The 130,828-nt window shown below is 40.9% G+C and overlaps 1 protein-coding gene across 4 annotated transcripts; it reads right to left on the bottom strand.

The window, feature by feature from the left end:
- Positions 1–1,131: 1,131 nt before the first annotated feature.
- Positions 1,132–79,736, bottom strand: LOC134542427 (NF-kappa-B inhibitor cactus-like). 4 transcript variants are annotated; one of them, XM_063386650.1, is made up of 7 exons: positions 79,512–79,736; positions 40,350–40,911; positions 37,393–37,498; positions 35,231–35,486; positions 13,411–13,499; positions 2,201–2,446; positions 1,132–1,978 (listed from the first exon to the last, which is right to left on the bottom strand). In XM_063386650.1, the coding sequence occupies exons 1-7, from the start codon at positions 79,561–79,563 to the stop codon at positions 1,901–1,903; spliced, it is 1,389 nt and encodes a 462-aa protein (XP_063242720.1). In that variant the 5' UTR covers positions 79,564–79,736; the 3' UTR covers positions 1,132–1,900. The 4 variants fall into 4 exon arrangements, with proteins under 4 accessions (XP_063242720.1, XP_063242722.1, XP_063242721.1 ...); XM_063386651.1 differs by lacking the exon at positions 79,512–79,736 and adding an exon at positions 41,166–41,334 and having other exon boundaries at positions 1,133–1,978; XM_063386653.1 differs by lacking the exon at positions 79,512–79,736 and adding an exon at positions 41,166–41,333 and having other exon boundaries at positions 1,133–1,978; positions 40,350–40,907.
- Between the last annotated feature and the right edge of the window lie 51,092 nt (positions 79,737–130,828).

Raw genomic sequence — 130,828 nt, forward strand, 5'->3', positions numbered from 1 at the left:
ACTGTTTCTCATAGAATTTTCCATGTAGCTGATCATATATAACAAATCATAAGATTAACTAACAAAAAGACATTGACATTATTAATCATTTTGAACTGAAGAGATTCACAAAATAAATAACTCATCCAACAAATAATAAGGCACATATTCAAATGAGATGGGTCCTACGTCATACACAGTAATAACTGTTGCCACTTTAGTACGACAAATGCACAAGCCCTACTTTGTTTGGAAACTTTGCAACTGGTTCCAATTACAAATGATGGAAACCTAGACGTGAAACAATTTTTTCTTGCTTGGTATAATCGGTTACATCACCCAACCTTGGTTAACTGTGTACTAAAAGAAAATGACAAGTTATTCTAACAAGATCTAAAATACTCAACTGTTTGAGATGCACAATGAAATTCAGGCCGTACATTTGTTTTCAGGTGTAAGTAGATCTTGCCGGCAAAAACTGTGATGGCATTGCATCAAGAGCTGCATACAGATCTCCCGAGAAGCATTTCATGATTTTATTTTTACGAGGAAAAATTCTTTTTCTAGAAAATGTTACTATAATTTACACACATTTGTAAAACATAGCTGCTCTGGTGATATTGGAGCATGAACTAAAAGGACGTGCTGCATTCAAGAGATTGCATTTTATGTATTATAAATATTAACTACCTTCATATTCAGAGATTAAAATAATCTGGCTAGCTAAGACTATTTTACTCATAAAAACCCCAATCTTAGTACTCATTCCACCATAAATAACCACCCTACAATAAAACTGCAGATTTAACAATAACGTGTGGACCCTCAAGGAGATAGTGAAGAAACATGTTGCAGCAAATTAAGTTTGAAAGTTAATTTTAAAAAAAGAATTCAAAACGTTAAAGTTTGTATCAATCACTTTCAAATGAATTTAAAATATATGTTTGGCTAACAGAACAAACCGCCTTTAGTTTGTCATAGTTGGGTTTTTTTTTTATTGCCAGACAGACAAGTTTGATAAACTGTGAAAAGCTAATTCTTTTAGTTTTGGAATTAAGATAGTATGTTAAACTTAAAACCACTTTCAAATAATACTTTTTCATGTTAAATACACTGCAAACATAATATAAATGCATAAAAATCTAAATAAAACTACATTTTGCTTTATTTTTGTGTAAAAAATACATAATTTATTCAAAGTCTATAAATGCTACAAATTTTAAACATGCAGTCTTGGGTTTACTATCAAGATCCTTAATCTTGACAACATGATAAACTGTACATGAAAACTTGTTAAGGTAACAACAGTGACAATGTGTCATTTTAACAGAGATACAGTTACTACTGTACAACATCTCATGTAACACATAAGTTAAAAGTACATAATAATTTAGTAATAAGTGTTCATTACAATATTTTTCTGTGTTTAAAATATTTACAGTACACGCTACTAATGGATCAAGCAGATCACTTTAACAGCATATGTTATACACTAAAAATTAAAGAAATAATGTAACAACATTTTTTTGGCACATTCAACATACAATGTCTCAACAATGTTTTTGTGTGTGTGTGCAATCAGTGCCAAATACTATAAAAACTCAGGGCCACACATGACCCACTCTAAACTACCCAGAATTTCATTCAACAGTCCGCGTAGTGTTCAAATCACATCTGCTGAACAATCAACATTTGGAAAATTTGCATTTGAGAGTTCTTACATTACACGAACAACATTTATCTATAACAGCAAAAAAATCAACACAGTTTTGGATTTTTTTTAAATGTCTTTATAGAGGAAAAAAAAATAAATACATTGTTTGACCAACGATCCTTCCGACACTTGCCGACACGCAGTGGTAGTTCTCAAATCTGCAGTCGCATGCACGCATCGCCACTAACGACTCGCGGGTATTCTAACTCAAGCACCGATGTCAATCGCTCCTCCGTTCACCAAGTGACTTGCGTAAAACTGAAATGGTGACCTCTGGCCGAACATCTATGAGACACGAGAGAAAAAAAAAAAATCAATTATTCACTGTCTTCGAGGCACACTCATTTTGAAAAGAGGAAAAAAAAACACTCCAGCACCACAAGGTAAACCACAGCTCAATGTTGTCCAGCTCTGTCTACGAACACAAGGGTAAGAGTGTTGGTCTGGTTAGCGTAGGTCACAGGGCTGCCAGTTTGAAAGATAAGCAGGAGGTCATCGCGTCCTCACCTCATCGTCGCTGTGTTCGGAGTCTGAGGAGTCCTCGGAGCCCAGAGCGCTCAGGGAAGCAGCCCCCTTGGCGGCGAGGAAGCGAGCCAGGCCGGCGTCGAGGCAGGCGGCCAGCTGGTACGCAGTGTGTCCGGAGTACGTCGTGACCTCCAGGTTCAAGGGGCACTCGTTGATGAGGAAGTGTACCACCCGTGGTATGGCGTATTCTATGGCGAGATACAGCGGTGTCCTGCCAGCTTTTCCCTCCTGCAACAACAACAACATAGCCTTAAATGTCTGTCGCAAAAAAAAAAAACCTTCGTTCATGTAAATTTGTGATCGTATGCACTATTAGTACCTATGATCTTGTAATACAAAACAACAAAGATTGTGGTCAATACCAATAACTGAAATGACAATCAAAGCAACAACTTAATAAAAATTAAAACTTTTTTTTTTAACTCATTAAGTCACAGCTGCAATAATCAATCTGGGTAAAAAAAAATTTTTATGTAATATCTGAGTTGATTCAAAATGTCCCAGGTAAAATCAGGGGCGTAGGAACCGGGGGGGACAGGGGGAACGTGTCCCCCTGAACTTTTTGGGTGGAGGGGACTGTCCCCCCCAACTTTCTAGACTGTGATATTTTTATTTTATAATATTATTCTGCCCAACTTTATTTGTAATTTCTTCACTCATCAAATTTTATCTTAAGGAAACAATAATAATTTTAACATCGATGTATCCAATGGTTAGATACAAAAACCGCTTAAAAAGTGCTATTTCGCACTTTTAAAATCAAAATTTTCCGGTGGAGAACCCCCGGAACCCCGTCTTAGCAAGAGGGGAATGGGTTTACATGACATCAAAATCATTATTTGTCCCCCCCAACTTTATGAACACAGCTACGGCAATGGGTAAAATGTTTAGGGGCAACCACATTTAGGTTAACCGTGAAGATGAGCAGCCTGCAGTTAAGGAAAGCAAATCAATTTCTACACTTGGGTAAAATCAGCCCTTAGTAATATTTCATTCCTAAACTATCCCAAATTTGAGAAAAATATGCATACAATATAGAAATACAAATCCACAAATGCAGATAACTAACGTAAATACGTTTATTAGATGCTTATATCATTTAGTAATTTCACCTGATTCATTATATTATCAACAATTTTACTAACTACATGATTATTATTTATTAAAGTTAATATGAACACTAATCACATAAAAAATTTAACTTAAATTATATATATATACACATACACACACACATATATAATTCTTCAAAATAATGCCAAGCGTGAGAAATATACTGATCAATCAAATATTTGTTTTTCAAGTACATACCAATATTTTGAGATGCAAATCTAATTCTTACGTTCTGCGCCCGCCACTAGAATTACCTGCCAGAATCGTAAATGTTGCTCGCCACCATCATACACAGATAGAAGCATGGCTCCAATAAAATCTTGAAAAATGCTAAACCCTTGCTTGACCTGATTTTCGACTAGGAATTTAAAATGTTAAAATTCACTGAACAGTTAATACTAAGCTATACTTCTGTAGCATTAACAAAGTATTAACCTGAAACATTTTAAAACACATTTATAACACTAAGAATATGTATATTTGTTTTTGCTACCAATTGAAATCAGTCTTGCAAACCACATTATTGAGCTGTTTTAAAATTACATATAATATTATTGAAAAGTTAAAAAAAAAAAAAAAATGGCAAGATTTTAATCACATCCCTGGAGGTTATCAAGCGTGTTTTCTACTGCTGTGCTACTGAGCATGTTGGCATATTGCAAGGAGAGCATGCATTATAATCATTGTAATGCCAGTTTTCTTAAAATTTTAAATTTTAAAACTTCAGATTACTTTATACTGTGACTATTTTAGTCTACCAAATATATTCCACATTAGTTTCACCATCATACAGCGTCATTTTCCACACCAATACGTTTGGTATGTCCCCTTAATATTTACGAAAGCGACTATACACTGGTTTATTTTCTACACGTGGGTCCACCATTTTTGTGATACACATCCATTCATATACTTTGATTCCATTTTCAAAAAAATGTTCCTATCAAAAGCTGTATATGAGTACTAAGATGTATAGAAACAAACTAATTATATGCAAGTACAAAAAATAACAAACAATATAAAATGCTAAATGAGATTTAACATATTATAAACTAAATTTAAAATTAAATAAACATTATTTTGAACAATATTCATAATGGGAAAACCAGTTTGCATATACCTACCAGTATAATTTTAACCAAGGTGAAACATTTTTTTGTTATATAACTAGGGACTGGAAAAATTCGCGGTTTCAATGACCACTAGGATAGACTCCACGATTCTCTAATGTACTCGGGCAACTATCACCTGGTCATTGGCTAACGACTCGAGACACCTGTTTACTGCGATTCCTATGATTCGATACTTCTTTTGTTGAGTGTGCGCCATTGGCTCAGAGTACTTCAGGTAGATTGCGGTCCAATCACTGACGCAGCAATAAGCTAGACGAGTTTGGATTCCAGCCTGTCTCGAAAGGAATACGCGAATTTTGCCCGGTCTCTATATACAGCATGTTGTAAAACACACAGTGTCGGGTGGGAGTGTGCACGAGCAGGCTTGGCGGGAGAAAGTCGGCGCGTGGACAGCCCTGGGGGTCACGCGGAAGGGGAGGCCACGGTTCCAACAGCTGTTCCCCAGACGGGGATTCCCCTGCGTCCGCCCGCGAGGCCTCGGGCCGCCTGCTTCACGCGCGCTGCTCGCACTGCTCATTCTAGTTCCTCAACGGCCACCGTAAAATTTTTAAAACAGAATCCCAGTTCTGATGCGTGAACCACCCACACACGTCACAACTGTGGGTCGCTGGAGCCGTCACCGTGCATATCGAAGTGCACAGGATCCCTGTTTATGTGGGACGCCATATCGGCGATCGTGTAACAACCACGCACCATAAACGTGGTCATTTGAGCAAGGCAATCTGAACTATTCAAAACGCGTTCTACCGAACTTACCGATTCAATGGATTACGAAGTCCTTTCGCCTCGAAAAAGCAAGAAATACTGAAGTGGGAAAAACTAATCCGAGGCGCCATCGAGCGTGCAGAAATTTACTCATGTTGTTCTTTATGACGTCAAACAACTTCCCCCATCCCTTTATGATCGCATTAACGATTACACGGCCTATTTCAAACGTTCGAGTTGTCTCTTGATGGTTGTCTCTGTTGGTTAACCTCGCTGTGGAAGTTACCAGGCGTCCCACGTCCTATTACGTCATCCGCGATAACGCATTTAATTGGTGTTTTCAGCGCTTTCGCACGTACTTTTTGGCTGGCACACGACACGCACAATTCGTTGAGATACTCAAATCAAGCCTTCATTATAAATGCACTACAAAAACCAAGAACGTTAATGTAATTAAATTACTTCTGTGATGTGCGGTTTAAGTTTTTTTTTTTCAGAACACTTCCCGGCATCAAAACAAATTACTAGAGACCTGCAAAATTCGCGGATTCATTCGGTGATAGGCTAGAATTCAAACACATATACCTCTTAGATAATTTTGCTATTGGCTTACTGTTCATCTGGACGAATCTCAACCAGTTATAAACCCTCAACCAAAGAAGGATCGAATCACAGACAAACCAGCTGAGACGACTTACAAGTCGACAACCAATGAACTTGCGTTTTTTTCCCGAGTGTACAGGGGGTGTGTGCAGTCTATCCTGAAGGCCATCGAAACCGCGAATTTTGCAGGTCTCTACAAATTACTTACATAGGAACAATTTTTGTTGGTGAAAAGAGTCTTCAGACACAAGTTCGCGTGAATGAGATAAAATAATTACGTAGGCACTCATAAATAAAGATTGTAAATGACACGTTTCACACGCACATGCATTTTTGTTTCCATGGAAATCTGTAACGTGGGTCTTACAAATGACTTTTTTTTAAAACTGAACTACGCCTCAGCCCCTTCAACCAGAGCCGACGACTCTCAAAAACAATATGGAAAACGAGCGTCAGTACAGTTTAAGATCGTATTCTGAATTTCAAAGCAGCTTCGAGAACTTGCAAAATGACTGTTAGAATTGTAGAGCGATAACAGCATGTTTAACGGTATTTTCTCCTTCAAGTCATTAATATTTAAAAAAAAAAAGTCGTTTTCTTAGCTGAACTTCTATAACCGTAATAGGGGACTGAAAGCCATTTCACACGATCACATTTAGTTTCGATTCACATTTCTTAAGTTCTTATCGAATTCATTTCTTTGAATCGCGCATGTAATTTAGACAGCATAAATAATACTGTGGCTTATGTTCACACGTTTATTTATTTTTTGCCTGTTTTACCATTGAATTTGATTTTCGGACCAATAAGTGCGTATTCAAAATTCGGTTTATCATGCGATGGCGTGAGGGGGCCGTGAAAGTACGTCTTAGCTGTGACAAAAATGCATGGACGAAATTAGACAAGACAACCCAACCCTTCCCCCCCCCCCCCCCCCAAAAAAAAAAAAAACTTTCCAGGCATAATTTGTTCATCCGTATACAATATATGTGAAACTTTATCCAATATGATATTTAATGAGTGAAATCAAAATATTAGTAGATATTGTAGGTATATTATTTTTGTAAAAACAAATCTGTCCATCCTGCGCTCCTGTAACCCGACGTCCGGGGCAAGCTGCCCCCTGCCCCTTCCCAAAATGCTGTCTCAAACCGCAAATGAATGTGTCATGCACGGCACGACAGCAAGCAGGGACTCTATGGACCGTGATCTATGCCAGCAACGCATAAATTATAAACATTCAAAACCTTTTAAATAGCAAAGGTCGCATGTAATACCGTGCTAGCATTTTGGAGGTTATGTCATCCGTTCCGTCGGAAAGCCTTCTTTTCACAGACGAGAGAGCCAAACGCCCGATCGTGCATCTTCAGTTTTTTTTTTTTTTGTTCATTGTAAATAAATATGGCGGTGTTGATAAAAGGATACTAATGGTCAATTAGGTTAGGTTAGCTACATTATAAATACTTTAAAACATTGCGGACGGTTGATTTGGTTAGGATAGCTACATTAAAGATACGGGAAAAACACATGAACTTCGGGTTTCGGCTCTCTCGTCTGTGAAAAGAAGGCTTCCCCCATCCGTCCGTCCGTCGAAAGTTAAAGAGCTTGGGAAGCTTCTGATGGACCGACGAATGTAAATTCTCGGGCCCAATCGACCGGCTGGGTATCGTCGCGGGTCCAGATTGGACACGAGCAAGGCCTCTCGCAGTCTCGCCAGCTGGCGAGTGTTGCGTAACACTGCCAAGGACGCCGACACATAGGCCGCTTATCGCAGGACTTCCGACCGCACGCCAAACCAACAGCGCGCTAACACTACTGGCCAGGGGAGGTCGGCCAATAATCTCCCCAAATTATATTTTAAAAAAAAAATCTTATTCCCACCAACAAATTGAAAGACTTTGAAAGCAAACAGCGGGGAAAGTGGTTCTATCTAGAAGTGTAACACTAACGAAAAAAAAGCGTACCCGTATGTATTAATTACTATAACAATTAGTACTCGTTCGTTACTATCGTATCGTTACGTTACTCGTTACTTCTGATACCTCATAACGTTGCGGCGTCGCAACATTCGTAACTTGTAGAAAAACATATAGTTATACATTACATACCAAACTGCGTAAGGTGCATTTTTTTTTTTTTTTCACTTTTCCGTATTTTGAACCAGACTTGTGTTTAAGTCATTATATATTTAATTTGATTTGATAGGTAAAGTGTAGAACTACAAGGGAATGAATTAGTTTAATCTTTCAAGTGAATAATTATTGACTATTTTGTTTAATCGTGCGTACGTGGTTTAATGAAGTGTGATGTTTCGCTTCTGACGCGCGTGACGTACCTGCAGTCACTTCCCCCCCTCCCCCCCTTTTTTTGTACACATTATTGGTCTCCAAATTAACCGAGAGGAATAGGCACTCAAATACTACTTTACAAACATTAATAAAAAAAAACATCGCATCATATATGTTGGTTAATCAAGACTCGACCTCCCTCAATGATCACACTGTCCTGAAAAACTTCTATCACTGAGTAGTCATCGGTGAAAAAGACACCCATAATTGTCCACAGAATCGCGTGGCGAAACAATTTTGCCAATAAAAAAAGTTATCAGCCTTCGGAAACGTTGTCGTTTTGCGCTCGATGTGACTCAAGGCCATTGTCGATAGCTTGCCCGCGCACCTCATAACCAAGAGAACGATTGTTCACGACACAGAATAACGCCGGATGTAGTATTTTGCGAGCTTGTCTGACCCGTACAGCCAGACTGTAGAAATACAGTCTAGTTATGGACAGTTTAAGTACTTTTTTTTTTGGGACTATATCCATCGCTAGCCATTTATTTCCCCTGCAGAAATCAACCCATGTCCGACACCAAACTTTGGGGTTATCAATGTCGTAATGGAAAACCCATAACTGATACATAATTAGTATTTTCATTTTTTTTTTTTTTACTGCTTTGTTACGAGATATATCCCCGAGACTTATCGTCCATGATGTTTTTTTTTTTTTTTTTAAGTTCGTAATAGAAATAATTTTTAACCTCACGCAAGAGACTTGCTCACAAACGTTGCGCTAAAGAAACTCGCGAATTTCGTTCATGAATCCGTGTGCTTCTTTGCGAGTTGGTTACCAGCGGGGCGTTAATGCCCGTGATAACAAGGCGTGATGCTGCTCAGATACCAAAACGATGAATAATAGGACTCTGCCCTCAAGCAATTCTTGATAATACTGGCTCAGAGTTTCCCAGTTTAACTTAACAGTCTGCAATTATTATGTACTTCTAATAACAAAAATTACATGAAACACGATGAGCTAACTATATGTAGCTAAAAGTGATAGTATTGTTACGATTTTCCGCAGGGGTTCGTAAAGGATAGCCCAATTAATAGATTTTATTTCACACACACAGTTTTATTGATGGCCACTACTTATGTCTTACAAATAATCTTCTAAATTGGCAAATAATTAATTACACTTAAATAAATGTAAATTCCCCAGTTACTCGTTCCGCACGCCTCTCTGGGCCACACCTTTGGCGCAACTCTCGCCGCAGCACCCCTCGTGGGTCTCCGCCGCGGGACTCCGTCGCCACACTCTGCCGCTGCCGACGCACTTCCTCTTCGCCGAGGATCCGCTCGACTCCGCCGCGCCCGCGACTCTATCGCCCGGAAACTCCACCGCGGGAAAGCTCCCGACTCCACTGAACTCTCTCACTCCCTGCCCTGGAACCTTCGTCCAAGGACTTCGCCACTCTGCCGCACCCGCGGCACTATCGCCCGGAAACTCCGCCGCGGGAGAACTCCCCACTGAACTCCACTCGAAGGTCGGCCCAACCTCCTTATATAGCCCTTGGGTTCCCGTCCAGAACAATCGGGCATGTCTCCGAGATATCGCGCGACCTTCGCCGTCGAAATGCCCAGAAACGCGCCGTGAGTCCTCGAAGGACGCAGCGGCTGCTCAAAGAACGCCGATAAACGCAACAAGCATCGGGTTCCCACAAAACGCGCCGATAATCATGTCTAAGTCCTTTTATTCCGCAGTGCGGCCTCTTTTAAGTTACTCGATCTGAGGCAGGTGCGCGCTGCGACGGTCAGGATGTTGCGAGATAGTATGACACGAGATACCAGGGAGAGGATGCGGGTGGAAGGGGGGCGCAGACAGGCCAAACGAGCACGGCGATGCCAAGCACTGCAGCCAAGCGCGATCGTAACATTGCCCCCTCCTTAAACCTGTTCGTCCCGAACAGGTAATGCATCTCCTCCTGGAGGTCCCCATGCTACTCGAAGTTTAGGCCTCCTGCCTTTTCTCCATCGCGGGCTGTACAGTCTCACCAGGTCACCCTCTCTCGCAGTTGATGTTGCTTCTCTCGTCACCCAGTGACACTTCTGCGTTGCTGATGCCCAATGTCGTTCAGTCAGCTGCCCGAGACGGGCCGACCGTGTCCTTGGACGGACCCGATACTCTTGAAAGCATTGCTCGTTGCCTCCCAATGGTTCGCTTGTTTCTTCCCTTTTTCTCTCTGTTCTCTCATAACTACTCGTTCACAAAGCATTTCTTCCCAGCTCTTCTTCGTCTCTTCTTGGTTCCTCATTCCCTCTTTGTTCTTATGAATATTGTCTGGACTGCACTCAGTTACTCCTTGCACCATCTTCTTCACTCTTTGTGTTCTCATTTTCTCTTCTCGGTCTTTCTTCCACTGTTCTTGGTCCTTCTTCACATCTTCTTGGTCTTCCTGTGTCTCTTCTTGGTCTTCCTTCGTTTCTTCTTTGCACTTCTCTATCTCTTCTTGACTCATGTACATCTCTTCTCGGCTTTTCTTCAGCTCTTCTGTGCATTTTGCCCTCTCTCTTTGGTTTATCTTCATTTCTTCTCGTTCAATATTCCTTACTTTGTAACTCATCTTCACTACTTCTAAGCTTTTCTTCAGCTCTTCTTTCATCTTCATGTCCTGGCTGTTCTCCTCTCCTTGGCTAATGTCCTCTTCGCAGTGTTCTTCGCTGTCCTCTTCGCAGTGTTCTTCGCTGTTCTCTTCGCTGTTCTCTTCACTATTCTCTTGACTGGTCACCTCTCGGCAGGTCTCCTCTTCGCTGGTCTTCTCTTCGCTAGTCTTCTCTTTGTTGTTCTTCTCTTCACTGTTATTCTCTTCGCTGTTATTCTCTTCGCTGTTATTCTCTTCGCTGTTATTCTCTTCGCTGTTCTCTTCTTGGCTGGTCTCCTCTTGGCTGGTCTCCTCTTGGCTGGTCTCCTCTTGGCTGGTCTTCATTTCTCTGTTCTTCTCTTCGCTGTTTTTCTCCTGACCGGTCTTCTGTTCGCCGTTCTTCTCTTCGCTGTTTTTCTCTTGGCTGTTCTTCTCTTCTATGCTTATCTTCACTTCGGTCTTCATTTCATTCCTCATTTCTTCTTGGCCATGCTTCAGTTCATCCTGACCCTTCTTCATTTCCTCTAGGCTTATATTTGACCCGCTCTTCTTTTCTTCATGGTGGTTCTTACTCTCATTCCTTCCACTCTTAATTTCTTCCGTAAAGTTCTCGATTTTGGTTACCATTTCTTTGTTATAGTTCTCCCAAGTGGCTCTTATTTCTTCTAGGGCAACCCTTATCTCCTTGTATTGCTCGTCAGTAAGCCCTTCAGTAGCCATCTCTCTTTAAAGAATTTACTAATAATTAAACAACCTAAATAATAATTATTTTTTAAATACTGTTCTTAATTTTAAATGACCTAGACGAACCTTCTAATTAAAATACCAATAACTCTATTACATTCAAAACTATCACTGACTACAGTAAACTCAAACTAGCTCTAGAAAATTACAAATTCACTAAACTTCTAAATTCTAACTTTACTCTCGAAAAACTAAATCCTATTTCTTAACTGAATCCTAAATCTATTAATTAGGGCTATCCCACTTCTGACACCAAAATGTTACGATTTTCCGCAGGGGTTCGTAAAGGATAGCCCAATTAATAGATTTTATTTCACACACACAGTTTTATTGATGGCCACTACTTATGTCTTACAAATAATCTTCTAAATTGGCAAATAATTAATTACACTTAAATAAATGTAAATTCCCCAGTTACTCGTTCCGCACGCCTCTCTGGGCCACACCTTTGGCGCAACTCTCGCCGCAGCACCCCTCGTGGGTCTCCGCCGCGGGACTCCGTCGCCACACTCTGCCGCTGCCGACGCACTTCCTCTTCGCCGAGGATCCGCTCGACTCCGCCGCGCCCGCGACTCTATCGCCCGGAAACTCCACCGCGGGAAAGCTCCCGACTCCACTGAACTCTCTCACTCCCTGCCCTGGAACCTTCGTCCAAGGACTTCGCCACTCTGCCGCACCCGCGGCACTATCGCCCGGAAACTCCGCCGCGGGAGAACTCCCCACTGAACTCCACTCGAAGGTCGGCCCAACCTCCTTATATAGCCCTTGGGTTCCCGTCCAGAACAATCGGGCATGTCTCCGAGATATCGCGCGACCTTCGCCGTCGAAATGCCCAGAAACGCGCCGTGAGTCCTCGAAGGACGCAGCGGCTGCTCAAAGAACGCCGATAAACGCAACAAGCATCGGGTTCCCACAAAACGCGCCGATAATCATGTCTAAGTCCTTTTATTCCGCAGTGCGGCCTCTTTTAAGTAACTCGATCTGAGGCAGGTGCGCGCTGCGACGGTCAGGATGTTGCGAGATAGTATGACACGAGATACCAGGGAGAGGATGCGGGTGGAAGGGGGGCGCAGACAGGCCAAACGAGCACGGCGATGCCAAGCACTGCAGCCAAGCGCGATCGTAACAGTATTTAACAATTAACTTGCTTTCTTAGTTCAACTTTAATAGTTTCCAAACTATTTTCATATTTTTTTTTAATCTCTGGTATTTATTAATATTTTCTTTATCTTTTCAGTGTTGCATTAGATATTTTCTTGTGTGTAATTTTTTTTTTTCGTTTCGTCTTCTGTTCTGTCAATAAGAGTTATGGAAGTGTGTAAAGTATGTCTTTTTTTGTGCCTATCCCAAAAGTTATGTGAATGTTTACAGGTGTATTAATAATCCGAGACCAGAAAAATTTGCGAATTCATTTCGCGATAGGCTAAAATACAAATATTTGTACCTCAGTGCTGCCTCTGCTATTGGCTCACAACTCACCTGGATGACTCTGGGCCAATGAGAAACGCCCGACCAAAGCTTTATCGACGAATCACATGCTGCTACGTTGGGACGTCTCACAAGACAGCAGCCAATGAGTGGGTGACATCTGACCGAGTTTACGTATAACTATGGAGTTCATCCTGCAGGTCATTGAACCCGCGAAATTTTCCTGTCCCTATTAATAATTAGTAGAGACCTGAAAAATTCGCGGGTTCATTTCGAGTTATGCTAAAATTCAAATAATTATACCTTAGTGCTGCTTCTGCCATTGGTCCACTGTTAATCTGGAGGACTGAGGGCCAATTAGAGACCCTCACTCATAGAAGTGTCGAATCACAGGTTACCCAGTCGAGACGACTCGCAAGTCAGCAGCCCAACGAACAGTTGGCATTTGCCCGAGTGTGTACAGGATATTGGAGTCTATCCTGGAGGTCATTGAACCCGCGAATTTTTCCGGTCGTTAGTAATGAATGATAGAGTGAAGAAGTGTCACTCACCCTGGCGTTGATGTCGGCGCCGAACCACACCAGGTGCCTGAGCACGTCCACGCTGCCGCCCAGAGTGGCGAGGTGCACGCACATCTGCCCTGCAACCACAAACAACACTCCTTCAACCCCCTGCGCACAGCCGCCTCGACGTCATGGCTAGGGGCATGCACATGGCGCGGAAACACTCAGAGAACCAGCTTCATGTTAAAACACTATAGCACCGTCTGTGTAACAGTGATTGTCCCCCCCACCCCCACCCCCCCCCCAACAAAATGAAACGTATACTTAGTGCCATGCATATTTCGCAAAAAAAAAATTTCGAGACTAGATTAAAGTTAAAACACTGTAGCATCGTCTGTGTTTCGTGATTGGGTGAGTTTCTCCCAGGTACATATCGATCGTAACAACACCAATCACAGTGATTCAGTGCGGAAGTAAAGGCGTCCTGAATGCCTCTCTCAAACAAGGCAACGACTTCTCTCTCGCCGAAGGCCGCCAATCACAAGGAAGAACCCGCTGGTGCGGGTGGTATACCTTGTTGCAGAAGCTGTCCCTAACTATGAACAAACTAGAGCCGCCGATCATTCGCCCATTCGTCGGGTTAGCGAAGTAGACTTGAAGCGCACATACACATGGTTCACGTCGATGGTTGGACTACAGCGCTCCTGGCACGACCTTCAAGACTCGGAACCAGTTTAAACAAGGAGAACTCGTTATCCAATCACGTGTAACGTGGCAAAAGATGTGAGCTCGTCATCGACCAATGAGAAATCTTAATGCTACGTCCCAGGAATGATATCTAAAAATAAAAAAATCCACGATGGACTAACCGGATTCCAACCCGGGTCTTTGAGAATGCGAGGTTGTTGAATCACCACTGCGCCACCTCTGTGTGGCACAAGTCAAAATTGTACTTCAATACGTAAAAAAAAAAAAAAAATTGATTACAATAATAAATTGTTTCACATTTCATTTTATGTTTCTTGTGGATAAAAAAAATACCGCAAGCACCCTTGACCCTTGACACAAGTAACAAAAAAAAACAGACGCAAAGGACAAAGATAACGGAGAGAAGATAAGACGTAGAATAGCAAGGAAAAAAACTGTCAAATGATTTTTTTTAATTTTACTAAAACATATAAATAGACATCACACCCCCGGGGGGGGGGAAGAAGGGGGGGGATGAGAGATCCCCAACACGGCGCTATTTCCGACATCAGGAGGGGGTGCGGCGGAGGGGCAGTGGGGAATAGCCGCGCGCTTTCAGGGCGCAGGCATTCGCAAAGGTCACGCGCCGACTAAAGATACCGGCCCGCTATACTTAGCGCCCTCCCCCTCGGCGCGGCCGCAACATGCTTATAAAGCCGCCGGCCGCACGCCGCTGACTCACGGCCGGCTTGCGTCTTCTACCGCCAGGAGCGCTGCGCACCCGCGCCCTCCTGCCCGTCTTGCCGCCTCGCCCGTGTTCAGGGAGAAGCCTGAGATGTACATCAAGTTCTGTCCCTGCCCGAACACGCCCTGAATATTCACCTTCGGCCAACCTCGGGATTTGTTTTATTTTCGCACAGGAAAAATGAATTCAAATATTAAAAGTGGTCGGTTAAAAAAATTTAAAATCAAACAACCCTACTAAAGTCATATTAAATCTTGTATGACTAAGCAATCTGGAAAAAAAAATGTCACACAGTCACTGGAATTCGGGAAAATAACCGGCTGTGGTCTGCACTAAAAAAAAAAAAAAACCGCCGCTGCATTGGTCTCAAATCGGATTTCGATAAACCGTGGGATACGGAGATTAGTACGGAATATATTTCGGATCTTTGAATATATATACTGTATAGAAGTCGCCAGCCCAGGTTAAAATTTCTAATACGGTTTTGAGGTAGTTGGTTAATTCACCGCTGCAATCGCCACCATCTCTAGGGCATCGACTTGTGGTGTTCCCTAGCGGACAAGTGTCGAACTCTTCAAACACCCCTTCCCCCTCCCGTTGAACGACCTTGAGCTGCAGTGAATGATAGGTAGGGGGTGCGGGGAATGACAGCGGGCGACAGTGCTGCTCTCTAACGTGTAAATAACAACTAAGACGATACAGGGCGTTACGGCAGCGCACTGCAGCGGTGAAGTTCCCAAGCTGCTCATCATACGCTTCTGAAAGACGTAGAGTAAATCCTATCCACTCGCGACTTCTATACAGTATATATATATTCAAAGTTCGGATGGACCAACTTGTGTCCGGCGCGTGAACCTTGCTCCACCTCGCTCGGTACTCTAGAAAGACACGTAGGTACGTGTGAATCAAGTAGTAAACCGCCTGGTTAAGTATGGGACTAGTGCTGCTGAATGGATAGTGTCTGGAAAAATTCGCGCTTTGGATGACCTCTAGGATAGAATCCACAATCTCCTACACACTCAGGCAATTGCCACCTGCTCATTGGCTATTGACTCGTGACACTTGTTAACTGGGACGCCTGCGGTTCGATACTTTTTAGGTTGAAGGTTTTCCATTGGCTCAAAGTCCTTCAGATAAACTTCACAATCAGAGAAGCAAAATAAAGGTACAGTTGTTTGGATTCTATCATATCGTGAAATGAATCTGCGAATTTTTCCGGTCTCTATGAATGGAGAAGTGAGTTTGTTTGTTTATCGTCTTTATTGGTGGCGAAGTTAAGGCGGTACGCCTTCTCTTACACTTAACCACTTTTCTGCAATTACATCAAAGATTTGAATATTAAAAACTAAGCATGACATAGACTAAATATTAAGAGAACAAATTAAAATTTTAACTTAATGTTCAAATATTAACTATTACAAAAGATTCAACCATAACTAATTATAAAGTAATTAAAAACTAAGCATAGACATACATAAAAAGGAAAGTAATTAAACATACAGCAAAAAGTATCAAAGGAGAACAAGTACATATAAAATTTAAAATAAAAAAAAAAAGCGCTGTATTTCAACCTGACTGCCACTAAAAGTTTATTTCCACAAGTTTTCAAACTCGGGACAAGGGCTTATCCTGCTTAAAACGGAAGTAAACCTCTCTCACGGGGGGAGGATAGTCCATGTCGTCATACAAAAAATAGACTAAACAAAAGAACATCATTTACTTTTTTTTCAACTGTTCGTGAGAATAAGTCACAATTTTTCTGACATATATTTTTCCCCCCTCCACTTCAGGAGACCGGACTCGCCGGCGTGGCGGACGGATACTAAAAGTAGATCCGGCGCGGGGGGCTACTAAATACGGGCACGTAAAGGCTGGCGCCGCTCCCGCCCCGCCCCGCCCCGGGCAGGCCTGGCGAGCTGCGGACCACGTGACGTAGCCCGCACTGTCAACAGCCACGAGTGCGCCGCGGGGAAACCTGTGACGCGCGCACTTCCTCAGGAGCTGCGACTGGTCGGAGAATGTTCTCGTCGTCAGCACGGCCCGGTCCACTGCGGTCCGCGCCGGCGGAACACGCTACAACTGTCTGTCGCGTCCGCAGCTGTCCTCGCTAACTTTTAAATCATCCACGTGCTTTTTTTCCACGAGTAATTAAAAGCCCGTACATTAAAACGTAAAACATAAAACCACACCCACGCATTTTTTTTTTTTTAAATTTTAGTAATTTATAGAGACCTGTAAGATTCGCGACTTCAAATTCCTAAAGGACAGACTCCATGATCCTCTATGCACTCGTCCAAAATACATCTGCTGATTGGTTACCGACTAGTAACACCTGTTGACTGGAATGATCGTGATTCGCTCATTCGTCTGTTAAAGATTTTTTCATTGGCCCAGAGTCTTTCAGATAAACTGTGGCCCAATCACTGAAGCGAAATAATGTCAAAAGTATTTGGACTATCATATCGCGAAATGAATCCGTGAATTTAACAGGTCTCTAGTAATTTACTTCCCAGGCCGATAGATGGGCCCGCCTATTGGCGTGGTGGAGGCAAATTAGCATACTGCATCGTCTTTTGAGTCTACCCTGGGAGAGAAGAGAATCAACAATGGCTCTACAAATACAACTGTCAAGAAAACGAGTTTCGTTGCGGGCGCGGCCGATGTTGTTGAGGTTATAAAAATCTCATAGCACTTTGTACGTCCGCGTTTCCATGCAATATATTTGTATTAATGATTAGTTCATGCATGTGTGTTTTTGCGTTTAAAAAAACTACTTTATATTTATTAACTTAAATAAAAACGTGTGTGTCAGCGTACCACTTGTTTACATCAGCTGAATTCCACACAAGTTTGCAATTTGTAGAGACCCGGAAATGTCGCGTATTCGTCTGGCCTCAGGGTGGAATTAAAAGTAATATGTGTGCTCAACCCATGTTTGCTTTCTCATTGGTTGATTTCTTAGCAATAAAAATGTTTACTAACATGTTTTGGTTCTACCTGATTCGCTCACTTCTCTCCTAGCTGGACAGTGTTGGTTCATTTCGTAGAGGGGCGTGTCCAAATAAACGTGGTCCAATCATGAACACAGTGCGATAGTGTGAAGGTTTGCATTCTAACTTGCAACTTAATGAATGCGCGAAGTTCCCGTATCTCTCGTAATTTGTGTTGGCTCCCGTGCGCAAAACCCAAACATCGGTCTACGCCATTGTGAGTCTATGGCGGGAGGTGTGGCACCTCGGCCATGACGACCTTGGATGGGGGAGGAAAAAAAAGTCGCTTGTCGCGCACTGTTCCTGTTCGTGACTCGAAGGTTCTAGTTCCGCTTCGACGGAGTATGAGCGAGGCAGCACCAGCGGCGCAGAGCCCACGCGGGGAGTCGATGATTTCGTTCATATGACATTACCTTGCTCCGAGGGGTTATATCTGCAAAAATAAATTGCGGCAGATATTTCTGACAGCACACAGGACAAATTCAAGAGAGGTGTCGTGTTAAATTAACAGATAGTCATAATTAGGTTTGACTTGAAAATAAAACCATAAAAACTTTACATTTAATATTGAAAATTTGCCTGCATTAAGACAGAGACCACACATTAAGAGACTTACAACATTGTGTTTGTTGGCAGTATTATTACAGTTGTAGTTATTCCCAAAAATGAATCCAGTACTAAACACCTTCCAGTCACTATTATCTTTAGGCATTCCATTACATTACGTAATATGCTTTATGACAAATTTTGAAAAATCGAACAACAGCAAAATGTTATGGCCTAAAAATTTGTCAAAACCAAGATTGCGTAATATTGCTATCTCTCCCCCGTACCCCGCTATTACTTGGTTCCAGAAAAACAAAATTTCTCAAATTCAAAATTTTACCGTTTTGTCTGTGTGTCAAAATATTGGCTCGAGGAATGAATAAAGGGCACATCCGAACGTTCGGGATGGCTTCAACCATCCCTCTCGAAAAAAAAGATTGGGGGCACTTACTACGTACTCGACACTCGACGTCAACGCATCACACGAAGGGGTCTTCGTTCGCCTCGCGCCACGGGTTCTGACGATGCGCGCTAAATTTACCCTCAGGAGCGCGCGCTGGTAGCTGGTATATTTGGCCTGTGGAGGAATGTAAACCCCCTCTCAACCCCCCCCCCCCCCCCCCCCAAAACCAAAAAAAAACTCGCGACGGCAAGACAAGACCCCGCCTGCTGGTCTGGGGAATTCCAGACAGGAAAAAAAAAAAACCAGGGACCACGAACGCAGCTTTGGCACATTCTTGCTCCCCAGCGCCTTTGCAGTCACGCAAAACACGGCGACTGCCCTGCCCCCCCTTTTTTTATTTAATCAAACCAAACCCAATAAACACAACCACGAACCAACTCTTTAATTACTGAGACGGTACGCAGCGCAGAGAGAGGGTAACGTCCAATAAAACACAAGAGGCGCGTTGTTCATTAGGCCACCTCATAAAAACCAGATTTCATATGTACTCGTTTATATTTCAGAATATATAACTATTAAATAAAATAACCAACAATAAAAAAAATTCTGCTATTGTGCCGTAATTCACACAGCCAAAAACTATTTTTTTTTTAAACACACATGTATGTAAATGCACATACACATGTATAAAAGACGACGGCCAGGGAACAGAATAACCATTCAGACTAGCATAACTACCTGTACACATCATGTCTAAAAATTCATAAATAAAAATAATAATAAAAATAAAAAAGAACATCTCAGTTCCCGAAACCTCGCAATAGGGTATATTTGATCATAGTGAAAATATTGGTTTAAATGTTGTTAGCTTTACAGTAAACATTTTTCAAAACCAATTTAGCCAACGCATTATTCAGAAATATCTATGATTATTATAAGAAATCTTTAATAAAATAATTAAATTCTCATGCTTGACCACGTGATTGAAAACGCACGGGATTAGCTGAATCTGGCGTGACGTCACCTGCTTGTAAACAGTAAATGCCAATCGGAAGTTTTGTACGGTGCATCGGTGTTTTCTTCAATGTTGTTTCGTCATATTAACTAGTATTCTTATCTAATGGTGACTAAAAGTAAGAAATTATTGTAATTATTTGAAAAAAATACGATGGAGACCAACTTCATTAAAGCAGACAGTGGAAACCTCCCGAGAATTGATGCAATAATGGTCGGACTATTCTTTAAAAACAATCCTGATTTTTATGCTGCAGAATTGATGCTTTTTTATTCATTTAAACTTTGATGGCGATTTTCATAGAAAATAGATAACTTCACAAAGAATTAATCAAATTGCTTAGGTATTATGTCATAATGAACAATTTTAGACAATTACCTAAAACCTGTCAAATACCCTATTGTATTTTTTGTCTTATAAGATTATTGTGTTCGTTTGTGCTGTCGTTACGGTACCCGAAAATGGTTTATTTTTGCCATGTGCGTCGATGTGTTGTCCAGATTATCTGTTCAGTATCATCGTTGGGTTCCTCTGTTTGTCGCTCTGTGTTGCCCAAGGTTGTTGTTTGTTTTTGCTGTACTTGTTGAAACTGTCCCATCGTAGTCGGCCCACTGTATATACCTATTCAATGACGTACGTCTGTGCTGTGATACTGCTCTGACAAATTCCTTCCACGGAACTCCCTTGTGCTGAGACTATGCATTTATCATTTGAAATCGGCCGATTTTGAATTTATATTTCTTTGTCCGTTCTTCGGGTCCTTTATTTATTTATTTTATTTGCACCCAATAGATTCAATTTTTGAACAGTATGTTCACAGAATATAGGGCTTGTCAGTTTGATATACATTTACAAAAAGTAGATAACACTTGAAACATATACAATATATACATGACTTATAGACAATATCATTATACTCAGGTAGAAATACATATATAATGATATAAAAAAAGGTAGATAAAACTAACACAACTCAATATACATGTTAAAAAAACCGATAAGTTAATCTTAAAAGCTCTTATTTACCATAAAGGATACATTGTTTTCAGGCTTTAAGCTGGGTTTACGATTGATTTCCTTAAGAATTATAACTTAACATCGAGCACACGATTAAGTCAAAACTACATTTTCCTGTTTATGATTGGCATAGAAGTCGTTAATTCTAACCAATCACAGCACAAAACACATGGTCGGCCATTGTTCGAAACGGAGAAGCAGATTTGAAATAGGTTATTGACAAATGGGATATCCATTTTTCGAAATGGATGATGATTACAAATGACAAATATACGAATTCTAACCCAAAAATACTGCCTCGCTCGGTCCAATAATAAGACATAAACTTCCGGTTGAAAGGTTCCGGTTTGTTGTGATTGGTCGCTTCCCTTAAGTCTTAACGAAAAATATAAAATATAACCATTTCTGTTAAGTCTTAAGTCATCATATGGTTCGCACACGACCCGTCAAAATTCACACACGACAATCATAAACCATTCCACTAGTTTACATAGAGTCATATGGTAAGTACACGACTAAGTCTTAAGTTTTAATTCTTAATTTTCAATCGTAAACCCACCTTTACTCTCTACGGCATACGGAGTATCTGCAATGGCGTGTGTCCAAAATACTATTATCTTCCCTTCGCAAGGAATCATTCGAAGAACGTTCCTCCGAAGCTGTCCCGACCAGGCGAGGGGCAGGTGCGTGCAGGCCCGCAGGTAACAAGAGATTAGTTCCGAGAAGGGGTGTCCAACCGCCCCCAGGGGTGGCCAACACGACTGGCCAAGACTGCGCGCCTGGTCCGCTGGTTACGTTAGCGGCGCTCTTTCCACAGCGATATCCCAACGTATGTTTTACTTCAAAAAACTCGGCGCTACCTGGTTAACTTGTTCATTACACCTGATGATTAAAATTACAACAACAAATAACAATGAAAAAACCGCGTAAAACATTTTAACACAATGCAAACTAATCTATATTAACTAAGCCTCTGAATTACGTCATTCGGTGGCTTTATTTCAACACTTTGCTCGCCCTAAATTAAACCTTACAAAGGCCATATACAGTTTGTCTGTTCGATTTTTATTTACTGCCTAATTTATGTCAAAGCTAAGGCTTTTGCCCTTCTCTTACACAATACTCAACTTACCTAACCGAATTTTAAAAACCAACATGCAGACATTCTGAACTGCTAAAGAACATAAACTAACGTAGGTAATAAACATTTTTAAAAATGTAAATGTAATAAAATGATGCACCAGAACGTTATATATACACAATACACATGCAACTACATAACGTCTGCCAATAGTTAAAACCCGACTGTGGATCTTTCAACGTCCTTCGTTAAAGCCAGAGACTTTCTGCTGACAAGACGATCTACAACACAAATCTTGCGCCTAAAGCTCTCTCTTGTTGGGGGATTGTGACCCGGAATTCAAATGATGAGACCATCAACGGGGTGTCCGGAAAATTATACCTTTGAATGAATTTATTTTCAAACGTTTGCTACAATCCCACAGAAACAAGAACTAATCAATCATTTTATTGATACTTGCGGCAGCGTGAATCTAACTAGCCGATAAGATAATATACTGACCAAGAGTTCAAAGTATACCTTCTTATCTCGTTTACCGACATAAATGGTATATTAACAACTATGATAGCATGGGAGTTAAATGTCAATGCTATGGGCGTTCATTGACGCTCATTAAACCCGACGGATGATATAATAGCCACACAATTCTGCCAGGTCGCAGCATACCTATGGATTAATCACTGCCAGTTTCGGTGTGCAATGCAGTGAAGTAACGACACCACACACAGCTTATTGCACAGAATTTACCAGCCCTGCAGTCGCCTGCGTCCAATTCGTCAATTATTTCGTGTCAATGTATTTCACAAAATACTGTAGCTTTTCTCCTGTGGTTATTGGCTGAGGTCGGTGAGAGGTGTCGTCCCGCTCTTGACGGGGCCAATGAGAATGTGGTCACCGTACTGCTGCACCCTCGCAATTTGCCATGACTCTTAGAAAAAGCTACAGTGTTTTGTGAAATACCTTGACATGAAATGAAATCGAGAAATTCAGGTGTCCCTAACTATAACGCAGAAAACTAATTGGGGTAAACAATTAATATAAATTATAGCAAAACGCTAATGAAGCAAAGATGTCGGGGTACATGCGCCAGGGCTAACTAAGTTTGTGTTTTTGATAGGGTCTTACGTATGAGGGGGGGGGGGGCATATAAACAGATTAAAGCATAACATCGACATAATAAATGATAAAATAGGTAATAATGCAGAAAGAAGAACTAAGCTTTAACTAATTCTTCAAAGACACATTACAAAAGTTAATCAAAAAGATAAATTTCAGGTTAACTAAAAATTAGGCATAGGCATGCACGTGCTGGAAAGTATCCATATACAATACCGACTACGATGACATTTATAAATCTGCAGATGAAATAACATGATCGTAAGTGTGTGACGAGAGACTGTTTTGAAAAAAATCGAATGTCAACGGTTATTTTGTTTGAACGTAGGCACTAAATAACCCATCATACTCGCAAAAACGCCACTAGAATTCTTAATTGCCAGGATGCTCGATATAATTTCGTAAAGCTGAAAGGGTTTTGTTTGTTAAAAAAAAACGTTCTTCTAAACATTATGGACTATATTATACAATAATTTAATATATTTTTTAATTATAGAAACGATCAAGTAGCAACACTACCGTAAAAAAAACACACTTAATAAACAATATGATGTTTTTACTACTGTTTTTTTATTTATTTCATACAGTTAATTAGGTCATAATAATTTCAATTATTATTTAATAAGTGAATACATACATAAATGCCAACACAATAATAAACTACAATTATTAGAGAAACCCATTGAAATTACTACTACACAGTAATAGAATACACGTGATACCAGATATTTTATGCCTGTTACAACCAAATTATACCAATTTTAATGAACACTAATCTCAGTTTCATGCCATCAGACAGTGAAATTATTTTGTTTTTACGCCGCAGCTCTCCACCAGAGTTACGCGTGTGTATGTGGTCCTCAGTTGGGAGTGTTTTTGGACATAACGCGTTGACCTAATATTTTCTCGATACTTGCTGACCGTGTGGTTTTTTGTTTTATCGTGAAATCATCCGAGAACAGTTTGACGCAATTGATAAAAATTAAAAAAATATCCTTAATTGTTCTAGTCAGTGTTTTTAAATGATGAAAGCAACGCAATTAAGGAATGAAAACATTGTAGTAATACTCTGAATTGGTTTGGTTTGTGATTTCTTTTTACGGCCGTGTCAAGCTTGGGAAGCCTTCATTTCACAGACGAGAGCTACACCCCCCGAAGTTCATGCTCGCTTTTTGTTTACATGATTTCACAGTATCTTTAATGTAGCTATCCTAACCAAGTCAACCGTCCACAATGTTTTAAAGTATTTATAATGTAGCTAACCAAACCTAATTGACCATTAGTTATCATGAGTAGAGTCCCGGAAATTTCGCGGATTCCTTTGGCCTCAGGATAGAATTCAAAGTTATAGGTGTGCTCGACCCATGTTTACTTTCCCATTGGTTGATTTCTTAGCGAGAACATTTTTATCCTTGTTACTTGGCACTACCTGATTCGCTTACTTCTCTCCTAGCTGGACATCGTTGGCTCACGGTCGTAGAGGGGCGTGTCCAGATAACTGCGGTCCAATCATGAACACAGTGCGACAGTGTGGAGGTTTGCATTCTAGCTTGCGACTAAATGAATGCGCGAAAATTCCGTGGCTCTAATCATGAGTTACAATGAACAAAAAAAAACCTAAGATGCAGGATCGGGAGTTTGGCTCTCTCGTCTGTGGAAAGGAGGCTTCCCGCCAAGCTTGCCGAAGAACTGGCCGGCTTCAGTAGCGCCATCTACGGTGCCGCCGGCAGTAGCGCCGCTGCGCGAGAGGACGGAACGCGCGGCCAGAGTAGCGCCCGGTTTTCCCGCCGCGCGGCACGGCCGGTTATTTCGAAGACTGCTTCACGCGGCGGGGATTCCCCCCCTAGACGGGGAGAAGGGGGGGGGGGGCTCGCAAACAGCCCGGCCTTGCCTTGCCTCGCGGCCCGACAGCTGCGCGTCGGCGGAGAGCGGACCCAACCCGCCGCTGCGAACTACCGGGGGGCAGCTGAATTGTTGCCCCTTGGAAGGGCATCCCTTCAGGCTTGTTCTGACAGTGGTTAGTTTAGGTTAGGTCACTTTACAAACTAACCACTGTCAGAAAAATCCTGAAGGGCTGCCCTTCCAAGGGGCAACAATTCAGACAACCTTTCAAAACCACCACTGTCAGAAAAATCCTGATGGGCTGCCCTTCCAAGGGGCAGCATTTCAGTCGCCCCCGAACTACCTCGCCGGGCGTCTACTGACCTGCACCATAGCTGGAGCACCCGTGCATCGCACGTCAGACTGCAGTCGCACAGCCCACGCCCCTACACACGCCACTGCCGCGCCTCCAATCAATAAAAATAACAATTAAAAAAAAGAATTGCCGTTGCAATGAAAAACCAAGAAATCATTAACGACCCAATAGCGAAATTACATCAAGTATAAAAATTCTGCTTCATTACTTCCTCTAAATCTCACCTAGACGGTGAGTGTGACTCTCTCGTTTCGACGATCGAGTGTGCAAAATTTCAACGAGATCGGAGTTTATTTATCTCTTAAGCAAATTACATACGGCTGGATCAAAATTTTATGAGAGAAAATATATTTCAAAAATTGTGTTGAAGATAATAATTATAAATCGACGCAACTGTCGGGAAGAAATTAACAAGTATATTCTGCCTTAACTTTTTTTTTTTTAAATAGCAGGAACAAACATTTTGCGTTGCACATGTCTGGAGGTAATGCCTCTACTTTTCAACATTTTCATTCAAGCTTGACATGGCCATAAAAAAAATCACAAACCAAACCAATTCAGAGAATGCGATAGTGAAATCTTATTTTTTCAAATTACCTACTCATATTTTACACACTGGTCATAGCATCTCAGGTATATCCCATAAATGAATAGGCCTACACTTTTTTGAAGGTTCATGTGAAGGCGTAAAGTTATCATTCCTCAACAACAAAAAACTCATTCCATTAATAATATAAATTACCTTGTTCTCCGAAGAACTTTGCTAGTTCCAAATTTATCAATATTTTTCTCCGAAATTATGAAAGACTACTACGCCAGCAAACTAAAAAACGTTGATAAAAGTTTCATGTCCGAAAAGTGACACTCGTTCGTGGAATTTACAACAGCAGCCTTGAATGCTTCTATTTTGTTGACGTAAGTCCTGCTGGGTTACTTCTGGTGGAGTTATTGAAGCGATGCCTGCCTAGTATCCCGTCCACGAGACCACGACTCCCCCTTCCCCAACAAATTTTCTCAACTGTATGACCTTGCAAATTCTGATTAGTTATTCGAAATGTGTCACAACCACAAAAAGGACATTTCAGCAGTTGCCGTTTACAAGTGAAAACGCCCGTGATCCCAAACTTTTTCAAAACCATACTCCGGATCACAGTTGGCTACACTTATCAGGGTATTCCCCCACATTTAATTGTCATCGACCCAAGTCATGATAATCTACTTGTATGATAAGAAACGAGATAAAGCAGAACCGAAATGAGTTTCGATGGGATCAAAAATTTCCTGAGGTTCTCTAACTGAACATTGAATAGTTGATTGTGTACGACCCTCGCCACCGAAAAGAAAAAAAAAAATCTAATTCCAACAACAAACTGGATGAATTTTAAAATAAACAGCAGGCAAAGTGGTTCTACCCCCTCCCCTTCCTAAATTAAATTCTGCATATGCTCCTGACTGTTAACATTTAATTGTTTCATACTTCATCAAAACAAATACATCATATGAGCATGAACTATAATATCCCAGCGAGTTCAATTAGCTACAGACATTAATTTATTTTTTTAAGAGATAAATACTTTAGCAGATATCACTAACAGTTTTAAATTTTTTTCCCTACTTTTTTAATTGAAGTAACCACCAAGCTACCATTCTTTTGCACAAAAAGGGTCAAGTAGCTCAAGGAATTGATCACTGGGTGTAGCCAACTAGACAAACTGCAATGGAATCGCTTAAAAACCCTGTTAAGTAATCACGTAAGAACACGTTCGGCACCTTAAATATTACAAAGTAAAAAAAAATGTTTGTCGGCGTTCAGGCGTGCGCCACAGATGAAGGACCAAATATTAATGCGAAACGAACGAAAAAAAATTGGTTGTCTGTAAAGTCGGTTTACGGACGATAGTTTAACGTGACAACGTCATAACAAAACATTGATGAAATGATTGCATACTTTTATGAATAAAATTGAATCATTTTTATTGAATCATCACTATTTTAGATGGATACAAAGAAGGAGTGAAATTAAATCTACAATTTAATTGATAAATTTACTTTTATTTGCACTCATTAATTCAAATATGTTTATTACTTTAACTAACAGATTATTTTAACCATAACTTTTATACATGTTTGCTATTTAAATTCTTCCTATCTGTGTTATTCTGTTAAGGATAGGACGATGATAGGAAAAGTAGGAAACGAATGGGAGTGTTTCAAGTATAATTTGCCTCGAAAAAGTCAAATCGATGGTTGTTCCGATCGAGCGGAAGAGAGATGGATGCGGCGCAAGCGTACAATGAGCGTAACGGGACACTTTTTCGTGCGTGCAGCCGGCGTTCATCGGTTTATTAGACGTTGTGACGTCAAAAAAACAAGGGTGGAAAGACCAGCTCTAGAGAATGGACCGAGCTCGACATCCTCCGAGCCGAAGCAACTGCTGAACCGCGGAGCGCTCCGGTCGACTGCACTTCACCAGCAGCCTTGTTTGTTTCTCTATCTCCCTCTCTCACCCTCTCTCTCTCTCTCCCTCTCTCCCAAACGCAACTGGCATCGTATCCGGGTCACCGGGATCCACGTGCCCTGGAGTGAAGCATCGCAAGATGACGCGCAACTTGATTATTTATTTTTTATTTATTTATTATAATTATTTGAGTGCCTACCAACAGTCAGAGCCTTTAACAGGTGGGCAATTAACAAATATTACAAAAAAATAACAATTACATACACAAAACACATAAATAAAATGGGACGACACAAACATAAACACATGACAAAAGTAACTTAAAAAATTATAATAACTAAATTTGTCAATTTTAAATTAATTCATTATCAATGAAATAACAATAATACATTATTTACGTCAGAAATTATCTTAACTGCAAGGAAATTAAGAATTGAAAATGTCTTTCATTGAGATTTTTGCCCTTTTTAAAGGGTCTAAATCTTTCAAAATATTTCTATGAACAAATATAAAGACGAAAAAAAATTGGGGGGAACCGACTACAATGTTTTGAAGAAAAAAAACACGACTCTAACATGGTCAACATTTTGAAGTATTTGCCTCATACGCGCCAAGTAAATTTTCAATTTATTGCTGCATTTTAATATTGCGTGCGCTCGCAAAAGCAAAATACACACAAAGAAGAAATTACGTTTCACGCAATCTCTTAATTTAAAAACTGATTTGTTAACTGTCTTTCGGAAATTCACACACATCTGTAATGCAATTTCACTGATTTTTCCCTAACCAACATTTCCAATTTCCAATTTCAATGGATAAATTTAATAAATAATATACTAATGTTGCAATTATCTGAAAAAATAAAGAAAGTCATCTTCCATCACCCCCACAGGCCGGCCTAGTTCAAACAGAAACTTGCATACGCAATTTTATAGTGTGGGTGTGCTCCTGTGATGGCAGACGGGAGCATAGCATTTCATTCCTCAAATTACTATCAGGGGAATTACCAAGACTTTTCCAGGTTTTAAAGTAAATTCACCGTGTTTACTCTGACTTTTCAAAATGTAAACACCCTGCTATATATGTGCAGGATAACTACAAATAATCCAATTTCAGGATTTTAATAACATTTCCCGACAAGTTTATTTTATCAAAAGGTTATATTTCAGTACACATATTTAACCAAAACTAAACATAAGAAAATGTAATAAAGACATTTCTACAATTCTTAGAAACGTACCGATTTGTGAGTTAGAAAGCTAAATAACTTCTACATGTTACAAAATGAAGCGAAGCGTAAAAAAAAATTACATTTTCAGTACGCAAACGGGGGATTTTTTTTTCGTGACCAGACTTTCAGTTTCCTTGCTTTTAATTGACTTTGGGGACTTTCGTGACGGGTGGACACCCTGATAGGGTAGAGACCGGAAACATTAACGGGTTCAATGACCTCTATCATGAACTCCATAGTTCTACGTACACTCATTCAAATGTCACCCACTCATTGGCTGCTGTCTTGTGAGACGTCCCAGCGTAGCAGTCTGTGATTCGATAAAGCTTTGGTTGGGTGTTTCTCATTGGCCCAGAGTCATCCAGGTGAGTTGTGAGCCAATAGCAGAGGTATAACTATTTGAATTGTAGCCTATCGCGAAATGAATCCGCGAATTTTTTCCGGTCTGCGCTGACAGGTAGCAACCCCGGGTACTGTTGGAGAGGCCGCGGTCCACAGACGTGAGATCAGCGACCTGGCGTGGCGGATGACGGCATCCCCCCCCCCCCCTCCACACGCCGTCACGACGAGCTGCTCCAAGGACGCGCACACTCCGCCAGCCGTCTGTCGCGGCCGCGCGGCGAAGATACGCCCAGCGCCCACCCTCGACGAACCACAACACCGCGAGGCATCCACGGAGGGTCAGGAGTAGGGGCATGACGATTTCGCGAAAAGATTTCGGGACCATGTAGATGAAAGTTGAAACACTGTGGCATCGTCCGTGTTTCTCGTGATTGGGCGAGTTTCTTCCAGGTACATACCGATTGTAACAACACCAATCACAGTGATTCAGTGCGGAAGCAAACGCGTCCTGAGTGGCTTGGTCAAATAAGGCAACGACTTCTCTTTGCAGACGGCCGCCAATCACAAGGAAGAAACCACAGGCGCGGGTATACCTTGTTGCAGTCTAATAAGTGTTCAGATGTTTTCGCGAAATCTGCATACCCCTAGTCAGGAGCAATTGCCAATTGCTAGGGACTGGAAGAATTCGCGGGTTCGTTGACCGCCAGGATAGACTCCGCGATCCTCTGCACACTCGGGCAAACGTCGTCTGTTCATTGGCTGCTGACTTGTGAGGCTTCTAAATTGGGAGACACGTGATTCGATACTGCTTTGACTGAGGGTCTATGATTGGCCCTCAGTCCTCCAGATTAACAGTGGACCAATGGCAGAAGCACCACTAAGGTATAATTATTTGAATTTTAGCATAACACGAAATGAACCCGAGAATTTTTCATGTCTCTAATTATAAGGTCACCGTTGAAAGTCCCGTAAAGGCGTGCTACCGAAGAGACAGTTCGGTGCCTGGGGATGCTGCTAAGCTGCCATCAACTAATGTCTTAGCTCGTGGGTTGTAGATAACATCTGTCTGCCAGAGCTGTGTCCCGCGGGAGGCTAGGCAGTACATCTGCAGGCGTGCAAGAACAGGATACGATTCTGACCCGCAATTTATTTCTTACAAGGGTAAACACAGCTATCAAATTACTTCAGAGGATCCATACAAAAATACCTGAATTTCAGTATTTTCTCACGACCGTCTAATAAAATTTTCTTACAACTTTCATGTCAAAGGGGCATTTTAAGTGTTTAAAATTTAACATTAGAAAACAGATCTACTGTCCGCAAGAATTGATTAATTTTTTTACGTTATACAGCTAAAATATTTCCAGATGATTCTCACTTGATTTAAGTATTTAATCCCTAACAATTTATTTTTTTTGCGTGCAATTAGCTTATAGAGACGAGAAAAAAAAAATACAAGACGGCAAAAGATTGCTGGAAATTGAAACTACGCGAATTTTAAGTACCGTTACAGTTTATTTTGTTTGTAGACACCCTGCATTGGTAACAATAAAAAGCAGTTTGGCCAATGCGAATAAGCGATGATGATGATCCTTTCATCGCGTTTCTGCAGCGAGGTTACCCCTCAATTCATTAGTCTGGCTTCCCCCCCCCCCCTCCCCAAGGGGGTTGGTAGGAGACGACGCGGAATGCGCTGCGAGGCGTCCTCATCTAAACTGGGGCGCCGCTATTCATAGCCGGGGCGCAGGATCTTTAAAAAAACATTCCTCCGGTCCGTCGGCTTGGCGCGCGCGGCCAGAGGTGTCGCAGCGCGCCCCGGGTCTCCCATCGCCCCTCCCTGCCTTCTTCACCGTCGTCCCCCGTCGAGGGTCGTCGACCCCCGCCCTTAAGGCCGGTCCACACGCAACGTTCTCAGCAACGATTTACCTGCGCAGGTCACATCGTTGCAGACAAGACGTGGCGTGCAGACGGGGAAAACTGCGCAGTTTTGTGAACTGCGTGGAGACGGAACACGGAGAAGGAAAACTGTGGCCAAGAGCATTATTTATGTCCGCGCCAGTTTAGTCGACCTGCACAGACTTGTCGTAGCGTGTGGACACTTCTTCTTCCGTCTTCTCCGTACACGGGGCTCAGTTCTTCCTCGGTGTTTGTGCCGGAGCAGTGTAACATGTTCAACGATGACCGATTTGCGACAGTGTTCACGTGAATTTCTAACAGAGTTCAAAACTGTGTACGAAACGTTGCGTGTGGACCGGCCTTTAGACTGCGGGCTCCCGAGACTCGTCCGTTTTGAATCCCGCGTGTAAGCGCTCAGGGGTTTCCCCTGTGTCCACGGGAAGGAGCCAGCAGTGCTGATTAGTCTCAGGGCTCAGGGCTCAGAACACAGCCAACTGTCTGGTCAGCTGAGCGCGGTAGAGGGGCTGAGGCGGCGACTATGCTGGGTTGGTGGCCCCAGCCGCTGGTCCAATACCCTCCCGATCAAACAACAGGGAGCGATCTCTTACAGTTCTGTTGCTTAAAAGCTTCTGGAATGTTTAAACAAGAGAACTGGAATGCTATCTGTGCTGTCAATGCATTAAACTTTTGACGTCGGCTGATTATGACTAGTTTTTGGTGTGTTTTATGTATTCATCTTTTTTGTGCATCATTAATGTTACTCTATGACATACTGGGTAACCAGCAATGGCGTATGAATATGAATAATGAGAAGCACTAAAAGAGAACCCACCATAATATTGACAAGAATAATCAGTAGCACACGGAGAAAACCACCATAATATTGACACGAATAATCAGTAGCACACGGAGAAAACCACCATAACATTGACAAGAGTAATCGGAAGCACAAGGAGAAAACCGCCTCAAATTTTCTTTAATGTCATGTAATGTAATGTCAAGATTACTGGCCGAATAAGCAAGTGGCCCGAGCACACCACTGGGCATGCCGCCCAATCGCCCATACCCTGCCTCGGGGGAACTCCCAACCTTTCCCCGCCGGTGCGGTGGTCGAGAACCGGTTGTCCGAGAGGGAGGAGGGAGGAGGGAGGTAGGGAGGGAGGGACCCGGTAGAGTGGACAGCGTCGCCAACGCAACCGGACTGGATCGTGAGAAAAACAGGCGCCCGCCCACCCGCCTGCCCGAAGCTCGCTCGGGTTCGGAGGCACAGGAAAGGTAGCCGAGTACCCAGAGGGCTCGGGTGGCTCTTTTTGGTTAGGCATTTCAAGGTGACCCCGCTTGGTTGGGCATTTGGGGGCGCCCCTGGCTCGTGCATCGCACGCATCGGTCTAAAGTCATCTCGTAGTTCCACAGCCCCCAAAGGAATATACACACGTACTAATATTTCCGTAAGTAAAATAACTATTCTTTAAAACTCCATACCTTCAAATAATTCACATTACATAACTATATATATTTTTATTTATTTATATATGCATATATATATATATATTTAAAGAACATCCAGAAAGTTCATTTCAATGAATGGACAAGGGGGGGAAAAAAATATGTATCATTCTGATACACTGGTCAGAAGATGAAAATTCAAGATATGATAAACAGTTTTAATTATCTACAAATAAATAACAATATAAGCTGGCTATAACTTGCAATGTGGAAATGTTTCCAATAAACCAGGTTTTTTGTACTAATCGTTTGCTGACCAAAACACGTAAAATTTCCATATAAAAAAAACCTGTATCAATTTTTGACCTACTTCCTAACACTGTCCCATGGTAATAACATACTAAGAGACTCTTGAATGTCTTGACAAAACTGTTTGCAGAGTGACAAAAGCTGGAAACTATGCACAACGTGATGTTTCTTAAATCGTAATCAAAGACGAAAAAATACAAACTCTGCTCATAAATACTTGGCACACCAGTATTACAACAAACAAACCAGTGTTAATTATAAAAAAATCAACATTACTTGTCAGTACCAGAACCATCATCAGACTCTTAAATCTTAAAATAAAAAAATATTAAAAATATTTACAGCATCCCGTGGAGAGTATATGATCAGATATGAAGATAAGATCTCAAAAATCCAGATACATGTGTTAACCCAACCAATATCCCATCACCAAATGGTGCAAAATTCACATTAGATGAATGAAACCATCACTTTTACATTAGTATAAACTTTCAAAAGATTACAAGCAAAAAAAGTTAAAATTTAAAAAAGATAATTTAATTTCTTTGTAGTAAAATCATATTTTAACAGAACTTTGGCCTTATTTTTCCAAGTTAATAATTTAAAAAACAAATTATTGGAGTACCATATATGCTGTCCTTAACTCAATTTTGTGCTTTAAAAAGAACACCAGCAAAGTTTTAGGAGTCAGAAAAAAAGACATCAAAACTGTTACTGTAACTTGGAAATAATTTCAAGGAAACATTAAAACAACCGTTTCAAAATAATCTTTGACTGCAAATCTTTTTCGACACCACACACCAGTAAAACATTGTAACTGTGACACCTAGAAATATGGTACTTCACATGCCACCAGTAAAGCATAGTTATTCAGAATTGTCAGCTTATCATGCTTAAGTGGGTTAACAACTTGTTAAGTAGCTCAGCACAGTTTTATGAACTGCCATGCCAAATGCTCTTGGATTGTCAACTATATATATATATATAATAGTAATAAAGTTATATATATATAACTTTATTACTATTATAGCTAGATATGGCAACCCTATCAACATCCTGTCTTGTAGCTATTCGGAAGCATATTTAATATTTAGTCTTACCCGAAAACATGTTAAAAAGAAAGAGGATGCTCCCAATTTATCATTAACATACTCAAACATACTACGTAATTTAAATTTCTCATACGTGGTTAATTGCTGGAAAAGAGATAGAATGCTCAACTTCACATATCTGCAACGAAATATACTACAGAACATTTTCATAGGCAACAGTCACAACAGATATTCTGGAGTAATAGGTCCAAAAAAATATGATATACTTGGGGAATTAAAAATTTGAATGTGGATGAGGGGTGCGGGGGAGAAGACTAGCTTACACTGACATATATGCACCATAAACATCTGGGCTGCTACACTGCTTTCAGGCCAGGTGAGATGGTTTGAATCCAGCCCTCAGTGTGGATCTCATTTATTAGCAGGACAACATTACCAATTTTCCAATTGGTCTATCACAACAAGGTACTATGATTTTTTCACAAAACAATCCAAACACTCACTAGAGTGCATCGTGGTACAACCCCACCACTAGTTTACCCCACACTTCAAGACATTTGCCTTATTTCATACGAACTTTCGACACTTTTGATTTCAAGCAGAACGACAGAGTTTATTGCACCGAGCGTGAAACCAGTATCCCGGCGAAACTCGACCAATCATGATGCAGATAATGCTACAGTGTATTAACGTGCAGTTAAACTCAAAATATTTTTTGAGAAAAATTTATTGCCCTTAAAATCATAAGAGAGATTAAACCCCACTATCTCGAATTTAAGGAAAAACAATAGCCATTACTTGAAGTACATATCTATTAATTAATTTTTTAGCTCAACAGAAGCCTAGCTTTAGAACCAAGGTGAATCCAAGTCAACTTTCATAGCTTAGTGTAACTATGTCAACTGAAGCCATTCCTGTGAAATGAACGGTTTTACCTTCCGGCAGTTACATGCCAATACCAAAAGAAAACACTGTCAAAAAACTTTAAATGCCTATAACTAGGATAAACATTTAATAAGAATTACAATAGTGTCTCAATTAACTGTGTTCTGCATCATCCGAGTCCACCTAAAGCACCATTACAGAGCAAAAACTGTTGAAACATTTGCACGAGGACATGGTAAATTATCTAACCATTATCGAACCCAAAAATTTGTTATCAACAGGTCCACTTTAACCCTGTTAGTCAAAACACTAGTGTAAAAACTACAAAATCCAAGATGGTACGCGAGGCTTCTGGGGTGTTTAACCGAGTGATTTATAAGTGTACAAGATGCCAAGGTGGTACGTGAGGCTTCTGGGGTGTTGAGCCGAGTGAACGGCGCAATGGCACTCACCGTCGTTGTTGCGGTCGTCGAGGGGCTGCGGCACCTGCTGCCTCCAGCCGCCCACGCCGCGCAGGTTGGTGGCGGCGGCCTCCGCCACGCTGACGGTCGCCGTGAGCGCCCGCACGCACTCCAGGTCGCCCGACTGGCAGGCCAGGTGCAGGGGGGTGTTCCCCTGGAGGTCGCGTCCGTCCACCTTCGCCCCGGCCACCAGCAGCCGCCGGGCCACCAGGGGCTGGTGCGTCAGCACCGCCAGGTGGAGGGGCGTCTGCGGAGCGACACGCCATGTCTCACTCCTCGGCACTACGTCACCCGCGACCGAGTCCGGAGGCCACCTGGCCCCACATTATTCTCCAAATAAAATGAACAACTTTTTCCTGTCCAGTTTTCCAATAAATAATTCATTGTGAAATCAAGTAGATTCTCTTAGTATTTAAAAAAAAACATACATAAACATAATCAGAGACAAGAATTATATGAAATTATTGTGGGGGCCCTCCGTTCATGGAGGCTTTCCCCCCGATTGCCCTCCCCTAAATCCGGCCCTGACCGAGTCACCTTAAAAGTCCCTGGCCCATTTCGACAATCTCAAAAACCAAGTGAAGCCATTGCGTGGCTCTACGGTCTTTATCACACAATCATTCAATGCTGTTGTAGACGATGGCAAAACATTTTTTCCCCCACACAATTAATAACTAATAATGTTTCAAGCAGTCAATTTTTTTTATTATAGATTTTCAATCAACTTAAATATTAAATGAAAATCAAACCATAGCAGACTCTCATATAGTTTTCTAAAATTAAAAAAAAAATTAAACATATAAAAATAACGTAAGGCCATAGCATTGAATTTTGTTCAGTTTACAGTGCGAAACTCACCCAGCCAAGGCATTACTTAGTACGTTTAGCGCTAAACATCTTGACCTTGAACTCTTATAAAACACTTTAAAAGACCTTTGTACATATGTATTACATTCAAACATTTCCTTAAGGGAACGTGTAGTGATAACGAGAAATACAATCAATAAAATAAGCAGAGTAATAACTTCAATTTTGCAACATTTGTGTTTAACAACAAAAAATACCTTAAGAAATTAAATAAAGTTGTTACATCACTGAATAAAAATATATCTGAAGCTAAATAAGGGATAACGTGTGTTGAAAATGAAAGTGCATAAACTTTATACCATTTTATCAAAATCACTGTTCTAAACCTCAGAAAATTTAACCATTAGGCAGACTACTTGGTAAATATTCACAGAACACAGAAAATTTGTTAAAGTATTATAAAGTGTTATTAAAAGTGAAATGTTTAAAAAATAATTTTTGATTAAATTGGTTTTTCATTTGAGTATGTATATTAAAAGAACAGATGTAATGGCATCCAACAGGTAAATTATTTTAACTGAGCGAAATGTGTGGGTAAGGCTGCGAAGTACATGGCACTTGGGGTCGTCAAGTTTCTGAAAGCAGGGTTTCTAAATTGTTAAGTTAAATTCAAACACCCAGCAGCTGCAAGATAAACCTGGTTCAAAATGAAAATGAAACCTATCAGCATACCTGCTTTAGGGTCTACTTTCAGTAGTATTATCCTACTGCCTCGTGACTAAACACCATAGTATAGTCGTGAGCCTAATGCATGTAGGTGAAAACCTTGTTGGAATTATAAAACTGTAGCCATTAAGGTAAATACATTACTTTACATAAACAATATCAAACTAAAACAAGCTACCACCAATTTCAAACATACCTAAAGTTTTTTTTTTTTATCAAACAAAGCATATGCACGGCCATTGAGGGAGCATGGGGGAGGGGGGGACATAAAACTCCCTATTTTTGTCCTGATAGGTATGAAATTTACAAGTTTATCGCTATTAGAGTTATTGGAAACCTTACAAGTTGTGTTATTGTGCACATCATGTTTTTACAGTTATAATGGATTTTTTTTTTAATTTGAGAGGTGTTTTGAAAACTTGTACACTCAGTACTGGGGAAAGGGCACGACAAATGTTTTTTTGCCGCTGGGCCCTTAGTTTCTCTCGACGGGCCCCGAGTGTAAGAACTATTTTTCATGATCAAACTGGCGTCCTCGCTCGGTGTGACACAAGAGCATCGCTCCCAGCCCGCCGCGGACAGTGGTCGATGTCCCAAAGGACTGCGAGGAAGAGCCTCACCTGCCAGTAGTTGTTGGAGATGTCAAGGAAGCAGGGGTGAGGCACCATCTGCACCAGGCTCTCCACCACCTCGATGAAGCCTCGGATGATGGCGATGTGAAGCTGCCTGCACCAGGAACCACACGGTCACCCTCCGGGACCATTCTCCACCCCAGTGCACTCACACCCGGGAAGTTCAAATCATAGCAAAATTAACGAACATTTATGTTACACAAATGTGTAGGGACCGGAAAAATTCGCGGGTTCATTTCGTGATGGGCTGAAATTAAATCATGTGTACAATTCTGCTTGGTTCTGCTATTGGCTCGTGGTTTAACTGGAGCTCTCTGGGCCGATGAGAGACTATCGACCAAAGAAGCGTCGAATCACAAGCTACCCAGTGGAGAGGCCTCACAAGTTAGCACCCAATGAACACGCGTGTTTACTTGAGAAATGCAGAGGATAATGGAGGCTATCCTAGAGGTCATTGAATCCGCGAATTTTTCCGGTCTCTACAAATGTGGCATCGCAAAATATACTGAACCGGGTGGGATTGTAGTACAAAACGATACAGTAAGATATTTATGAATGGTGTCATGTTCTATGCTAGGATAGGTAGGGTTGAAGTATACTTTATGATACCCAAGAAGTTTAAATCATATTAACTTAAAAAAAAATTATATAAGTAAGGTATTACAAAATATACTGAACCTGGTGGGATTTTAGTAGAGAATATGATACAATAGGTAATACATAAACAGTATCATGTTCTATACTAGAATAGGTAGGAATACAGTATTCTTCACAATACATGGAACATTCGAATAATATTTAAATTATAAAACATGTCATTGCAAAATAAACTAAAGCTAAATTATAGTATATAATAAAATACAGTGACTAATATATCTGCAGTATCATGTTCCATACTAGAATAGATAGAGCTGCAGTATATGAGACCCAAAAGTTAAGATTCATGAATAAATGTATTGTGTGCAAAACAAGCGTGAATGTTCCCTTCCCGAAAACCCCCATATTCCAGTGCTTGTCAGGTAAGAATGTATGAGTGGTATGATACCTATGTCAGTGCCACATGTTGATGATGTCATCAATAGTATTATGGTATCATGATGTAAACTAGTCCCCAGGACAGGTCTGACAGGGGAAAGGGGGGAGGGGTAAACAAACAACCATGTCTAGGCCAGTGCTAGGAACCTCAATGCATTCCAGCTAGCTTCGACACTACGCATTAGCTAATGAAATCCATCCATATTCACAGCCTCATGAAAATTTAGGGTGAATAGGTCCCACCATATATATAATTTTTCCATCTTTTTGCTATATTTCCAAATTTTGAACTATTTATCCCATTTTTTTGGCATGTCAAGTCATAAATCATATCTCACAGACCTACTGTGCTTTGTTTTTTTGTAACCACATATTTACTAACAGGTTTTAGTCTGTGCCACGAGGAAAACAAATTATTTCACAGGGTGACTACAACTATAATGATAAATCACACCAGCTCACAAGTGTTAACTTCAACATGCAGCCAAAGCTAATTCCTGTCATGTTGACCCAAAAAACTTAGCACAAGAACTTTATAGCAAGCAGTTTCAAAATATTATAATTTAAAGATGGTGAGGCCTTAACCAACATACAATTACTTATACCTACTTGATATCGTTAAGACTTTTGACCTGGTAATATATGCATAAGTATACAACTAATTTAGAACAGCACTCTGTTTTCATGCTGCTTGTATTAATTTATGTTAGCCTAAATACCTTACAACTGTGCAGCAATCTAAATAACCATTAGAAAAAAACAATGTAAACAACAGTAGCCAAAACTTGTTTCGATCAACATAAACAAATGGATTTTTTGATTCTGATCCAGTAATACTTTACTTCTCAACAGAAAATTGACAGAAAATAAACATAACATTTTTTTTTATTTGTTAGGTGAAACTTTTTGAACTTGTTTTAATTTTGATGCCTAAGTACATCCAAAAACATGATAGAGCCTATTTATATAAGTAAAAATCCTTTCATTAGTCAACCAAGAAATTATTCCGTGACCGGAAATGTACATTTCAAAGTGAATTTCATTTGTTTGATTTATCTCTACTAGCTTTGAGAAAAGATTATTATTGGCTATGCATAAACTTGTGCATAAGAAAGTTAAGTGTGACTGATTGTTATGCTACCATGCAGTGGATACTGTTATTGTTATTAATTGTAGCTAGACATTTAGGGTGTACCAATGTAACAATCTTTAAATCACCAGAGCCATTTCAACTTCTTTCAGTTGTATACTTCTAAAACATGCATTTCCCCACCTTTTATTCCACCGAATATCAAACATCTGTAATGCATGGTATTGTGTTATGAACTTTCTACATTTACAGCCCTATGGAACAACTCAGTGTATAGCTAATTTTTATCAGTACAATCTATAGTCATTTAGAAAAAAAATAAGATGTACAATGCAATCTACAGGACAACCTTTCCAAAAAGTTTTTAAACGAGTAAAATGTTTAGGCCTCTATGCATTTAGATTGTGCTAAACTGGTGGCAAGTGTGGACATTTATATAAAGTTATTTGGAACTCTGCACCTAATATTATTCATTTTAAGCCTAGGTTTTAAAATATTACACAAATAAATCTACTAGATGCACTGAACTTCCGCCAATTCGTGAATTTTATAGTACCCTACTATGGCTATATATTTTAAAAACTTTTAGTTGGTAAGACACAATTTATTTTAAGTCAATAAGCCTATTTTTTTTAACAAATATAAAAGCAGCAAATATTATTTTGCAAAAAAAAAAGTCAATTTTATTTTGTCTGGTATGTACAACAGGTGTGACTACAAACATATTTTTAAGTGATTTAAGCAAAAATAGATTTTGCATCACTAACTACTACTAACATAATTATACAAAAATTAGTAAGTATTACAAAATTTAACTTACGTGTCTCCATCTTCATCCTGTTGGAAGTATAGTTCCCATGGTTGCTGAGAAGGCTGTTCGGAGACGTGTGAAGTGGCAGGCGAACTCCTGGTCGTACTTGCGACGGTGGGTTTAGAAACAACGATGTTGCAAGGTGTGGGATCCTGCCCTCGAGACTTCGACGATGAGTTGAGATCATTGATGGAAGAATCAGTTTTCAGACTCAAGCCACCAAACTGATCGTTTAAGCCCACATCAACACCACTGTCAAGCCTCATTAAGATATTCAAGTCTTCTTTTTTGTCTTCGTCACCACGATCCAACACAGACGAATCGGAGAACTTGTGCGACGAGGTAATGTCATCCGACGACAAGCACTCGGAGGTTAGGTTTGCCCCGGACAGAAACCCAGAATCTGTCCTGCCAGAGTCACATAAACCACTATCTGTCATGCCCTTCATAGAAGGAGATGAGGGCTCTTTCGACAAACCACTCGCATTTTGCCACAGCTGCTCCCCTTGAGGGGCCGACACCCCATGAAGGTATGTCTTGGCTCGGCCCTGATGCTGGATAGAAGCACTATCTGAAACCAAGTCATTCTCGTCAACATTGCCTGACGACGAACGCGGTTGATGCCACATATTTAAAAAAATGTTATTAAACTAAGAAGTCACAAAAAACTAGACTAACATGCCCGCACGCAAAACACTTCGCATTCGCGCGTAAATACGATGTTTACGTCACTCCAAGGTAGATACTGCACAGGCGCACATTGATTAGAAAGTAGGTAATATCGAGAAACGTTTTTTTTGTTTGGTTGCAACAACTAAAACTCACCGTCATTCATTGTTCAAACACGTTATTACCACCAAGCCTAATCGTAACTCGTTCGAATATCGCCTCGTTGTGAGGGGAAATTTCGTTTGCTGCTTCTCCACACGTTGCTACTCGCGCGCCGACCTTCGAGTGTTTCCGCAACCTTTCGTCCCACCTACCGCCATGTAAGAGTATGGATCTGCCTACCCGAACCCGAGGAGTGGGGGAGCGGGAAAATCCCACAATGGGCGGAGTAACACGCAGCAAGAAAGTAGTTCTCGTGAGATTTCTTTTCGAGCGTTCAACTTGAAAGGAAATAAGTAAAGTTTCACCGCAAAAAACATTAAACTCTTACAAATTAAAATGTAGCTATCCACATTCTAAACATTAAAGGTTGAATTTATAAATGTTTGTTTTTAGTGGACATTGCGAAAGCGTAGTGATTTGTTTCCAAACGAATTCCGATGCTATTTTAATGCTCGTAGTTTATAGCTTACGTGTAAACATAGCCTCATTGGACATAACAAACTAGTTTTTAAAAGTAGCGCATTTACGTGAAGAGATGAAATACAACTAACGCCATATTAGCAGAAACAACACTAACAATAACGAATTTCGTTTGCTTTTTTTATTATATCTGGTATAACGAAGACACGCTGCACTTGGAAGTAGATATTTTGTTTTTACTGTAAAGGTTTAACATATAATAATGTTACAAAACACATTTAAAGAATATTCATCAAAATATTTTAAAATGTGATTTTTTAATTCGATCTAGCATGCAGATACAGGAAACCAGTTGTTTTTTTATATTACAAATAGAACTAATAAGTCAAATCCATTATGCATGAAGAAAATTAGTTTGAAGTTAGACTGAAAAAGATTACTAGCGATAATTTAAAAATTCTTAACTGATGATAACTACACAGGTACCTACGTAACAACTTTTAAAACTAAAATCATACATATTAAAAGCACGTAAGAAAATAAACATGAAATTTTAAAATTAAACTAAACAAGTATCTAATAACTAAAAATGTTCTTGTAATCTGCGAATTTTTTAACATTCGTTGCAGATAATTTTATAATCGAAACCAAGTAGACAAATCAAATATACCTATATCATTCTATAATTTTTTCAACAGAACATATTATTCAGTGTAGGAACTAATTAAACTGAAAGAAGGGAGACACTTATCCTTATACCCAACAGGAATACATCCCTGGATCAAAATAACAATATTTTGTCTTCCAGCCAGTGAAACCAATTTCTCTCCATCGAATACTACTAACGCATGATCAGTTGCCGAAATTAAGCAGAAATAACTCGTTCACATGTAATTAATTTTTTTCTTAAATTGAAATAAAGTTTTAAAATTTGTAACCTATAGCAATGATTTTTTAAAGTTTTCATTGACATGGCGAATTCACGGAAGGGGATAAAATGGCGTATACATCTATGCTCATATATGTGTATATACATATATAATTTCTGAGCCGGAGGACCCATTCCCCCTCCTTTTTATTCTCATTTACAAGCTTTTAGGACCACAAAGTTTAACGTCTAACAAATCATACTACCAACGTGTTATTCGATAACTAGCAGAAGGCTGACATCGCCACGGTCGGATTCTGTACTACCTAAAGAGTACAAGCAGTTTGTGCAATAACGTTTTGACGGATCTTTCCACTCCCTCCTTGAAGACTTCATGATCAGCATGTTTCTTCACTTTCCAATTCACAGCGTCGTCCCTCCATCCGCTTCATCATTGCGCCATTACCAGAGCTTTTTTTTTTTTTTTTTAATCTAGAGGGAGTATTGGGTAATACAACTTTCTGTTGCTTCTGTTTGCATTTGTTTTTTGCCACGGAACGTTCAATAACAACATACAGATAAGTATTTAAATGAATCTGTAACGGCGTGTGATAAGACGACACTAAACAACTACGTACCTACCTATAACACGAAGGCAAAAAATTGGGTTCGTACGCCTCCTTAAGCCGGGCTTTTTTAATAATTGTTTGTGATTATATTTAAATATTATGTGATTATATTTTTATATTTAAACAAATTATATAAATTAAATTTGCAAAAAAACTGTTTAAAAAGTATGCAATGTTCTCTTACGACGTTATCACTTAAAATTATCGTCCGGAAACCGACTTTACAGACAACCCCCTTTTTTTTTGTTCAATTGATTGTTTCACCATATAGGTTATACGCCCAAAAAATTAGCTGAAGTGTAGTGTTTGCAGTGTGGAAACAGTTCTAAATTACTTGTTTTCATTAAAGTGACTTGTTTTTTAACGAAGGAGATTCTAACTCATACTTACTAACCATAATCAGATGTGTTCAAGCACCATTTCCGCAATGTTTTGGGCGTATACAATATGGCGATGGCGTGGTTAAAACGTGACTTCACCTACGTCACAGTACACCGTCCTCTGGTAATTCCTAACTCCGCGGATATTCGACTCCGCCCATCTGCTAGCTACAGCGTGTGGACAATAGCACAGCGCGCTAAAAATGTTAACTAAGGAAGTCTAGTCAAGTGCCATTTTCACTATCCTAAAAATACTTTTTTAAAAGAAATACGGAAAAAGAACTGCTCATCAGCACTCAGCGTATCCTTCAATGCTTTTCTCAAACAGACGCCAATCGGATAGTTTGAGCAGAATCACGTGCGTCCCAGGGCCGGATTTACTGCCTGTGGGCCCCTAGGCTGAGTTTGTGGTGCGGGCCCTCTCTAAGGGGAAGGGAGGGGGGGGGTTATATTGAGTATCCCCTTCCAGTGAAACAGTGGGTGCCTCTTGCCTGGGTCTGGGTGGGTAGTTTGTTTTAATTGACCTACAAAACTCATATTTTTGATCAATTTTCTATTTTGAAAAAAAAAATTAATTTTATTATTAAACTAGACAGTTTAACCAAACAGTATTTAGAGATTTAGGAATTAAGTGACACCAAAACCAATGAAAATAATCGAAAATTATTTATACAGAAGAGTTTAGTTCAGCGCAATTAATCCACTCAAAACAACTGGACACTATGTCGACGCGTATTTTAAGAATATAAGAAGATCCACATCCTGAGTATAATTTTTTTTCGTGTCGTGTGGTGCGGGCCCCCATTTGTGGTGCGGGCCCATAGGCTACAGCCTAAATAACCTGCGCGTAAATACGGCCCTGGTGCGTCCTTCTGAAGCTCCGGACACCGTATGTCTGTCCAGAGTAGGCGGTTTTTTAATTTTTGTTCCTAACCTAACTAAAACTAAGTGTATTTGGGAGGGGTCTGGGTAAGGAAGATTCTAAGTGCGTCTCGGGCCGAAGCACATACGCTCTAATCATGCAGGGTTGAAGCCATGCGGGAGAGGAAGCATGAATCGTGGGCTAGGAGGGGTAATTGGCCAGCCATGGCAGCGATTGGCGCCATTACTAATTCCCCCTCACCGACTATTCTAGACTAAAACTAGGTAAGTTGGGCCCAGGTAAAACCTGCGTAAACACAGTGGAAACACATGCGGGGTGCAAAAAAAAGCATGCATTATGCAAGCAGGTTGGTTACGGGAAAACAGAAGGATGGTTCTGGAGTTGGACAAGAGTAGAAAAGAATCTAGAATTGCAGGGCGTTCGGGGCTTGGACATTGCTGTCGCACATTATTTTTGGGTGGCAATGGTTGTTTCGGGGGCGACTGCCGGCCAGCCCAGGACGCCAAGGGGGGGGGGACCTTGACCTGTGACCTGTTACATCACCTCCACGGGTTCGAGCGCCAGGAGCTACTTCGTGGAAGCCCCGGCGACCCGCAGATGGCAGGTGGGCGAGGGGGGTGGGGTGGGGTGGCCACCGGAAACGTCTGGCAACCCGACGACTTCCTGCGCGGCCTGGTTCGCAGAAGCCCCGCGGCCCAAGGCGTGGCGCAACTTGCGCGGGCCTCCGAACCTACCGGGAAACCTGCGGGAAATATATACTGCTCACTGACCCCGAGTCCATGGGCGTCGCAAGGACTGCAATTCATTTAGTTGTTGAGGAATATCCATCCCCTGGGGAAAAAGCGGGGACCCGGGAAAATTTGGGGTTTGAAGGTGCAAAATGGTGGTTTTTTAGGCACTTTTCTTTCCTAAATATTCTAATTTATAGTTGGTTGCAATATATAATTAATTTTTTATAAAAAAATATTTTCAGAGAACAAATTTGTAAAAACACAGTGCTCACATTACCACGATTGGACTAAATGCACCATGCGCAACATATGGGTTATATCATAGAAATAATATTTTTAATATAATTACGAAACTAAAGATATTATTGGAGGGGACGAAATTGAAGATTTTTATTATTGGGAGGGACGTGTCCCCCCCATCCCTCCCCCCCCCCCCCCCTGGTTGCGACGCCCATGCCGAGTCAGTGTAGCAAAACTGTAGTATTCACAGGGGGGAAGGGGGGAATATCGTGTAATCTGCAGACCATAGGTTTTTATAGGGGAGGAGGGTAGGGGTTCAAAACCCCTGATCAGGGTTTTCCCTAAAGTGGCAGGTGAAAATATTTACGGAAATTCGCGAGCGAAAATTTACAGACATGTAAAAAAAAACATGTTTCTGCTAACAGTATTTTTTTTTTTTCGTTTCAGTTAATACAATGATAATCTGACATGTAGTCAATGCAGAGTACACCAAGTTCAAAATTACTAGGCAGTGTAGGCCTACAGGCATGCAATAAGCGGAAATTTTTTTTATATATAATATTCAAAATGTTTCCTTGAAACATAGTTGTTTAACCCCGTTTCATAGTTGCTGTTTTGCAAGCACCACTTTGAGGGGGGTTTTAATCATGAGATTCACAAGACCTTAAAGAGTTAAGCGATACACGCAGATCACTTTTAGAGTTATGGCCATGGTGACGTTTACAGCCTTTAATTTTTTTTATTTTTTATTTTAACGCGAGGTTTAGAAAAGTTGTAACTCGCATAGTTATTTTTGCCCCTTCAACGTCCCTGGCGCGCGGTGTGCAAATCTGCGATGTGACGAAATGGCGGAAGGAGAAAGGGAAAACCAGGGAGTAAAGTACTACTTTCGTGGAGGATTTGCGAAAGCCGCGCGGGAAAGCGCACCCCACTCCCGATAGCCACGCGGGGTTTCGCCCCGCGCTTCCACGCGGTGACGAAACTCCCGTGGATATCCCATCCTCCCTTCCCCCCTCCCCCCCCCCCCCCCCCCATGGCACACACAGCCGCCGCGCCGAGTTTCGCCCGGGAAATCCGTTCACCGACCCCACAAACACGTTCGTGTATCTTCTTCCCTTTACCCCTCCCCCCCCTTTTCCAAAACCAACCAACGTAAAAGTAAACGGTAGTTAAATTAGGTCACGTGCGTTACATAAATACGGTTCTCAAAAAAAAAAATGTTGTCTGTAAAGTCGGTTTACGGACGATAGTTTAACGTGACAACGTCATAACAAAACATTGATGAAATGATTGCATACTTTTATGAATAAAATTGAATCATTTTTAATTGAATTATCACTATTTTATATAGATACAAAGAAGGAGTGAAATGAAATCTGCAATTTAATTGATAAATTTACTTTTATTTGCACTCATTAAGTCAAATATGTTTATTACTTTAACGAAGAGATTATTTTAACTATAACTTTTATACATGTTTGCTATTTAACTTCTTCCAATCTGTGTTATTCTGTTAAGGATAGGACGATGATAGGAATAGTAGGAAACGAATGGGAGTGTTTCAAGTTTAATGTGCCTCGAAAAAGTGTTATCGATGGTTGTTCCAATCGAGTGGAAGAGAGATAGATGCGGCGCAAGCGTACAATGAGCGTAACGGGACACAGCTTAACGGGACAATGTGCGTTATGGGACACTTATTCGTGCGTGCCGCCGGCGTTCATCGATTTATTAGACGTTGTCACGTCCAAAAAAGTTATTTTTCTTGTCTAGGTTATTGTAACTAAAATGAAATGTTGGTTACGATGTTGAGCGACATTTTTAAATGCTCTCAAATCCTGCAACCTCAATGGTCCGTTTGATCCGTCCGTCCGTCAATCAGCCTATCAGATGGCCCGAAAAAATTCCATCCGTCTGTCCGTCAAAACTTTGCCAATGTTAATTTTTGACGGACGGACAGACGAAATTATAACCTCAAAAACGTCTGAAAGGAATTATCTTTATTTAAAAAGGTTTTTTTTTAGTTTGTTCATTTGTTTAGCTACTTCTGTACTATGTTTTTATAACTAGCCTATGAACGCGTTTTAAAGTTTGATATTCTAAATAAAAAATTGTCTGAGTCACAAAAGTATTTAATAATGCGCGGAAACTCTAAATTGTATTTAAATACATATTTTAGAGTTTGTTTTATCATTTTTAAGTGCTTAGCGTACGTAATCGGCAACTGGTAAATAAACCTTTACAAGATAAATATTCCGAAAAATTTAAGCCTTAATAGTAAATTGGTAGCATCCAAGTATAAAAATATTATAATGGATTTTCGGATGGATGTGAATCGTTCGGCTTGTTTACGGACGGTTGACGGAAGGGCGGGCGAAAAATTATTATGAGTCCAGCTTAAGTGTATTTTGTTGTAGGGATCCGAGTAGGGAGAAACCTAGGTGTGTCTCAGGCCGAAGCCTACACGCCCGGTCATTCATGCTGGGCATTAGCCATGCAGGGAGAGGGTCGCATGCATCATGTGCTTGTTTGGGGGCTGGCCAGCCATGACAGCGATTGAGTCACCACTAACTCCTCCTAGTCAGGGGTGTATCTGCCTCAGTGAGGCGGGATTATAAGCGCGACGCTCGCTGTTGCTTCTAGCTCATAGCTGGCGCGCAGACTAGTCGTTTCGTAAGACAACTATGAAATTTGAGCGGTGACAGTAACATTAAATGACGGATGAATGAAGATAAAGGTGTAATAAAATGTCCCTTAAAGCGCTTTCAAGACTCTGTACCAGTTGTTTTATTACTAAAAATTCCTCTGAAAACACGCCTTTTTAGACAGTTCAACTCTTCTAAAAATACAGTTTTTTTTTAAACTTAATCCGTTAACAAAAGTACTAATCGACCCTCGGATAGTTATTAAATGCGTTTCGTAAACAGATCCTACAGGGATAATTTTAAATAATTTTAAAAATCGCGTTGTTTTTCCTGAAGCTCTGCGCACCGCATGTGTTCCTAGCTATGTAGGGGGGGGGGGGGGGCCTTAAATCTAGATGAACAACTAGTTCAGTTGGGCCCGTGGACACATGGGAAACACTGTTATTCTTCCGATCGCGGGGTCTCGCGAGCGTGCATGCGTAGGAGAAGCCTACGATTCACTCGTCCTTCTGGACATGCCCGAATACTCACGTTGGCAAGTCTACTTTCAACAGACGAGAGAGCCAAACGTCCGATCGTGCATCTTCGTTTTTTTTTTTTTTTTTTGTTAATTGTAAATAAATATACAACTCATGATAACTAATGGGCAATTAGGTTAGGTTAGCTACAATATAAATTCTTTAAAACATTGTGGACGGTTGATTTGGGTAGGATATCTACATTAAAGATTCTGTGAAATCATGTAAACGGTTTCCCCCAAATAAATACACCTGTTGTGGGCTACGGGGAAAAAAAAAAAAAGGTAACATGAACTTCGAGGAACTTCGGGTTTGGCTCTCTCGTCTGTGAAAATAAGGCTTGCCAACGTGAGTATTCGGGTATGTCCAGAAGGACGAGTGAATCGTAGGCTTCCCCATGCGTAGCGTGCGTGCATGACCCGAGGTCAGTGAATCGTGTGCTCCCCGTTCCCGCCCTCGCCCAAAACGCAGCGGAAGCGGGCGGCCCGCAACTCGCGAGGTCGCGCGGCTCTCACCGCGCCGGGAAAGTCGAGGTGCTCTAACGAGCTCTCCCGAGCTCTGCCGAGCTCTGCCGAGGGAATCCCCCGCCCATCGTGACCCCGATGCAGCGCCGGCCGACTGCGCGGGAGCTACCGCGCCGCTGCTTCGTCGCGTCGAATGTTTGTCTTTCCTCTTGGCGCGATCGATGGGAGTGAAAAAAATTTCAAGGCCGAATTTTAATGCAACGTTTTTGACGTGACAACGTCTAATAAATCGATGAACGCCGGCTGCACGCACGAAAAAGGATGACTCATTGTCCCGTTACGCTCATTGTACGCTTGCGCCGCATCTATCTCCCGTCCACTCGATTGGAACAACCGTCGATTTGACTTTTTCGAGGCGCATTAAACTTGAAACACTCCCATTCGTTTCCTACTTTTCCTATCATCGTCCTATCCTTAACAGAATAACACAGACTGGAAGAAGTTAAACAGCAAACATGTATAAACGTTATATAGTTAAAATAATCTGTTCGTTAAAGTAATAAACACATTTGAATTAATAAGTGCAAATAAAACTAAATTGATCAATTAAATTGTAGATTTCATTTCACTCCTTCTTTGCATCCATACAAAATAGTGATAATTCAATAAAAATGATTCAATTTTATTCATAAAAGTATGCAATCATTTCATCAATGTTTTGTTATGACGTTGTCACGTTAAACTATCGTCCGTAAACCGACTTTACAGACAACCGATTTCTTTTGGAACTTAATTAAAAAGGTAACTTACTCAAAAAATTGTAATACTGGGACCCCCTCCAACTGACTCCTAACTGCGGCCTTGGAGGACCGCGGACGCCGGGAAGCTGTGGGATGGAACAGGAGCCGGTGGCGCAGTCACGCGGACGTACCGAGAAGCGCGCGGGTCAGTTCCGACACGGAGATGACGCCGCTCTGAATCAGCGCCGCTCGGCGGAGGTGCGCCGCGCGATGTGATGCGGAATCACAACGGCGCGAAATAAATTTTCCCTGGGGCCGACCGCGATCCGAAACGTCCGTGACCTCAGCGCGGCACAACATGGCGGAACGCGGAAACACTTCCCGGATAGAAAAAAAAAAAAAAAAGGTTTTACATTTTCCGTGAGCGTCAGAATTTTTTTTTTTTTTTGTTTTCGAAAGTTGGTTACACACTCGTGCGTTGGTAACACTTTCATGAATCGTGTATTTTTAAAGGTTTTGTTTACCATATATATTTGTGGATTTTTCTTGAAATTTTTAAAGACGCAGACGTTATGTGCACGGACGGAAACGCAAGCCGAAACGCAAAAAGTTCAAAGTAGTATTCTCGCTTTGGGTTTTTGCGTCTTTCGTAGTTCATAAATGGGTATTTGAAAACTTTGAAGTTGAACTTTTTGCGTTTTTTTTTATACTTTCTTGCATTTCTTGCGTAGTTTATAAACCAACATGCTGCAAATATTTGCCGGTGGGATCATCTAAAATTTTCTCAGAAAAACCGCAGAAATAAATGTTCATCTGGCTTTCCCCGCCCGCTCAAGGCGTGTTCAATCGGAGTCTGCTCGGAGACCGCGAGACGTGACGTCACGCCCAGATGTCTTGGGGCTTCTCCGCGGAGAAGGGCAATTAGCGACATCACTTGACACCTGGTCTGCAGCAGGCTTTAACCACACGCCACCGCGAGGAATCCGTCTCTCTCTTGCGGTCTCGAGCAAAACACAATAACTCATTCGGAGAACCCAGGGCCGGTGCAAGGTAAATTGGCGCCTAGGCGAAAAACCTTAATGCCTCCTCCCCCCCCCCCTCCTGGCGGACACCCCAAAAAAATTTCCTTGCCTCAAAATACATCACGTAAGCCTAAGATTTTGTCAACATTCAAATGTAAGCAGGCTTGTGTTTTTTTTTTTTTTTAACTTTTTTACTTACATATTACAAATCATAAACAGGTCACCGTGGACTTTAAATAATTACTTATATCAATATAAACATTTCAAACTGTTACAAAAATCAATTTTCATCTAGTTTCAATAATCGTTAAACATATATTATATCAGCTGTTATGTGTCGTGCTGAGCCGCCCCCAGCTACTTGGCGCCCTAGGCGGTTGCCTAGTTCGCCTATATGGACGTGCCGACCTTGGGAGAACCAGCCACTGCGCGCAACGACGAACAATATTTGGTCTTCGTCGGGAATGAACTGAATCGCAGGTGATCTTTCGTCGGCTCATTCGCCTTCTGCTGAAGCGATCCGGGTTCCGACAACGGGGCATGTGTTGGCTAGTTCACGGAGGATTTCCTCAAAGTGAGAAACATTTCAGCTTGCATCTTTGCGATGATGCGCTGAATGGTTCTGATTTTCAAACATGGGCTTCAGCTGTGATACCTATATGTATCGTATCGATTTGCTGATCATGCGCTAGACGTAACCACCACGCCATCGCGGTAAGTATTTGTTCGTCCATGCACACGTGAACATTCTGCTTCAAGAGGAAGATAAGAACTTTTATTCTTATCTCAGCACTGGTTATTACCGGTTACCCTTCTATGAGAATCACACTACGGCTTCGATTAAAATTATCATTTTTTATAACAGACTCGACTGAATTGAGTGTCTTCAACTAAGGGAAAAAATCATCAACTTCCCATTTCAAGCCACAGTCTGTGAAAATACAAAACCACGAACATGTACTTAAAACCAATTTCAACTACTTCAAGTCTTGTTTTCCACTTGTAATGGAAACTACTATACCGGACAATATAAATCACGCACCGACATATTTTGATCGTCAGATGAACGAAGTGAAGCCTATTCCGGCACCAACTCGTCGTACATGGATACTTGGATCTGAGCCATGGATATGGCTATAGGGTCAAACTACAACCCAAATAACTGTGCGTTTTTTGGTATTCCCCCCCCCCCCCCAACACCGGTTGCTTTATCAGAAAAAGTTGGTTGTGGTCTTGATAAAGTGTGAGCATGTTTATCTACTTCCAGCAGGTAAAAATATGGCTTGTTATCGTTATCGATTCTTTCCCAGTGATTTTTGCCTCGTCTTGCAAAATCCATCAGTGACGAAACGGGAAAGCCAGCAATGAGTAGACGACGAATGACTGATACCTAAGCGGCACAGTGCCACGACACTACTTAAATTCTAGGAAAACGTGACACCAACAGGGCTTCCCTTCATGGTGCAAAACTAATAATATTATTAAACACTTAAATTTATTTCCAGGGTCATACATACAGCGGATAGCAATTTCGTGCGTCAGGTCGACGTCCATAGCCATTTAAAAATATATTATTTCTGTCTTTTTCTTCCTTACTATTATGTATGGTAATTTTCCTCCCTGTTGCTGCTTGTATGTAGCCTAACATTCTGCTCCGGAATCTTCATGATTGAAAACCACAGTGAAAACATCAATCCTATAGTCATTTACTCTCACACCACCATATTGTGAACATTAATCTCATAAATAGGTACTATAGCCACCAATATTTTATTTCTCAGAAAAATTAAGTAACCGAAATACTCGTACGCTAATAATACTACCGTAGGACTTCCGGGGGGGGGGGGGATTATGTTTATCATTTCCGTTTCTCAGTCACGACGATTTTGCAAGCGCAAACCGGCCCCCTCTGTGCGGGGATTCTTGTTTCTGGGCGGGGGGGGGGGGGGGGGGGGGGAGAAGGCCTCTTTGTCTACAACCAAATTTGTGTTACATTAATAACATTTTATAGCATATTATAAGTCGGTCACCATCTTGACGTCAGGGTTGGTGACCACCCACCGATGGAAGAAATCAATTTTCTAGAATCGTGTCTACGGCATGAATTTTTGCTCAATTTATGCTTCTAACAGCCACAATTTTTAATTTTTGCTACGTAAACAAATAAATTATAGCGCATTAATCATGTGACATGTTTGTAAAAAAAAAGGTTGCTGAGGGCAACCACATATTCGAGTTTTTAACCCCAAATTCGTTAAAATAAAAAAGTCCTCATTTGTGACGTAGAAAAACAATTCGTGCCACATTGTAAAAAAAACTAGTTTTTAACAAATAAGTTGGTCGCCATCTTGACTCGTCCACAACAAGACGCGACCTCTTTTGTATGCCACACATGCCACTGTCACAATGTAGAAAAGAGGGGGGGGGGGGGAGAAGGTTCCATTTTACCTTGCTCGTACCGGTTAAGCGACCATTTAAGAATTTCCCCAACCGATAACACTATCGCGGCGACGACGACGCAAACAAAAAGAGAGGATAAAAACCGTTCGTCGGTCCAAACCAGCACGTGTTGCAACCGGCTGTTGACAAAAAAAAAAAGGTCACTTGACCCGGTTCCGAACGCAAGAATTACGACGTATTTTCGTTGGGTATTTTCGGTGACAAGGAAAAAAAATGTTATGCTGAGCTCTAAATCACATTAGTTCTCCCGCAAAAAAAAAAAAAAAAAAAGGGGGGGGGGAATAGAGGGGAATGTATGAATTGAATTAAATACAGTTTTGACCTGCATATATTTGAACTTGTTTTACGATGGACGACTTAAGTAACAAAATATATATTATATATATAATAAATATATATTACATATATTATATATATAAAAAATAAATATATTACATCGTTAATCTGGATACTGAAGGGGAGAAAATCATTTTTTAAATAAATCTTTAGTTTTAATGTATCCTGTTTTATATAAACAATAGTCAAATTTATAAATAATATAGTTAAATAAATTTTTTTAAGCATTTAACAAATATTAAGGTATCTTATTTATGACAGAGCACTTAAAGTACATATGTTCACAACCAAAAAATAACATATATTTATCAATTCAGCACTTATTGTGGTTAAACAAGCACCATAGGTATTATCTTTGAAAGATTTGTGCAATGGGAGTGCATGACTTGATGTAAGTTTTTGGACATACGCCATTGCTAAGAAATGATATGCAATGGCGTATGTCCAAAAACTTACATCAAGTCATGCACTTCCATTGCACAAATCTTTCAAAGATAATATCAATGCCCGGTATGGACCCGGTATGCATATTTCTCTTAGGAAGTTGGAAAAGAAATTAATTGATTTATCACAATGTTCGAATAACTTGACTTTTCTCTGTAAATGTCGCAGTAAGGGAGTCGTTCCTAGGGGACTCACAGTCAAATATCCGGTCAACAGCAAACAGGCTCAACAAATAACCCGGAAAGCCAACCAAAAGCTTCTGAGTGAAAGAATTTCCGCATATCACTGCCAAAAATCACATTTTAAAAAAATAATTCTTAGCAATGGCGTATGTCCAAAAACTTATTTCAAGTCAAGCACCATAGGCTATTTAGCAGTTTGTAACCGAAAGCTCACCCAACACAAATAACATCAATACGGCGCAAATATCCTCAAATCCCGTTTTTATACAGACAGTTCAGTTGGAGCACTGTACGAATGTTACTTCACCAAGCCGTACACTACGGAACGCCGATAGGAACTTTTGTGCTGGCCTACCCGATGTCGCTGCAGTAGTTCGTGTGGTTATTTATTTATTGGCTCGTTTCCTTGCGCGGCGACCCACAGTTGCGGTGCGGTGGTGGTAACCCGATGATTAGGGACACCTGTATTTCGCGAATACATTTCGTGTCAAGGTATTTCACAAAATACTGTAGCTTTTCTCCTGTGGTTATTGGCTGAGGTCGGCGAGAGGTGTCGTCCCGCTCTTGACGGGGCCAATGAGAATGTGGTCACCGTACTGCTGCACCCTCACAATTTGCCATGACTCTTAGAAAAAGCTACAGTGTTTTGCGAAATACCTTGACACGAAATGTATTCGCGAAATACAGGTGTCCCTACCTATGATCCTACGATGGCTCACCGTTGCCTTCCGCGGTACGGTGGTGAAACAAAACATAACACTCGGTCCTAAGCACCAGGAAAGAATTTTCTCACAAAAAAAAAAAGAAATACCGACCCGATAGGGAGACCCGAGACCTTCAGCTTGGAAACCTAACCAAACAGAACAAATAAGAGCCTTTCAGTACTCGCCAGAGATGTAAACTCGGTAACGAGCAAATTCATGTGCTCTCATGTTGGAAATATTGTTAAAACGCGAAAATGTAACACGAAAATAACGTAGAATTATTTCAAATAAGTCAGAGAGTGATAAATATATAATCGAATTGTGTTTTCAACTACATTTCTTGACGCCAATCACACGTAGTTTCCACCAGCGCCACTGGAATTCGCTGCGTGAGCAGTCACGTCAACTACTGGATCATACGTTTAGCAGACCGAACATTTAAACTATATAACAAAACGGACTCCGATAAAAGCAAACCAAAAAAAAATTAAAGAAAAAACTAAACCCCATAATTTGATCTGATTTTCGTCAATGAATTTTATTAAAATACTGCCCATCTTTTAAAATTCATTAAACAGTTTATACTACGAAGCAGCAGCAGGAAAACCTACCTTCCTTTTCCACTCTCGGCCTGATCGCTGCAGCAGTCTTCCCGCAACGGGTTTCACGCACAACGTCTATAGTGTGTCCCACGCTTAGATTGCAGTGCAGAGTAAATGGCACCCGGTGTGGCCAGATAGATACAACCCAGCTTACAATTACTATTTCACCTATTTTTTAAAAATCTTTTTTTATAATTGTATTACAGTTGTATACGTAAATTATAAAATAAAAAATATCAATTCTAAACAACCAGAGAAACTAGTGTATCAGTAGGTCCCCATTAATAACAAGGCGCGTGCCGTTAATTATTTCCTATGGCCAGGCAGAGCCAAAAAAAAAAAAATTAAAAGTATAAAAAAACTGATGACAAGAACGGTTGAAAAACAAAACTGCGTCTTTCTGTTACATTTCATTATAAGATGGAATTGGATATTATCGGATGATGCGCTTGATGAAAAAAATACAAGTAATTAATATTTCCAAATTTCTCATTCCTTTTGTGCTCGTTGCGTACACCTGCCTGGCCACAAGAGAGCACTGAAACAAGGACAGCGCTAGTAGCATTGTAAAGAGAGAGAGAGAGAGAGAGAGAGAGAGAGAGAGAGTAAAATGCCCATATAAAAGCAGATTTGCAATCTAAGGTTGAGACGCGCTATACCTAGAGACCGGAAAAATTCGCGGGTTCAATGACGTCCAGGATAGACTCCAATATCCTCTAACACTCGGGCAAATGCCAACTGTTCGTTGGCTGCTGACTTGTGAGTCGTCTCGACTGGGTGGCCTGTGATTCGACACTTCAATGAGTGAGGGTCTCTAATTGGCCCTCAGTCCTCCAGATTAACAGTGTACCAATGGCAGAAGCAGCACTAAGGTATATTTATTTGAATTTTAGCATAACACGAAATGAACCCGCGGATTTTTCAGGTCTCTAGCTATACCATACCTCTTCGCCGCCTGTTCTCGCACCAAGCCGCTGTCAACGGCCGGATGTGTGCTGTCTGCTGTCTTGTCCCCCCCCCCCCCCTCGCCACCCCGCGTGTTTCGTGCGACGGCTTCCCCCCTCCATCCAGAAACACGTGACTGGAAGGGAGGAGGACGGGGGTTGTTGCTCGCCACGGAGTTTTTGTACATAGAGTAGGGAGGCCGGAGAGATGAGATATGCGAACCGTCGCCGACGCTGTGTTTGGTGAGGGGGAGGGGGGGAGGGGAGAAGAGGGAAAGTCGTCCGGAGAAATGCGCAGATGCGTCGTGGAAATCCCGCGCCGCGTCACGAGCGCCAGTTGGAAGCAGTGCACCCGTTTTTTTTTTTAATCCAGTCGAATGGGGCCGTGTACACACCACCGCGGTTTAGGGACCGGAAAAATTCGCGGGTTCAGTGACCCGGAGGATGAACTCCATAGTTCTACGTACACTCGGTCAAATGTCACCCACTCATTGGCTGCTGTATTGTGAGACTTCCCAACATAGCAGCAGCATGTGATTCGATAAAGCTTTGGTCGGGTGTTTCCCATTGGCCCAGAGTCATCCGGGTGAGTTGTGAGCCAATAGCAGAGGCAGCACTGAGGTATACTTATTTTTATTTTAGCCTATCGCGAAATGAATTCGCGAAATTTTCCGGTCTCTACCGCGGAACCAATCGCAGACAAGCTGAACTCCGAACCACGGGTGTCTTCAATTAGACCTACTGCTGTAAATGACGCCCACCAAGTAGTTAATACACTGTACCATCGTCTGTGTTTCGTGATTGGTGGAGTTTACTTTAGGTGCACTCGGAAAATTCGCATACTCATTCAGTCATTCGGTGTCAGGCTAAAATTCGCCGTCATATATATATATATATATATATATATACTCGACACACGTTGCAGACGAACACAGTGGGCTAACGATGACACGGTAGCAACACGGACAGCACAGAAAGACATCAAACGACTTAGGACAACATAGCGACAAACAGATGAACCCAACGATGAAACTAAACTGATAATGTGAACAACACAATGACCAGAGGTGCCCACCCCCCCAAACACTATGACTCACCCCCCCCCCCCTCCTAACCTAATGATGCGCCCCCCCCCCCCTCACGAAATTTTTTATGCCATTTTCTCAATGATTTACTCAATGATTTTATAATGTTATACTTTTTTAGTATTATATTTTATCACATTTTGCATTAATTAAAATTGATTTACTAATAATAATTTTGGTCATATCAGGTTATATTTCCATCCTGAACTGACAGATGCCAAACTGCTTTTGTTGAGGAAAGTACGGGGTTGCCAATTTGATTTACAAGATCCCTTTTCAATTATCAAAGCACCAGAAACGTATTTTCACATTAGAAGCTATAATTATGTAAATAATATATACATTTTTCTCGTCTTTTAACCACCACCACCCCCCCCCCCCCCTGAAATTTTAATGACGCAGTCTGCGTCGTTACCCCCCCCTTGTGGGCACCCCTGCAATGACAGCACAAAACGCACAGACTGAACCCATTGATGTAATAAAACAAATGTGCTGGACACCGCAAATGTTCACGAAGGCACAGATTAACACCGTAGGCTTCATAAGAAAAAAAAACAGTTGCGATGTTTCGGGAACTGAGATCTGTTCCCGTCCTCAGGCACAGACAGACTCGCTGTCGATGTGTTGCACTTTTTTTTTTGTCTTTATGTGCTGTCGTTATTAGCCCACTGTGTCCGCTCTGTGCTGTAATAATTTTTGACTGATTCGTCCACAAAATTCTCTGTGTTACCTATGTTTTTAACTTTTTTGACATCGGCTGATGTTGGCATGTTTTCCGTGTGTTTGTATATTCATCTTTCCTTTTTGTCAGTTTTGAGGTTTCGCATGCCATGCAGTAAGACCAGCAATGTTGAATGTCACTTCTTCGCCAATCTATGGCCTCTCCTTATTCCTTTCATTTTCTTCAAAATTTAGGTTATTATCAATATGGACAAATATCCCTCTGAAAACAAAATACGAATATTAACACATAGTCTCGCGATAAATCACAATCTTCACCAATGCGTAAGCGATGATTGAATAACCTATCATTTCTATATAGTTATAGTTTACAGCCAGCCTTCCGTTGAATTTCCCGGAATGGCTTCCAGGAATCCAAAATCAGGACGGGCAGACCGGGATTCGAATTCGGGTCTGGAATGCGAGTTCAGTGCCTTTGACACACCACCAGCCTCGCTCCGTATGCGACGACACAATATCCTAAATAAACTTTTTATCTTTATGAACTGTGTGCCCCGTAGGAACGGAGTCTTGGAACACGCGTTCGTCGAGGGGCAGTGCAAACGAAGTTATCCGAATGTTCTTGGAAGTTTCCGAACGGGAAGGGCGGACGGCCGCAGCCGGGGACACGCCCCAGCACTATCAGTTAGGAATACCCATCGGCCTGTTGTCCGTCCCACACATACACAGGCGCTGTTGCAGGATTGCAACACTCTTAACTTCAGCTGATTTCCCTGCGTCTTTCCTCTTGTCCCTGTCCCGCCTAACATTCTTCCCAAGTCCCATTACTAGGGACACCTGTAATTCGCGAATACATTTCGTGTCAAGGTATTTCACAAAATACTGTAGCTTTTCTCCTGTGGTTATTGGCTGAGGTCGGTGAGAGGTGTCGTCCCGCTCTTGACGGGGCCAATGAGAATGTGGTCACCGTACTGCTACACCCTCACAATTTGCCATGACTCTTAGAAAAAGCTACAGTGTTTTGTGAAATACCTTGACACGAAATGAAATCGCGAAATACAGGTGTCCCTACACATTAGTAGGGGCATGCATATTTCGCGAAAAGATTCCGAGACTAGCCGAATGTTAAAACACTGTAGCATCGTCTGTGTCTCGTGAGTGGGTGAGTTTCTTTCAAGGTCAATATCGATTGTTACAACACCAGTCACAGTGAGTCAGTGCGGAAGCAAACACGTCCTGAGTGATTCGGTCAAATAAGGCGACTTCTCTCGTAGACGTCCGTCAATCACAAGGAAGAAACCGCTGGCGTGAGTATAAATTGTTGCAGTCTAATAAGCGTTCAGATTTATTCGCGAAAAATGCCTGCCCCTACTCATTAGCAATAATTAGGGACACCTGTATTTCGCGATTTCATTTCGTGTCAAGGTATTTCACAAAACACTGTAGCTTTTTCTAAGAGTCATGGCAAATTGTGAGGGTGTAGCAGTACGGTGACCACATTCTCATTGGCCCCGTCAAGAGCGGGACGACACCTCTCACCGACCTCAGCCAATAACCACAGGAGAAAAGCTACAGTATTTTGTGAAATACCTTGACACGAAATGTATTCGCGAATTACAGGTGTCCCTAGCAATAATCTAAAAGATATAAATGAAATCCAACCTCCCAACTAGCCTAGTTGAAACAGAACTTGCGTACATGTGTAATTATCTGATATCCAAATTCACTACATGACACTTTAAAAAAAAAAATTCAGTGCTCACGCCTAGGTAGGTTTAGTAGACTCCAGTGTGTGTAGCGGTGTTGCCGCTACTCTAGGGTCTAGGACAACAACACCAGCAGCAAGCAGTAGTCTCGGCAGCGGCGAGAGAGCACGCGGATGTGGGTTGTTCCGGCTCGCAGGCCCTGCCGCTGAATCAGCGCTGTGGTGCGAGGAAGAAAAAAGGAACGGCTGAGTTCCGACCGCGGTTTGCCGCTGAAGGCAGGAGTCACCCGCGCGCCTCACACACGAGGCGGTCGGTCGTCTGGACGTAAAGAGGAAGAGGAGGAGGTTGGCGCCGTCGCTGACGGGTCTTCTACCAAACACAGCCACCAGGGGACTGAATCACAACCACGACCTTGAACCGCCTAGTCACAGGCGTGTCTTGTGTCGTGTCTTTGAATATATATATACTGTATAGAAGTCGCCAGCCCAGGTTAAAATTTCTAATACGGTTTTGAGGTAGTTGGTTAATTCACCGCCGCAATCGCCCCCATCTCTAGGACATCGACTTGTGGTGGTCCCTAGCGGACAAGTGTCGAACTCTTCAAACACCACTTCCCCATCCCGTAGAACGACCTTGAGCTGCAGTGAATGATTGATGGGGGGTGCGGGGAATTATAGCGTGCGACAGTGCTGCACTCTAACGTGTAAATAACAACTAAGACGATACAGGCCGTTACGGCAGCGCACTGCAGCGGTGAAGTTCCCAAGCTGCTTATCATACGCTTCTGAATAACGTAGAGTAAATCCTATCCACTCGCGACTTCTATACAGTATATATATTCAAAGGTCGTGTTGAGGCGGGATGATGAGCGCGACGCTCGCTGGTGCGTCTAGCTCTGAGCTATTATCTTTGAAAGAATTGTGCAATGGGAGTGCATGACTTGATGTAAGCTTTTGGACATACAACATTGCTGAGCTTTTCCAATTTCCTCAGAGAAATATGCATACCGGGTCCATACCGGGCATTGATATTATCTTTGAAAGATTTGTGCAATGGGAGTGCATGACTTGATGTAAGCTTTTGGACATACACCATTGCTGAGGTCAGCAATGCTCAGCAATGGTGTATCTCCGAAAGCTTACATCAAGTTTAGCTCTGAGCTAGCGCGCAGTCTTTTCTCGTCGTGCACAGGGCAACTGTGAGATCTGAGCGGGGAACATAGCATTACATGGCGGAGAAATGAAGATAAAGGTGTAATGGTGTAATAAGTCCCGTGAGTGCTCTCCCCGCGGGTGGTTCATAATTAATAATGACTATAGACCGGAAAAATTCGCAGATTCCTTTCGAGACAGGCTGGAATCCAAACTCGTTTAGCTTAATGCTGCGTCAGTGTTTGGACCGCAATTTACCTGAAGGACTCTGAGCCAATGGCAAACACTCAAACAAAAGAAGTATCGAATCATAAGAATCGCAGTAAACAGGTGTCCCGAGTCGGTAGCCAATGACCAGGCGATAGTTGCCCGAGTACATAGAGAATCGTGGAGTCCATCCTAGCGGTCAGTGAAACCGCGAATTTTTTCCAGTCCCTAATAATGACTCTGTAAACACGCGTTAGAACCATTTTCACTCTTCTAATACAGTTTAAAAGCTAAACGCGGGAACAGAACTACTGGTCAGCCCTCAAGAGTGTTCTGAAATACTTTCCGCAAACAGACGCCACTCGGATATCTTGAGCAGTTTTTTTGAGATCGCGTCGTTTCTTCTGAAGCTCGTATGTGTTTCCGGGCAGGCGAGCACCTTTGAGCACGGTATCGGTCCCGATAACGTGACACCTGTTGGGAGGAAAAAAAAACGTACGCCGAGGGAGGGAGGGGATAGGACTTTCCTCCGGGTTCCCCACACTAGGCGATAGTGCTCTAGTTATCTTGCCCTCGGGTAAAACCCATCCCCTGACAATAAAACACTGATAACGCACGCGATTAGAAACTTTTATTTCTCCTTCTTTACTTGTGACATACGGAAAGCCCTGCCACACTGTCTCCTCAGCATCCTTATAATAAATTTAGTGGAATAAAGATTGATGATCATGACGTCTCAAAAAAAAAAACTAGCGTAGACATTTATGAAACATTACATAGAATTAAATAGTTTTCATTGTTGTGTTTAAGAAAGCTTCGTATTTTATATCACACGCACATGAGATAAAAGTGGTTAAAAATATAAATTTATGAAAACTATGTGTAAAAGAAATTTCTATGGAAAAAAATTGTCATAAAAATTTTTAAATTTGTAAAATATCGGAAATAGTTAATTATACTAAGAAAGTGTTTATTTAATGTTAAATAGCAATGATTTGTCTTATATGATAGCAAATTCATAAAAATCATAACGTGTTGCAAACTGTATCTAGTACGGTGACAAATTATATACATATTTATTTATATGATGTCAATTCATATATATTTATGTGTGTGTGTAAATTCAAAAGTTATAAAAGTTAAACTATGTAGTTAGTCAAATAAAATACCCTATTATAGACGGCAGTTTGAAAGTGTGGCGGTGACCCGTTTTCGAATAACTCAACATGCAGTATGAACACTAGTTCCAAAAATTCTTTTTTTTTTGTTTGCTACAGCGGTACTAAGAACGAAATGGTGCTATAATCAGGTCCAAAGCCGGGGTTGGTATTTTTTTTCAAGTCTTTTTCGCTTTTATTGGAGCCGTTTCATTATAACGTGTTGAATTTCGATCTGCTAATCAGTGTATTCAGTAGTGGGCGTAGCTGCCCCGGCAGCGAATTCTAGCGATGGTATGATTCGCAGCAAGAAATGTAGGTAGTTGTATTGCGTATATTTATCACGATCGGCATAATTTTTAAAAAAATTCTACGTTAAATTTCGTGTCCGAGTTTCGTATTATAAGTGTAGGTATTTGCAACATTAGAACACACTTATTTGCTCGTTACCGAGGTTCGATGTTACACATCTCTGGCGAGAACTGCAAGACTAGCTTACATTTTTTTGACGTGACAACGTCTAATAAATCGATGAACGCCGGCTGCACGCACGAAAAAGTGTCCCGTTACGCTGTGTCCCGTTACGCTCATTGTACGCTTGCGCCGCAGCTATCTTTCTTCCACTCGATCGGAACAACCATCGATTTGACTTTATCGAGGCACATTAAACTTGAAACACTCCCATTCGTTTCCTACTTTTCCTATCATCGTCCTATCCTTAACAGAATAACACAGATTGGAAGAAGTTAAATAGCAAACATGTATAAAAGTTATAGTTAAAATAATCTGTTCGTTAAAGTAATAATCATATTTGAATTAATGAGTGCAAATAAAAGTAGATTTATCAATTAAATTGTAGATTTGATTTCACTCCTTCTTTGTATCCATACAAAATAGTGATAATTCAATAAAAATGATTCAATTTTATTCGTAAAAGTATGCAATCATTTCATCAATGTTTTGTTATGACGTTGTCACGTTAAACTATCGTCCGTAAAGCGACTTTACAGACAACCATTTTTTTTTTTTTTTTTTTAATCCTCTCCCGTGATAAATTCCTGTAGCCGCCACTGAAACACTCGCTTACAAGGCGTCACTGCGCAACATGGATAGACGGGTGTGCCCGGAGTGTAGAACCCAAACAAACCGTCGCCAGGCCGAGCGCGACTCGCAACACGTGTCGCCGGGGTCAACGACCTGCTCGCGCGGCAGCGACAAGGAGGTTGAAACACGGCCCGAAGCAGTCACGCGCCATGGAGATTGTAAGTTTTCAAACAGGAAAAAAAAAATAGGTGCGTGTACTTATGTACGGGAAGCATTCATTTCACAGACGAGAGAGCCACGCCCGAATTTCCCCGTAGTTCATGCTAGCTTTTTTAAAAAATATATTTCACAGTATCTTTAATGTAGCTATCCTAAACAAATCAACCGTCCACAATGTTTTAATTATTTATAATGTAGCTAACCTAACCTAATTTACCATTAGTTATCATAAGTATAATACACAAAAAAAAAAAAAGATGCATGATTGGGCGTTTGGCTCTCTCGTCTGTGAAAAGAAGGCTTCCCCTTATGTACACGCGCCATGGATTTTGTAAGTTTTCAAACGGGGGAAAAAATAGGTGCGTGTACTTATGTAGGGCCTACTTACTTGGCGTAATAAAAAAACGAACTTAAATTTTGCATGCAAATAATTAATAGAAATAAAATAATTAAATGACTGAAGTGATATATATGTATTATAAATACAGTTGATACAGTAGAAATTAAATCTAATTACAAAACTAAATAAATACCCGGTATTCAATATTAATATAGAACGTGTACAAAAATATTTATATTTAATTTTTAATAATTATTCAATTTAGTAAAATAATAAAGACAAAATTTAATTGATTGGCCTGTCAATTTTTGTTTTGTGCGCATCATAAAAATTCAATCTCATCATTTTTTTTTATCATAATGCGCCTAAACACTTGAAAAAGTTCATATACAATTTCTACCACTAACATTCGCAATAAATAATTTTTTTTATGATATGAAACAGTTATCTATATCAATCACTGAAGCATGAGATTTAAAAGCACAAATATAAATTTTATTGTTTGTATTTTTTTTTTCATCCAGTAAAAATTTCGTTGCGTGGTGCACGCGCATCGTAAAAATTCACTCTTTTTTTTTTTCATTATGCGCTAAAAGAAGTATAACTTCAAAAAATAAGGAATGGGTTGGAAAAATCTACATTGTACAAAGTCTTTTCAACACCCCCAAATACTTGCATTCCTTTAACTTGGAATTTTTTGAACTTCACGTGTAATAAACCGTTTTTAAGTTTATTGTACCGCCATGCGTGAGTTCCTCCTGTACTTCGAACACATTGCCTCAATAATGACAAGGACCTTAAAATCAGAACCTATGCTTGCTGTAATTTTTCAATATCTTCCCGTTAATGGCTTAAGTATCTTTGTTATGTCACGCTTTTAATAGTGCATTTGTTTCAATTTAAAAAAAAAAGCACCTAAGCTAAACGAAGGCAAGTATTTTGCGTGTTGAAAATACTTTGTTAATAATAGGCTTCCTGGGTTGACTACGAAAATGCACATAATTAGCTATATTTATTCCTCCGGAACCATTCACAAATCCGCTGAGTATTATTGGAACATTCTTTAGACATATAAAACAACTTAATAACGATTTTGGAATTCCGAAATTAAAAAATAATAATAATGCAAATACGCTGCAACGTTTACACGTAGAACAATGATTCACGTAAGTATTTCAATATAGAGCTGAAAATTTCCACACATTCTCCAAGCCAGAAAGTGCGTCAGGTCTGCGCTGACACGAATCAACAAATACAGCCATAAACAAAAAAATAAGGAAAGTGTTTACTCCCCTGCTGGATTCCCCCAAACTTACTGGATAAGATATGGGAATTATCTCGGAAATACAAAGTACATGGGTCTTTCGATATCAGAATGAACGTTCGTGTTTACACTGGCTGACGTTTTCTGATCGGTATGAGGAGAGGGGGACGCACCACAACGCCGAAATACCACAACGTCGAAATACATTAACGCCGAAAAATGTCATTGCAGGACTGCCACAAAGGTTAGGTTAGGTTAGACTAGGTTAAGTTAGACTAGGTTAGACTAGGTTAGATTAGACTATGTTAGGCTAGGTTATATTACGCTAGGTTAGGTTAGGTAAGGTTAGGTTTGATTGTGGTATTTCGGCGTTAAGGTACATTTAAGAAACACACACAAATTCATTCAGTTGTTATTTCGGAGTTGTGGTACACAGCAGTTTTCTAGCTGTCGGCATTGTGGTCAATTTTGACATTCGGCGTTGTGGTACTTCGGCGTTGTGGTAACGACCCTGAGGAGAGGAGTTATAAGAACTTCGGATGTGTCACGTGATCGTCCGCACAATCACGCAGCTCCCTGGCCTTATACGGCATGTGCAGAGGTTCAATAGAAACCACGCGATATAAAAACTGCTCAAAATATCACAGTGGTGTCTGTTTACGAAAAGCATTTAAGAGTACACTGAGAGCGGATTTATTTTTCTAACTGTACATTTTGAAGAGTGAAAAATGGTGAAAATGTGTGTTTTCAGAATACATTAAATTTTAGACATGAAACATTCGGTACAGATTCTTGAAAGCACTGAAGGTACTTGCATTAGACTTTTATCTTCATTTCTCCGCCATGTAATGTTACGGTTACCGCTAAAATCCTATAGTTGTCCTGTGCACGACGAGAAGACAGCGCGCCAGTCCAGAGGAGACACCGCGCTAGAAGCACCAGCGAGCGTCGCGCTTGTTCAGCCTCACATAAGTACACCCTTCGACTAGGCGGGCGCCTCAACACTGGTTCACATTGAACGAGATGCAGGGCGAGCAGAGAAACGAGCTGGTACCAAATACACTAGAGACTAATACCGGACAGCTCTATACAGGAGCGCAACAACAGGGGGGGCAAGGGTATTTTGCCCCCCTCTGACTTGAAGTGGGGGCAAACGGGGGTAAAGAAAGTGCTGTGTAATCAATTAGTAGATAATAAAACTGCTTAAATTTAACCATTTTCCACCTTGAAATACAAATTTTCCCGGGGGAGGACCCCCGGACCCGCCCACTTCAATAGGGGGGGGAGCGATGATTCTTTATAAAAAGGTATATTGCCCCCCCCCCCTTTTGGAAATTTAGTTCTTGCGCCCCTGGCTCTATACTAACAACACAGGCGAGAGTGTGAAAACTAACCTAGCGGCAAGAGGTTTAACTACAAACATATTTTATATATACAGTGTCAAATTATATATAATATTACCTGGTGTCAAACATTATTAAATTAATTTTAAAAAATTTAAGAACTGGAGGTTTGTATCGCTCATAAATATGTACCCTACTATGATTAAAAAAAGGTTTTTTCCAAGAGAAAAGAAAGTTATTTTTGTTGCCATAATGTTGGTTCCATATGTATTTAACAGATGCATTGTTCATACTGGGCATACAGTTTGCCATCTATCGCACTGACGTGACAACAACGCAAGGTTTTCACACAAATTTCTTGGAGCTGTCCGGTATCAGTGTCTTTAGTGTATTTGCTAGTACTACGTCGTATACTCGGCTAGTGTGGACAGAAGGGCGAGTCGAGTTTCAGCCCCAGCTGGCGGGCGGGTCCAGCAGTAAGTATGAACCAAAAAAAAACCAAGGCCGTGTCTGGATTCGCCTAAAGTATATATACTTATACATATGTACTTGTCCCCGAAAGTGATATCACAAGGGCTGTCCGAACTGTGTCTTGTGTACTTATAGCGAACTTAGAGGCAAAGCAAAATCACTTTATTTTTTTTAAATTTTTATCGGTTATATTTGATTTAAAACTTAAAAGGCTTGTAGATAATTTTCACTTAATATATTATTGAAATTAGCATATGTAAATAAAAATAAATATTATAACATGTTTTCGACATGCATACATCCATTCCTGTAAATACCTACCATAACTTACGAAACAAAGATAAAAACTAAAGATACCATACATAAACGTGTTTGTAATTAAGTGTAAAAATTAAATATTTTTCTTACGATTTTTGATAGTCTTAAATTTATTTATTGAAAAAAAAAATGGAAACAACCTGTTTACCTGGCTAATAACATTAAGGGGCTAAACACTTGACCCATCCAAAGTGCTCTAGTACATCACAAGGACAAGTGAAGTATGGGGGAACACAAGGACGCGGCCTAAGAATTCTTCCATCGTTCACCGAGGATTGATTCCACAAGGCAAACAAAGCGAAGAGAATTATCCTCGTTTGATCTGCTTCAACTAGGAAAGATATTCTCACGTACCGAGCTGCATACCTGAAAGGTAGGCCGTTTTCGTGATAAGGGGGAAAAAGGGAGGGGGGAAACAAAACTAGGAACAGTACGAAGATATTTTGAATAGTAAATCCATAATTTCAATTTGTTAAAATTGATATTTGTTATCCTTACCCTGTTTACAAGATAGAAAGAAGCCTCTTACGGACTGACATATGCCACATGAATATACTCCTGGTTCGAAAAACCTCTGGCCTCCAAAAGCCTAAATGATATGGATTTGTTTTATTTGGGAAGAAATAAATGGGGGTTGCCTTCTACTACTACTTCCTCTCCTGCTTCCAAATTGACAGAATTGTTGTTTTTTTTTATAAGAAATTCGTGTTCACAAATTTTATAATCGCAGCACTGCAAATCAATGTAAAATCACAAGTCAATTTGTTGCGTTTCCAACAATTCTGCTCTGCTGTGGGCTGTTTTGGCTTTCAGTTTCGAGCTTCCTATACATACATACATACATACATACATACATACATACATACATACATACATACATACATACATACATACATACATACATACATACATACATACATACATACATACATACATACATACATACATACATACATACATACATACATACATACATACATACATACATACATACATACATACCTCTTCCAACTGGCCACAAACAACTATGTATTAGCAATGGGAAATTACGCGTAGAGCAAGGGTTTTCCCCAATGTTTTCGACCAGTGAACAATGTAAATATGTGTGCCAGGTTTCGCCCTCATCGCTCGTGGGGAAACCCTCGCATGTTTCTGCCATGACGTGTGGCAGCCCACAATGGACCTGTAAATCGTGTACCACAGTGTTCTATTTTATGACCATAGAACAATTACTAGTAAAGAAAAGTAACATTTGTAGAGATCTCACCCAGATAATCGACATACATGTAATTCAAGGATTACTCCAGAAATGAAAACGATCGGATTTTGAATTACAAGTCGGTGTTTTGTGTTACCACTAAATGTTGATACAGTTTAGTCAGCTTTATCGAGTAATACAAATACGCATAACCTCATGTTTTTTTTTAAATAAAACAACAATGTAACTACCCCAAAATTAAAAAGAAAAATTAAATAATTTTTATAACTGTACTATTACCTCCTTTTAAATGTACGCTAGTATATTTAGTCATATTAAGGTCAAAATACACAACTTTTAAATAAATTTACACCTAAAATCTTGCTATAATCACACATTATGCTTTGCTCTGGATTCAAAGTAGAATCATAACGACCCAAAGCAAAGGTTCACTGACAATGGCCAAGAAGTACGACTTAATTAATTTTTAATGAAATATTATTCCTTTGGTTTCACAGAAACAACCAAACCGTTCGCTAGGTAACTTAATTGTTATCTGCAACAAGTCTCACGACCGTGATGTATTGGAAGCTTTTAACGTTTAACTACCTTTTAACACGTCACGGTCCTTACGTTACGTGTCAACGCTGAGCGTTATCTGAGCTCACTCTAAGCGCTCGTAAAACATTCCCCCGACAAGTCCCAGATCTAACTGTGACTCAACAACATAACGAAGACGGAGTGACGGAGAAGCAGTCAAAGCTTAAATAATTTCTATAACTGTTTCATATTCCAAGTACGAAATGCATGAGAAGCCATGTCGCTTAAGGCCGCTACTATTGGGCCCGCGTGTCAGTGTGTTTAATGTCACTAGCAATGCAAGTTTTTTAAGTACGTGTTCAAATTATTATTATTTTTTTAATTTTTTAAACCCCCTACCCACCCCAACGAAAAAAAAAAAAATCCTGTATCCGCCACTGAGCACGATCGGCGCGTGTGCAAATCCGAGTCCCTGAGCAGACTTGAAGAATGCGAGGACGTGATGCGAAGATAAGTATTTGTTGTTGTCGGCCATACTTCCGGGAAGCCACCGACCTACTGGAAGCCTACGAGCGCTTGGCCGTGATTCACTGGCGCGTGTTTTTTTCTTTCTTTCTTCTTTTATTTTTTTCCTAAACCGCCGGGCTGTCCCCAACCTTGACAGAACACGTGTTGCGAAGCAGGGCTGTCCAGCTGTCCACGAGTCACGTCGTCCGAGAACTCTTTTTTTTTTTGACGTGATAACGGGATCGTCACCACAACGCCGAATACCATAACGCCGAATGCCAAATTGACCGCAACGCCGACAGTTAGAAAACTGCTGTGTACCACAACGCCGAAATACAGTAACGACGAAAAATGTTGCTGCGGGGGGGGGGGGGGGGGGGGGGGTAGGGGTGGGTAGGGGGGGGGGGGCCACAGGAGAAAAATGAAAAACAACTGAATGAATTTGTGTGCTAACCTTTCCTAACCTAACCTTTGTGGCAGACCTGCAATGTCATTTTTCGGCGTTGTGGTACACAGCAGTTTTCTAGCTGTCGGCGTTGTAGTCAATTTGGCATTCGGCGTTATTGTACGTTCGGCGTTGTGGTGCGTCCACTTATAAATCGATGAACGCCGGCTGCACGCACGAAAAAGCATGACTCATTGTCACGTTACCGCCTGAGCCGAGCGTGCAAGAACAGGCCAACCACCGTGCGAGAAAATCTTCTATGTATAATATCAAACAGGTTAAGGCGGGGCTTTTTAAAAGCAGCAATTTAAAAAAAATCTGATTTATTTGTCCAATTTCGTCATTTCAAATTAACGATTTATTGACGTTGATTTGATTTCAGTTTATTTCTATAACTAATTGATCGTGATTATATTTAAACAAATAATTTTAAATTAAATTTGCAAACTGTAAATAATATTTTAAAATAAAAAGTATGCAATTTTTCATCAATGTTTTCTTATGACGTTATCACGTAAAATTATCGTCCGTAAACCGACTTTATAGACAACGTCCCTTTTTTTTTTTTAACTAACGGCAAACCGATCAACCTCGTGGCACGTGTGGCGAGGATTTATCTTTACGGCACTTTTGAAGGGGTTTGCCAATTGCGAGCTTGAAGGTTTTTCGGAACACTGCCATTCTTGCCGACAACTCCTAGACATTCAACTCGAACATAACTTGTCTTCTGCTGACCGATAGCGCGCCAGGACGAGCAGTTTTTTTGTGTCGACTGACAGAGAACATTCAGCGTGAATTGGAAAAGTGCTCAGACAGGACCTTATGCAGAGAGCTATGAATGGTGTCTAGTGGATTCAGACACCCCTCGAAATATTACGGAAACATTACGTTTCATTACAAAGACGAAACTATTGCTGACTACGTGTGTGTGTGTTTGAAATTCATGGAGACATTATTCATTTTATTTTGACGTGACAACGTCTAATAAATCGATGCACGCCGGCTGCACGCACGAAAAAGTGTCCTGTTACGCATATTGTTCTGTTACGCTCTGTCCGTTACGCTCATTTATCCGTTACGCTGTGTCCCGTTACGCACATTGTTCAGTTACGCTGTGTTCCGTTACCCTGTCGGCGAGTGCAGTAATAATAGGTTGTTACAATTGACTAAAAAATTATGGTGATTCATATAATTGATGATAATATCATATATATCATATATATTATATTATATATATTATATATATTATATATTTGATTACAGTTTATTTATATGAAAACTTGTTCATAATTATATTTAACCTTTATAGCTAAACGCCAGTTTTTAAAATTAATTACAAGTCATCTACACGTGAACTGTTTCGTCGACTGTTTATAAAGTGAAGTGAAAAGTTAATGTGGTTTTCATTGCTTATTACAAAAACAATTTCGGCAATTAAGGTTAATTATTCTTGCGTTTTAAAAATCTGATTTCTAGTATTATTTCAAGTATTTATTCTTTTATTATTAAAATAAAAATGATTCAATTTTATTCATAAAAGTATGCAATCATTTCATCAATGTTTTGTTATGACGTTGTAACGTTAAACTGTCGTCCGTTAACCGACTTTACGGACAACCAATTTTTTTTATAAATAAATTTTTTCTGAAAACACGCGTTTTTTTTATAGCTATTTTCACTCTTCTGAAAAACACCGTTTGAAAAAGAAATACGGAAACAGCTCTCAGCGTATTGTTATGTGATTTTCGTAAACAGACTTCACTCGGATATCTCTATAACAGTTTTCAAATAGCGTGGTTTCTTCTGAAGCTTTGCACACCACATGTGTGGCCGGGAGGCGCGCGGGGGCTATAATTCCAGGAGGAATCCCAGGCTACACCCCCCCCCCCCCCTTTAAAGAATTTACGTCCTATGATGAGTGATTTATAGAGACAGGAAAAATTCGCGGATTCCTTTAGAGACAGGCTAGAATCCAAACTCGTTTAGCTTAATGCTGCGTCAGTCATTGGACCGCAATTTACCTGAAGGACTCTGAGCCAATGGCAAACACTCAACAAAAGAAGTATCGAATCATAAGAATCGCAGTAAACATGTGTCCCGAGTCGGTAGCCAATGACCAGGCGATAGTTGCCCGAGTACATAGAGAATCGTGGAGTCTATCCTAGTGGTAATTGAAACCGCGAATTTTTTCCAGTCCCTAGTGATTGATCATAGCCCTCGTCCCAAACCCCAAACTACAGTATTTCGAATCATTTTCCTCGAAACCTATGCGAACGAAGTATCTCTTTTTTTTTTGGACAAGTTTGTCAGCATGCACGTGCGCATTCCGAGTCGTCACGGGTACTGGCACCGTGGACGACGTGCAGTTGGGCTGCGCAGGCACGCTCTGGCACGTCGTTCCCGGTCGTCCCGATCCCGGGGAAGAATGATGGAAGAGGGAAGAGGGAAGAGGGAAGAGGAAGAATGATGAAGAGAGACCGCTGTTTCCGACGAAGCCGGTCGCGGCTTGGAAGGCCCCCAGGCAGGGCCGCCGTTGTAAGGCCGGACTTTCAAGAGCCTCCTTTGGGTTTTTTTCTTCCCTTACGTGACGACACCCCCATTTTCCCCGCTGCGAGCGCCGGGGAACCCCCGCGGCCACTCCAGAGGATCCCGGCGGTCTTCCGCCGCGTCCCCAGAGCACGCAGCCCCACAGAACGCTAACGTCATACATAAGGACCGGAAAAATTCGCGGGTTCAATGACCTCCAGGACAGACTCCAATATCCTCTACACACTCGGGCAAATGCCAACTGTTTATCGGCTGCTGACTTGTGAGTCGTCTCGACTGGGTGGCCTGTGATTCGACACTTCAATGAGTGAGGGTCTCTAATTGGCCCTCAGTCCTCCAGATTAACAGTGGACCAATGGCAGAAGCAGCACTAAGGTATGATTATTTGAATTTTAGCATAACACGAAATGAACCCGCGGTTTTTTCAGGACTCCAGTCATAGAGTATGTTCGCGGTTGGTCGTACACTTTTGTACGCCTAACTTTCACTGAAGTTATAAAATAATGCCATAGTTTTTTTTCCTAAGTCCAATCAAGAGAGTTCACAATCTGTTCCCACAGTGATCCAAACCACATAATTTTTAGCGACCATGACTAACTAACCGAACAACCGAAGGATGTGCCGCGAAACATTAGTGTGTATCCTATCGTAAGAGTGGGGAAAAAATATATATAAGAAACATAAAAAAAACGAATTATAGTTATTGTTTTATCCATAAAAGCATGGGCGTAGATTCCGATAATATTTAGCAGCCTCTACCTTATGCGCTTTCAAAAACGTGACTGTTAAATGGGGTTAATAAACGTAAACATAAAAACTATGTTTAATGGAAAACTTTCTGTATATATTATTTAAGTTTTCTTCTGATTGCATGCATTTAGACAAAAATATGGGAATTATACAACACACAAGCACCATATCCAGATATAGCATGTGTCCGTTAACCTCACGCGCAATTTCCAATTTGAATTATTTTCCAATCATATTCTCTAATTTATAATTTCGCATGACTGGACATTAATATTATCACTTTCCCAGTTGTCACGTTGTTACATTATAATCAGGCCCGTAGCCGTAAAGGAGTGCGGTTTTGCCTGGGACAACTATACCCCCTAAACAAATTAGGAAAATACCAAAAATATTATATGATTTTATTGATATAGGCTACTACATTGTTAAGACTGAAAAAAAATTGAGCGGTGACCGTAAAATTATATGGCCGAGAAATGAAGATAAAGGTGTAATGCAAGTCCCTTAACTGCTTTCAAGAATCTGTACCGGTTGTTTTACGTCTAAAAATTACTCTGAAAACATGCGTTTTACCCATTTTAACTCTTCTAAAAATACAGTTTAAAAACTTAATCCGAAATCAAAAGTACTTTTCGGCTTTCAGCGAACTCATAAATGCTTTTCGTATGCAGACCCCACTCGGATATCTAGAGTAGTTTTGAAAGCGCGTTGTTTTTCCTGAAGCTCTGCGCACCGTGTGTGTGTGCCCGGGTAGGCAGTGGCCTTAACGCCAACTAACTAGCACTCACTTTTTGAAAAGTGTCGGCCATTATTTAATTACGGACACACGTGATTGGCAGGGCAAGAGTGCGCGATTAAATCTGCGGGGGAAATTATCCAGTCACTCTTCGCCATTCCTTTGGCGAGAGAAGGCGAGAGGCGATTGAGACGAGATATTAATAGCTGCACGCCCGGTGAATGAGTGCGGCGAAATGATACGCCCAAGATCAAGCAATCAACGGCGGATTGTTATTGTTTAATTGACGCCACGCAGGTTGACGACGTAAAGAAGCGCTCGTGGAACGTGGAATTAAAAAGGCTGCATTCAATTCGTAATGGACTGTTAACGCAATCATCACCCAGTCGTTGACCTTGATGGCAGAGGATTACAACGCGTCCGTTATCCTCTGATCGCGACGTTCCAAGCTCTATCACGACTAAGAATAAAACTTTTTTTAAGAATGACAAAAAAAGAAAAAGTAACGAAAGCGCAAGAGCATGTAAAAAGAAACCACTCCCATAAGTCCCGATTTTCTGATACTCGTGCACAGTTCTGTTGAAAAATCTGGTTATCAGAAACAAAAATAACATATGAGCATAACAATAGACCTACTCTACGTGTGTGTGTTAAATATGCCGGGAAATTCTACAGTTGCACATACGGTCTAAGAGAAAAATACAAAATTTCAATATGCAGACAATTAGACACAGGCTACCACGGACGTCATTAGAGGTGTGATCAAGTTGCTGCTCACGTAATTTCGGCATGAACTTAATTTAACAAGGAGCCTTAAATGTAAGATTTGCTTAAATGTAAGTTTCGCTTTTTATTACAGCTATAATGATAACTATTAGGTAATAAATTATTTTGTTAGTTCATGCAAAACGATTCTTTGAGAGAACTGTATTTTGACGTTTTAACATAACAGGTTAAGTCCCCTTCCGTACTTTTGAAGTCTGGAAAAACCGGGCTCGTTACAGAGCGGAAATTAAAATTATAGCCAACCATTAGATCCAGAGAAATGATGAGTCTGGCGAAACTACATCCTTCTTGTATTACTGCGCATATTTGTGGCAAATTTTGAAAATAGGTTTTGTAATGGTAGAGGTCTTATTTAAATGAAACAAAAACTTTATTTTATTTTTCCGGATTTATAAATTAATCCATCAAATTACTTCTACTGTTACTGCTGTTTATAGCTTTTTTAAAAAAAATAAACTCAATGTGATTAAATTACCAGAAATCTCGTTCCTAAAATCACACAAGGAACTACAAAATGTCTCCAAAATGACATCATTCCGCTGCTTCGTGTACATTAAGACTTTTTACGAAGGTGCCTAGTGCTTAGCCGTTGCGAGAGCTTGCAGGATCATGAGCCCATCGGAGGTTTGTCGACCGGTTGAACGCGATCAAAGCTCGGCGCGCGCCTGGGGTGAGTGAGGCACGTGGTTCGACGCAAGTTCAGGGCCGCCCTGCGGTTCCAGGGAACCGCGGCCTGGAATCCAGGAAGACGCGATCCAGGTCCACGGCCACTACTACGACCTCCGCTCTCCCCGCACCGCTCCTCACCCGCGGTCCGCCGTCTGGCTCTCCCTCCCGTTCGTCGCACGGTGCGCACGGTGCCGCGCGGAACAGCGTTCCGTTTGTCTCCGTTCCGACCGGGCCATCGAACACGCTCCAGTAAAAATAATAAGTTTCGCTCAAAAATCACTGTTATATTATCACTTACGTTTTAACTTCCCAACAAATATTTACAAACTTTTATCTAGAAGCGATAAGAAGTGACCACGATTATGATCACTTGCAAATATCTTTCACAGCTCTAAAACAAAGTTTAGTAAACCTTTGTTTAAAAAAAAAATTGTGACCACCAACAACTTGCAAGAGAGCTATCGGAATAAATGTACACATCCCCCCCCCCCTAAAAACAGTAATGACAAGGGAAATAAGGTAACTTACTCGTGTGAGACTGAGACTTAAATGAAAATTAATAAATTATGAATTGCTGAGGTGGAACCCACCGCCACGAGCGTAGGGTTATAAATAAGGTACGCTGATTCTAACGTATCCTAAGCAGGTACTATAAACGGATACGCTTAGTGAGGGCAGTAGGTATCTGTGTTAGTGAGGTGGGAATTTAAGTACTACGCTCGCTGGTGCTTCTAGCGCGGTGTCGCCTCTGGACTGGCGCGCAGTCTTGTCGTGCATAAGATAACTATAAAACTTTACCAGTGACCGTTACATTTTATGGCGGAGAAATTAGATAAAGGTGTAATGCAAGTCCATTGTGCTTTCAAGAATCCGTACCGGTTGTTTTATGCCTAAAAATTACTCTGAAAAAAAAACACATTTTAGCCATTTTAACTCTTCTAAAATTACAATTTAAAAAAAACTCAATCCATAATCAAAAACAACTTTTCTCTCGACGCATTCTTAAATGCTTTTCGTAAACAGACCCCAATCGGATGTCTGGAGCAGTTCTCAGATCGCGTTGTTTTTGACGGGACGTCTAATAAATCGATGAACGTCGGCTGCACGCACGAAAAAGTGTCCCGTAACGCACATTGTCCCGTTACGCTGTGTCCCGTTATGCTCATTGTACGCTTGCGCCGCATCTATCTCTCTTCCACTCGATTGGAACAACCATCGATTTGACTTTTTCGAGGCACATTAAACTTGAAACACTCCCATTCGTTTCCTAATTTTCCCATCATCGTCCTATCCTTAACAGAATAACACAGACTGGAAGAAGTTAAATAGCAAACATGTATAAAAGTTATAGTTAAAATAATCTCTTCGTTAAAGTAATAACCATATTTCAATTAATGAGTGCAAATAAAAGTAAATTTATCAATTAAATTGTAGATTTCATTTCACTCCTTCTTTGTATCCATACAAAATAGTGATAATTCAATAAAACTGATTCAATTTTATTCATAACAGTATGCGATCATTTCATCAATGTATTGTTATGACGTTGTCACGTTAAACTATCGTCCGTAAACCGACTTTACAGACAACCAATTTTTTTTTTTCCTGAAGCGCTGCGCATCCTTATGTGGGCTCGGGTAATGATTTCTGAATCAGACAAGAGCTCCACACGTGTTTGTGCATGGAACGCAAGAATGCAGATAACTATGCAGACTGCACTCACGTGCTTGGCAGATGCAACCGGTGGATGACTTTATGGACGTGTGACGTGTGCAATAAAGAAATAACCAGCCATCCTAGCAGGGGTCCAGCTAAGACGTTACGCTCGGTTTTCGATGCCAACTAGTGAACTTTTCTGACAGGTAACTTTCCAAGAAAAATACCGGTAAATGTTTGGCTAGCCATTGGAAAACAAGGTTCTCTACTTTATTACGTGGGATAATTTGTGTGGAGGAAAAAAAAAAAAAAGAACAATGTGCACTCATTCAAGAGCTTGTGGTTGTATTTCGCAACGAAAATGTTAGTATGCCTGCAGTAAGTTCGCAGATAAATGAAAACTTTTGATTCCCTGTTCATTGTTTTATTTCAAACATAAAAACAAAAACTATTAAAACCGTAGTCGTGAACATTGGATGGTCAGGGTCTTAACAGGGCCCACCCATTAGTTCTGACAGGTGACCACAATAACATCTCCTGAGGTTTACAAATCACGGAGTGGAAGTAAAAATAGAGCGTGCAACATATTCAGTATTAAGGATTCGTGCCAAAAAAAAATAGCGTCTAATTTAAGTAGAACTTTGTGCTTTTATGATTTTACAGAAGTTTATGCCAAGTGTTCATACAAGCCGACATTTTTGACGTTAGCTCAATCATTCGCAGTTTCAACGCCGAAAAATTGTTAAATATGACAGCGAGTTTAGCCAAATAAATGAGTGATGTAACGCTATGAGAACTAACATTAATATTTTCCTTTTCATTTAATATTATAGCTGTGCGCCTGTGCAGTTCTATATTACGGCAGCAAAAGTATGGCTCAGTGTTATTTGTATATGCACTCAAAAAAATTAAACATATTTAATTGTAGCGCTCACAAGAACGAGTCGACTAACGAATTTTTTTAATGCAATAAACCTTATAGGTATAATATGCCCTATAGTTTGTAAAAATCTTTTTGATTACCCTATGGCTATGGCAAATTTACAAGGTAACATTGCAATCCATTGCCGTTATAAAACAAGTTTATTTTTTTAATTGTTGGACCTAAACGTCATTCGCTATTCGGAAAGTAAAAACTGCAGACTAATAATAATCATAAATGTGCATGTACGACAGTATGCAAAATAACGACGTAGTCTCGAAACTTGACCAAAAATGATTTTTGAAAAAAATGCTCTTATTCTTAACATTAAAACGTGACCACTTAACCTATAGCCTGCGAAATCGAACATTTGCAGATACTTGTCAAGGACAGAATAAAAGGATGGCACGTCAAAAAATTATAAAACTTCTATAACAACATTCTGCTCGACCCGCAAAAATTTACATTTCTTCAAAGCAGTTTTTTTTATGCCGTAAAATACCAAACATATTTTTATATTTACATTAAACAACGACACAAAAATTATGCTTCATCCACCTGCGTTTACATAATCCTTGATTAAACTGAAGAAATTTTAACTGCAGATACACCCACACTGTGGAGCTTCAAGTTCAGGGTGAGCAACTTATCGTACATTTCTCAAAAGTGGAACATTGTCAACTGTACTGTCTATGTCCCGACAAGAAATCGCTTGTTTGCTAATGCAGCTGTTAACACCTCGTAGATATCACGGCGTTCGCTCTTGACGTATTATCAAGGTCACTACATAAACCGTAACCCACAAACTTTAAAAATATTACAAACGCACGTATGTATTAAGTTTAGATTAAAAAAATTCAAAAATAACGCGGGTATAGGTATGTCAAACGTAACCATCATTGTTTAGGAGACATGTTCAGTATCCGAACATCAATCTACATATTATGCATATGGAATCTCTCAACAGTACAACGACACACTAAAAATCCCTTAACGTTAACTTATTATAAAGTAGCCTTATTATTGCTAGCCTCCTGCGTACGTACCATTATTTGGCTTACGTTTGTCGACAGAACTGTCAAAATTATCTGATACAAACGACTATGTGTGTTTTTTACATGTTCGCGATATCGCTCAGTAAACATTAAATTTATTAGTCACGCGCTACCAAGACTTTCGTGTGTTGGAAACTCGGTGGATGCAAAAGCGCTGGCAGGTTGTAATTTTCAACAATGTTGCCAACTGCGTGCGTCACAACACGTGTTTTTTTTTTTTGACAGTTCTACCGACTACGAGAAGCAAGCTTCACACCACAATAAACAGCGCAACTGGCCTGCGCGCTCTACTCCGTGACAGCGTTATGGTTGTAACCGGGCGATGTTTACAGACCTGCGAGCGAGGTAGGCGTGTCGTCTTCGCGGTCGTCAGGAGCCGCCGGCATTGGTGGGAGTGTCGTGTGTTGGGCGCAGCGCGGCACGGCTTTCCTCTTCGCGCCTTCACTCGTCCGGTCCGACCCTAACCTCCAAGAAGAAGAAGAGTAACCGCTCCAGTCTCGCGCGCGCTCTCCCCACACGAGCAGGAAGGAACTGTTGCCCAGTTAGCACGCGGCTTCGCTCTCTGCGCCGGCGGCCAGCCCCGGCAGCTGTTACTCGACCCTCGTGAAGGGGTGGTAGGGGGGGGGGAAGAGGGGGAGATTGGGTCGGTTGAATACCTTGGAAATCCCGTGTCTGCCCCACCACGCTCGTCAACACAGGCAAGCTTCTTTTATCTCTCTCCCGTCCTTCCTAAAAAAAAAAAACGAAACTTCCCACCAGATAATATACGTGTGATTTTAAGCGACGCGAGATTGTTTTAGCTAAATGACTGTGCGGACGATAATTTAATAGTAGTTTGTAAGATTTTATTCCCTCTGCCGTTTACAGTGCAGGTTACGCAACAGTGTTTTCAGTAGCCTAAGTAATAAATGTGAAAATTGCAATAAATTATTATATTATTCTGTGAAACCTATTTATAAACGGGATGGTCTGTCATATAGTGTACGTAATCGTCCAGAGAATCATTAACACAATTACTATAAAAAATTAAATTATGGTTTTTAAAACGATGCTTAAGCCCAAAATAAATAGTAAAAAAAAATTCAAAATTATCTTTCTGATACAGTCCAAACTTTTTTTAAACTTCGTTATGCACAGTCTATTTATCTGTGGCACAATCGCTAAGGAGACGAGGAATAACAGGCGTATTTGAAATTTCAGGATGCGTTGAAATATGGTATACCCGCGCCAGCTGTTTCTTCTTTACAATTGGTGGCCGTAGGCAAGAGAAGCAATTGCCTATTTAGACCAGACCATTCAGGACGCGTTTGCTTCCGCGCTAGATGACTATGATTGGTGTGCTGGAAGTAGACATGTCACATGAAATAAGCTCAGCCAAGCACGAAACACAGAACAGTGCTACAAATTTTTTAAACAGGCTGGGCTGGAAATCTTATCGCGAAAAATACATGGCCTTAGTTTTTGTCAATCTCCAGATATTTTCATTGTACTTTTTTTTTCTACGTGGAATTCATGTATGACTAGCTGATACTTAAAATATATCAACATGGATGCCTCGGGCAGAGAGAGAGAGAGAGAGAGCGAGAGAGAAACTTCTCAGTGATAGTTCTGCTTGCAGTACTCACAGCTGAATAACTTATTTTTAAATACTTCCGGTATTTCTGCATTTGACTTTGAAAAGTCTTGCGAGAGGTGTTTTTTGAAGTTATACTTCTTTAGGCACGTTATAAAAAAAATATAGGCCTTTACATATTATTTATATTTATTATTTATATTTATGTGATTTACCATACTGATATAAAATAAATACTGATTAATGTGATGAAATTCGCTGTATTAATTTATTCAAACAAATAATTAAAATTGTTATAGTCATACGTTTTAATTAAATCTCTCCAGATAACCGGTGTCCGATTACTTTATTTCATAAATATACTTTAAGATGTCAATGATGAGTTTTTAATCGCCATCTTGGGAGAGAGTTGACGAACATGTGGTGGTTTTACAGCTTCAGCGATTTGTTCCGGTCGTAAATTCAAGTGTCGCGGGCGCCAGCCTGACGAACTCTTCAGTCCACGTGACGGGTCGTGCTACGGCGGGGAATCCCCGACTGCAAGCTCGGAGCACGTGACAGCGACGTGTTCAACCCGGCGAGGCCTGTTTCTTGTTGCGAAAAAAATTGGTTGTCTGTAAAGTCGGTTTACGGACGATAGTTTAACGTGACAATGTCATAACAAAACATTGATGAAATGATTGCATACTTTTATTAATAAAATTGAATCATTTTTATTGAATTATCATTATTTTGTATGGATACAAAGTAAGAGTGAAATGAAATCTACAATTTAATTCATAAATTTACTTTTATTTGCACTCATTAATTCAAATATGTTTATTACTTTAACGAACAGATTATTTTAACTATAACTTTTATACATGTTTGCTATTTAACTTCTTCCAATCTGTGTTATTCTGTTCAGGATAGGACGATGATAGGAAAAGAAGGAAACGAATGGGAGTGTTTCAAGTTTAATGTGCCTCGAAAAAGTCAAATCGATGGTTGTTCCAATCGAGTGGAAGAGAGATAGATGCGGCGCAAGCGTACAATAAGCGTAACGGGGCAATGAGTCATCCTTTTTCGTGCGTGCAGCCGGCGTTCATTGATTTATTAGACGTTGTCACGTCAAAAAGAAGACACAGGGGAAACAAACGCAACGTTAAAAGGCGACGGTGGCTCTTCTTTCAAAAGCCTCATCGCATCCATGAGCGAGGAAACCGTTCCTCAGGCCCGTCACACGATGGCGCGGAAACGGAGACGGATCACGTAAACGTAGACGGATCTCACAGAACAGAGTTTCTACAACAGCACGCAGACGGATAAGGACTCGTAGGGATTAGCTCGGCATTGCTGAGCTCTTCCGTTTACGATGCTCCGTTACGTTGCACCAATCGCAGCCGAGTACTTGGCTGCGGTGGTATCCATGTTTGTGTACGTTAAAAATTGTTTCAAGAACAAGAATACCTAGTGTTATTATAATTTTGTCGTATATTTTTATAATAAACCTAAATTCTGCCCGAGCTATCGTGAAGAAAGATACACACAGAAAAATTATACATTTTAATTTTTTTTATTTAACTACTACTATATGATGCAAATGTTTTACTCTTAGGTCATTTTGTCTTTGCAAAATGATAATTCTTGATAGTGTAATGTATTACTCTATGAGCATTGTTATGTTAGGAATTTATTAGCTTGAAAAAAAAAAAAAGACGATGGACTGAAAGATTTTCGTTTGGAACAGAGGGTTTTGCTTTAGCATTTGACATACTAAGCGGAAGCGTTTTGTCTTGAATGAGCTTCACTACTACAATATAGTCAATATAACTATTAAGAAGCTGTATATGAAACGACAAAAATTATAATTAAGTATTGTGTGTTGCTGGAATAGGCCTATAGGTAAATTATTTACTTTGTGTATGTGTAAGAATATATGGCAGATTCAGTAAGGGATGGCCAAATTTTCTAAACATCGATTTATGGGCATTTCGGTAGATCGTTTGAATTATATCGATACTATATAATATAAGCTTGGGGCCTAGCTAGACGCGGGGGGGGGGGGGGAACCTTTACTAGGCGCGTGGTTCTGCTAGGTGCGGGGCCGTGCTAGACCAACAGCCATGTGCTGTCATCTGTGACTAAATATCTCTGCCACATTTTGCATTATGTTTTGCGAAATGGAACCAAAATAAAGTTTTCATTTTTCGGTAGTTGGTTCATAACATGTCTTAGCTAGTGTTCACCAAGCATTTAAATCATTTGGAGGAAATTATACTGCTTGAACTTTATTTTTAATATTTTGGTTTAACGTTTTGTCGTTGAAGTCACCAAATACGGACATTATTTTGAGATAATACTTAATTTTATAACTGTCTACGGTGAAGGAATAGTCTACGTTCTTTGAATGATTCTTTAAATGGGGAAATTGATTAAAATCACTATTGTGGACATACGCCACTGCCAGTTTCACAGAGAAGACCCAAAAAACCGTACAAAGAAACATGAATACACAAGCGCATAGAAAATAAGCCAAGTTCAGCCTATATTAAATGTATGGACACACACGAACACAGTCAGAACAAAAAAAAAAGTAAATACAGACAAACAACATCCTTGGAAAAAAACACAGCGGAAACTAACGATGATACTAAACAGATAATATGTACAACACACCAACACTACTACAACGCACATGCGAACCTAGCGATGAGATAAAACAGGAGTTCTTCTTACAAGGACAACGCCGATACCATAACGCTGAAAGTCAAAAATGACCACAACGCCGACAGCTATAAAACTGCTGTGTACCACAACGCCGAAATAACAACTGAATGAATTTGTGTGTGTGTTTCTTAAATGTACCTTAACGCCGAAATACCACAATAAAACCTAACCTTACCTAACCTAACCTAACCTAGCGTAATATAACCTAACCTAGTCTAACCTAACCTAACCTTTGTGGCAGTCCTGCAATGACATTTTTCGGCGTTAGGGGTCGTCCATTAATCACGTGATGTTTTTTTAGCAAATTTTTAACAACCCCTCCCCCCTAGTGATTTGTGGTGAGGTTTCAGACTACCCCCCCCCCCCCCCCAATAAATCACGTGTATTTTTTTGGTACAAAATATTTTTAAAAATTTCAGAATATTATCTTTAAATATAGGTATAATCTAATTTAATTCTGGAAAATTAAGCACTGTGATAAAAATGTCCAGACACACATTAAGGTTGCAGGTTTATTCTCACTGGCATCAAAATAATAATGGAAAGGCTTATATGTGATATACGCATGTATTCGGCGCCAAAATCTCAGTCTTACTGGCGACTAGCAAGCCGAGCCGGGTGGTTCATGTTGCGTCGGGCGGGGGATATTGTTGCCTGGCTACGGCGAGAAAAGGTCACGCGTCCCTTTTCGGTTTAGTATAAATCGCGCGAAAAAATAAATACACGTGATATCTCTCTACACCCCCCCATTCCCCTTGTGATATTTCGTGATTTTTCCCGACACCCCCCCCCCCCTTCCTTTCGAACCTCACGTGATTAATGGACGATCCCTTAGTGTATTTCGGCGTTGTGGTATTTCGGCGTTGTGGTGCGTCCCTCGCCGATAGCACAGACGAACGAGGTAGGTTTCCCAGGACCAAACCTAATCGTTGCGCCACTCCATCTCGGTGTTTGCTTGGAGTTCCAGAGGGAGAGCCGTGCTCCTGGAACTGGGATGGTGGAAACAGCCAGGGAATACCTACCTCCGCTGCATGGGCGTGTCCGGAAAACTAGCGTTCACCGTCGTTACAACTTGCCTTAATTAGCGGCGCACGATGTGGCGAGGGTGAGTGGGGGCGGGATGTGGGGGCAACGACCCAAGGTGCACCGCGCGCGACAGACTCGAACGCTATAACACTGGGCAAAAAAAAAAAAAAAAAAAATTGGTTGTCTGTGGTTTACGGACGATAGTATAACGTGACAACATCATATCAAAACATTTATTAAATGATTGCATATTTTTATGAATAAAATTGAATAATTTTTATTTTAATAATAAAAGAATAAATACTTGAAATTATACTACTAGTAATCAGATTTTTAAAATGCAAGAATAATTAACCTTTATTGCCGAAATTGTTGTTGTAATAAGCAATGAAAACCACATTAACTTTTCACTTCACTTTATAACCAGTCGACGAAACAGTTCACGTGTAGATGTAAGTTGTGTGCTGCCGCTGTCTTTCTTCTCCTCGGACGCATAGGCCAATCGAATGGAAGAGAGATAGATGCGGCGCAAGCGTACAATGAGAACGCGACACAGCGTAACGGAACAATGTGCGAAAACGGGACACTTTTTAGTGCGTGCAGCCGGCGTTCATCGATTTATAATATGTTATCACGTAAAAAAACACGATTATTCTTTGGACCATATATGTTTTATTTTATTCCTTAGCTGCATTGTCTACATACCATGCTATAACTCACATTTAAGTTTGTTACGACCTACAAACATTATATTTCACAATGTTCACAATATACACGGTCATGAAACGAAAATGGTTCAGTTGATGATTGCCATGTCCTCTCGGACTGCAGGGATTGTGCGCAGGATTGAAGGATGACGCTATGGACGACGAGAAACGAAGAAAGTCGCACGAGAAAGAAGTCACCGTGTACCAAAAGAATGCGAAGGAGCTGCGTCGCCAATCGAACAACACCAGTGCACGTGTCTACGCAGTTATTTATATATTTATTTATATGTTTACTTAAACAAACACACAGTCCAGTGCCAATTTATTACCGACTCTAGGATATCTGAAAGTGACGGGGGAAAAAAAAAATCAGATCACACGACTATACACAACCGTGCCATGATTCCGCAATATGAAGATATTTTCTGTATAACTTAACAACAGTTTTGTGTGTTGTGTGAATAGTTATTTCTATGGTACTTCCAATGCAGTTTATTCACGTCCCCAGGGGCCTTGTGGTTATCTGTACTACTATATTGAATGAAGATAATTGAAAGCCATGTATCGTCCGATATTACTCGTCAAACTTTGTGGTCAACTATAGTTGGAGAAGAAAACGTGACAGTGTGACGTGGCCTTTACACGTAGAATGGTCTTGCGGACAGCCAGCAGAGAACAAACCACAGCGCGTGAAGCCAGCACTGGCGGAGAAGGGCAGTGGCCTTAAAGCGAAGCGAGAAAAGCGTACGAAGAAAGAAAAACAGACTGCGCCAAAGACTGGGAATACCGGCAAGCCACCGCAGAGCTACGCGCCCTACCGTCACCTCCTCTCCTTCTCATTACGCCATTCCTTTGTTTCAGACCGCACAGTGGGTGGAGAAGCCTTAGATGTCCAAGTTCTGTCCCTGCCCGAACACGCCCGAATATTCACCTTCGGCCAACCTCGGGATTTGTTTTATTTTCGCGCAGGAAAAATTAATTCAAATATAAAACGTGGTCGGTTAGGTTAGCTACATTAAAAGACTTTAAAACACTATGGGCGGTTAGTTAGGTTAGTATAGCTACATTAAAATAAACAGAGAAATATAAATATATATATATATATAAATAAACCCGAGGTTGGCCGAAGGTGAAAATTCGGGCGTGTTCGGGCAGGGACAGAACTTGATGGACATCTTAGGCTTTCCTAGTGGGTGCACGCGCTGGCCCCTCAGGAATACATTTTGAATGCGACACTAAACGGCTCCTTTGCGAGTAGAACAGCCGAAGAGGCGTTCCACTGCTTGGGACGGGGAAAATTCGCCGGTTCGTTTTATCGGTGGACTCGAATCCAAACACGTTTACCTTTTGGCTGCTTCATTTATTGGGCCACAGTTTATCTGAAGGACTCTGGGCCAATGAAAAATCTTTAAAAGAAGAATTATCGAATCACGATCATTCCAGTCAACAGGTGTTACGAGTCGGTAACCAATCTGCAGATGTAATTTGCACGAGTGCGTAGAGGATAATGGAGTCTATCCTTTAGGGATTTGAAATCGCGAATTTTACAGGTGTCTATACATACGTAATGAAACGGCTCCGACATAAGTGAGAGTGACTACTTGATTGGCTTCGAGAACATTGGTTCGGCGCCGTCCACCACCGTCCGTTCCAACCATGTGTGCCGTGCGCCGGGGAGCTGAGGGGGGACCTGGGGGGGGACCCGGGGGAGCGCGTGGACGCCGTCGCGGGCGGCTAGCGGGACGAGAGGCCTCGGCGGGAATGCGGGCCCGCTCCGGCACACATGGCGGGGAAACCCCGGTCACGGTCCTAGTATCATCCTCCCAGCCTCCCCCCCTCCCCCCGCTCACACCCTCGACGAGGCGGGACCTTGCCCCCAGCCGCCGTCCTCACCACTCGCTTTCTTCACCGCAACACTAAGGCTGCGTGCACAACGGGGGGAAAACAGGGGGTTTGTCTGTAAGGTCGGTTCACGGACGATAATTGTACGTGATAACTAGAGACCGGAAAAATTCGCGGATTCATTTCACGACAGCCTGAAATACAAACAGTTATACCTCAGTGCCGCCTCTGCTATTGGTTCACAACTCACCTGGACGACTCTGGGCCAATGAGAAACACCCAACCGAAGCTGTATCGAATCACAGGCCGCTACGTTGGGACACCTTTACAAGACAGCAGCCAATGAGAGGGTGACATTTGACCGAGTGTACGTAGAACTATAACATTCATCCTAGAGGTCATTGAACCCGTGAATTTTTCCGGTCTCTAGTGATAACGTCATAAGAAAACATTGATGAAAATTTGCATACTTTTTTTTAATTTTCAAATATTATTTACAGTTTTTTTTTTTTTTGCAAAATTTAATTTAAATAAATTTGTTTAAATATAATCACGATCAATTATTAGTTTAAAAGCCCGCCTTAACCTGTTTGATATTATAGAAGATTTTTCTCGCACGTTGGTTGGCCGGTTCTTGCACGCTCTGGCTCAGGCGGAACGTGACAATGAGTCGTGCTTTTTTCGTGCGTGCAGCCGGTAGTTCATCGATTTATAAGATGTTATCACGTCAAAAAAAAAACATTAGCTCTTGCGCGTAAGATCTTACCACCATGTTTTCGAACCTACTGGTTCACAACAGTGCATAGGATGGTCTTGCGCATACACGGGAAATGAATATATTTTATTTCCGTTACGAATGCATGGCGCAACAGCCAATGAGAGTGGAGTAGAAGGCAATTTTTGTTCAACTAGAGAACTGTTCATATTTATCACCCATATTGGTGGCAAGATATTGTCTAGATATTTACAATGTTCAGTTTTTAATTCCTGCTTTAAAAAATGATATTACTCATCAAATGTCACTAGCAGTTAATGAAAAGAAATTTAAATGAATTGTGGGTAGAATGGTAAACTAAAAATTTTACATTACTCCAATTAATTTAAATGTTGAAAAACTGTGTTCACAAATTGCTTGTCAGATGTCACGGGATATTCATTTGGTAGTTAATATAGTTATTTACTAACACTAGCAACAGATGTCGGATACATCGGGAAATTTCACTGGCTGAAAATAACAGTAAGATTTCTATTGTGAACCGATATAGCACAGGTCATGTGCAGTCGTGTGCAATGCGTGTTGGGTAGGCTACTAGCTGACTTTTTTTTTTTTGTGAACGGAGCCAAAAGATGGGTGCACATTTAAAAAACGTAAGCTAGTGCATAGCAGGCCATGCACACGACTGTACACACATGTGCGAACTCTGTTCACAATTTAAATCTTACTGTTATTTTCAGCCAGCCAAATTTTGCGATGTACCTCCAAAGTCCATGGCATACGAAATACTTTATTACATGTATATTATTTTTTATAACATATTTTTTATTAGTTTTTAGGTACAAAAAAATGTAATAGGGGTGTAGAATTACATCCTAGGTACCTATTACATTTCAGTCACGTTTTAAGGTCAAGACTATCCAAGATGGCGACCGTGATGTCACAAATCCAAGATGGCGGAATACAAGTGTTGGCTGGAATCAAGGTCATTCAAGATGGCCACCGGGGTCATGGTCAGATGTCAAAATCAAGGTCATAAGTCAAGGTCAAGATTATCAAAGCGGGCGGTCGAGACGTCGCAAACCTTAGGTGGTGGTCAGTCATTGACCCTAGCCTGAATGAAGCCTGTGCTCGACTTTCCCCATTCACGCTACTCTTTTCGCTGAACTATCAAGGTTATTTAACGATTGAGTACTGAGAAACTAACATCATAAATTTGTCGTGTCGTTAAAATATGTCTCTGTGTATCTACCCATACGAGTGTAATGGTTATTGAGTGAAAATCATAAGCCATTGCACTCGTGTACACAGGATCAGGTTAATTCTTATTGTTGTTTCTTAATGGCTCCGCCCACCCGTGCACACACCTCAATATACCCGAGTGGGATCTGCTTACGAAAATCATTTAAGAGTTCGCTGAGGGCCGAAAAGTACTTTTCATTTCGGATTATGTTTTTTAACTCTAGTTTTAGAAGATTTTAAATGGCTAAAACGCATGTTTTCAGAGTTATTTTTAGGCGTAAAACAACCGGTACAGATTATTGAAAGCACTTGAATGACTTGCAGAACACCTTTATCTTAATTTCTCCGCAATATAATGTTACGGTCACCGCTGTGACGACGAGAAGACTGCGCGCCAGTCCAGAGGAGACACCGCGCTAGAAGCACCAGCGAGCGTCGCGCTTATCATCCCGCCTCGCCGACACACACACACACCCCTGACGGGGCGGGCTGTCGTAAACCAGACTTAATTCATGGTCAATGTGCCACTTTTTCATGCATGAACGTGCTGCACAAATACCGGGCTCGTTCCTTGCGTCAATCGTATAATGCGTCGTAAACACGTAGTAATGACACAGTAGTACTTACATACTTACGCCACAATACTCCGTCCGAGAGTAATGCTTCCAGGAATGTAATCTACGGCTCATTGCCGTATCTCAACACTGTGTGGGGCCTCTCCCAACTGTTGGGGCATCAGCTGATCGTTTTGTTTACGACGCGTTTACTCAACGTCGCTTCAGTGATGACGTCCACAGCGCGTGAGACTGGTCGATTTTGAGGCCGTGTCCCGATTCACTTGAAACAAACATTATGTTCTCGTGACCGTATGTGACATCATGAGTGTGCTCGAACGGAACGGCAAAAAATTCTGTAAACGATTGCAAGAAAAAGATTCTGTGTTGTTTTCGCGTAGTAAATATAATCTATAAACCCCTTTTCAAAACGACAGGGTTTTATAGATTACAATAAATATACTATTAGTCATTTAAGTACCTGTAAATTATATTATATTTATTTTACAGGTACTTAAATTACTAATGGTGTATTAAATATTATCTATAAAGCCTATCGTTTTGAAAAGGGTTTTATAAATTACATTTAATATATCATTAGTAACTGTAAAATCATTTTAATTTCATATTTTATGTCAGTTAACAAACTGTTGAAAATATAAGTATTTTATGGAAGTTCAACATGCAAATGATACACCAAACGTAATTTACGAAACGAAAGTAAGGATTATGTAGGATACTTTGAAACTAGATTGAATTAAGTTTACAATCGTCGTAAGATTATGTAACGTTGATTTTGGGAGGTTGGCCAAATGGTCAAGCGTTAATTGACGGCTGAAAGCCATAACTTCGCCATGAAGTTGTTAATAAATAAATAAATAAATAAATAAATGTGTGCTAAGACGACATCGACAAGAACGCCAACGGCATTGTCGAATCGACACGATGATGGGTTTATCGTCCCGAGGGATCACTTCAACACACCAGACATCGCCACAGGAAAGGTGACTGTGGTTTGGTTTTTTTTTTTTTTGGGGGGGGGGGGGGGGTGATAAATTGCGCGCGGCGGCACTGCAGTGGCTTACGGCATGGTGGCGATCCTATGGGATGCTGCGATGGAGACGATGCCCCCTCCCCCCTTCACCTTTCTTGCTCTTCAGCGCTTTTACACAAAAACCCCCGCAAATAAAATAAAAATTGAGAGATAAAATACACTCTACTCCAGACCACAATAGACCTTTGAAGTCGGTTAAAATTTTAAGATTTTAATGCAGATGTAATACTGGTATACAGTTTAAATTATTATTTTTTTTCCTTTGCAGCATTTTTTTTATTTCTCTTTGCTGTGAAGAGCTTTTTTTAAAAATAAGTATTTTAAAATTCAGATTAAAAAAATTGGTTGTCTGTAAAATCGGTTTACGGACCATAGTTTAACATGACGTCATAACAAAACATTGATGAAATTATTGCATACTTTTATGAATAAAATTGAATCAAAAATTTTGAATCATCACTATTTTGTATGGATACAAAGAAGGAGTGAAATTAAATCTACAATTTAATTGATAAATTTACTTTTAATTTATTTGCACTCATTGATTCAAATATGTTTATTACTTTAACGAAGAGATTATTTTAACTATAACTTTTATACATATTTGCTATTTAACTTCTTCCAATCTGTGTTATTCTGTTAAGGATAGGACGATGATAGGAAAAGTAGGAAACGAATGGGAGTGTTTCAAGTTTAATGAGCCTCGAAAAAGTCAAATCGATGGTTGTTCCAATCGAGTGGAAGAGAGATAGATGCGGCGCAAGCGTACAATGAGCGTAACGGGACACAGAGTAACGGGACAATGTGCGTAACGGGACAATGAGTAATCCTTTTTCGTGCGTGCAGCCGGCGTTCAACGATTTATTAGACGTTGTCACGTCAAAAGGAGTTATCTATTATTAAAATTTACAATGTTAATTAAATTAAAACATTTAAAATGTATGTCCACATTTTAATCACTCCTTCGCTCAGACCACAGTTCACTCTCCCCACTGGAGCGCGGCTCGACACTGGCTCTCTTCCTAAAGCTCGTATCTTACCTCGCACCTGTGTCCGGACTTACAGTATCACACTACACTGTACTCACTCGCCAGGGCCGCGACAGAGCCCCCCGACACACCAGTCTCTGCACGAGAAGTCCGTAGCATGTCGTTCGGTTATCTCTCGCCAAGGGATCACTCACTCGCCCACTTCATTGTCCTCGGAGGCTGGCGTCGATTATACACACACACACACACACACACACACACATATATATATATATATATCCCTCAGCACTCTGGCGTGTCTCGTCATCAGGGTCGACTTAACGCCCGAAGCTCCCAGAACAGCGGCGTCTTAGTTACGTAACTCGATGCGACAGCCTCTAGGAGCCTGCAGAACACCCCAGGGTGTCCGAAAGGTTGGTTGAAAAAGGCGCCCGAGAAAGGAGGAAATGCGCGGTGAAGGGTAGGGGAGGCGGTAGCGAGGACCGTGCTAATCCTCAAAGGTATGCGCTGCGTCAATGGGCCGCACCCCACCCTGGTGGTTGGGGGGAGGGGGTGGGACAAAGGGCAGCCGTCAGGCCAGCAGGCAACTGAACCACACCGCAACCTTGCCTCGTAGTACGCTTGTAACATTAGGGACTAGGCTCACTGTCAAAACACCCTCAGTTATTGTAGCGTGCGAACACTCTCCCGGATCAAACACAGTAGCAGCTCTTCTGCAGCAGCAGTTGACATTGTTCTACTGAAGCAGCAGTGGCGAGCGCCCCTTTCCTCAAGTTAAGAAAAAAAGATTGTGATACTTCGGCGAAAGTGGTGTGTTATTTTTTGGTGATCTGTCTCAACGCCCGGAAGAACACGCTACACAGGAAGTGACGGGTCTCTATTGATAATGTAACAGTCCAAACCCCGCTGCTTTTTTTTTAATAAACAACAGATTATAATTATTTACTTATTATTCTAAATACCCACTGAAAAAAAAAACGGTATCTGCCACGGTGTAGGTCGTAGGAGGGTCCTGAACCTATAGAACCGTATATTTCTATAATCAGTTCATCTAAAGCTATGAACTTTATAGGAAAATCTGTGAAGTCCGCTCATCCCATCGTGCTCAATTTCGACGTGTGCTTGGACATTGCGGCAAGGCCCTGAGTGTAAAACTAAAATAATGGCTGGATCAGTTTTACGCTACGTCAGCTCAACTCGATCAACGTCATTCGTGTTATTATTATTTTTTTTTTAATTAATTAGAAAATGACAATGGTAAAAATAAAAATTTAAAAATAACAACGCAGCTAAACGTTATCGCTTCAACATGACTTTCCTCACAGTTATCATAAGTTCACGGCCGTGAAGAAGTCCAGTCCGTATCAAGCGAACACAAGGGCTCCATTAACAAGAGAGTCGACCGACGTCATCCGAAGACAAGGTCGCCCATGCGTTATGGCGGAGTTTACCTTTGCCCGTCGCACTCCGAGTGACCTTCCGACCGGTTTTTATTTTTCCCGCCAGGTCCGTTACTGATCTCGCCTACACACGAAGAAAAAAAATGGAAGGGGAGGGGTGTGTCTGCACTGTTTTACACTTGTTCGGCGCTTGATATTCACTAGGGTTCTGCCATAACTAGGGGCATGCAAATTTCGCGAAAAGATTCCGAGACTAGCTGAAAGTTAAAACTCTGTAGCATCATCTGTGTTTCTTAATTGGGTGATTTTCTTTCAGGTCAATGCAGATTTTTTACAACACCAATCACCGTGAGTCAGTGCGGAAGCAAACGCGTCCTGAGTGGCTCGGTCTAATAAGGCAACGACTTCTCTCGCAGGCGGCCGCCAATCTCACAAGGAAGAAACCACAGGTGCGGGTATACCTTGTTGCAGTCTAATAAGTGTTCAGATCTTTTCGCGGAATATAACTCTTTCCCACACGAATAAATAATTGTAGATTCTTTGAATGAAAAATGCACTAATTTTTTTTTCTCGTACATTTAAAACAAACTTTGATTTTAAATAATTCTTAAACTTTAAGCTTGCCGATACTTAGGTGGTTTATGCAGCTTAACTAACTGTCCAGATTGACGCATGTAGTCTGAGTTAGGTATCTGGCATGTGAAAGTGACAACATGACATACGAATACTACCTAGCTCAATGCTACTTTGTTGAGCCACAGTCACCCACAGCTACACTCCAATCGAGAAATATTCACACCTCTTAGTTGAACTTAACATATTTACACACTCGTGGGCTCGTAACTATAATACGGTGTGTGATTTAGTTAATCAACTAATAATTCGTGACAGATAATCACCCATGTCCAACTAAAGCGTGAAAAGCATTAGACCAACAAAAATATTTTAGTTACACAGTTAAACGTTACTTACATAACACTGTTTAACAATACTGATTTACACAAGTAATTAAATTAATAATACATGCATGAAAGACCAATATTTCCTTTAGAATATGGCCCGTGGCACGGTGCACAACAATGAGCTCAAACCCCGTTGTGTTGCCCTCTGCCCAAACACTCCCTAAAGTCGGGGTGTCGTCAGGTGCAGGCGGGTCCCTACCGCCGTGACCCGCCTATCCCTGCAGCATGGCGGGGTTCAGCCGCCACGTGGAGCCCGCTCAAGGCTGCTCCAGCGATCACCACTTGCACCAACGGCCCCGGAGTGGGGATAGCGCGACGTTCACCCCCAAGAAACAAACGCGCACATGAAAGTGCAAAAAAGTACAAAGTGTGCAAAAGTGTACAAGTATGCTGTGTAATTTCTACCTTTCTCTGCCGTCTCCTCTATCTGTTCCCCCACCACATAACCTAACTATTCCCCTCCTCTCCCGGTTCCCCCACCCCAACATACCTAGCTATTTCCCCTCATGCATTCGGAATTTTCGTCACGCTCGAAAATTGTATCCCCTTCAGCAAAGAAGTTTCACTTCAATAATAATTGAAGCGTCACGATGAAACGCAAAGACATTGGAAGAGTCCAGAGTAATCGGGATAAAGACAAGACAATTTCTCTTCCCATTGTGGTGGTCATATATCTACCGAATGCTTTCTTATGGACGAAAACAAGAAAACGGGTGTTTTCAATATGGTGAAGTCAGCTGGCTTCGACCATCCCATCTCTCTCTCTCTCTCTCTCTATCTCTCTCTCCATCACTAGGGACTGGAAAAATTCGCGTATTCAACGACCTCCAGGATAGACTCCACGATACTGTGCACACTCGGGCAAACGTCACCTGTTCATTGGCTACTGACTTGTGAGGTGTCTCAATTGGGAGACTCGTGATTCGATGCCGCTTTGAATGAGGGTCTATAATCGGCCGATAGTCCTCCAGGTTAACAGTGAACCAATACCAGAAGTTGCATAAGGGTACAATTATTTGCATTCCAGCATATCGCGAAATGAATCCGCGAATTTTTCCGGTCTCTACCCATCACCCTTTGGATCTCAAATCCGGGTCTGTGAATCGCTCGACATGTTGACTCAAGGCTTCCGTCGGCGTTCCCGAACGCTATGCCGCATTCCGCGAAAAGGCGCGAGGAGACACGGTGATGGATAAGCTAAGGAATGAAAGTAACAGGAAGAGAGAGGGGCTAGGCGAGTGAGGTTGGATAGAGGGGGAGGGGGGAGGGAGAAGGTAAACCCCGTACTCCCGATTACGTTTTACCTCATCTCCTCCCACGTGAAAGAAAGAAAAAAACCCCTGGACCACAAAGACGACTGTTTTGGACCCGGGTTAGCTGGAACAGGAAAGCTTAGCGCGGGAAGGGTTTGGTGTGTGTGTGTGTGTGTGTGTGTGTGTGTGTGTGTCTGCATGTGTGCTAGGGAGGGTGCAGGAATTACCCGGTCTGTGGTCGCTCCGCCGAAGCTAACACGGTAAACGTCACCGGGGACTGACCCACACCTGGTGAAAGGTCTGTGAACCCTAGACTCCCGGACTCTCCCGACATCATCCGAAACACCTCGACGTTTGAAAGCGAAACTTCTTTACAGCCGGCAGGGTACGCAGAGGCTATGAGTCGTTACACAGAATATATATTTTTTATTCTTTCACAAAATATTCTTTTGGAAACCAGTTCACATAAAATAGTTTGTTATAAGTACTACAAGAAAGATATTGTACATAAGTTTTTGTACAACACATGGCTATGTATATTTTTTTGCATATATGTAATACGTTTTTCTAGATAATACTGAGTATTTCTTACGAGAACTGGTGCATAAAATTTATATTTTAATTGATGTTTCACGCAAGAATGATTTTTTTAAGCCATGAAAAAGGTAATCGAATATTCAACTATTTGACTTCATTTAGTTTTATCATGCTTATTATGTACTGGGAAGATATTCAAGAATTCGTACCCAGTATACTGTAGTGATACAGTTGTTTTCATATGAATGTACAAATGAACAAATATCTGTAAATTTTACACGAATATTTATCTTCCATTTACAAAAAAAAATGGTTGTCTGTAAAGTCGGTTTACGGACGATAGTTTAAGGTGACAACGTCATAACAAAACATTGATGAAATGATTGCATACTTTTATGAATAAAATTGAATCACTTTTATTTTAATAATAAAAGAATAAATACTTGAAATTATACTAGTAATCAGATTTTTAAAATGCAAGAATAATTAACCTTTATTGCCGAAATTGTTGTTGTAATAAGCAATGAAAACCAAATTAACTTTTCACTTCACTTTATAAACAGTCGACGAAACAGTTCACGTGTAGATGTAAGTTGTGTGCTGCCGCTGTCTTTCTTCTCCTCGGACGCATAGGCCAATCGAGTGGAAGAGAGATAGATGCGGCGCAAGCGTACAATGAGCGTAACGGGACACAGCGTAACGGAACAATGTGCGTAACGGGACACTTTTTCGTGCGTGCAGCCGGCGTTCATCGATTTATTAGACGTTGTCACGTCAAAATAAAATACATTTGTTGAATATTTTATTTTATATACTCTGTGTTTATTTTATAAGTGTGCATACTACCTTGTTTTAAGATCTTAAGTTGCTTTGGCTAAAGAGTTATAAGTAGAGACCTGCAAAATTCGCGGATTCTCTAATTGGCCCTCATTACTCCAGATTAACAGTGAACCAATTGCAGAAGCAGCGCTAAGGTATAATTATTTGAATTGTAGCATATCACGAAATGAATCCGCGAATTTTGCAGGTCTCTAGTTATAAGGCATTAATTTTCTACCCAAGAAAAGCTCCATATCTGCCGCTTATATAGTCGCGTCGCACAGAAACTTTATTCCGTGTTTTTGCTGTGTGAAGGTCACTGTACACGCAAGCCGAGAGTAAATACGTTCTGTTACTGCGTCACGGCACTACGCTGTTAGCTTACTTCATTCCGGCATGAAAACGTGTTATTTAGGAGTGTTTGTTTTTAATATCGTGATCGGGATCGCAGGGATTACGAAACTATTATTTATGAGCTAAGCCTCATGAATTTTCACTACCAGTCAACCGAGGTCGAAAAACAAATGGCTTCATTTACACCTCCAGATAGATAATCACTAGAGACCGGAAAAAATCGCGATTTCAATGACCTGTAGGATAGACTCCATGATCCTCTATGCACGCGGGAAAATTACATTTGCTCTTTGGCTACTGACTCGTGACACCTGTTAACTGGGACGCTAGTGATTCGATACTTGTTTTGTTAAAGGTTTTTCATTGGCCGAGTATCATTCAGATAAACTGTGGCCCAATCACTGATGCAGTATAAAGGCAAACGTTTTTGGATTCTAGACTATCACGAAATGAATCCGCGAATTTTTCCGATCTCTAATAATCACAAATAGGATGGTGGTAGGGGGCGGAATTTAATTTGTTAAAGCGCTTCACTGACTATGATTACTGTGAAGTCCAAACAGTGAATTTATTCTTGCTTCGATTGGAATGTATCGTAGGCGTCAGTGACTCGTGTTGACCTTTATCACATTAAATTTATAGGAAACGATAAACCAGGTATTTCTTCAATAACATCTTCTGTTAACAGATGCTTTACGGTTTTTTCTGCCACAGAAATTAAAAATATTTATGGTTTAACAACACAGCAACACCCACCCACCTAAGTGACGATAGTCAGAGACACTATCTTGGTATCTTGGTGCCGTATTTTTTATACTGCCAGGCTAGACTCCATTGTCCTATTTGTAGGGACTGGAAAAATTGGCGGTTTGAAGGTTTGAATGACCTCTAGGATGGACTCCACGATCCTCTATGTACGCGGGAACCTTACACCCGCTCATTGGTTACTGACTCGTGACATCTGCTAACTAGGATGCTTATGATTAGAGTCCCGTAAATTTCGCGGATTCCTCTGGCCTCAGGATAGAATTCAAAATTATAGGTGTGCTCGACCCATGTTTACTTTCCAATTGGTTGATTTCTTAGCGAGAAGATTTTTATTCTTGTTATTTGGCACTACCTGATTCGCTTACTTCTCTCCTAGCTGGACATCGTTGGCTCACGGTCGTAGAGGGGCGTGTCCAGATAACTGCGGTCCAATCATGAACACAGTGCGACAGTGTGGAGGTTTGCATTCTAGCTTGCGACTAAATGAATCCGCGAAATTTCCGTGGCTCTACTTATGATTTGATACTTCTTACGTTGAGGGTCATTCATTGGCTCACAGTCCTTCAGGCAAACTGTGTTCCAATCACTGAAGCGGCAATAAGTTACACGCACTTGGATTCTAGCCTATCGCGAGATTAACCCGCGAATTTTTCCTGTGTCTACCTATTTGTAATCGAGGGATGGCTGTCGATGGTGTTAGACCACATCTTCCTCGTTTACTCTATAGTCGCATGGTGTCCGAACACCCGAGAGTTAATGTCTAGAGGTCTTCTGAGGCATGTCAAATACCCACGGTCCAATCACACAATAACAAGAAATGCAGAACAGTTTTAAGGATAGCCTGGTGGTTAGATATACTACAAAATTTTAGGGTTCATAATTACAGACTTCATTTGAGATGCATGTGTGAACATGATGTTGGCATGGAATGAAACATTGGCAAAGTTGTACAGCCCCGGGAATAAAAAATAATAATAAAAATATTATGTACTTCCCTCTTCTGCTTCTTTTCTCAATCCTCTGCCCAGAAATACCACTCATTCCCTTTTGAATCAAAAGTTCTCAGAAGAACTATTGTCCGGACGACCCATGCCATGTTTAAGTTATTTTTCAAGATTCAACTCTCACGTAGCTTTTGTTGTGAGTTGGCTATTTTTTTGTTCCATTCTAAATAGTGCGATAAAATAAACCGCTTTAGAGCTGATTTCACGTCTTGGTAGAAGTCTATGGTTCATTTCACAATTGTGACGTCATCATACACGACGTGAAACAACGTACGTGGTATGACGAAGTGTAGCCTAGTACCTAATAAAATATCTCCTGTTAAATATAATACACACAAAAATAAAAATAAACGATGTATCGAAAATATTCCTTAAACGTTTAAAAACAGTCTTATGGTTTTTCGGGTAGTATTCAAAGGGTCTCCCGAGGGTTCGGCACGTTCTCAGAGTCCCGTCTGCGTGAATTGGCGTAACTAGGACGCATTTGTTCTCGCTTTTTTTTTTCTAGGAAGGACCAAGAGACCTTTCCAGGGCAGGACTTGGCAGGTATATAAATGGAGCATCCGGAGCGTTGTTGTGTCTACAGCAATACTGGCTTAGCCTAACTTTGACCGATCTATGTCGGAACGCAATAGTTCGGTCCTTAAAGCGGCCAGAGGTTTACTAATTCATGTAATTTCTTTTACCGTATCACCAACACGACCACACGATTATATGCCTGCGCGAGTGTCGGCCTGAACTACCTTGTTACATGCAATAATGGGCTAACTACCCTTGCATGTTATGTGTTCCCAGGGGTGCGTAGGAGCGGTTCGCAGAGCTTTACACTACACGCCACACCCGAGTTTAACTAGGTCACTTGAAATTAAATCACGCCGACAAGCCTCTAATGCACACCAAAACGACACTACATCACGCCAGTCAGCCGATCTAACTGGTGGGGAGCTTCACTCCCCCGGCCGAATTAGGTACACGTAACTTTTATAGCATTACACAACCTACCAGCGCACACACAGGCCCGTGTGCCAAACCTATCCCACAAGACACGCACCCCCGCCGTCGATTCAAATGATTCTTCACCAGTGTGGGATGCACCTGAATTACTATGCACTTGGCGAGTTGTAGAAACTTCGGTTTCTGGCCTCGCGCACGCTTGCTGCCCCGGATGGCAATATGATGAATCGGCGGCGGCGGTGTTGTGTGTGCGGCGGACGAGAGAGGAGAGAGTGGTGCGAGGCAGTGTGCGAGAGATAAGAGACGAACAGTAGACAGAGCTCCGATCGAGTCGAGCTCCAGTGGGGGGATTAAGTTGTGGACTTAAAGAAAGAGTGATTAATACGTTGACAGGAATTTAAATTGTAATTTGTTTAGTAGTGTAAATAATAAAGAAAACCGTATTTAATTAATAGGACTATCCTTTCCAGACCACTGTAACACTATATACGTATATACATAGTGAGGCAATTTCTTGCAACTTAATACAATATACTGCACTCCCAGCTTCTACACGCCAACCTTTTAAGCACCTGACTGGCGAAAAACTTAACACTTGGATGTTCGCGACGGGGTGAAAGGTTGAGGGGGTTCGGTTCGACAGAAAACTGCGTCACCTATGTATTTGTTAAACGTACCTTGAGTTTTGAAGTGCACGCCCAAAAAAACCTGATACGCGACGGAGGTTACTTTAACGATAAGTAGTGTGAACGCACCTTCGAGACTGCTTAGCCGCCCCTGCTGGGCGTTCCTGAGCTGACGCAACCCCGACACACTCTCTCTCTCTCTCTTTCTCCTGCGGGCTAAGCCCCTTTGCGAGCTTTCACCCGTCACGTCACACGTCACACGGGGTTTTTGCTGATGTGTAGTCGGCCGACATATGGTCAGGGAAGGAGGGGGGGAGGAGGCTGCGATAGTCGTGACCCAGAGGACATAACCTCACGACCTCTCGCGCCCTAGCACGGCTCGCTCCCCTTCCCACTTCCCGTACAAAGAGGAGACATCATACGTAATGTTCGCAGGCTTTCACGGCAATTGTCTGAAAAGTAGTATCTTCTTGGCTTCTGGGTTGTAGCCGTGTCCTCGGCGAATAATTCACCGACGTTTTTTGGTCGACATTGCAGTCGCCGTCCATCGGGAAGCATACAACTGCTCCCCGATGCAATGTCGACCGAAACGTCGGTGAATTATTCGCCAAGGACACGGCTACAACCCAGAAGCCAAGATACTTCAAATATCATACGTTATTTGAATGATTCTTGCAACGACGAGAATTTTTTTTAAAAATAATATCATGGACTTCAGTCATTGCTGGTTTAAGCTGGTTCTCACAGAAACACCCCCTTCCCTTCCCCAGAAAATGCTGTTATATGTAAGAAAAAGACGTATCGCCATAACTTTGCCACCAATATAGACGACAATAAATAAATAAGTACAGCAACGCAAATAACAATGAACACAGTCGACTTGTATAACAAAACAGTTTCGACGTTCATGGAACTGACATATGCTCCCGTCAGGCACCAAACAACCCTACAAACGAACCATAAGTTATGATAGTTGCGAGTTTCTTAAGTTTTTGGGTTTTTAAGTTATGATATTTCTAAGTTGTGTGGTTCAACTTTGTGTATTTCTAAGTTATGACAGTTCTAAGTTATGTGGCAATTTTTTTGACGTGACGTCTAATAAATCGATGAACGCCGGTTGCACGCAAGAAAAAGTGTCCCGTTACGCGCATTGTCCCGTTACGCTGTGTCCCGTTACGCTCATTGTACGCTTGCGCCGCATCTATCTCTCTTCCACTCGATTGGAAACAACCATCGATTTGACTTTTTCGAGGCACATTAAACTTGAAACACTCCCATTCGTTTCCTACTTTTCCTATAATCGTCATATCCTTAACAGAATAACACAGATTGGAAGAAGTTAAACAGCAAACATGTATAAAAGTTATAGTTAAATTATCTCTTCGTTAAAGTAATAAACATATTTGAATTAATGAGTGCAAATAAAAGTAAATTTATCAATTAAATTGCAGATTTCATTTCACTCCTTCTTTGTATCCATACAAAATAGTGATAATTCAAATAAAAATGATTCAATTTTATTCATAGAAGTATGCAATCATATCATCAATGTTTTGTTATGACGTTGTCACGTTAAACTATCGTCCGTAAACCGTCTTTACAGACAACCAATGTTTTTTTTTTTATTTTGGTAATTTTAAGTCACGTGTGTGTCCCCTCCCGGGTGAGTGACTCGGAGCGACCTGGAAGTCCCAGTCCTCAGGAACACAGACTGCAACTGCCCCTACCTGAAGAACTTCCTTGCCCTCGGCGGGAGGGAATCCCGAAGGGTCGGCTCCAACCCCTGATTCTGCGAATTGGGGTTGTTCTTGCTCGTCGCAGCGACGGGAGAACGCAACCGGAAATGAGAAGGAGGGAAGTGTAGGATTTCCCCCCCAGAGAAAACCCATCAGGCAGAGAGTGGTAGTATCCTCGGTAAGATACTTTTCCTGTAAGTTTCGCGAGTGCAAAACTATCACCTATGACGACATATTATGTATACCACTTCATTTCGCTTCTGATGCCTAGGTGTTCTGTGACACTTCCAAGGCCCCACTGAAGTGTTGCGTGTGTTTTGAGTGTTGTTTCGCAAAATCATTTCTATACACCTGTCAAATTTCTGCACGCCGCGCCGACAGCAAAGTTGCGGAACGACTAGTGAGGTTGCGTGAGTATTCCCATGATGCCAGGCGGTGACGAAATCATTGTCCAGCTGTCGAAATCAGCGCACGTCAATTTCGCGGCCGTGGCCGTGGGTTCAGGCACCGCCCGATGTCGAAACGCGGGGAATCCCGGCGGTAACATATCCGTTGTCCTCGCCGCGCCTGGTGGAGTCGCCCCGCTGTCCTCGTCTCCAGCATCGCTGCAACAGCGCGGTCTCGCGGCCAGGAAAAAAAAATACAGACAATTTTTCGCGACCGCGGTTTCTTCCTTGTGATTGGCGGGCGTCTGCAAGTAAAGCCATTGCCTTATTTGGTGGCTGGGCCAATCAGGACGGGGTGCTGTCAACTTAGAAACACACAAAAAAAGAATTTTCTAAGTTATATGAGAGTTTTAAGTTATGATGATTCAAGTTGTTTCAGCTTTGTGTTTCTAAGATACGTGTTTCTAATTTATGACAGTTCTAAAATGTGTGTTTATAATTTATGATAGTTCTAAGTTATGACATAAGTTATGATGTTTCTAAGTTGTGTGTTTCTAAGTCACGTGTTTTAAGTTATGGAAGTTCTGTATTTCGTGTTTCTAAATTGGGATAGTTATAACTTGGGTGTTTCTTAGTGGCGATTGTTCTAAGTTGTGTGTTTCTAAGTTGTGATAGTTCTAAGTTATGACTTTCTGTTATGATGTTTCTAAGTTGCGTGTTTAGGCGTTGTGTGTTTCCAAGTTATGTTTATAAGTTATTATCGTTCTAACTATGACAGTTATGTGTTTTTTTTTTCCAGGAATTCTACAATACGACGTGTTTGCTTCCGCACAAAATTGCTGTGATTCGTGTTCCGACAGTGGGCGTGTACCTGGAGGAAACTTAACCAATCACGAAACACAAACGATACAATAGGGTTTTAACACTCAGCTTGTCTCTAAACCTTTTCACTAAAATTACATACATGCTCTTTACCATAGCCAACGCCCCTCTTTTTTCCCCTCCAACACAAGAAAAGGTAAATTCGAGAAGCAGTAGTAATATTAAAAAAATTCCATCAAACATAAACAGGGATGATGGATACAAATTAAGCAGAATATTGAAATCACTCTTCATAAATACTGAAAACCAAGATATGCATCCACCAAAAGACAGATCGTCTTGCCAACCAAAATATAAGAGACCACTGATTGGCCAGTAGCCTCAAGCCAATCACAGAAACCTAGTTTTCAACTAGGATATAACATACAAGCTAATAAACTTCAGACTTCCGCTAATATAACTGATCAACATTAATTTAGTACCATCCTCTAGTTCCCGTTTGTAAGTGTAAAATCTAAATAGCCTATGTTGCAGTATTTCGTGCAGCAAATTCATATTTAAAACTGCAGTATTTTATAAAACGAAAGAATATTGAATATGTATGCAAAGACCACACACAGTGATAATTTTCTCCGAATTTTATTTTTCCTAAAATTACTTTCCGATTTTAAGGAGGATTTTATCACGTTTTTTCTATAATATATTTTTAAAAATGATTTGTCTACATTTTTGGAATGACAGAACCTATATATCTTCGCAAGCTTTTACGCCTTGTTACATCCTAAAATTCCTAGACTGTTTAGACTTAAGAGTATAAAACAAAAATGGGCAAAACTGTCATATTTTATATTATATTATATTAAAACATAAATTAAAAATTAAGAAGTTTCATTTACTAGAAATGTCGTCTGAAAATACATTGTACACAAAACTTACAAAACACATAACAGTGTAATATTAAAAACAAAATCAAAAGTCTCTCCTGAAAAACCTACTTTTGGATTTATACACTCTTGTCTAAACAGTCCAGATTTATGAACAGCTTCGGGAGAAATAACTATTTAACGGGAGAAAATACAAAACTGTCATAAATAAGACACAATTCTATGACGGTTGTTATCAACGAATTTAAAAAAAAGGCTACGCACTGTGTCGTGTGGAGCCGTAAAATATTACATGTTATCTGTCTGCAAGCTATTCTAAAAATTAAAAAAAAAAAAAAAAAAAAGCTGGTGGGAAGTAACCTTCTCCTTAAGGCTCGGTACAACAGGCTTTGTTAATTTTTTAAAAATATTCTTTCCGTCATTACTTTTATTTAAGACTATTAAAAAAATTCTATCTAGATACAACCCTTGGATTTGTTATTCTGCCAAAAATATTTTCAACAGATACTTCACTTAGTGTATTATCATGGGTGTAAAAATGTGCTCAAGTCTTCGTAATTATCACAGCTTTCACGGCTTTTTACACACGTGATATTACACTAAATAATTGTCAGTTAAAAGTATTTGTGGAATAACAATAAATGTAAGAGAGGTATCGAGTTATTTTTTTTTATTAATAGCGTTTATAAAAAATAATTATGAAAAAAAAAACGAAGAAGAAAAAAGTCTACGTGGCTTTAAAAAGGGGAAGCCAATTATTCACAGGGTTGAGAGCCACACCGGAACAGTTCTCAGAAGTTTGCCAAACGGATTTATATATTTAACGATCATAGAGTAGGCCCTACTTTAAAAAAACGCTAATCTAACCTAACCAACCTTTCATTTTATTTTCGATAACTTAACTTACCTTAACCTAGAAAAGAACTGTTTATATTGCACTGACCGAACCGAACGTAATATTTTTACTTCGGTGAACTGAGGAACTGTTCGGGTTGCTGTTGTGGCTTTCATTCCTGTGAAATGTAGGCTATCTCTGCCTGCCGAGTGCAACATCGGGGAAGGCTAAGATGTCCATCAAGTTCTGTCCCTGCCCGAACACGCCCGAATATTCACCTTCGGCCAACCTCGGGTTTATTTATATATATTTATATTTCTCTGTTTATTTTAATGTAGCTATACTAACCTAACTAACCGTCCATAGTGTTTTAAAGTGTTTTAATGTAGCTAACCTAACCGACCACTTTTAATATTTGAATTCATTTTTCCTGCGCAAAAATAAAACAAATCCCGAGGTCGGCCGAAGGGGAATATTCGGGCGTGTTCGGGCAGGGACAGGACTTGATGGACATCTGCTTCTCGCAACATCGAGGTCGGAGAACCGTGCTCGGAGGAAGGAAAAGCACTCGCCGAGTGAAGGTAGACTCGCGAAGGTCGTCTCTGGCCGAGTGCTCGAGATGTGGCCAATTGACGGGGCGAAGCCTCAACGTCCATCAGGAACGAGCCTGTGTACACGAATCGATGTGAAACGGATCGTTATTACTGAACCATAATTAGACGTTATACACCAACAGGTGCTATAAGTTCACACGTTAATTTTTTTTTCTAATACATCCGGTAATCTTTTAAAAAAATACCAACTAAATTATACATAAATATACAGAAATTTGGTTGCTGTGTATGTAGAACGTGTTTCTGTGCCTCGGACAAGCATCATTGCTCCTGGTTGTTATATCTATTGTTTAAAAAAATTTGTTGTCTGTAGAGTCGGTTTACGGACGATAGTTTAACGTGACAACGTCTTAACAAAACATTGATGAAATGATTGCATACTTTTATGAATAAAATTGAATCATTTTTATTGAATTATCACTATTTTGTATGGATACAAAGAAGGAGTGAAATGAAATCTACAATTTAATTGATAAATTTACTTTTATTTGCACTCATTAATTCAAATATGTTTATTACTTTAACGAACAGATTATTTTAACTATAACTTTTATACATGTTTGCTATTTAAATTCTTCCAATCTGTGTTATTCTGTTAAGGATAGCACGATGATAGGAAAAGTAGGAAACGAATGAGAGTGTTTCAAGTTTAATGTGTCTCGAAAAAGTCAAATCGATGGTTGTTCCAATCGAGTGGAAGAGAGATAGATGCGGCGCAAGCGTACAATGAGCGTAACGGGACACAGAGTAACAGGACAATGTGCGTAACGGGACACTTTTTCGTGCCTGCAGCCGGCGTTCATCGAATTTTTAGACGTTGTCACGTCAAAATAACATTAACTGAAACCACACAAACACATTTGTAGAAATGCGGCATCTAGGTAATTCATATTTTCCCCAATAATATGTTGTAGAATTTACAGCATTTTTCTCATACTTACAAATACATTTTTGGCAAATGGTTTTCCATGGGGTCGCTGTCAATCTCACTCCAGTCGAGCACATGAGGGTGCGGCGACGACGGTTTCCAAAAAAACAATTTTTTGTAACGTTACAAAATTTTGTTTGCTGTGCATGCACCGTGTTTGTCAATTGTAACGGAACACACAACTCGGAAATAGGATTCTCTTAGAAACGCAGAAAGATACAGTTATACAGAATTACGTAGAAGCCTTTTATTTTCTTTGAAAGATTTGTGCAATGGGAGTGCATGACTTGATGTAAGCTTTTGGACATACGCCATTGCTGAGCACACGTATGTCTGTAGAAGAAAACTACATAAAACCAAAAGACAAAAACACAAATTAAGCAACAAATTTGCTGTTGTCAACAGGATATAAACACCACATAATATTCCATAACAGGAATATGGTCAACAAACAAAGAAAAACAAAGAAAAATGGACTAACAGAACGACAAAACCCCCACAAATGATGACTGCACAAAAATATTGAACCAAAAAAAATTCTGCACAACAGTTGAAACGAGACAAAAACACGACAAAACGAAAATACTTTTTTTTTGTTGCTTAATTTGTGTTTTTGTCTTTTGGTTTTATGTAGTTTTCTTCTACAGACATACATGTGCTCAGAAATGGCGTATGTCCAAAAGCTTACATCTAGCTAGAAGCCTTTGTTTGTTTCAAGTGTCTTTGTCGTTCGAAACTCCGTAAGTTTACCTTCTGTGTGTTCTAAAGGTGTGTTAATAATCTAAGGTTTCAGCGGAGGAAATAAGACCCGAGTTGTGCGTCTAGAAATTCTTGTTTTTGAGGCCACGCCAAGGCTAACAGGATTACGCGAAAAAAGAAGATAAAACGACCGTTGACAGGGCCAGCGTTTTGCGAAATGGCGTATTTAACTACCTGCTGACGTCAACTCGGATGTTTTTTATACAAACACTCACATGTATCTGCAAAATATCTGTTCCGTGTGACAATTAAAGTTACGAGAGTCGTGTGGTGTCTGAGCATTTAGTGTGAGGAAATATGCATAAATAAACTCAAGTGAAACCAGTTTTGGACAAATAAGTTTGAAAACTAAGTACTTATTATTGATACACTGATGCAACCAAGGAGGAACCACGTGAATCAATTTATGTATTTGTGAACTATTAAGTTTTCGAACATTTACAGAAATCAGGCACTATAGTTATGAAATTACACTTTACATACTAATGAAGGAAAGAATAATGTATTTTCTCTGAATATTAAACTGTGTAACGGTAAAAAATACAATAAAATTAATTAGTTACTCAGGAATGCCTCCTAATTTGGTTCAGTTCGTTGTCACATCAGCCACAAGGGCAAAGTAGTTAGCTTCTTTCTGCCACATCATTGCCGCCACATGCAGTGTGCTAGAATTATATATATATATATAACATTGTATTGCTTTGCTATATGATACAGGTCCAGCCCTTCCAGACTTCACTCATGTGCGTTAGGTAGACTTTTAAATAAATCTGGCGAGTTTTACCTCGAAAGCGATCTCAGTGTCTAGTTAAGAGGGAGCAGTGTGTAATAGATAGGCTACTCTTAACAGTGTGTTCGCGTGTTTTATTGTATTGCAGTTAAAAGATTGACTTTATGCATTAGCACAGATTTTGAGTGCGTTTGCATTTGAAACACGATCCTTAGATATATTTAGACAGGTCAATGTTCACCCCCCCAAAAAAAGTTTGTTAATTTTAAGAGCTACACATTCAAGATTTTTTTTCTACGATTAAAAACAACATACCAAAACAATTAGCGCAACAGAAGCATAAAAAAGGGGGGGATGGGTTAGTGTACTTATGCATGCGCGTTAGAAGTTATACTTGCTCAGCGTTATAAAAAACAACCTGTCCACACTCACAAGTCTCACGCCACTCAGTCGCCGCACTCTCACGATCCAGTCGAACTCCGCGGCGCTTCACTCTCGGGAGAGGGGTAAGGGGGTGTCTCTCGCCCTTTTCGCCGATGTCGTGCTTTCCTTCGCTCGGATTCCGGTCGGAACTGCGTCGCCGAACTCGCGGCACACGTCGGGGGTCTCCGTCGCGGGATGCTTAAGTACCTCAGGGTAGGCCTTCTCGAATCTACGAGAGAGAACGTGACGAGTCGCGTCATTACGGGGCCGACCCTACGCCCGAAACAACGAGAAAGGAGGTGTTTGTTCTCGCCACTCCGCGCGTGGGGCGGCCCGCGGAATTCCCAAGGCCGCTCAGCGATTGATAACGGCGCCGAGGCAGGACGATGAGCCGGGAGCTGAAGGGGGGGGGAGGAGGGTAGCGACGACCTTTGTAATCCTGTGGCATGCCTTACGTCAGCGGACGGGGCGTGACGCCAGTGGCCGTGCGGGGCCGTCAGCCAGCTCCGAACCCGGGATCGCGGTCTGGTCCTTCGCGTTCGTTACAAATATTATCATAACAATATGATACGTTGTGAAGTTTGCCTTCTTTCGTTTTAAATTCGAATGAAACCTATCGGTGCGCGACTACCTCGCGCGTCAGAAGTGCGACTTACACATAAGAGGGATAGGAAATGTTTTAGGATACTCTAATATTTGAAACGCTTGTAATCATGCGTTGAATGTAGACTTTTACTAGTATCTGTCCATGTCTTCAATGGAATCTTAAGAATGGATCAATGGGGTTTATGATAGGTAAAAATCAGATTGACAACCCTATTGGAAATGTCTACACATATTGTCACAATTGTAATGCTAATACTAGATCCAACATCAGAGCTGAGAGTTCAGGGTTGCGAATTACGAGTTGCGAAAATATGCGAAAGTAGGCAAAAGTGTGCGAAAGTATGAAAAGTATGTAAAAAAATTTACAAAAGTGTTTGGCATTGTACGAAATCATACGATGTTACAGCCATCAGTAACCCCGCACCATCGAGCGATATTCGTGTATCGAGCCATCGAGAACTCACTCATCGGCTATCTCTCTCTCTCTCTCTCTCTCTCTCTCTCTCTTTCTTCCCTCCACGGCAGCGTTGGAAGATAGAGCAAACGTTAAACACGAGAACCTCGTATAAGAAGTATAACTGAAAAAAAAAGAGACAAAATAAACCAGGTGCGTTGGATCTTTCTTGGACAAGCAGGGCGTTGTATCCATCCATCACAAAAGCAGATATTCATAACAACCATCCGGGATGTTTTTTTTTTCTTTCCCGTTTGTTAAAATGTTTAAAACTTGGAAATTGAAACTGTAAATAACTTTTGTGTACAATTTTTTTCTGTAGCATTGATATCTTGGTAATGCATAGCGTGGTTCCTGTTCTAAAAAATGTCCGAATAGCGAATATAATAAGTTAACGTGTAAAAACCTCATATCAGAGCAAGAGCATAGTTGGATAAAGTAGAGAACTGAATTACTCAAAATCAATGCTTTTAATTAGAATATGCTTTGTACACACGCATGCAGTTACATCTGTCAGGGGTAACAAAACGCGCTCACCTAAATTAAACATTAACATTGAAAAGAAAAAAAAAACATTCCAAGAAATGAAAATATTACCATTATATTAAATGAACACAAATCGAGGGATGTGCAATGGTGCAACACTCGACTCAAATTCGGATGGTCCTGGATTTGAAATTGAACTCCGATACAGCCACCCTAATGAAAATCTGAAACGATAATCACTATAAAAAAAAAGATGCTTGTTGATCCATGTCTCAAAGATGAACTATAATAAATTGTGTGATCATGACTCCGCTTCATTTTATCAGCGAGTAGTAGGTTTTCTTTTTTCCCGATTTATGTTGTCTCAAAATCTCCCGGTCGGGAACACAGAGAATTTTTGTAACGAAACCTTTAATTTTTACAGTTTAAATAATTGATGAAACACGTTAAAAGTTGGGTTAGTTCTTAATGATTCAGTTCTTTCTGAAACTTACAAACCTTACAAACACTACCATGTATCACCTGCACGTGTAGTTGTAAAAAAAGACTGTTTGGTTGAATGAATGGAGGAAGGGAGGGAAGGGAGGGTTAGAGAGATGTCGCAAGTTGTCAGGAAGGTCCCAGGGTATTTCCAGAGCAAACGGGCTCGCATTACCATACCATCGCGCCATCCATTGTTCAAGCCTCGTTGACTCCTTGACCCAGATGGCGCTTGGAGCCGTGTTGCACCGAGGTTCGCCCGTTGTTTTTCTACGCACTCTCTGGGGGGAGATATCCCCGCCGTCTCATTGTTGGGGACGACAAAAGCAGGATCCGGGGTATTTCCGGGATTTTCGTATGCAGCTGGGTGGCGACTACACGACGGTCGTCAGAGAAAGTCAACTGCAGACAGAAGCAGAGAGTCGTGAAAACAGCCCGATGACAGGATTGGGACAAGAGCTTACATCATCAACAAGGGGGACGCACCACAACGCCGAAATGCCAAATTGACCACAACTCCGACAGCTAGAAAACTGCTGTGTACCACAACGCCGAAATACACTAACGCCGAAAAATGTCATTGCAGGACTGCCACAAAGGTTAGGTTAGGTTAGACTAGGTTAGGTTAGACTAGGTTAGGTTAGACTAGGTTAGGTTAGACTAGGTTAGGTTAGACTAGGTTAGGTTAGGCTAGGCTAGGTTAGGTTAGGTTATATTACGCTAGGTTAGGTTACGTAAGGTTAGGTTTTGATTGTGGTATTTCGGCGTTAAGGTACATTTAAGAAACACACACAAATTCATTCAGTTGTTATTTCGGCGTTGTGGTACACGGCAGTTTTCTAGCTGTCGCCGTTGTGGTCAATGTTGACATTCGGCGTTATGGTATTTCGGCGTTGTGGTTACGACCCATCAACAAGTCGAGGCCCCAAAGAAGCGGTCTCAAGCCATGTTGGTTACCTATTGTGGTTTCCATCATTCGAAGGCGATTCATGCAAATTCATTACGATAGTTCTCTTGCGTTTTATGTTTCGTCTCAAAATTTCCTCAACAGATACGAATTTTATAGTTGTAAATGGTCACGCGAAAGTTCGGAACTATGTTCACTTGTGTGGTTGTTTACACTTCGTAAATAACTTTAGTAAATATCTGGTATATAAAAAAATGCGAGCGAGTCATTCAGTACTCGCCAAAGATGTGTCAAATCGAACCTCGGTAACGAGCAAATTCAAGTGTTCTCATGTTGTAAATACACTTATAATTAGGGGTAGGCATTTTTCGCGAATAAATCTGAGCGCCTATTAGACTAAAACAAAGCATACCCATACCAGTGGTTTCTTCCTTGTGACTGGCGGCTGTCTGCGAGAGAAGTTATTGTCTTATTTGACCGGGCCAATCAGGACTTGTTTGCTTCCGCACTGACTCACGGTGATTGGTGTTGTAAAAATCTACATTGACCTGAAAGAAACTCACCCAATTAAGAAACACAGATGATGCTACAGTGTTTTAACTTTCAGCTAGTCCCGGAATCTTTTTGCGAAATTCGCATGCCCCTACTTATAATACGAAACTCGGACACGAAATTTAACACACAATTCTTTAAAATAATGCTGAGCGTGATAAATACGTACGCAAATTGTGTTTTCAACTACATTTCTGGACGCAAATCACACGTAGTTTCCGCACCCGCCGCTATAATTCGCTGCCGCAACGTCGGCAATTGAATCACTTGATTAGCAGACAAATTTTAAACTATATAATGAAACGGCTACGATAAAAAGTTTGTCACTGATGTGACCAGGCTCTGCTGCGTACGGGCCTACCTTCGACGGCGGCTCTGAACTTGAGCGCGGGCGGTCCGTGCGAACCTGGCGACCCGATCATGCGCATCTCGTCTGCGCAGAGCTGGAGGTGTCTTTGTGTGTTGGGTTGGGGAGGGGAGGGAGGGGCAACGTGAAGACTGTGTTCTGTCCGTGTTCGCTGACGACGTCAGAGCCGCGGCTCCAAGGACAGGTGTCTCGAGTGAGCGATGGCGGTCAGTTGCGTCAACTTCATCATTCTGCTTTACTGTTAAAAAAATTGGTTGTCCGTAAAGTCGGTTTACGGACGATAGTTTAACGTGACAAACGTCATAACAAAACATTGATGAAATGATTGCATACTTTTATGAATAAAATTGAATCCTTTATATTGAATTATCACTATTTTGTATGGATACAATGAAGGAGTGAAATTAAAATTACAATTGAATTGATAAATTTACTTTTATTTGCACTCATTCATTCAAATATGTCTAACACTTTAACGAAGAGATTATTTTAACTATAACTTTTATACATGCTTGCTATTTAACTTCTTCCAATCTGTGTTATTCTGATAAGGATAGGACGATGATAGGAAAAGTAGGAAACGAATGGGAGTGTTTCAAGTTTAATGTGCCTCGAAAAAGTCAAATCGATGGTTGTTCAAATCGAGTGAAAGAGAGATACCGGCGGTGCAAGCGTACAATGAGCGTAACGGGACACAGCGCAACGGGATAATGTGCGTAACGGGACACTTTTTCGTGCGTGCAGCCGGCGTTCATCGATTTATTAGACTTTGTCACGTCAAAAACACAGTTTCGGCGTTATTACGTTTATCGACCCTGTTTCACAGTCAGGATAGCCTCCACATCCAGTGACGAGTGTTTGATTCGAGGGGCTGGGCTGCGCCCCCTCTCCCAGAATATACTTCAACTCCCATTCACACTGGTATGATAAAAGTAATAATGAAATTTGAAAGCTTGATCCGGAGATGTCTAGAGAATTCCGAGGAAACCAAATTTCGCTTTTAAAAAACATCTGAACAAAGACTTGGCCGGTAGAAGATTCATACAAATGTCAGCATATTTTCTCTGTAGACTAACAATATATTTGTAAGCATAAGAAATTAAATATGAAGTCTTTACCGCTGTTCAAATTGACTTAAATTTTTTTGGACCGCTCAAATTTATTCTCTGTCACATAGTCTTCCGTATGCTAATATCCTAAGATATTAGCATACGGAAGATGTTCAATAGATGTTCGTATTGTTACGAGTGGGGGAAAACAGGTTCGTAAGGATAGCCCAATACATTTTCATACAGTTTTATTTACTACTAAGATTTAAATTACTAATTAAATAACCACACTTAATGCCTGTTCACAAATCACTAAGTGTCTGTCCAGTCCACAGTTCGCACTCCTCGCTGGAGCTAGGCAACAGTGGTTCACCCCTCACCACGCGTCTGTCCACACACACACACACACACACACACACAGTCTCGCGCCACTCGGTCGCACTCGCAAGGTCCCGTCGCTCCGCGTCGCGCCGTTCGCCCAGGGAGGGGGGGGGGGGAGCTCTTTTCCTCCTCGCCGAACTCGCACTTCACTCAACTCGCCGGTTGGAACTCACGGAACTCCCGCGGAGGCCGGCGTCGCCGCCGCTTTTATACCCCTGGCAGTCTTTCTGGAACCGACTTGAGTCGCGTATTCCCGGGCCGACCAGGACGCTCGAAGCATCCAGAATAGCGGCGCTTATTCACGCCACCTTCACGCGACGGCCTCTGCAAGCCCGCGGAATCCCCAGGCTGTTAAGGGATATATAACAGCTAACGAGGAAGGAGGGCATGGGGGATGGGGCGGGGCTTGGCCTAAGACATGCATGTGACGTCAGTGGCCGTGAGAGGACGCCAGCTGCTCAGGTAACTGACGCGTGTCACGCCCTTGCCTCCCACCTTGGTAAAAGTATATCAAAGCTCACAAGTTTAATGATAAGTTACATAATTACAGGGTATAGTTTAAGAATTATGTTTTAAAAAAAAAGCATTTAAAAATTAATAAAAGTTTTTACTAACATGGAAAGGTTATTTTTAATGAATAAATCCAATACATGTATGTTTCAGGTGACCACAATTAATTAAATAGCTCCACAGTACTGTAACCGCATTTAACTGGTTCCTGGGATCAAATGACACATCACATCTTTCAAAACAGTCAGTAGTACCACTCCATCCGTACGTAATTTTTTTTTTTGCATCTTGCTAGCATGAGTTTAAATCACGCCATTCTGGAAAAAACAATTCTGGGTAGGCGGTATTTTGAACTAGAGCCGTCAGGGGGTTTGTTGCATGAATTTCCATTGCTCTTAACGGGAATTCATGAAATATACAATAATAATTTAACCAGATTGATGTTCCATTGTTTTTTTTTTTTGGCGTGATTTCAATGAATGTATTACTTGACGGTCGGGCGGCCACGCCAGAAATATTGCGACACCAAACCGCGACGAACTCGGCCCATCGCTCACGACCACGCGCCCAACTGACTCCACGTCAGCATCAGAATCATCAGAGAGCACATCCTCGTCCATTACTAAACAATGTTCTGTATTCACCGTCGCTTCTCGTGAGTAGACGGCTCAGGCTCGCCCGAGCGCTTATTTCACGCCTCGTTTAGGGGCTCGTTTTGGCCCACTGGCTCATATTTCTCGGATACTTTATGCCCTAGAGACCTGCAAAATTCGCGGTTTCGGTGGCCTTCAGGATAGACTGCACATACCCCTGTACGCTCGGGCAAATAACGCAAGTTCATTGGCTGCCGACTTGTAAGTCGTCTCAGCTGGTTTGTCTGTGATTCGATCCTTCTTTGGTTGAGGGTTTATGACTGGTTGTGATTCGTCCAGATGAACAGTAAGCCAATAGCAAAATTATCTAAGAGGTATAGTCTATGTGTTTGAATTCTAGCCCATCACCGAATGAATCCGCGAATTTTGCAGGTCTCTATGTATGCCTCATTCGTAGAGACCGGAAAAATTCGCGAATTCATCTCTCGATGGGCTAAAATACAAATAGTTATACCTCAGTGCTGCCTCTGTTATTGGCTCACAACTCACCTGGATGACTCTGGGCAAATTCGCGGGTTCAATGACCTATATGATGAACTCCATAGTTCTACGTACACTCGGTCAAATGCCGCCCACTCATTGGCTGCTGTCTTGTGAGACGTCTCAACGTAGCAGCCTGTGATTCGATAAAGCTTTGGTTGGGTGATACTCATTGGCCCAGTGTCATCCAGGTGAGTTGTGAGCCAATAGCAGAAGCAGCACTGAGGTATAACTATTTGTATTTTAGCCCATCGCGAGATGAATTCGCGAATTTTTCCGGTCTCTACTCATTCGTCACCTACGACACCTCTGCATTTTTAATTGCTTCTGCTCGGGCGATTTCGCTTGTTTTCTTTCTTTTCTCCAACGAAACCTTTTCTTCGTTTAGGCATTTTGCGATTAGTAGCTCCAAAGCCAAAGTTAGTAACCTTATAGTTATTACACTCAACTAGTACCACTCAGTGATCAATCAAGAGCAAATTAAAGTTCAAATCACGGAAATCTGTCTATTACGTTCGGAGTTACAGTTCTCACTGACTTCATTTCGACGCTCCCCACCGACGCTCAATACGTCATCACTGCAAATGTCAACCGGATAAGTCATACGTAACGACCACGAGCAGAGTCTGCTCTACTAAGATATATTTACTTCAACACTGTAGCTTTCATAGTTAACGAGTTTTAAGCGGTGTCGAATCCTCAGCCTAAACATATTCAATGGCCTAAGTGACTCCAATCCGAAATTAGAGACCTTCATAAAAAAAATACCTGCCCTTCCAAACACCAAGAGTCGTGATCTAGTTGATGCTGATATATCGACGGGTATAACTTGCGTGACTGGAAAGGCATCCAGACCATGAATTACACGAGATAACTGACAATGACTGATGACGCGCGCTCTCCGAGTCAAACAACCTCCTAGCAATAGACAGTTGACCTTTTCAAATGGTGCATATACTGCTGCGAGCAAAATATCCCAATGGTTTTGTTTGCAGCTTGAGGCCATTTATAACATGTCCTGATTGCAAATGTTTCAATTAATTAAACTAATTGTTTTTTTATCGTCCTAAGTGGTTGTGCGATCAACTTGACAGCTTGACAACTTGAAACGTTTTTTTAAAGGCCTCAGTATATATATATATATATATATATATATATTTACTGCAGATGTTGATCCATCACACATGTAGCTCAAGCACCTGTGTATGGTTATTTAATCGTTTCGAAACCTCATATCGTTACTTCATATTAATTCCATTACTCCCAATATATTTGTTTTAAATTCAAGTTAGATGGTAAATAAATAAAAAAAAAATTGCGGTCATTTCATTTTTTAATACATCTCAAGTTGTACGCGAAAAAATTTAGTTTTTTTTTAAATATTTGACCATATACTTGCATTAATCTTTAAATATAAATAATTAAGTTAATCTGCCTTCCAACTATTTTTTGGTGTTCTAACACTAGGATATTCAAGTAAATATCTATAGTAAAAATCACTCTGCCTGTTTAGCGGTCTCCTCCCCTCCCCCCCATCTAAATGCGGCGCCTAGGTCACAAGCCCCGTCTTATGCCTCGCTCTAGTTACGTCCCTGATTCTGCAACCTTTTGTTGAATAGTTGACATTTGGCCTTCTGCTCCCACGATTCAGTAATTATTATTTACTACTGAGACTTTTTTTTTTTGCTCTGGAAGACCTTTTTTCTAGCAGGAGATTTTTTTTTTTTTGGAACGATGTATCACCGATGGCGAATATTCCAGAGGTCACGCTTAAAACTGAGCGCTTCATACTTCTCCCAGTAAAGAACAACCCAACAGTCAAGATATAAAACAATAAGGGTAGGGGAAGAGATCATAACAAATGCATGAAAACAATCAGGTACTACACACAATAACGCGTTTTATTTTTATAAAACTTTGAAATGAAAAGTAATACATGCTTCCATTCAATCTTAATAATATTTATCTAGGTTCAAGACTGTTGACTATAAAGCTCTGAAGAAATATGCAGTGAGCCATACCTGTAGACCATCAACCCTGACCACGGCACTGCACGATGAGAAATCTATCTTCCAGGCGCAATTGATTACAGTGACATGCCATACTTTCGATTCGTGCTCAAAAAGCACGCATATGCACTGTATGACTACAATCAGTGGCGGACGCAGGGATTTTTTTTTAGTGGGGGAAGTTTGAAAAAATAAATTGTACACTGTATTCAAAAAACTCTTACTTTTACTATTGACACGTTCTGACTTACGGGCCTACAGTAGTAACAGTAGACAATGTAGCTTCTCACACAGTAATAGACTGTCTTCACTTATATTTTGCTAATTTTTTTCATAACTTCAGATTGGATAGATATCCCCCCCAATCCCCATTCCTGCGTCCGCTACCGACTCCAATGACAAAGTTGAAATGTCCAGTGCGATTTAACTTATTCATACAGGTCTGTTTCAGGGTCATGGCTATGAAGAAATGGGAAACAATGTCGTGTTAGCTAAGCACTAGAGAGTCACCTTCATTCGTAGCAAGTGCGACGCTTGTGGACGTACCGACAAGAACAACAGTCTGAATTATTCATCAGGGAAGAGTCAGCGGCACATCATGTCAGCACGTGACTAAATTACACTGTTTGGAATACAAATGAACCCTCAAACCGTTTGTTAAGGACCAATATAATTTTAAAGTCAAAATGGAACACCCTATTCTTAAAAGTAAAAAAAAATTAAGTACTTATGTTCAGAAAATGGCGGTGAAAGTGTGGTTTCTAACGGAATTATTTAATATTCTTATAATATCCAAATTAAGCGCATACTTGTTGCATAATTAGCTGACAAAGTTGAATTCACCTTCAATAAATTTATTACACAATGGAGGCTCGCAGTGGAGGCTAACAATCCTAACAACACGACGACGAAAAACCTGCAAATGGTCTTACTTACAGCTGTGTGACTCTACTTTATTCGTCATTCCCTCTTCACCCTCTCACATCGTCACTTTTAGGCCCGTTCTGCATTGACGCGTAAACGGAGACGGTATAACTCGGAACATTTCACTATCACGTCAGCTGCTTCCAAAATGCACGGAAACGTAATCAATGGCAACCAATGAGACTGTAATTCAAGGTTATGAAATATTAATTTAATTTCAAAAATTTAGTTGCCTGTAAAGTCGGTTTACGGACGATAGTTTAACGTGACAACGTCATAACAAAACATTGATGAAATGATTGCATAATGTTATGAATAAAATTGAATCATGTTTATTTTAATAATAAAAGAATACATACTTGAAATTATACTAGTAATCAGATTTTTAAAATGCAAGAATAATTAACCTTTATTGCCGAAATTGTTGTTGTAATAAGCAATGAAAACCAAATTAACTTTTCACTTCACTTTATAAACAGTCGACGAAACAGTTCACGTGTAGATGTAAGTTGTGTGCTGCCGCTGTCTTTCTTCTCCTCGGACGCATAGGCCAATCGAGTGGAAGAGAGATAGATGCGGCGCAAGCGTACAATGAGCGTAACGGGACACAGCGTAACGGAACAATGTGCGTAACGGGACGCTTCTTCGTGCGTGCAGCCGGCGTTCATCGATTATATTAGACGTTGTCACGTCAAAATTAACCACAAAGTAATAATAGAACACTAGATACTTTTGTACTTGAAACGATTTTTAAAGTATTTAGAACATAAATTAACATGGCTACCACCGCAGCCAAGTACTCGGCTGCTATTGGTCGCACGGAGCAACGCCGAGCTAATCCGTATGGGTCCTTCTCCGTCTGCGTGCTAATCTAGAAATTCTGTTCCTTGAGATCCACCTCTGTTTTCATGTCATTATAGAATGGGCCTTACCAGGGACGTCGGAACGTTTTCATGAGTTGTGAGGGGGGAGGGGGGGTGAAAAGATGTATCACACTTACCTCAGTCCTAGAGCGGGGGTTCCGGGGGCCCTCCCCCCAGAAAAATTTGGAATTTTAGATGCAAAATTGTGCTATTTAATGAGTTTCCGAACCAAAATATTAAATATACCATTCCAAAGATTTGATGTCGTCGTATGTATTAAATATGGATTAAAATATCGTGGGTAGTGGGTGACAAATAACCTAACCCATGTGATCTACCCTTTAGCTTCGGTCTTGGAATTTAATGTCAATAGATGGAATGTCTTGATACTCCGCCAGTAGATGTAGTAAAATTTAAATAAAATACCATCTAAGTATAGGAATTTGCAATCATTTTACAGTATATTGACAATCATAAATTTGATTTTCTATAATCAATGTGATCACCAATGCAACGTTTGTAACTACTGGTTGAGAAAAATACCACTAGGACCAAACATTTATTCTGGGAAAAGGAGGGGGGGGGGAAATGCTACACTCGGCCCCCCCCCCCATGCATAACAGCACGGGGGCGACTCACCCCTGCTGCCCCCCCTCCTGTTCCGACGTCCCTGGGCCTTACTTCTTCGTTACGTCACGATCTTGACCTCCCCCGCCGACTGCGCGGGAGTTTCGCTTCAGAAAGAGAGAGGGATGCGGAGGAACGGAGGTCAGTGACCCTTGGCTGCGAGCTGAGTGAAAGCTTTGAATATATATACTGTATAGAAGTCGCCAGCCAGGTTAAAATTTCTAATACGGTTTTGAGGTAGTTGGTTAATTCACCGCCGCAATCTCCACCATCTCTAGGGCATCGACTTGTAGTGGTCCCTAGCGGACAAGTGTCGAACTCTTCAAACACCCCTTCCCCCTCCTGTTGAACGACCTTGAGCTGCAGTGAATGATAGGTAGGGGGTGCGGGGAATGACAGCGGGCGACAGCGCTGCGCTCTAACGTGTAAATAACAACTAAGACGATACAGGGCGTTACGGCAGCGCACTGCAGCGGTGAAGTTCCCAAGCTGCTCATCATACGCTTCTGAAAAACGTAGAGTAAATCCTATCCACTCGCGACTTCTATACAGTATATATATTCAAAGGTGAAAGTGAGCGTGTGCTGTCTCGCTCACGCACTGCGGCGCGTGCGACGCCACAAAGCAAGGAAGGCGAAGAGCGGCAACTCAACGCTATATGAGAAGCCTAAGACGTACATCAAGTCCTGTCCCTGCCCGAACACGCCCGAATATTGACCTTCGGCCAACCTCGGGATTTGTTTTATTTTTGCGCAGGAAAAAATGAATTCAAATATTAAAAAGTGGTCGGTTATGTTTAGCTACATTAAAACACTTTAAAACACTATAGACGGTTAGTTAGGTTAGTATAGCTACATTAAAATAAACAGAGAAATATAAATATATATAAACCCGAGGTTGGCCGAAGGTGAATATTCGGGCGTGTTCGTGCAGGGACAGAACTTGATGTACATCATAGGCTTCCCATGCTATATAACGCTCTTATTTTATTTGGAAATCTGGCAACTATTACGGGGTTTTAGAGGCAACCTAACAAGCTGAACGTAGTTAACTTTTCGAAAGTAAAAGGTTGGCAACCTTGATTTTTTTTTTCCGTTGCGTTAAATTTAACAATATTACATTTAAGATTTTTTATTTTTCAACACGCATCAACCAGAACAATATGTTAAAATGCTTTATCTTTTGTTTCAAATATTGACAAATAAATGCATAGTCACAAAGTTTGAGTGCTGAAAATCATAACCTCCGTTTCTATTGACAAAAAAAACACGCACACACACAAGATTTTGATTTGCAGCCATGCTTATTTCATTGCTACCAAAATCATTTAACATTGACAAAAATTATTCCAAAGTATAATATTTTGCCTTTATGTACATAATCAATTCCATAAATGTCTGAACTAAGAATGTTCGTAAATATTCTTTTTTTATTATTTATGTTATGATTTTTTAAGAAATTTCAATGTTTTCCTCATATTTAAAATTGAATTTTTGATGTTGGCATTTATCAATCGCACAAGTTTTTTTTTTTTTTTTTTTTTTTTCAGTGGCCATATTCCACCTGTACAGGTGGGGGAAGCCTTCTTTTCACAGACGGGAGAGCCAAAACCCGAAGTTCCCCGAAGTTCATGATTTTTTTCCCGTATCTTTAATGTAGCTATCCTCACCAAATCAACCGTCCAATACGTTTTAAAGCATTTATGATGTAGCTAACCTAACCTAATTGACCATTAGTATCCTTTTATCAACACCGCCATATTTATTTACAATGAACAAAAAAAAATAAACCGAAGATGCACGATCGGGCGTTTGGCTCTCAGGTGCGCCTCCCCTGGTTTCGGTCTGCAGAACCCGCGCGCTACGGGGTCGCCCACACCCTGCTTGGGTGGGTGGGGGGGGGGGGATCCCGGGACAGCCTCTCTTCCCGGCGACCTCCAACGAACCGGCATCTGGGAACATCATTGCCGTCGGCGAGGCAAGGGCATCAGGGAATCCCTGTTCAACTCGAACCAAACAAGTACATAAAAGAACACAGCAACTGCGGCCAACTAACTGTCCAGTTAACATGTCAAAAACCTCCCTCCCCCTCCCCCCCCAATTTTTTCTTTCTCCTCTTTGATTCGAAGTAAAGATCCCCCGCGATTTGAAGTAACTACCAAACGTCTCACTTGAAAGTTGACTCATATTGCCACATTGGAAATCAATAGATTGAAATAAAACTTGTCAGTTTTTTTTTGTTCAATATTTTTGTGCTGTCATCATTTGTGGTTTTTTTTTTTTAGTTCTCTTCTGTTTTGGAAAACTATTGTGTTTGTTTCGTCTTTTAGTTTTGTCGTGTTTTTGTCTCGTTTCAACTGTTGTGCTGAATTTTTTTGGGTTCAATATTTTTGTGCTGTCATCATTTGTGGGTTTTTTTTGTTTTGTTAGACCATTTTTTTTTGTTGGCCATATTCCTGTTATGGAATATTATGTGGTGTTTATATCCTGTTGACAACAGCAATTTGTTGCTTAATTTGTGATTTTGTCTTCTTTTTTTTTGTTGTTTTTTTTTTGTAGTTTTCTTCTACAGACATACATGTGCTTAGCAATGGCGTTATGTCCAAAAGCTTACATCAAGTCATGCACTCCCATTGCACAAAATCTTTCAAAGATAACTTGTCAGCTATAGTCTGCTTCAGTAATCGTCCCCTCAGAAAACTGAAGGTTTATGGGTGAAAAGAGGAGGCTGTGTCCAGGTCCTCTCGACGGGCTCCGGGGTTCGACGCCGAATTCGGGTGTCCGACCCTTGGGCCCTTGGTGGTGGTGACGGCAGCCCAGTGGCAGCCAGCAGTGCCAACTGTTCTGGACTCCCTGTTGTTCCATCCGAGCTGCTCTCACACCACAGGGGCTTCAGATAACCAAAACTTTAAAATATCGTACGAAGTTTTGAGATAAAATAGCTCACTCGAAGTTCTGAAAGAAGTAGAGTAACTTTTTTTTCATACTTTTTTTGCCTCGTAGCGGTTACCCAGACTATTGTTTAACATTTTTTTTTAATAAATGTTTTACGGTTGTTTTTGTTAGTTATTTTATGGCAACATTCTATTCTCCCCCATGTAAGAGGTTGAGTTCCGAAAAATTCCCCCCCCCCCCCCCAAGTTTCCGTTGTTACCCCAATACTCCCTAGCGTGAACTCATTAAGTGTGAAATCCAGCAGACCTGTTCCAAAACGTCGACCAGTTGTAGCGCGCATCTCGCCCCCACTGCGATCGATACTTCACGACGCGGGGTATCATGAGGCGCGTGTGGCGGCCACATGACGTTACAGCCATTGTCAGTGTCCTCATGCATAATGCATCCGAAACCCCTTCTGTATGTAAATTACCTTCGCGTCGCGTGCCTCTCAGTACGGCGAACAAGCTAGCGTAACTACACCAAACCCTTCCGTGTACGAGTGGAAATCAGCACGCCACATCTTGGTGGCTGTCATTCAATTCCTGCCTACCTACGTCTGGTCTGCTCTTCTTTATGCTGCAGTGTAGCCTACTTCCACCTGCAAGGGCGTATCCGAGGGAGGGGGTTGAGATGGCAGCAACTGCCCCTTCCGAAATAAAAAATAAAATAAGATAACTATAAAAAACATATTATTATCTATGTACTTCGGAGGCATGAGACACTAGGTCCACTTGTGGGCATAAATTCACTTTAAACCATAAACTTGACAACCATTTGACGTTCTTTCTAGTGGCATACAACATGAAGATCTACGATATGTCATGAAGTCACATATTTTTTGGGTAGAAAATAGTTGAGTTTGTAAGTGAGGTACTATCAAAAATTCTTCAAACTTGTGAACTGCGCGGAGACGGAACACGGAGAAGGAAAACTGTGGCCAAGAGCATTTATGTCTGTGCAGTTTAGTCGACCTGCACAGACTTATAGCGTGTGGACACTTCCTCCGTCTTCTCCGTACACGGGGCTCAGTTCTCCCTCGGTATTTGTGCTCAAAACAGTGTAATCTGTTCAACGATGACCGATTTGCGACAGTGTTCACTTGAATTTCTAACAGAGTTCCTTGGTCTGTACAAGTCCTTTCCGTGTTTGTGGCGGGTCAAATCAAAAGAATATAGCGATAGGGACAAAAAAAAGTCAAGCGTATGCAGCACTTGTGCAAAAATACAAAGAGGTTGACATCGCGGCTAACAGAGATAAAATCACCAAAAAAAAAAACATTAATTCTTTGAGGTCGGTATACCGGAAAGAATTGGCCAAAGTAAGGAATTCTCGCAACTGATAGGATAAAACTTGGCTGCGAACTGTGCTGTGTGGACACGGCTAAACTACAACCTTTTGTTTGCACAGTTTTGCCTGCGTAGTCAAAACTGTGTACAAAACGTTGCGTGTGGACCGGCCTTAATAAGGCTTACAACAGGCCAGTGCAATGTGATGAAGTTCGAGTAATTTCGTGAGAAGTGTGACTCCCAGGGAATACGTAGCCCGGCGCGTGTGTCCTCTTTGGAAGCAGGTCTGGAACCTCGCAGCACTTGGCCCGCATGGCTCCAGGGGCGTTCTTGTGGAAGGAGCGATGGGGGCGATTGCCCCTGTCCCCCATAACCCTCTCAGAACAAAAAAAATGGGTTGTCTGTAAAGTCGGTGAAAGGACGATAATTTTACGTGATAACGTCATAAGAAAACATTGATGAAAAATTGCATACTTTTTAATTTTCAAATATTATTTAGTTTTTTTCAAAATTTAATTTAAACGATTTGTTTAAATATAATCACGAATAACTAGTTAAAAAGCCCGCTTTAACCTGTTTGATATTATAGAAGATTTTCTCGCACGGTGGTTGGCCGGTTCTTGCACGTTCTGCTCAGGCGGAACGTGACAATTTTTCGTGCGTGCAGCCGGCGTTCATCGATTTATAAGACGTTATCACGTCAAAAAAAAAAAGTAAATACAACTAGAGAGATTAAAAAGTAATACAAATAGGATCTATCTCTTTCCACCACCCCCCTCACCTTAAATGAAGTTCTGCTTACGCCTTGATTTATACGTAGGGGCAGGTAGTTTTCGCGAATAAATCTGAACGCCTATTAGACTGCAACAAGGTATACGCGCACCAGATATTTTCTTCCCTGTGATTGGCGGCCGTCTGCGAGAGAAGTCGTTGCCCTTTTTGACCGAGCCGCTCAGGACGTGTTTGCTTCCGCACTGAATCACTGTGATTGGTGTTTTAACAATCGACCTGCGCCTGAAAGAATTGCACCCAATCATGAAACACAGACGATGCTACAGTGTTTTAACTTTCAGCTAGTCTCAGAATATTTTCGCGAAATATGCATGGCCCTATTTATACGGTATCTTAAGGTTTTCTCAGCCATGTCCGAGTGCCATAACCTCACCTCCTATACATTGACCCTTCCTGCTAGCAAGCGTTAACAGTGTTTTCCTGAGGACCCCAGCATCAGATGCCCCAGCCAAGTATATTGCATCATACAGACAGTGCCTGGTCGGGTTTCCCCGAGTGACTTTGCCCATCTGGAATCACCTTTAAGCCCGGAGGCAGCCGTGCGCTAGGGTTTACCCGCCAGAGGGAGGGGGGGGGGGGGTCCCGGCAGTGGCGCAGCGTGCCATCTCGGCGCCTGGGGCGGGAGACCCATTTTGCCGCCCCCATTCTATAGGTGCTTAATTAAAATTAGTGATTTCGCAGTTTTTCTTTTAAATAAATATTAAAAAATAGTTGGTGCGCAAAATTTTAGATAAAAATGGAACATTATAGAGTGTCTGACACATGTAATGAATGAATCATAGATCAGATCTCAACCCGCTTCACCGGTGACCCGCCCCCTCCGCCCCACCCACGCTACGCCACTGGGTCCCGTCCCAGCCCCACTGCACTCTCCAGGAACTCCCGCAGGAGGAAGCGGCGGGTTTGGGTTCGCAGTAATTCTGCGACAACCCCTCGGCCCCGAGCAGTTTCCGTGGCGGCTCTCTCTCTCTCTCTCTCTCTCTCTCTCTCTCTCTCTCTCTCTCTCTCTCTCTCTCTCTCTCCGGGGAAGCGACCATCGCCATATGCCCACCCAGACCACACCGCAGCGGTCCGACTGCTAGATCCGGGCGTGAAGTGGGAGAAGACCCGTGAATACGTCTTTGAAATTGCTTCCATAGTGGGAGGCAATGAAAAAAAAAAAAAAAAAAAAAAAAAAACGAATGTTAACCAAAACAGGGATATACAGTTTGGTGTTGGTTGCAGCTACACATCTACCATCTCCATCCAAAATTTAATTACACCGCTGGATAGCTTGGTGTTGCAGTTACATATCTATCATCTCCATCCAAAATTTAATCACACCGCTGGAAAGCTAAAGGATCAAAGAATTCGTTACGCTAAGTGAGGACTGTGACGTATCGCGCGCCCGGTGGAGGGGGAAGCGCCGCCATTTTGAGGTCATTTTGCTACGTTTCGAGATTTTAATTTATTATAACTTTTGGCTCGGAGAAGCTACGACGTTCGTTTGAGTTTCAATCGACAGCTCTCTTCAAAATCTATCGATTTCATATATAAAACATTAGTGTAAAATAGTTACAGTGAAAATATACGGTGTTAAAATTTAAAAAAAAGAAGATTATAACATACATAAAATGGCGTATTTAATATGTTTTATAGAAATATTACCTGTTACGTACACGTGTTCACGTACAACATACGGCCGTGTCCACGACACAGCCACACCCCAATTTTTTAATTGGACAAGTTTACCCTGATAGAAGGACGAAAATTACGTATTATTGCTAATAGAATTAATTACAAATTACGACACAATATTCTACTTCATAGCTAATCAATTTGAAGAGCAAAGTATACAATCAGGTATTGATGCAGAGAAAGTTATAAATTTAATAAGACCTAAGATCTTCAAGTGCATCATGTTGGTGAAAAATAAAAACTTGGCATCCAGTATTACTCGAAGATATTAAAAGTAGGTAAGTATAGTAGGTTCTGGGACACAGGAGGTCGGAGGGGTATTCAGGGATTTGAGGCGGCCATTTTGGATTACGTCACTTCTGGCGGCCATCTTTGATTTGACCTTGACCTTTGACCCCGGCGGCCATTTTGTTTTTCTAGAACATTCTGCCATTTTGTTTTTCTAGAACATTCCACCATTTTTATTTATGGTATAATAAATAAAAAAAATATATAATAAAATTATTATCTATTAAATTTCACCATCACCTTATAATCGAACACCCCACTCCTATTTGTTTCACATTTCGTTATGTCCGTCATCTTGTAAAATCATAATTATTAACTTAGAAAATAGGGAAAAAATTAAAAAAATATTAGAAAAAAATATTTAATAAAATTTATATAAATTTTCTCTATCATCTCATAATCGAGCACCCCACTCCTATGTATTGCTCATTATGATGCTATAACATCTCCAGCACCTGCCGGTTGCCGGAGGCAGCCATCTTGATTTCATCTGATGGATGTCGTCATCGGGCGTAGGTTTCTAAAGTATGTTAGTGTATGTCCTAAGGTCGTGTTTCAATTCTCTACCGTTGTTATGAACCTTATAGACTAAAAATCCACAAAGTCCACAACAATTTCCTTAAACTTTTATATAACAAGATATATGTTATCATATATCAAATTAAACATCTCATCGTTGTGGATGTGATGGTTGTATGAATAATAATCAAAAACAATTAGTAAATTTAATTTATTTACTCCATTCAGAACCAGATATTTTTCAGAATTCTCACAAGTCCGTGTTTGCGTACCGTACTCGTGTTTTAAAGCTGCATGGAAGCAGATATTTTAATGTTTGCATATAATTTCACTCTTTTTAATATGAATAACTTGAGGAATAAAGGTTCTATATTAAAAATAATAATCAGTATGTAGGTATAATCATATTTATTGAAATAAGCTCGGATGCTACAAAAACAAAATTCTCAAGAAAAGAAAAATACATACACATCAAACAAAACTATACAACAAAAACTGAAACCATATAGCAAAAATGGAAACTATACAGCAAAAACGGAAACTATACAACAAAAACGGAAACTATACAACAAAAATGGAAACTATAAAACAAAAAAACGGAAACTATAAAACAAAAAAACCCGTAAATTATATAAAATATTGATAGTAATTATAGCATTTCATTTCAACTAGTGACCTGGAGTTAAAACATTAATTAGAATCACAAGACTTTGTATGCTACTTATTTATACAAATTATTTCTTAGATAATATACATAATTTAATCATGTCGTTCGAGTATTAGGACTGCATGGTCGCGTTTTAACTTATGATAGTATTACATTATGGCACATTTCCGTCCCCGTCCCCCGGGTGGAACTCTTCGATTAGACTATGGTAGTCTTCCAGTATGGCAGTCTTCCATTATGGTAGTCTTCCAGTATGGCAGTCTTCCAGTATGGCAGTCTTCCGTCAACCCCCGTCAAAACTGGAGGAAATGTGCCATAATGAAAAATTATCATATTTTTATTTTTACAGATCGTGGTTATCAGTATACAGTGCTGCTTCCTATAACCCATTTTTGGAAACATTTGTTTCTATTAGTGCGCGATCTGTTGATTTGATTTATGACTGGATCTACAGAAAGTCACCGTCAAAAGCGCTATCTGTAACCTTTTAAGTTAACCCAAGAAACAACTAGGGGGTTAACAGCGCTACCTAGCTATGTATTCTTCACACTACTTCGAGAGCAATTCTGCTGCACTCTTTCCATGGAGTGTATAAGAAAATATGGCAGAATTCCGCCTCGTCCTTTAAAATTTTGGTACTTTTCCGCCTTTTTCGAAGAGGCCAGGCGGAATACTGTCATTATGGTAGTTTTCCAGTGTGGTAGTCTTCCGTCGCCCCCGTGAGAGCAACACTGGAAGTAATTTCTGCGGTGCTGCCTGTTCGGCGGTCTTTAAGCCAGTATTCGTAAAAAATAAGCTGTCGATTTATTGTACGTAGTTCGTTGTGAAAATAAATAATTAAAACTGCCGTTGTTGTAAGTGTGCCGAAATGTTGTGCGCTCCATCGTTTTCACAGACGGCCTCAAGCCAGAAACATAAATTTTTTTTTGTTCAAGGGGCGGGTGCAGGGGCGCAAATCTGTAGGATTCGGAACGATGACCAGATTTTTTAAAATTGTATAATATGAATATCCTAAGGCATGCAAAGTTTTTGTGGTGAAACCAGTGGGGAATATTGATAGCAAATACAGTATGTTTAATTTATTAGCTAATGCTAATAATCAGGATTTTTTTTGGCCAGTTATGAATTTACGTGAACAATTTACTTAAATCTAAATTTCTATAAACTGATAACTCTTTCGCAGTGGAAACTTTAAATTTAAGTAATTTGTTCAAGAGCGACAGAATGAACTCTAACTCTGTACAGTAATTTTTTTTTAATAAGCTTAAAATAAGAATCAAGTAGAAAACAAAACAATTAGTATCAATCAAAAAAAGCGTGGAGTGCGTGATATCAGTTGTTTTAAATTTTTTACCACTTCTTTTCTATTCGTTAGGAGGGGGTAATTATGAAAATGAAAGAAGCGAGCAACCCATGCTTTTTTTAATTGAAAATAATTATTTTGTTTATTACTTGATTCTTATTTTAAGCTTATTAAAAAAATTTTTCATACATAGTTTTAGTTCCCTCTGTCGCTGATGAAAAAATTACTTAAATTTAAAGTTTATTTTTTACTCTTTAGATCATAACACAATTAAAGAGTGCTTTTTCAGTATTTTAAATGATAATTTTATATTTAGTTCATTTTGATTTATATTTTTTTTTATAAATTTTTCAATAATTTTACTTTTTAGTTTATTTTGAATTTTTTTTTAAAATTCCCTCGAAATGCACTAGAAAATCATTTTCAAAGCCCCGAAAATTTCGGGTGCAATTTGACCATAATTCCCCCCCCCCCCCAAAACCAGGAGGTTCGATAGAACCCAAAGGCCCCGGAAGTACGTAAAAGTTAACGTACTTTAATTGTCTCGACTTTAAAAAAATCGGGGGGAACGATCTCTCCCTTGAGGGGAAAAAGAATGGCAGGGGGCGGGGAAGTGGTTGGTCGAGGACCACGAATGGCTCGGAAACACTACAAATTGAAAGAGAATCATTTTTTTTTTAATTTCCGAAATTTTGTGGTGTTTTGCCACGCAGATTCGTTACGCATACTTTTTTCTCGCAACGTGAGCTCACCTCGGTTGACCTTGTACCTTCTGGCCAAGCTGTGAGCTTCGTATGCAACTCCACAAGGATGACGTGCCGCATCAGAGAGCCCGTTTTATAATGACGCGGAAAATCGTAAAAACGGAAACGGGTAACGGGAACGCAAGATATATAAATATAACTTTCACTATCTGTATGCCGATACCACAGTGCATGGTAACAAACAAATAACCAAAGTGAATTTGACCTTTTTTTCTGACCGACACAATCATAACAAAGTTATCTGCATCTGTGTTAACTTATACAATAAAGTCAAACTCACAAGGTAATGATAAAACACTGGCCGAATAGGCCTACAGATGTTCTTGTACTAGCAAAAAAGTGTTAAAGGTAGAGACAGGAAAAATTCGCGAATTCATTTCGCAATAGGCTAAAATACAAATAGTTATACCTCAGTGCCGCCTCTGCTATTGGCACACAACTCACCTGGATGACTCTGGGCCAATGAGAAACACCTTACCAAAGCTTTATCGAATCACAGGCTGCTACGATGGGACGTCTCACAAGACAGCAGCCAATGAGTGGGTGACATTTGACCGAGTGTACGAAGAACTATGGAGTTCATCCTAGAGGTCATTGAACCCGCGAATTTTTCCGGTCCCTAGTTAAAGGTATCTAGAACATAAACAAAAATGGCTAACGCCTGCGGCCAAATACTGAGCTGATTCTATTAGTTGCACGGAGTAACGTAAACGAAAGAAAAGATGGGCTTTGTCGAACTCATTCGTAAACTTCAGTGTCCCGTAAGTGTGCCAATGTAGATATCTTGGTCCAAGATTTACGTATCCATTCAGCTCCGTTATCAGGAGCATACGCACAGAATTTAATTTCGGGGAGGGAATGGAACC

The sequence above is a fragment of the Bacillus rossius genome (assembly GCF_032445375.1).
Source record: "Bacillus rossius redtenbacheri isolate Brsri chromosome 4 unlocalized genomic scaffold, Brsri_v3 Brsri_v3_scf4_2, whole genome shotgun sequence".
Lineage (NCBI taxonomy): Eukaryota > Metazoa > Arthropoda > Insecta > Phasmatodea > Bacillidae > Bacillus > Bacillus rossius.

Excerpts from the sequence above, each read along its gene's own strand:
- LOC134542427 (XM_063386652.1), bottom strand. The coding sequence starts at position 40,969 with ATGTGGCATCAACCGCGTTCGTCGTCAGGCAATGTTGACGAGAATGAC. Across the intron at positions 13,500-35,230 it reads CGACGACCGCAACAACGACG|GGCAGATGTGCGTGCACCTC; the intron begins GTGAGTGCCATT and ends TTGTGGTTGCAG. Across the intron at positions 2,447-13,410 it reads GCGCCGACATCAACGCCAGG|GAGGGAAAAGCTGGCAGGAC; the intron begins GTGAGTGACACT and ends TTGTTGTTGCAG.